The sequence below is a fragment of the Heterocephalus glaber genome, unplaced genomic scaffold, assembly GCF_053883595.1.
Source record: "Heterocephalus glaber isolate CG9 unplaced genomic scaffold, H.glaber_assembly_v1.0 deba00001463, whole genome shotgun sequence".
Taxonomy (NCBI): Eukaryota; Metazoa; Chordata; class Mammalia; order Rodentia; family Bathyergidae; genus Heterocephalus; species Heterocephalus glaber.
Window position 1 is genome coordinate 15,133,700 of NW_028258310.1, and position 144,179 is coordinate 15,277,878.

The 144,179-nt window shown below is 36.4% G+C and overlaps 1 long non-coding RNA gene and 1 pseudogene across 2 annotated transcripts; both read left to right on the plus strand.

Annotated features, from left to right (window-relative positions):
* The first annotated feature begins 29,185 nt into the window (after positions 1 to 29,185).
* Positions 29,186 to 109,468, plus strand: LOC147826679 (uncharacterized). 2 transcript variants are annotated; one of them, XR_015438865.1, is made up of 5 exons: positions 29,186 to 29,597; positions 82,839 to 82,889; positions 102,465 to 102,753; positions 104,330 to 104,506; positions 105,532 to 109,468. It is a non-coding gene; the product is annotated as an uncharacterized LOC147826679 (long non-coding RNA). The 2 variants fall into 2 exon arrangements; XR_015438864.1 differs by having other exon boundaries at positions 104,330 to 109,468.
* A 27,110-nt stretch (positions 109,469 to 136,578) lies between these two features.
* The window catches only part of LOC147826680 (protein RUFY3 pseudogene), an 8,369-nt pseudogene continuing 768 nt past the window's right edge, over positions 136,579 to 144,179 (plus strand).

The following is a 144,179-nucleotide window of genomic DNA, read 5'->3' on the forward strand; positions in this document are numbered from 1 at the left end:
TTTCAGGAAGATACTGAGAAGGGGAATAGCTGGGTCAGATGGAACCTCTAGTTCTAGTTTTTGAGGAATCTCTACATTGATTTCCACAGTGGTTGCACCAGTCTACACTCCCACCAACAATGGAGAAGATTTCCTTTTTCCCCACAGCCCTGCCAGCATTTGTTTTTGCTTGAATTCTTGATAGCAGCCATTCTTTCTGGAGTAAGATGGAATCTCAATGTTGTTTTCATCTGGATCTCTCAAATGACCAGTGATGTGGAACATTTTTTTAATATATTTATTTGCTATTTGTACTTCATTCTATTCATTCCAAGTCTCCATTTTGGGATTGAGTCTTTAAATTTGGGAGTTCTAATTTTTTTGAGTTCTTTATATATTCTAGATATTACTCCTTTGTTGGAAAAACAGCTGGTAAAAAGTTTGCACATTCATTGAGTTGTCTCTTCAGTCTGTTGGTAGTTTCTTTTGCTGTGCAAAAGGTTTTTAATAAGGTGAGATATTAGTTGTTGATTCTTTGTAATATTTCCTGTATGTAATATTTCCTAATCAGGCTTTTGTTCATAAAGTCTTAGCCTACACCTATATCTTCAAGAGTTCTGCCTACTCTATCTTCTAGCGTATTTAGTGTTTCTGTTTGAATATTTAGATATTTGATCCACTTTGATTTTAGTTTAGTGTGTGGAGAGATAGGGCTCTAACTTTAATCTTTGGCTTATGGAGAGTAAATTTTTCCAGCACCATTTATTAAAGAGGCTATCTTTCTTTCAGTGAAGATGTTTAGCCCTTTTGTCAAAGATAAGGTGGGTAAGTGTTTTTGGATTTGTTTCTGCATCTTCTGATCTGTTCCTTTGACCCTTGGGTCTATTTCTGTTTTTATTTTATTTATTAATTTACCAGTACCATGCTGTTTTTACCATGGTAGCTTGTAGTACAATTTCAAGTCAAGGATTTTGATGCCTCCTGCCTTGCCTGTATTGCCCAGAATTGCCTTTGCTATTCTAGGCCTCTTCTGGTTCCAAATATATTTAAGACTGTTTTCTCTAATTCTGTGAGGTATGCTATTGTTATTTTGATCAGTATTGCATTAAATCTGTATAACAATTTTGGAAGTATGACATTTTTCATTATATTGATTCTTCCTACCCAAGAACAAGGGATGTCTTTCCATTTTCTGATATCCTTTTCAATCTCCTTTTTCAGAGTATTGTCATTTTCAATGTAAAAGTCTTTTATTTTCTTTGATTCCTAAATATTTCCTTTTTTTGATGCTGTTGTGAAAAAGATATAGTTTCCCTAATTTCTCTCTCAGTGAGTTTGTTATTTGTATACATGAATGCTATTGATTATTTAGCATTGACTTTGTATTCAGCTATGCTACTGAATTTGATTATTAAATCTAGAAGTCTTTCGGTGAGATTTTTAGAGTCTTCTCTATAAAATATCATGTCAACTGCAAATAATGATAATCTAACTTCTTGTCTTATCTTTATTCATTTTATTTCTTTCTCTTGTCTAATTGCTCTCACCAGTGTTTCTACAACTATATTGAATTGGAGTGCTGATAGTGGAAATTCTTGTCTTACTTCATTTCATCTGTGATTTTCATCTTATTAGAATACAGGTTCTTGAAGTAGGTATTGATGATCTTCTGGATTTCAGCAGAATCTGTTGTGTGTTCACTCTTTTCATTCTTAGTTGATGGATTTGAGTCTTTTCTTTGTTGATAAGATTGACTGAGGGTTTACCAATTTTATTTAATTTAATCTTTCAAAGAACTAACTCTTTAATTCATTGATTCCTTATATTGTTTGGTTAGTCTCAATTGCATTAATTTCTGCTCTAATTTTTATAATTTTTTCTCTTGTATGATCTTTGTGCTTGACTTGCTCTTCTTTTCCTAGAAGCATAAATTTCAACTTTAGGTTGTTTATTTAAGTTCACTGTTTTTCTGATGTGGGAATTTACTGCTATAAATTTCCCTTGTAGGACTGCTTTCATTGTGTCCCATAAGTTCTGGTATGTTGTATTTGCATTATCATTTAATTGTAGAAACTATCTAATTTCAACCTTAATTTCATCTGTGATCCATGGCTTGTTCAGGAGGGTGTTATTTAATTTCCATGTGCTTATGTGTTTTTTATGGTTCCATTGATTTACAATTTCATTGTACTATACTCTGATAATATGCATGGGATAATTTCAGTTCCTTTGCATTTACTTAAAAATGTTGTATGAGCTAGTATGTGGTCTATCTTTTAGAACATCCCATGCATACCTGAGATGAATGTGTAGTGGGTTACTAATGTAGTGGGGTTGAAAATTCTGCAGACAACTACTAATTCCATTTGTTCAAAGGTTTGGTCTAGTTCTGATATTTCTTTTTGCTTTTTTTGTCTAGTTTATCTACTTGTGACAGCGTGGTATTGAGGTGTTCCTTTACAATTGTATTAGTGCTCATATGATTTTTCATGTACATTAATATTTGTTTCATATAGTTGGGTGTTCTGGTATTTGGTGCATATATATTTATGATTGTTATCTCTTCCTCTTGGAGTCTTTCCTTAAGAAGTAAGGAGTAACCTTCTTTGTCTCTTTTGATCATTCTTGACTTGAAATTCATTTTGTCTGCCAATAGAATACCCATGCTTGCTTTTTTCTGCATTTCTGTTGTATGGAGTATTATTTTCCACCCTTTGACTTTCAGGTTATGAATTTCTTTTTCAGTTAAATGTGTTTCTTGTATGCAGCATATTGTTGGATCTTGTTATTTTATTTATTTTCCAATCTGTTTCCTTTGATTGGTGAATTGAGACCATGTATATTAATGGTTATAACTGATATATGTTGACTTATTCTTGTCACACAGTTTTCCTGTTGTTGATTCCCTTTCTTTCCCCTTTGTTTAATTGCTTATCTTGCCTGGTGGATTCATTCTATTGGAATTTATGGAATTGTAGTCTTCATTATCTCTTCATAGAATATCTTTCAGAATATTTTGGAGTGCTGATTTGTCATGAATTTCCTCAGTTGCTCTTTTTCATGCAAATATCTTATTTCTCTATTAATTTTGAAAGATAGTTTTTCAGGGTACATCAGTCGGTGTTGGAGGTTGTTTTCTTTTAGGGCTTAAAATACTTCACTCCAAGCTCTCCTTGACTTAAATGTTTGTGTTGAAAATTTTTCTGTGATTCTGATGGGCTTTCCTTTATAGTTGATTTGTTTCTTTTTTCTAGAAGCTGTTGATATTCTGTTCTTGTGTTGAATTTCTAGAACCAGAAATCACACACTCTATTGGTGTGTTTCTCCGTGGAGGCCTCATAGTTACCATGCCCTCTCTTTTCTGCTTTTAGGTCCTCCTCTTAGCTCTCCCCATGGGCTTCAGTTCTTACTTCAGATCCTTGCAGAGTTGTGAGACCCACTTCACTCCTCCTTCTCTTTCCCACATTGCTATATTCCAGTGTCTGTACACCAAGTCTCAGATAGATTGATTTGCTGCTTCTCACTACTCCATGATCATCCTGGAAGCCCCTGTGTTTATATTTTTATGTGCATGTTTATACAACAATGAGAAAAAAGGGGGCTGCTTTGGAAGGTATTGGTAGTCTTCCATATCAGTGCCTATTGGAGACGTTCTTGTCCTATTAAGTTTCTTTTTGATACAAGATAGTACATTTCTTCTTATTTAACTGACATGTGGTTGGTACTTTTAATTTTGGTAAACTTCTGTAGAGGAGCAGTCTCTGTTCTGGAGGGGGAAGAAGGAGATATACTGAAACCATGTTCTCTGTCTTGCTAAATAATCCTCATCCTCAGATCTTGGGGATGATGACACCTTTATCAGATCATCTCAGCTGGAAGCTCAACTGTGTGCTTCCCTGTGCATCTTGTGGACTACATAGCCAGACTCTGTTACTGGAGATGGTGTTTCTTCATAGATTGGCACAGCTGTGGGTAAAGGCTAAGCTTTCAGTAAGTAGGGCATAAATGCAATGCTTGAATTTTTAAAGGACCTGCTTGTCCCTTCTTGGAGGTTTTTAGTTTGGAATACCAAGAAAATGGTAATGGGAATTAGAGCACTTTTTAAGGAGTACTCTGATCAAAGAAGACATGGTTTAGAATGTAACTTTTCCTCCATGGTAGGCTTATTTATGAGGAAGCATTATAATATGGCATTCAGGAGCAGAGACTAATTATAAATTCACCTGTCGTGAAGTATTCATCTTTAATTAATAGTAATGGATTCAAGAACAAGGTCCCTTAATAGTTCTAGGTCTCAGTTTTCCTAACTGTAAAATAGAAGGTTTAATATTTCATAGAGTTGTCATGAGGAGTAAGGGGGGATTGTTTGTTTAACCATAAACAGTATTTGTTCGTGGTTATACTTCATATTTCAAATAAGTATTTTGTGATTTGAATATCAGAAAAAAGAAGAGGCAGGAAAATGGTGATAATATCTCTGAGCAGATTTCAAAAACATCATATGATATCTCATATTCTTTTGCATATATCCTCTATTTCTAAAAGTACATTAAGAATAATCAATGTGAGTATAATTATCACTCAAATAAGAATGTCCATTGCATCTCTACTTGGCAGAGCACTATGATAACCATGAATATAAAAGTTCTGAAAGTCATATAGTTGGCAAATGTTGTACCTCTCCCACCTCCCATCCTATTAAATCCTAAGGTTGTTTATATATACACATATATATGTATATATGTGTATATATATGAATATATATGTATATATATGTATATATATGTGTATATATATGTATATATATGTGTGTATATAGTTTTTTGGGAGTTAATGGTTTCCATTTCTTTTTTTTTGCTTCAATTAATTTTATTGGTACATATTAGGTATACAATATAATGACATTCATCATTGGAAATTTGCAACTTTACATAATCCATTTTGGTTCTTATTTTTCCCTATTTCCCTGCTCTTCCTTCAACTTCAGTCCCCATCCCTATTTACAAAGACTTTGTTTCCACTTTTTCACTTTCTCATATTAGTTCCATTCCCTTCTTTCCTTTCCCCTACTCCTTCAACTTCCTCTTCCCCTTTGCCCCTTTTCTTCCTATTTCATATTATCTATTATAACATTTAGTCCTTATTTACACTTTCAGTTTCTTACACAAGAGAAATTGTTCGGTATGTACACATGTGTGACCTATTTATTTCACTTAAGAGTATCACCTCAAGGTGCATCAATTTAACGATAAATGTCTCTAATTTCTCCTTTTTATGGCTGATTAATACTCCATTTTATATAAAAAACACATTTTTTTCTTTTTTTTCCCTTAAATTCTTTTATTGGTACATTTTAGGTATACAATACATTTACATTTATTATTGGGTGTTTGTACTTGTGCATGATTTCTCTTGGTTCTTATTTTTTCCCCATTACCTGTGTGCCCTTCACCCCTTCACCCTTCCCTATTTACATAGAATTCATTTCCACTTTTCTTTCTTTTCTCGTAATATTGCCTTTCCCTGCTTTCCTTTCCCCTTCCCCTCCCACCAACCCTACACCTTTGGACCTTTTCCTATTTAAAATTATCAATTATTCATTTTAATCATTTTAATCCTTATTTACACTTTCAGCTTCTCACACTGGAGAAAGTATTTGGTATTTACACATGTGCATCCTATTTATTTCACTTACTTCATACTTAAGAGTATGGCCTCAATATGCATCCCTTTAGCTATAAATGTCTCTAGTTTCTTGTTCTTTATGGCTGAGTAGTACTCCATTTTATAAAAATACCCACATCTTCTTTATCCAGTTTCCAGTTGATGGGAAATTGGGCTGCTTCCAAGTTTTAGCTATTACAAATTGTGCTGCTATGAACATGGGTGCACATATATCACTGTGGTATGATTCTTTAAAATGTTTGGAAAAGATACCCAGCAGGGGAATAGCAGGGTTAAATGGGACTTCCAATCCTAGTTCTTTGAGGTATCTCCAAACTGATTTCCAAAGTGGTTGTACCAGTCTACACTCCCATCAGCAGTGGAGCAGTGTTCCTCTTTCCCCACAGCCCTGACAGCTTTTATTATTGGTTGATTTCATGATAGTAGCCATTTTCACTATGTTGATTCTTCCTACCCAGGAGCAAGGGATGTCTTTCTGGAGTGAGGTGGAATCTCAGGGTTGTTTTCATTTGCATCTCTCAAATGACCAGTGATGTTGGACATCTTTTCATATGTTTATTTGCTCTTTCTACTTCTTCATCTGAGAAAAGCCTGTACATTTCAGATGCCCATTTTTGGATTGGGTCTTTAAATTTGGCAGGTCTGATTGTTTTAAGTTCTTTATAGATTCGAAATAGTTCAACTTTATCTGAGGAACAGCTGGTGAAGATTTTTTTCCCACACTGTGTGTTGTCTCTTCACACTATTGGTGGTTTCTCTTACTGTGCAGAAGCTTTTTACTAAGAAGAGATCCCACTTGTTGACTGTGCTAGTTCATGGGCAACTGAGGTTTTGTTCATAAAATCTTTTCCTACACCAATGTCTTCAAGAGTTCTACCTAAACTCTGTTCCAGCTGGGTCAGTATTTCTGTTTCAATATTTAGATCTTTGATCCATTTCGATTTTACTTTAGTGCATGGTGAGAGATATAGGTCTAGTTTTAGTCTTTGTCAAGTTGAAACCCAATTTCTCCAGCATCATTTATTAAAGAGGCTATCTTTCCTCCAGTGAGGGTGTTTGGCTCCTTTGTCAAAGATTAGGTGGCTGAGTGTGTCTGGAGTTGTTTCTGCATCTTCTAGTCTGTTCCACTGGTCCTTAAGTCTGTTTCTTTCCTAGTACTGTGCTGTTGTTATCACAGTACCTTTGTAGTATAGTTTCAAGTTGGGGATTGTGATACCCCCTGCCATGTCTCTATTGCCTAGAATTGCTTTTGCTATTCTGGGTCTCTTCTTCCAAATGAATTTTTGGATTGTTTTCTCAAGGTCTGTGAAGTATGCTGCTGGAATTTCAATTGGGATTGCATTGAATCTATATAGCAGTTTTGGAAGTATGGCCATTTTCACTATGCTGATTCTTCCTACCCAGGATCAAGGGATGTCTTTCCATTCTCTGACATCATCTTCAATCTCTCTTTCAGAGTGCTATAATTGTCAGAGAAGAGGTCTTTGATTTCTTTCATTAGGTTGGTTCCTAGGTATTTCAGTTTTTTGGATGCTATTGTGAAAGGAATTGTGTGCCCTATTTCTCCCTCAGCAAGTCTGTTGTTCATGTAGAGGAAAGCTATTGATTTTTATGTGTTGACTTTGTATCCAGGTTCTTTATGGAATTTCGTTCTTAAGTGTAGAAGACATTTGGTGGAGTTCTTGGGGTCTTACATATAGAGTATCATATCATCTGCAAATAATGACAATTTGACTTCTTCATTTCCTATCTTTATTACTTTTATTTCTTTCTGTTGTCTAATTGCTGTGGCTAATGTTTCCAAGAGTATATTGAACAGGAGTGGTGATAGTGGACATCCTTGTCTTGTTCCTGATTTTAGTGTGAAGGATTTCAATTTTTGACCATTTAGTATGATATTGGCTGTTGGTTTTTCATAGATAACTTTTATCAGATTGAGGTAGAGACTGTCTATTCCAATTTTTTGTAGGGTTTTTAATCATAAATGTATGACGGGTTTTGTCAAATACTTTTTCTGCATCTATTGAGATGATCATATGGTTTTTGTATTTGACTCTATTGATATAGTGTATTACATTTATTGATTTGCATATGTCGAATCATCCCTGCATCCCTGGGATGAATCCCACTTTATCAGGGTGTATGATCTTCTTGATGATCTTCTGCATTCTATTTGCCAGTATCGTATTAAGGATTTTTGCATCTATGTTCATTAGTGAAATTGGCCTATAGTTCTCTTTTTTGGTTGGGTCTTTCTCTGCTTTGGGAATCAAGGTGATGCTTGCTCCCAGGAATGAATTTGGGAATATTGTTTCACTTTCAATTTCATTGAAGAGTTTAAACAGTAATGGCAGTAGTTCCTCTCTGAATGCCTTGTAGAATACACCAGTTAATCCATGAGGACCCAGGCTTTTCTTAGTTGGTAAGGTTTTTATTGTGTTTTCAATTTCATTGATTGATATTGGTTTGTTTGAATTTTTAGGTCTTCTTTGTTCAAATTTGGTGATTCATATGTATCTAGGAATCTGTCCATTTCTTCTGTGTTGTCCATCTTATTGGCGTATAGGTTCTTGAAGTAGGTATTGATGATCCTCTTGATTTCTGCTGGGTCCATTGTAATTTAATCTTTTTCATTCCTAATTACATGGATTTATGCCATTTCTTTCCTTTTTTGATAAGGTTGGCTAAGGTTTTGTCATTTTTGTTTATTCTTTCAAAGAACAAATTCTTTCCTTCATTGATGTTTTTGTATCATTCTCTGAGTGTCCATTGCATTGATTTCTGCTCTGATCTTTATAATTTCCTCCCTGTATGAGCTTTAGGTTTGTCCTGATCTTCTTTTTCAAGAAGCTTGAGGTTTAGCATCAGGTTGTTTAATTGGGCTCTCTTTGTTTTCCTAATGAGTATTCACTGCTATATATTTCCCTTGTAAGACTGCTTTCATTGGGTCCCAAAGATTCCAATATATTTTATCATCATTGTCTTTTAATTGTAGGAACTGTCTGATTTATTCTTTAATTTTCTCTTTGACTCATTGTTTATTCACAAGTGTGCTGTTCAATTTCCATGTGTTTATGAAGTTCTTGCCGTTTCTTTTGCTATTGATCTCCAATTTCATAGCACTATGGTCTGAAAATATGCAGGGGATAAATTCAATTCCTTTGCACTTTCTTAAACATGTTCTATGATTGAGTATGTGGTCTATTTTGGAGAACGACCTATGTGCAGCTTAAAAGAATGTGTACCCTGATTTTTTGTGGTGAAACACTCTGTAAACATCTGTTAAATTCACTTGTTCAAGCATTTGATTGAGTTCTTGTATTTTGTTACTTATTTTTTGTCTAGTTGATCTATCTTTTTTTTTCCGTTAAGATTATTGGTACATTTTAGGTATAAAATACAGTTACATTCATCATTGGGATCTTGTACCATTACATGAGTAACCTGGTTCTTATTTTTTCCCCTTCCCCTGCCTTCCCTTCAGCCCATCCACCCTTCCCTATTTGCAAAGACTTTTTTTCCATTTATTTCCTCTTCTCATATTTTTTCCCCTTCTTTCCTTTCCTCTACCCTTCCCACTTCCCATTACTTCTGTAGCTCTTTTCTTCCTATTACACAATATCAATTATACATTATTAAAATTACAATAGCAAGATCTAGAAGGCATTTCTACAAATTTTACAGAATTTAAAAGGATATAGAAAGAATATTACACAACACTTTTTTGAAATAAATCAGACAACTTCTAAGAAGTACCTTGGAAGACAAATTAATGAAACTGACTCTGGAGGAAATATAAAATTTGAATAGCACCTATTTAAGAAAGTATATTCCTAGCTTGAAAACCTACCTATATGACAACAACAGGCTCATATACTTTTTAACTAATAAATTATAACAAACATTTAAAGCAGAAAGAAAAAGCTATGTGATCCTGTCAGTTGATGAAAAAGTATTGGACTAAATTCTATGGCTGTTCATGGTAAAAGCTATCAGGAGACTAGAAGGAGAACAGAACCTTCTCAACAGATAAAAAACTTCCACCAAAAATACCTAGCATGCAGGGAAAAGATACAATGCTTTCTCCCTAAGGTGGGGAACAAGGGCAGATATGCCTACTCTTCATCTGTCCATTACACTTTGAAACATAGGCCCAAACCAAAATAATCTGGCAATAAAATGACACAATTAGTATAGGATTGGCAAGGTAGAAGTAAAATCTTTATATGTAAATGAAATGATCATCTACAGAGAAAAAACTAAGAAATCTCAAGGAGACCCTAGAACTTGTATTTGAATTTAGGAGGATTAGAAAACACAAGGCATATATAAAAATTCAGGCCTATGTATACTTGCTATAAATGAAGAATTGGATATTGAAATTTGAAAGTTATGTAGGAGTACAAAGGACCTAGAAAAGTAAAAAAAAAATGTTGGAAAACATTTATGACCTAATTTTAAGACTTCCTCTAAAGCTACAGTAATCAAGGCAGTGTTGACATAAAGAAAGACATATAAATCATTGGAATATAACAGAAAATCTAGAAATAGAACCATACATATATAGTCCACTGAGTTTTTTGGTTTTTTTTGTACTGGGGATCAAACTCAGGACCTTGTGCTTGCAAGGCGGGTGCTGGAACCACTGAGCTAAATCCCCGGCCCTAGTCCACTGAGTTTTGAAAGATTATTTAACATTAAGATTTTATAGAATATAAACTCAACTCAAGAGCAGAAGAAAAGAGTGTTTGCAGCAAATGGCACTAGAGCACCTGTCATCTGTATATAAAAAATTAACCTCAACCCTTTATTTCCATACATAAAAATAACTTGAAAGGATCTATGAAACTAAGTATGAAAGACTAAAACTATAAAACTTTAAGAAGAAATTATAAGGGAAAATGTTTATGAATTTAGGGTAGGCAAGCATTTCCTAGGATATAAAAACATGATGAGTAAAAGAAAAAAATTGATAAATGAGATTCCATCATGATTTAGAACTTTAAATGACAGCATTAAGAAAATGAAAAGTAGTCCTTAAACAGACCATATTTATAAAGCATATAACCTATGACCAGAATATATGAAGAACTCTTAGAGCTCATTAATAGACAACCCAAATAAAAGGTAGACACAAGAAGATGATAAATAGCCAGTACAGCAAAAGGAAAGGTGTACAACACTAGAATCAGAAAAATACTAATCAGTACAATAACAAGATTGAATTATACAGTCATTAGTCAGATGAAGTTCATGACTTTTTCTTTTTGGTGGATTCTCTTCCTTTACATTTAATTTCTTGTTGCACACCATGGATTCATTCTGCTGTGATTCCTGGGGTTGTGATATTCATTGTCTGTTCCTAGGATATTGTCCAAAAGTTTTTGGAGTGCTGGTTTGGTATTCATGAAGTTCCTAAGGTGCTCTTTATCATGAAAGTATCTTATTTCTCCATCAATTTTGAAAGATAGTTTTGCAGGGTACATCAATCTAGGTTGAAGGCTGTTTTCCTTTAGGGCTTGGAATACTTCACTCCAAGCTCTTCTTGCCTTGATGGTTTGTGTTGAGAAGTCTGCTGTAATTCTGATGGGCTTTCCTTTGTATGTGATTTGTTTCTTTTCTCTAACTGCTTGTAGAACTTTGTTCTTCTGTTGGGTTTCTGAAATCTTAACAATTATATGCCTATGTGTAAATATTTATTGATCATGGCTATTTGGAGTCCTATATGCTTCACTCAATTGGATGCAAAGTTCTTTTCCCCTGCTTGGGAAGTTTTCTGCCATTACTTCTGTAAAAAGTTTTTTTTTATGTCATCTGGACTCTCTCCTGTTTCTTAGTTGACTCCAATCGGTCTTATGTTATTCTTCTTTGAATCATCTAGCAGATGCTGGATTGATTTCTCATGGTCCCTTACTATTTTAAAGAAATTTTTCTTTTCCTGGTCACTAATTGCAATCTTATCTTTATATCTGAAATTCTGTCCTCACATTGGCTCATTCTGCTATGTAAACTTTCAATGGAGTTTTTAATCTCCTGGAAATCTGTGTGCATCTGTTTTATGGATTCCATTTGTTTCCTATATTGGGATTGCATCATGTTCCTTAGCTCCTCTATTTTTTTATCTGTGTCCTCCCTAGATTTATTAATCATGTCTTGTCCTATGGGCACAAACCCTACTGTTATCAGAGAAATTATTTCAGATTTCATTTTTACCAGATCCTCTTTTGTTGCCATTTCAGGGAGTCCAAGTGGTTGAGTATCAGAGTGTTCCATCTCATTTCCCTTTGGGCTTGCTGTAGGATCTGGAAGTCTGGTTTTGAGACTTGTTTACATGTATTCTCATTTAAATGGGGGGTGGGTGCTGTTGGCAACCACATGGCTCACGTCCACTTGGCTGGGAGCAGTGGAACACTGGCCCAGAAGCCCCATCCTCTGGGCTGGGAACAGTGTAATGGTGGCCCTGAATCCCCTTCCTCTGGACAGGGAGCAGTGGAACAGCGGCATGGAAATCCCTTCCTCTGAGCTGGGAGTGGCAGAATGATGGCATAGTTGATCTATCTGTTTGTGCCAGTGGGGTATTGAGGTCCCCAATTACTATTGCATTAGTGCTTATTTGATTTTTCATGTCTGTTAGTATTAGTTTATATATATTTGGGTGCACCAGTGTTTCGTGCATATATGGTTATAGTTGTCATCTCTTCCCCTTAGATTTTTCCCTTTACAAGGATGTAGTGTCCTACTTTGTCTCTCTTAATCAGTGTTGGTTTGAAATCCACTTGATCAGCAAAAAGGATAGCTACTCCTGCTTTTTTCAGGTTCCTGTGGCATGGAGTATTGTTTTCTACCATTTAACTTTCAGTCTGTGAGTTTCATCTTGAATTAAGTGTATTTCTTGTATGCAACACATTGTTGGATCTTCCTTCTTGAGCTATTCTGCCTTTCTATTTTGATTGGTGATTTGAGCCCATTAACATTGACAGTTATAACTGATATGTATTGACTTATCATTTTCATGACTTTTTCTTTTTGTTGGATTCTCACCTTTTACATTTAGTTTCTTGTCATGCATGATGGATTCATTCTGCTATGCTTCCTGGGGTTGTGATCCTCATTGTGTTTTCCTAGGATATTTTCTAAAATTTTTTGGAGTGCTGGTTTGGTATTCATGGAGTTCCTCAGGTGCTCTTTGTCATGAAAGTATCTTAATTCTCCATCAATTTTGAAAGATAGTTTTGCAGGGTACATCAATCTAGTAGGTTGGAGGTTGTTTTCCTTTAGGGCTTGAAATATGTCACTCCAGGCTCCTCTTGCCTTGAAGGTTTGTATTGAGAACTCTGCTGTGATTCTGATGGGCTTTCCTTTGTATGTGATTTGTTTCTTTTCTCTAACTGCTTGTAGAATTTTGTTCTTCTGTTGGGTTTCTGGACTCTTAACAATTATATGGCTACATGTAGTGTTTTTTTGGTCATGGTTAGTTGGAGTCCTATATGCCTCACTTATTTGTATGTCAAGTTCTTTTCCCCTGCTTGGGAAGTTTTCTGCCATTAATTCTATGGACAGTTATTTTTTAAGTTGTCTGCTCTCTCTCCTCTTTCTTCATTGACTCCAATCAGTCTACTGTTATTCTTCTTTGCATCATCTAGAAGCTGCTGGATTGATTTCTCATGGTCCCTTACAAATTTAAAGAAATTTTTCTTTTCCTGGTCACTAATTGCAATCTTATCTTCTATTTCTGAAATTCTGTCGTCACTTTGGCTAATTCTGCTGCGTAGACTTTCAATGGAGTTTTTAATCTCCTGGAAATCTGTTTGCATTTGTTTTATGGATTCCATTTGTTTACCATGTTGGGATTCGATCATGTTCCTCAGCTCCTGAATTTTTTTATCTGTGTCTTCTGTAGATTTATTAATCATGTCTTGCATTATGGGTCCAATCTCTGCTGATATGTGAGAAATTATTTCTGATTTCATTTTTTCCATATCCTCTTTTATTGCCAGTTCAGGGAGTCCAGGTGCTTGCATATCAGATTGTTCCATCTTGTTTCCCTTTGAGGTTGCTTTACATGATCAGGGAGTCTGGTTCTGAGACTTGTTTAAGTGTCTTATTTCAATTTGGAATGGGGAGGGATATGTGCTACATGTGCCTGTGTGGTTCACCTCCACGGTGCTGGGGGAAGTGATATGGTGGTCTGGAATGCTCAGCTCCTTTGTGCCGGGGCCAGCTCTGCTCCTTGGTCCTCAAGGCCGTAGTACAGCCAGGTTGGTTATATTTTGAAAGCGTGATTGCTTCATTAATGTGATTTGACAAAAGGGTGGTGTTGATTATGAATTATATATAAAGTGTGAGCTACCTTGTCAGAAACTGTCATTTTGGCTTTTTTTAATAGAATTTGCTTTTGAAGTGATTATGCAGTGCCCTTTTACAGCAGGAGAGATGCTTAGTGCTGCGTGAGGAGGCAGGTGGCTGGGTTCTAGTGGATCCCCTCACAGTAGGAATGAGCTGGTGAATTCTAAAAAATGCTGGTTACTGCTTCCTCAGGAAGCAAAACTGCTCCTATCCTATGAGATGCAGATCAGTCAGAATAAATGATTATTTTCTAGTTTTGATTCCCCATCTGTGAGGAACTTCAATGTTTAATATGATAATTGTGACAGTCTTTTCAACAGGTATCTTTTTCCAAATGCCAGAGTGATAATATCTTCACTGAAAAGGTGCAGTTTCACTTTTGAAAGAAATTCTGTCCCAGGAAATGCCTTGTGGATTGAAAGCAAAGTAGAATTCCTACCAAAAATATGTAAGCATGATGAAAATCTGTGCTTCAAATTTGACTAAGGCATGGGTGTGTGAACTTAATTCAGGTTATATCCTTTATTTTAGAGGAAATACCATTGGCTTTGGAATTGCAAGGTTCTAAGTTGATATCCTATTTCTTGCATATTTTATTCTTGTAATCATAGCTCATAATTTAATTGTCCTCTTTAAACTTCATAGGATCACTGTTAACATTAGTAATATACAATAATCATCTTCTAAACTGCCACCAAATGAATAATAAATGATGGTTATTATTATCTTACATAGCAGAATATATATATTTCCACTGGTATGAATTAGTGGAAAATTGTAAATTGTGATAGTATTAGTCATAATAAATTAGATTATCTACTATATAACAGATTGTGGTAAAAACTTTATATACACTATCTCATTTAGTTGTATACTCATGAAACTTGAGGAAGAAAGAATTTTGAAGCATTAAGAATTTTAGGACCAGGTGGTGGACAGTAAGGATCTCAGTGACATGGAGCCCCCGCTCTGTCCCTGTGTCCCATGCACAGTGACCAGCTTAGCTGTGTGGACTATTGCACACCCCCCGCCTCCCTCTGACTTCCTCACTGTGCCACTACCTGGTTCCACACTACAGAGGCACAGGGGGTCATAAAATTATTCTTCTAAGCTCCAGAAGGTAGAGCAAAAGTGAACAACAGAACGAGGGCCTCTCTCAGGCTCCTTGATGAAAACTGAAGCCCACGGGAAAATTGAAGAGAATCTCTGCAATAAAGGCACACGAGACCACTGTACTTGGTAAGTTGGAGGGATCATCATCTGCTATCAGAACCTAGACTATCTTCAGGGGATGGGCAGCTGGAACCTGCAGTAGAAACTTGCAGAGTTCAACCCTGCAGGAGGACAGGGAACTCAACTTGTGACTTGCAGCCAAAAATCTGCCTGAATCTCATCAATTTGTGACTGGCTTGCTAAGACTCATTGACTTATATCTGCACACTGCTGCCCATGTTGTCTATTGTGACAGCAGAGACATACTCTGAAGAAGGCCCTTCATTTTTATTTTTTATTTGTTATTTTCAAAATTATTTTTTCCTCTTATTTTTAATTTTTAATTTTCATTTTTTTCTTTTTCTACTCTTTTCAAATTTTTATTTTTCTCTTCTTTTTTTCTTTCTTTTCTTTCTTCATACTCTCACTCACTCTCTTGATGTCCTACAGTGTTTTTCATCTCCCTTTGTGATCCTGTTCTGGCCCTAATTTGGATTTCTTCTTTATTTTTCTTTTCTTCTCTTTTCACTTCTCTTGATTGTCAGTTTTAAAGGAAAGTAAATACAGTTTCTAGTCTCCTTATTGCTGTTAAGTTGTTCTGTTCTCATCTGTTCTTTCAATATGCCTTTTTCTTTTGTCTTTAACAGTTTCTTATTGTTTGCATGATCTTGCTGTGTCCTCTGGCCTCACTGCTAAACTTTCCCTATCCTGCTACCTATTTTTCCTTCCCTCCCCAACTCCTTCTAACTTCCCATCCTGAAGGGTAAAATTTCTATATTGAAGAGTTTATTCACTATAAACATATGTTGGGCTTGTCCTCCATTTTGATTTAATTCACAGAGTTAAAGGTGATAAATTAATAAGTACCACAAATTGTCATTTTCTAAACTATGCTTGATGCTAGGCATTAAGCAGGGCAGAAACTCAGACTTCCATCCCACCAAAGGCAAATTCTGGAGAAAACAAGGTGGAAAAGTCTGATAATCAACCACCTGGACACCCAGAACTGATAGCACAGGAAGTAACAAAATAAATGAATAAGTTTCCAGAAAAATTCAAAACAGTAAAAATTTCCCAGATAACTACAGAGATTGTGAGCAGAGTGAAAGACATGATTAGAGGCTCTAGTACAGAAACAGATAAAAAAAAAGTGCTCAGAACCATGCTGGAAGCCATTAATGCCCAGCATAAGAAAGAAATGGAAGCCATGAATGCCCAGCATAAGAAAGAAATAGAAACCATGATCACCCAACATAAGAAATAAATGGAATCCATGAAACACATTCAAACAGATATTGAGGAGATTAAAAACTCCATTGAAAGTATTCACACCAGACTAAGGGAATGTGAAGATAGAATATCAGATATAGAAGACAGAACTGCAGTTAGCAACCAGGAAAACAGATTTCTTCAAAATAGTAAGGGAATATGAGAAATTAATACAGCAGCTCCTAGACAATGAAAAGGAGAAGAACATAATTCTGACAGGAGTCCATAAAAAAACAGGAGAAAGTACAATAGACATAAAAAAATGTTCACAGACGTCACAGTAGAAAACTTCCCAGACAGAGGTAGAGAATTGAACATAAAGATAAGTGAGGCATATAGAACTCCAACTAGGCATGATCAAAAAAATCTTCACCTAGACATACAATAGTCAAGATCCCAGACACACAACAGAAGAACAAAATCCTACAGGCAGTTAGAGAAAAGAAACAAATCACCTACAAAAGAAACCCCATCAGAATCATGGGAGACTTCTCAACATAAACCCGCAAGTCCAGGAGGGCTTGGAGTGACATATTTCAAGTCCTAAAAGAAAATAATTTCCAAACTAAATTGTTGTATCCTGCAAAATTATCTTTCAAAATTGATGGGGAAATTAGATACTTCCATGACAAAGAACACCTGAGAAATTTCAAGAACACCAAATTAGCACTCCAAACAATTCTAAACAATATCCTAGAAAGAGACAATGAGGGTCAAAACTCCATGAGCCCCAAAAGAAGGACATCACCAGGCAAGGTAAGAAACTAAACAGAAAGAGGGAAAATAAGAAATAAAAGAGCAATTAACAGCAAAACATCATGACAAGGATGAGTCAATATTTACCCATTATAACCATCAATGTTAAGAGCCTAAATTCACCAATCAAAAGAGACTGGCAGAATGGATTAAGAAGCAAAATCCAACAATATGCTGTATACAAGAAACACACCTTACTGAAAATGAAATTCATAGACCGAAAGTAAAATGATGAAAAACAGTCCTCTACATGACAGGAAACCAGAAAAAAGGAGGGGTACCAATTTTATTTTCAGACAAAGTAAATTTCAAACCAAAACTAATTAAGAGAGACAAAGATGGTCACTACATCCTTGTGAAGGGAAAAATGAAAGAGGAAGAGATGACAATCCTAAATATATATTCACCAAATACAAATGCCCCCAACTATACAAAAAATATTAATGGACATGAAAAATCAAATAAACATTAACACAATTGTGGTAGGAGACCTCAATACCCCACTATCACAAATAGACAGATCATCTAGACACAAAAATCAACAATGAAATTCTAGAACTGAACCAAGCTATCAAACAAGTGGATTTAATAGACGTTTTCAGTGTTCCAACCCACAAAATCAGAATATACATTCTTTTAGGCTGCACATGGGTCATTCTCAAAAATAGACCACATGCTAACTCATAGGACATGTTTAAATAAATGTAAAAGAATTGAAGTTACCCCCTGTTTATTATCTGACCATGGTGCAATAAAATAGATCAATAGCATAAGAAACCTCAAAGCCCACAAAAACACATGGAAATTGCATAACACTCTCCTGAATAACCAATGGGTCACAGAGGAAATTAAAGAAGAAATTAGACAGTTTCTACAAGGAAATGATAATGCCAATTCAACACACAGAAATCTATGTGACACAATGAAAGCAGTTCTATGGGGGAAATTCATAACAGTAAATGCCCATATTAGGAAAACAGAGAACTCAGTTAAATAACCTAATGCAGAACCTCAAGCTTCTAGAAAAAGAAGAGCATAACAAACCCAAAACTCATACAAGAGAGTAAATTTTAAAGAGCAGAGCAGAAATTAATGCAATGGAGACTAAGAGAATGATACAAAAAAATCAATGAATCAAAGAGTTGGTTTCTTGAAAGAATAAATAAAATCAATAAATCTTTAGCCAACCTTATGAAAAAAAGGAAAGAAAAGTCTCAAATCCATGCAATCAAGAATAAAAAAGGTGAAGTCACAAGAGATCCAGCCGAAATCCAGAGGATCAACAATACCCACTTCAAGGACCTGTACTCTAATAAAATGGAAAACACAGAAGAAATGGACAGGTGCCTAGATACATATGAATTGGCAAAGTTAAATGAAGAAGATATAGAAACTCTAAACATTCCAATTACAATGAGTGAAACTGAAAAAGCAATTAAAATTTTACCAACAAAGAAAAGCCCAGGTCCTGATGGCTTCACTGCTGAATTCTACAAGACATATAAAGAAGTATCGCCATTAATTTTTAAACTCCTGAAGGAAATTGAAAGGAAAGCAAGGCTTCCAAATTCATTCCTGGAAGCAAGTGTTACTTTGATTCCAAAACCTGTGAAAGGCCCAGCCAAAAAATGCAACTACAGGCCAATTTCCCTAATGAACATAGATGCGAAATCCTCAACAAGATACTGGCAAATAGAATACAGAGGGTCATCAAGAAGATCATACACCCTGACCAAGTCCGATTTATCCCAGGGATTCAAGGATGGTTCAACATTCATAAATCAATAAATGTAGTACACTATATTAACAGAGTCAAGGACAAAAACCATATGATCATCTCAATAGATGCAGAAAAGGCAATTGACAAAATCCAACACCAATACATGAAAAAAACCCTACAGAAAATTTGAATAGAAAGTCTTTATCTCAACCTGATTAAAGCTATCTATGAAAAATCGACAGCCAACATCATACTAAATGGTAAAAAACTGAAAACTTTCACACTAAAATCAGGAACAAGACAAGGATGTCCACTATCACCACTGCTGTTCAATATAGTTCTGGAGACATTAGCCATAGCAATTAGAAAAGAGAAAGACATAAAAAGAATAAAGATAGGAAAGGAAGAATTTAACCTGTCATGATTTGCTGATGATATGATACTTTACATAGAAGACCCAAAAAACTCTGCCAAAAGACTTGTGGACTTAATTGACAGTTTCAGTAGAGTAACTGGATACAAGGTCAACACTTACAAAACAATAGCATTCTTGTACACAAATAACAAACTCACTGAGAGAGAAATTAGGGAAATAATTTCTATTACAATAGCATGCAAAAAAATGAAATATCTAGGAATCAACCTTACAAAAGGAAGCAAAAGACCTCTACACTGAAAAACACAGCACTCTGAGAAAAGAGATCAAAGAGGATATAAGAAAATGGAAAGACATCTCTTGTTCCCAGGTAGGAAGAACCAATGCAGTGAAAATGGCCATCCTTCCAAAAGTGCTAAATAGATTTAATGCAATGCAGATTGAAATTCCAACAATATATTTCACAAAACTAGAGAAAACAATCCAAAAATTCATTTGGAACCAGAAGACACCTAGAATAACAAAAGCAATTCTAGGCAACAGAGACATGGCAGGGGTTATCACAATCCCTAATTTGAAACTACACTACAAAAATACTGTGATAAAACAGCATGGTACTGGCAAAGAAACGGACCCGAAGATCAGTGGAATAGATTTGAAGATGTAGAAGCAACTCCGATGTACTCAGCCATCTCATCTTTGATGAAGGAGCCAAGCACCCTCATTCGAGGAAAGATAGCCTATATAATAAATGGTGTTGGAAAAACTGGATTTCAACCTGCCAAAGATTAAAACTAGACCCATACCTATCACCATGCATTAAACTAAGATTGAAGTGGATTAAAGATCTAAATATTAAGACAGAAACAGTAAACTTGCTGGAAGATAAGTTAGGTAGAACTCTTGAAGACATTGGCATAGGAAAAGACTTTATGAACAAAACCTCAGTAGCACGGGAACTAGCAGAAAGAATCAACAACTGGGATCTCATCTTATTAAAAAGCTTCTGCACTGCAAGAGAAACCACCAACAGAGCTAACAGACAACTTACAATGTGGGAAAAAAATTTTAGCAGCTGTACCTCAAATAAAGGGCTGCTATCTAGAATATGCAATGAACTTTGAGAAATCAGATCCCTCAAATTCAAAGATCCAATACCAAAATGGGCATGTGAAATTAACAGACATTTCTCAGACAAAGAAGTGAAAGCAGTAAATAAACTTATGAAAAAGTGTTCAACATCACTGGTCATTCAAGAGATGCAGATGAAAACAACACCAAGATTCCACCTCACCCCAGAAAGAATGGCTGCAATCAAGAAATCAACTAATAATAAATGCTGGCAGGATTGTGGGAAGAAAGGAACCCTTCTCCATTGTTGGTGGGAGTGAAGGCTGGTGCAACCACTGTGGAAATCGATATGGAGATACCTCAGAGATCTAGGGCCAGAGGTCTCATTTGACCCAGCTATTACCCTGCTGGGGATCTTCCCCAAAGAATTAAAGAATCATATCACAGTGATATTTGTGCACCCATGTTTATAGTGGCACAGTTTGTCATAGCTAAAGCTTGGAAATAGCCCAATTGCCCATCAACTGGAAACTGGATAAAGAAGATGTGGGTTTTTTTTTTTATAAAATGGAGTACTACTCAGCCATAAGGAATGAGGAACTAGAGACATTTATAGCTAAATGGATGCACATTGAGGCCATACTCTTAAGTGAAATAAATAGGACACACGTGCAAATACAGAATAGTTTCTCTGGCGTGAGAAATTGAAAGTGTAAATAAGGATTATAATGATTAAAATGAATTATTTATAATTTGAAATAGGAAGAAGAGGTCCAAAGTGGTAGTGAGGGGAAGGGGAAGGGGAAAGGAATGAAGGGAAAGTAAAGATTATGAGAAAAGAAAAAAAATGGAAACAAAGTCTTTGCAAATAGGAAAGGGTGGAGGTGATTAAGGGAGGACAGGGAATGGAGAAAAAATAAGAACCAAGATACATCTTGTATAGGTACAAGTACCCAATGATAAATGTAAATATATTGTATACCTAAAATGTACCAAGAAAATAATTTAAGCAAAAAAAAGAATTTTAGAATTGAATAGTATATTACTGAATGCCAAGAAGAGGCAATGTAACTTCCTGAAACTTCTGAGAATCATGTGGTTTTTTTCCAGTATAGAGATTATTCATCTGGCATTACCTATGTATTTAAGATAGAGTAGAGAGCCTCACACAGTTTATCCACTAACCTGCCCCACTAGTTATGAGTCTAATGTCCAACTAAGGAGCTATGAAGCCTTGAAATTGCTAGTTATATTTCTATTGAGACAAAGACTGTGAACAAGTCCTTAGTACTATTCCTTCTTCATCCACTTCCCTCTTACTAATTATTTGAGCATACATTCTGACTTAGGTCAGTGCTAGGTTCCCACATAGAGCTTGGACTCAGATTTCCTTTGTGTACTCACCAGCTTCACCGCCTATTGACTGGCTGAACTCAACCAAGCCACTAAATTTCTCAAGGCTCAGTTTCTTCATTGTTCAAATGGGAATAAAATGTTATTCACTTCTCAGGGTTGTGGTGAGAATTAAATAAGATAAAGCATGCTAGGTCCTAGTAGAGTTTCTGGAACTTAATATAGGCTTGTCATCATCATTGCTGTGGGTTAGATAATTGTTCCCCAAAGACCATGTGCTAAAAGCTTGGTCTCAGCCTGTTGTGCTACTGGGAGGTAATGGTCCTTTAGGAGGTGGAGCCTACTAAGATGCTAGAATGGTAGGACACTGAGGTTAGGGCTTTGAAGGAGAGATTAGAACCCTAGGTCCTCTCATTTGCTTCCTGTCTGGCAGGAGGTGAGCAATATTGTTCTATCGTATGCTCCCACTATGATACCTTGTCTCATCACAGTTTTGGAAATAAGAAGCCAACCAACCATCCGAGGACTGAAACTTTTGAGACTGTGAGCCAAAACAAACCTTTCCCTTTATTAAGTTGTTTATTTCAGGTATTTTGTCCCAGTGGTGTAAAGCTGTCTAACATGATCATCATCAATTTTGAAAAAAAAAAATCCTTTCACTTCTCCAAGGAGGTTAGACATCTCACAGAGGTGTCAGTAAGTATAAATGAGGATGTCTTTGGATCCCTTAACTTCTAAGCAAGATTTCTGTGCTCTAAATTTTCAATGTAGCTAGGCTGATGAATGCATGAGTATGTTTGTGTACATGCATGTGTGTGGAGGGAGGAGAACTGTATTACTTCTAGATGGACCAATCAGAAAACTCAGTAAGGACATAGGACACATAGAAGTATTCATTTTGATGTCTGTTGTCCCACAGAATGAATTTTTAGCAGAGCTTGCTCTCAAGTGTCCTTAAGGAACTAGACCATAGGAACAAGAAGATGCTTCTTATTTTCAGTTTTCCCTCCCAGGAATAGCTTAGCTTTTTCTCGTTCCACTTCTCATACGAAAATGTCAATACATTGATTTCAGCTTAACAGAGAGGAGAAGACTGTAAAATTGAACATGATCAAATAAAGTGTGAGGTATTAGGAGACTGATTGTCCAATGCTATTGTATCCTTTAGAGCTCTTCAGCCAGGAGTCTAATAGGTGGCCAAACTGTCCCTGGGAGGTGCAACTGCTCATGCCTCTTGCTTATTTTCTCAAATTGTCTTGAAGTTGTGAGTGCTGACTTTCAAATGATGTTTTAAAGCCTTACAAATAAGTTTGATGCCATGCACTTTCCTTTGTTTCCCAAATTTCCTCCTGGAAGGCCAGTGGTAATGGCATGAATGGCATCAGGATTGCATCTAGTTTAAGGAATACACCATTTTTAGGAGCTGCTCTGACTTGTAAAGCAGGCACTGTAGAATATGCCAAAGTCCTGAAATAGACTCTGTGAACATTATAAAATACGTCAACAAATTGTTTGAGACTCTTCCCTTGGATAGATGGGCCATAATTTCCTCATCCTTACATATAAGTTGTAGTTAGTAACCTGCTTATAGTGGATAGAATGTAGCACAGGTGAAGGTATGTATGCAGTGTTTGACAGTGTGTATGGGTCTTCCTCTTTGTCCTCACTCTAGATGACTCCAGGTGCCTTGCAACAAAGACATTCAAGCTGGCCAACAGAAGGGCCCTTGTGGTAAGAAACTGAGACCTGCGACCCATAGCAGTGCATAGAAGCCCTCTTGGAAAAGATCCCCTAGCTCTATCCAAGCCTTTTGGGGACTGTAGCTTGGGCTTGCCTCTGGAGTACAGCCTCATGAAAAACCCTGAGCCCAAACCATTCACCTAAACTACTTTTGAGTTCAAGCTCCACAGATACAGTGAGACAGTGTTTATTGGAATAATCCACTAAATTAAGGGATTTTTAAATCACACAGTATTAGATAACAATATTGGTTTACTTTGGGAAACCTTTTCAAAAGACTCTCTATTTCAAATAGTTTTTTAGAGAAAGGCTCACACCAAGAAATTGGTGGAACTTACCCAAATAAGGGACTGTGTGTCTGCTTGCTAGCATCTGTAGCTTCCAATTAACTTTTCATGGACTGGGGCAGGTGCTGGGTGCAGATACCTCTGTGGTAGCAATGAAGAAGGGGCTCTGAAGCCCAGCTGGTTTTTTGAGCAGCATATGAGGTTTTATCTTTATCTGACAAGTATAGTATATTTTCTCTAACAATAAATCCTTGACATTAAAAAACATATCCTTCTTACTTGAGTAGTCAATACATAGACTACTTTTGCTTTCAATAAATCCATAAAAAGTCAATTTATGTATTTTGAGAAGCTGATTCAAGAATATTGGAAGCTTAAGTCCCATCTGGACAAATTAATGAGACTTTTTCTCCAAATAAAAAGTAAAAAGGGATGGGATGTAGCTCAGTGAGAAGGCTCTGGGTTCAATCCTCAGCACTGAAATAAGTCAACCTACATGGTTTTAAGAGGGAAGAATAAATGAAATACCAAATTCTGATATTAGGACCTAATCTATGGCATTCAGGAAATATTTAAGAGAAGAAGCTGGTCTTGAACAGTGTTATGGTTTATAACACAATGTCCTCCAAAAGTCTCCTGTGTTCTGAGAAGATGCCTGGGTTGGAGGGGTGGATCACTGAGGATATGACCTGGAAGTGGACTCTTGCCCTGGCTCCTCCTTTCCTTCTCTGCTTCTGGGCTGGCATAGGAAGAGCAGCTGTCCTTCTCCAGGCCCATCCACCATGTTGTTTCTGTTTCATGGGTAGCTGATTTTGGACTTAACCCACTGGAAGCAGTGAGCTAAAGTAAACTTCTCTTCTTTTAAGTTGTGAGTGTCAGGTATTGTGTCTCAGCAAAGGAAAAGTGACTAATCAAAGCAGATCCTTCTTGGTGAATCCCAAAATGGACATTGTGAAGGGAGACTAGGTAGATAGACAGAATTGGTTCCTATACATATGTAGTGGCTTCTGTGACTGCTGAAATGTCCCTCCCATCATGATCCTTTGCTGAGTAATGTAAGATGATCTTCTCAAGAAGTCTTGGCTCATTTCCAATGAGATATATATTTAAAATTATGAAGTACATTTTTTTTTCCACAGACTGTTCCCTCCATGTTGTAATGCAGTGGAGGAATAGGCAATAATTAAAATACATTTTTAAGGAAACTGTACAAAAATGGATTCTAATCATAACAATGGTTTAAATCCATTGTTTGATCCCCAAGAATAATGCTTTTGTTCTAGGAAGTTATGTTATGATGAAATTAATTCATCTTTGCAAAGGGACCAATGGATGGAAAGGTCTGTAAAGTGCAAATTGTTGTTATTAATTTACAAGATAAAGTGCTTGTTGTTTTGGGAATCAGTCCCAGAGCTCTCTATTTTCACATAACCTTATATTGTGGGTAATTATACACAAACATTAATTTGATAAAGATAATTACAAGAATCTATCATTGCTGGAGTTTTAGTTTATTTGATTGTGAACTTTTGGGGGCTTTGGATTAGTTGATTAATTTACATTATGTATGTATTTCTTGGTGAATGCCTGAAATATTTACTGAAATTAATACAGAGCACGTTTTTACCTTTTCACAATGAATCTGTTTGATTAACAGCACGGTATTTATACAGTTAAGGATCTTAAATACCAGATGCAAATATCAAATAATCACTTGAACAATTGAGTTCAAATATTTAACAGATTAGTGCAGAAGAGATTAAGTGGCAAATTTACTTTAAAGGACAAGTGTGTGTGTGTGTGTGTGTGTGTGTGTGTGTGTGAGAGAGAGAGAGAGAGAGAGAGAGAGAGAGAGAGAGAGAGAGACAAACAGTGGTATATTTTAACCCTTTCAGAACCTTATGGTGTGTCAGACACACAGATGACAAGAGGGTGATGTTTTCCACTTTAGGAAATTTTCTCTTCCTTAAAAATTTCATGTAACTTTTCTTGCTATGTTACAGAACAGCTTCTCATTCTAGTTGTGTGTAAGCATCAGCAGGAGATCTTGTTAAAAATACAGATTCCTGGGCCTGTGGGATTCTGAATTGTAGTTCTGGTCTAAAAGCCTACATACCTTTACTTTTAATAAGATCCCCAGGTAATTCTGATGCAGAGCTTGCTTTAGGAAGTACTAAATTAAGGCATTGCTGAGGAAGTCTGCTCCCAGCTGGAAACATGATATCATATTAGTTTGTCCTTAAAATTGTAAACAGTAAAGCTTAAGGAAAAACAGTGCTCTGTCTGTTTCCTCAGTGATCAAGTCTGGTCCTAAACTTTATATGTCTTCTTTTCTTATTGCCAGAGACATTGAGACACCTATCAACTCCAAGCAATATCGTTTGCCAGTTTCTTACTCAAGGAAGGAGACATTTACCCATTTCTAGCCTTATCTTCTGAAATTTATATTCAAAGCCACCTTAAGACTAGCTCTGTTAACAAATAGGCATCCTCCTTGCTCAGTGGATTCTGCTGTCATTTTGTGCTTTAGTGTATATGAGCTGGTCTCTGGATTCTTTTTTTTTAAATATTATTTTATTGGTACATTTTAGGTATACAATATAATGACACTCATCATTGGAAAATTGCATCTTTACATAATCTCTCTGGGGTTCTTATTTTGCCCCCTTTCCCTGCCCTCCCCTGAACCCCTCCATCCCTCCCTATTTACAAAGACTTTGTTTCCATTTTTTCATTTTCTCATATTAATTCCGTTCCCTTCTTTCCCTTCCCCTACCCCTCTCACTTCCCTTTCCCCTTTGCCCCTTTTCTTCCTGTTTCACATTATCTATTATAACTTTTAGTCCTTATTTACACTTTCAGTTTCTCACACAAGAGAAACTATTTGGTATTTGCACATGTGTGTCCTATTTATTTCACTTAAGAGTATCGCCTCAATGTGCATCCCTTTAGCTATAAATGTCTCTAATTTCTCATTTTTCGTGGCTGAGTAGTACTCCATTTTATTTAAAAAACTCACATTTTCATCATTCAGTCTTCAGTTGATGGGTAATTGGGCTGCTTCCAAGTTTTAACTATTACAAATTGTGCTGCTATGAACATGGGTGCACATATATCACTGTGGTATGATTCTTTTAATTCTTTGGAGAAGATCCCCAGCAGGGGGATAGCTGGGTCAAATGGAACTTCCAGTCCTAGTTCTTTGAGGTATCTCCAAACTGATTTCAAAAGAGGTTGCACCAGTCTACACTCAAACCAGCACTGGAGCAGTGTTCCTCTTTCCCCACAGCCCTCCAAGCATTTGTTATTGGTTGATTTCATGATAGCAGCCATTCTTTCTGGAGTGAGGTAGAATCACAGTGTTGTTTTCATTTGCATCTCTTGAATGACCAGTGATGTTGAACATTTTTTCATACGTTTACTTGCTATTTCTACTTCTTTGTCTGTGAAATGTCTGTTCATTTCAGATGCCCATTTTCAGATTGGGTCTTTAAATTTGGCAGATCTGATTTTTTTACGTTCTTTATAGAGTCTAGATAGTAGACCTTTGTCTGAGGAACAGCAGGTGAAGATATTTTTCCCACAATGTGGGTTGTCTCTTCACACTGTTGATGGTTTCTCTTGCTGTGCAGAAGCTTATTAATAAGAAGAGATCCCACTTCTTTATTGTTTGTGCTAGTTCATGGGCAACTGAGGTTTTGTTCATAAAATCTTTTCCTACACCAATGTCTTCAAGAGTTCTACCTAACGTCTGTTTCAGGCAATTCAGCATTTCTATTTTAATATTTAGATCTTTATCCACTTTGATTTTAGTTTAGTGCATGGTGAGAGATATAGGCCTAGTTTTAATCTTTGCCAAGTTGAAACCCAATTTTTCCAGCACCATTTATTGAAGAAACTATATTTCCTCCAGTGAGGGTGTTTGGCTCCTTTATCGAAGATGAGATGACTGAGTGTGTCTGGAGTTCTTTCTGCATCTTCTAATCTATTCCACTAGTCCTCAGGTCTGTTTCTTTGCCAGTACCATGCTATTTTTGTCACATTAGCTTTGTAGTATAGTTTCAAGTTGGGGATTGTGATACCCCCTGCCATGTCTCTGTTACCTAGAATTGCTTTTGCTATTCTGAGTCTCTTCTTGTTCCAAATGAATTTTTGGATTGTTTCCTCAAGGTCCATGAAGTATGCTGCTGGGATTTCAATTTAGATTGCATTGAATCTGTATAGCAGTTTTGGAAGTATGGCTATTTTCACTATATTGATCCTTCCCACCCAGGAGCAGGTGATGTCTTTCCATTTTCTGATGTTGGCTTCAATCTCTCTTTTCAGAGTGCTATAATTTTCAGAGAAGAGGTCTTTAATTTCTTTCATTAGGTTGATTCCTAGGTATTTCAGTTTTTTGGATGTATTGTGAAATGAATTGTTTGCCCTATTTCTCTCTCAGTGAGTCTGTTGTTCATGTAGAAAGCTATTGATTTTTGTGTGTTGACCTTGTATCCAGCTACTTTACTGAATTTGGTTATTAAGTCAAGAAGACTTTTGGTGGAGTTCTTCGGGTCTTCTATATACAGTATCATGTCATCTATAAATAATGACAACTTGACTTCTTCATTTCCTATCTTTATTCCTTTTATTTCTTTCTCTTTTCTAATTGCTGTGGCTAGTGTTTCCAAAACTATATTGAACAGAAGTGGTGATAGTGGACAACCTTGCCTTATTCCTCATTTTAGTGTGAAGGATTTCAGTTTTTGACCATTTAGTATGATATTGGCTGTTGGTTTTTCATAGATAACTTTTATGAGATTGAGGTAGACACCATCTATTCCAATTTTGTTTAGGGATTTTATCATAAATGCTTGTTGGTTTTGGTCAAATGGTTTTTCTGCATCTGTCGAGATGATCATATGGTTTTTGTCCTTGGCTCTATTGATATAGTGTATTATACTGATTGATTTGTATACGTTGAACCATCCCTGCATCCCTGGGATGAATCCCACTTGGTCAGGGTGTATGACCTTCTTGATGATCTTCTGGATTCTGTTTGCCATTATCTTATTAAGGATTTTTGCATTTGTGTTCACTAGTGAGATTGGCCTATAGTTCTCTTTTTCAGTTGGGTTTTTCTCTGCTTTGGGAATTAAGGTTATGTTGGGAGCAATGCTACATAATTTTAGGGAAAAATCATTTGGTTAGCCTAGTTCTCCTGCCTACAGCCCAGCTATGGAATTCTGAGACATAATTGCGTTTTGGCCTCGGGTCACAACTGAGACCTCAATGATCCGCTGATGCTGTCTGTCATTCTCCAGGACAGGAAACCTCCTGGGAGCTGAGAACATCCTGGGAGGAACAAACATCTACTCAGTTCCTCCTTGATCTTGGATTGTTACATCTTATTTACACAGGATGTACTGAACTCTCTGCAAGTCATTTGTTACATTTGTTTCTCCTGATGTACTGAGTACTGAATAAAAGGTGTGGTAAGCTGGGGACTTTGTCTTTGCCACCCAGAGCAGCACTGATCAGACCCAAAGTGCAGCTTCTTCTCAGTCTCATTTTTCTACCTTTCCTGTAATTTGCCGTGTACTGCCATGGCTCGCAGGAGACTAGGATTTAACTGCAGAGGTTCTAGTAACTTCCCCTTCCCCTGTTCCCTACAAGGTGATACTTGTTTCCAGGAGTAAATTCGGGAGCAATGCTTCCCTTTCAATTTCGTTGAAGAGTTTAAACAGTAGTGTCAGTAGTTCCTCTCTAAATGTCTTGTAGAATTCAGCGGTGAAGTCATCATGAACTGGGCTTTTCTTAGTTGGTAAGTTTTTAATTATGTTTTCAATTTCATTGATTAATATTGGGTTATTTAGAATTTTTAGGTCCTCTTCATTCAACTTTGGTAATTCATATGTATGTAGGAATCTTTCCATTTCTTCTGTGTTTTCCATCTTATTGGAATATAGGTTCTCAAAGTAGGTTTGATGATCCTCTCGATTTCTGCTGGGTCCATTGTAATTTCACCCTTTTCATTCATAATTGCATGGATTTGGGCCTTTTCTTTCCTTTTTCTGATCAGGTTGGCTAAGGGTTTATCAATTTTGTTGATTCTTTCAAAGAACCAACTCTTGGCTTCATTAATTTTTTGTATCATTCTCTTCCTCTCCATTGAATTAATTTCTGCTCTCCTCTGTATAGCTTCCTCCCTTGTATGAGCTTTGGGTTTATCCTGCTCTTCTTTCTCTAGAAGCTTTAGGTTCAACATCACCTTTTTTAATTGGGCTTTATCTGTTTTCCTAATATGAGTATTTACTGCTATGAATTTCCTTCATAATACTGCTTTCAGTGTGTCCCACTGATTCTGACATGTTATATTGTCATTTTCATTTAATTGTAGGAACTGTCTGATTTCTTCTTTAATTTCCTCTGTGACCCTTTGGTTATTGAGAAGTGTGTTGCTCAATTTCCACGTGTTTATGAAATTTTTGCAATTTCTTTTGCTATTTATCTTCAATTTCATCACACCATGGCCTGATAATGTACAGGGGATAACTTTAATTCCTTTGCACTTAAACGTGTTCTATGAGCAAGTATGTGGTCTATTTTGGAGAACAACCATGTGCAGTTGAAAAGAATGTGTATTCTGATTTTGTGGGGTGGAAGACTCTGTAAACATCTGCTAAGTTCATTTGTTTAAGAGTTCAATTGAGTTCTAGTATTTCATCACTTATTTTTTGTCTAGTTCATCTATCTAATTGTGACAGTCAGGTATTGAGGTCCCCCACTGCTATTGTATTAGTGCATATATGACTTTTCATGTCTGTTAGTATTTGTTTTATATTGTTGGGTGCACCAGCATTTGGTGCATATATATTTATGATTGTCATCTTTTGCTGTTGGATTGTTCCCTTTACAAGGATGTAGTGTCCTTCTTTATCTCTCTTAATCAGTGTTGGTTTGAAATCCACTTGATCTTCAAAGAGCATAGCTACTCCTGCTTTTTGGGGGGTTCCTGTTGCATGGAGTATTGTTTTCTACCCTTTAACTTTCAGTCTATGTGTTTCTTTTTGAATTAAGTGTTTTTCTTGTATGAAGCATATTGTTGGATCTTGCTTCTTGACCCATTCTGTTAGTCTGTTTCTTTTGATTGGTGAATTGAGACCATTAACATTGATGGGTATCAATAGGCATTGACTTATAATTGTCACAACTTTTTCTTTTTGTTGGATTCTCCCCCTTTGCATTTAATTTCTTGTTACACCCAACAGATTCATTCTGCTGTGCTTCCTGGGGTTGTGATCCTCATTGTCTTTTCCTAGGGTACTGTCTAAAATTTTTTGGAGTGCTGGTTTTGTATTCATGAAGTTCCTAAGGTGCTCTTTGTCATGAAAGTATCTTATTTCTCCATCAATTTTGAAAGATACTTTTGCAGGGTACATCAATCTGGGTTGGAGGCTGCTTTCCTTTGTGGCTTGGAATATATCACTCCAAGTTCTTCTTGCCCTGAGGGTTTGCATTGGGAAGTCTGCTATGATTCTGATGGGCTTTCCTTTATATGTGATTTGTTTTCTTTTCTCTAACTGCTTGTAGAATTTTGTTCTTCTGTTGGGTTTCTGGAATATTAACTATTACATGGCTATGTGTAGATTTTTTTTGATCAATGCTAGTTACAGTCCTATGTGCCTCACTTATTTGTATGCCAAGTTCTTTTCCACTGCTTGGGAAGTTTTCTGTCATCACTTATGTGAACAGTTTTTTTATGTCATCTACACTCTCTCCTATTTCTTCGTTGACTCCAATCTGTCTTATGTTATTCTTCTTTGCATCATCTAGCAGCTGCTGGATTGATTTCTCATGGTCCCTTACAAATTTAAAGAAATTTTTCTTTTCCTGGTCACTAATTGCAATCTTATCTCCTGTATCTGAAATTCTGTCCTCACATTGGCTCATTCTGCTGTGTAGACGTTCAGTGGAGTTTGTAATCTCCTGAAAATCTGTTTACATCTGTTTTAAGCATTCCATTTGTTTCCTATGTTGGGATTCCATCATGTTCCTCAGCTCCTCTCTAGATTTGTTAATCAATTCTTGCACTATGAGCACAATCTTTGCTGTTATTTGAGAAATTATTCCTTGTCTCGGCCCGCGGGTAAGTCAACGGAGACCCTAGAGGGGGAGTGAGAATGACAAGGGACAAGAGACATGAGAGATGGAGACAAGACAGGTTTCTGATCAAGTCTCGTTTATTGCGGAAGCTGCTACAGCATATATACCGTAGGGCTAGAGGGAAGGAGCAAGGGGAGGGTACTGGGGCTACTTCCTTGTTGCCGGGTAGACTTGCAGCAGGCCCAGACATGCCCGTAAAAAGCACTCAAGAGTTCTAGCAGGGGGGGTGCAAGGCCCCCCACAATTCCTGATTTCATTTTTTCCAGATCCTCTTTTGTTGGCAGTTCATGGCGTCCAGGTTGAGTATCAGAGTGTTCCATCTCATTTCCCTTTGGGGTTTCTCTAGGTGATCTGGAAATCTGGTTTTGAGACTTGTTTACTTGTTTTTTCATTTTGATGGGGGGGGCAGGGTGTGTTTGTTCTGTTGGTGCCCATGCAACTCACCTCCTCTGTGCTCGGAGCAGTGGAACAGCTGCCCAGAAGCCCCTTCCTCTGCACTGGGAGTGTTGGTACAGCAACCCAGAAACCTATTCTCTGGATTCTTCCTTAAATCTTAGTATTGATAATCTCGCTAGTACCTTTGCCACTCTAGGATTGGAGTTCTGCCTTGATTGGCCTTGAATCTCCTCCCAAGGTTGTTAAAACTTTCTTTAAAACATTGATTTAGAAGACAGACACATTTTACAAGATGCTAGATTTCTCTCGTGTAGCCTGGCATTCTTCACTCAGTGAAATGTATTTCTATTATGATTCCCATCACCCACCTACCATGATACTTTATATTCCTTCTAGAACTTCTACCAACATCTCAAGAGTGTGTAAGCAGCTTAAACCTAGCAATATACAAGATGCATTTTCTATTTTGATTTTTTTTCCTTTCTCATTGTTTTGATCATGAGAGATGAATTTACTGCTGTTGAATTACTTTAGTTCTGATCTGTAAACTATATGTGTCCTGATTTTGATTTCAAACAAGTTAATAACTAGTTTATTACTTAGATAAAAGGTTTTAAAGAAGTCATTCCTGTCTTCAAGCCCTTCCAAGGTTGTAGTGCAAATGAGGGATTAAACTTGATCCAAGTAAGCACTAAATGCAGCTGTCTGTGATTCAGAGTAAGGAAGGATTCTCCCCTGTCTAACAAATGTCAGACTTTGAAAACAGAGGACTTCCTCTCACTAGAGGGCTCAGTAAAAAGCTGCATGACTATGGAAAGGCTCCCATAAGAAGGATCCAAAATTAGGGTATACCTTATCCAGCTTTAAGAACAGCAAGTCATCATTCATTTCCAAATCAATAGCTAGGGCTTCAGAAGCATTAGTTATTGCTTTATGGAGTTGTATGTGGATTATACTGGATTTCTCAGAAGAGGATGATGGAATATACTGGTATAAAATAATGTGATAAATATCTTAATTACATGATCCTTGGTGTAATTTAGTTTTTTATCTAGCCCAAGGCAAAGGTGCTAAAGCCACTTGCTCTGTAATACTGAAAAGTCTGTTCTGAAAGGTGACTTTGCAAAGGGGTTCAGGAAGTGTTGACTGTAAAAGGGGTGACTGTACAGGGGTTCAGGAAGTGTTGGTTTGGGAATGACTTCTCAAAACCCCTTGAAAGTTTAATCATTACACAAGATTTAACCTTCTATTATGTCCTATCCATTAGAAAGAGTTGGTTAAATCACACAGTTATCTGTGAGTCTTGATGATTCATTAGACCATGTGTCTCAGAACAAGTTTTTACCAGTCAGATGACAAGCTTTGATGCTGCTACACTAAATATATTGCTCTGGGAACACAGAAGTCTCAAAAGTCTACCCTGAAGTAAGATGGGTTCTGATATAGATTGGCTTTCCCCAGACAGGCCTACAAGTCTGAGAAAGCCCCTGTGGCTAAGAAGAGGGTTGAAAGAATGTTTCAAACTATCCACACATGGGCCATCTCTTAGGGCTAGAATGCAGAGTAGCTTAACTTTCAGTAAAAGAAGATGACAGAATGCTAGATATTAGTGGCTAATTTTTCTCCTTGAATAGTAATTCATAGGATTGGGTATGAATCTAGGGCTCAGAGATGCTAAACAGACTTCTACATTAACAGTCTTGTCAGTATCCCTTCAGGGTCAGGTAGATAATGGAAGATCAGTCCCATCTGTTCCCTTTATTATCCACCTGGACACTATCAGCTGAGCTGACCTTCCTTTATGATCAGCATTGCTTCTGTTTTTAGATGATGTCAAGTCTCCAGAGCTCTGTTCAGGCAGAGTATTGGTCTAAGTCTCCATGTTTGTCTGACTCAGTCACCTAACATGGAAAAATAATTGAAATAAATACCTTAAAAAGAACTCTACAAAAATATCTACAAAGCCAATTTTAATTAGCATTAAGTTCTGTAAATTTCAGATGAAATACTTCCTCTGTTTCTTCAGGGGAGCTTCATGAGTGACTGTCAAGGCATGGAGATTATAAACAGCTAGGAAAACTAGAGATATGTTTTGATCTCAGAAGTTGAATCCTTGAAGTCTCCAGGATGACAACTGCAAAGCATTCTCTTAAGCTAAGGCCAACAATGGCCACAGAATACACACTTTTGCTATCAGTAAATATCTATATATATTCACAAAATATTTGGCAAACATGCCACCTTATTCATATGTTTTATCTACTTACTGTTCTTTGTCACAGCTGATGGTAAAGTAAAGGTAGGAAGATGCACTCTGTTAGCTTACTTCAAAATGAAGGTCACTTGTTAGTCTTATTTCTCCTCAAAGGGGTAATTTAAGGAATACAGGCTTTCGGAATTGTGTCACTATTTGAGAAAATTTTAGGAGAGACTCTCAGATCATAGAACCCACTTGTCCTGGGGTGAATTATGCAAATTACTGGAACTTAAACATATTTCAATTTCTATTTCTTGAGCATGCACACTTTTCTAGGGTTTTTGATGACTGAAAAAAGAAATTTGAAGACTGTGAATTTGCAGCATTCAATACCATAAATGCTCATTTCTGAACTGTGATTGTATATTGTTTCATGGCTCATGCTGACACGTGCTTGTTCCTGTCGTAGACAGGATGATGTGCTTTAGGCTGATTACAGTTTGACAAGACTCTTAATGGAGATTCTAGGCATAGCCAATATAATACAATGTGGCATATACCTATTGTGTTAGCTAGGTTTAGACTTCCATGAAATATTTAAGACTGAAATGCAGCTCTTTTCTAACACTAAAACCAGATTTTAACTAGCTTAGACTCAGCTTTTCTAATAGAAGAGAATATTATCCAAGCAAACAGGTATTCACTTTTCTCATTTGACTGAAAATAAACATGTCCATTGATCTCCAGTTTTGTTGCTAGTGGTGGAAGAATAGAGAAAAAAGAGGCACAAAAATCTAGGACAGAGAGGTGTGTGGTTGGTATTTTTATCAGGACCAGAAACCACATAAAGAATGAAGGTGTTTCTCTAGTAAACCATATAAAACAAAATCCCAAACAAAGAGCAGGAATCTTTTAGAAAATACATACATGGGTAGGTAGGTAGATGATAGACACATAGATAGCCACAAGGAAATTTTGGCTTCTCATTTTTTCTCCTTCTATGAAAGCTTTTAGATATAAGTAGAATATTTCAAAAGAGCAAAGGAGCCACGGAAGTGCTATGGTATACCCTGGGCAGAGGAGTTGCCTAAAATGTGTAAGACTCTTTACTGCTTTTGTGCCTCTTTAGAAAAAAATATCTAAACTCATTCAAGTGGTTTCAAGGCCCAACATGATCAAATCCCTACCTGCCCCTTTGGCCACATGTGTGCTTTTTTTCATTCTGCTCCTCTCAAACTGACCTTCTTTTCACTTCCTTGACATGCCATATCCTCTGTGAAAACTGGCTGGATTACCCTTCTCTCCTCAGTCCAACCCTTTTGTGTGGCTGAATGTTTCTTGATTTTAGGTCTCAGCTGGAGTGTCACTTCCTCAAAGAGGTCCTCCCTCATCCCTCCATCTCCCTACTAAGTGTAGGTCTCTCCACCAAATGTTTCTATAATACACTAAAACTTTTCTAGTATTCAGTACTGTTAAATGAGTCTGTATGATGTTTTTCCATTATACTATGAGCTCCATGTGTGCATAACTATATTAGCCTGATGATACTTCCACTTGGATTGTGATCAAATTTTCTGAATGTATTAATAAGTAAAGCAGACTATTGAGTTTCCAGGGAAAATGAACACTTATCCGTAAACTTTGAGAAATAGTAAGTTCTCATGGGTTATTGTGAAATGTCATGTAAAGAAATGACTGAAGTGTCTCATATACACAACTTACTGATTTGTACCTAATAAGTCAATTTCAGTTCTTTTATTGGATTAGCAGTATGGAAACTAATACATAATTATACATCTCTTCTTGGATGTATTAAAGTGTTTAAACTCGACAGATTCAAAACAAATGTTTTCTTTTCCCTCAACCCTGTACCCAACATCAGTGAACTAGGCTCCCTTGTTCAGCTTGCATGACCACCCTTAACTTCTTTCACACTTTAGCCAATCCTTGAACAGGTCCCATCAGTTTTATATATCTCCAGTCCACCCATATCTATTCACTGTCAGTTCTTCTATGCTAGGGTCTAGCATTCTTTTTGTGAGTCTCTAGTCATCTGGAACCAGACCTATTGTTGGTTTGGTCAACACAACTAAGGATAAAAATCAACAGCTGCATCTTAAAGTGAACACAAATTTGGAGTGAATATAGATTTTAGAAATATCTTCCATATCTCATGAAGACTTCAGAAAAGCTATTGCTTAATCTTGGACATTTTCCCCCATAAATCACCTTTAGGAAAATCTTTAGTTGTGAAGCAGAACCCTCATCCAGTGAAAGATTTTAGTGAAATAGTACATGTTAACATGGTAAGATGGTTCTCATGGAAGGATTAGAGAAGAAATGTTAGTGAACAGAACAAATAGGTTTTCATTTGTATCAGGTAATCATAAAGGGAGCATAAATTCTGATGAATCCTTTGCTTTCTTTGGAAGTAACTGGTTTGTTGAGCATGCACTGCTTAGGTCTCCTGCGGCAGGCAAAAGAATTCTCCACTCAGCCAGCATACTATTTTCCCAGCTGTGAGCAGATAAAGTTGTGCATCTGAGCACAGATGAGATTAAAAAGAAAAAAAACACACTGAAAATCCAAGCTAAAAATATCTATATCCACTTAGCACAAGCAAATATAATATCATGGGGAAATGCCAAAGAAAATTAAGTCTGTAAGTCTCCTTTTAGGCAAGAATCCTTATGTTTGGTACTTGAGGGAATGTGGTGGATTCTCAGGGACATAATGCTATCCCTAAGGAGAGACCTTTTTCTTAAACTTCTCCATTATTTCCTTTAAATAATAAAACACCTTGTCTTACAAAGGATGTCGATGAAGGACAAGATGAGGAAAGACATTTATTGAAAAGATGTCTTTGGATATGGATGTAAATATAGACTCTTGCATTTCCTGAGGCAGCTCATGCCCTTTTCACTGACCTCAATACTAATTGAGTCCATTATTATAATGAAACAGTAGTTCTCCACCAATGTGTCTTATCCAATGTCATTTGTGTTTAAGAAGCCTGACTTCTTTTGTCACAAAAAGTTAACATTCACTAAATTATTTGGAAGGAATGGTAGTTGATTTGATAAAATACTTAGTAATTTATAAAAGCTGGCACCAAGAACATTGGGAAATATGAGAAGATGGAAAGAAAGAAAAGACCATGCAAAGTTAATGATCACTTAAGAACTATTATTTATTAATTCATTTCTCTAATATGGAAAAAAACCCATGTGTTTGAGTGAACCACAGGCAGTTGTTTGTGATTATAGGGTCATATCTTCATGATCCCTCCAAAATATGCCTGAAATTACAAATCACATAAAGCTTATTATTTCTTTAATGGAACTTGACAAACTACTTTGTAACTAGTTGTCCATTTTCGGCCATACATTAAAAGGCATGTTTTCTACATGCGCCAGAACCTCACACAATTTTGCATGAGTCACTTTGAATCCCAGGTTCACTCCAGAATGAATCTCTTGTAGTTGTACCTACAGTGTAGACTCTCTTAGTTCTAATGCTTATGTTCTGGGTCCCCAGCCATGTGTTCTTGGTGAGTTGCTCTGTCCTTCAGAAAAGTTAGAGGTCCAAGTCTTTCTTATGCAGTCCTGTGCTACATTGTCATATCTTTAAGGGTTCTTCTGCAAAATCATAATTTGCCTATCTTGTCTTTCATTGTTGAGTTAGCCTTTTTATCATTAAGATACTTATTCTTATACTAGTAGTGGTAAATTGGTTAGTCCTATATCTGTCTTTATTATAAATTTTGGTCCTGAGAGGATCAAAACTAGTACCCCGCACCAACATATCCAAATGTCATGTAGACTTCTTACAGTTGTTCCTGTTATTGTGGTTTTTCAGTATACCTAAAATAAATCTACATTTTTCTACAGTCTACAAGGTTCTGGCTCTACATACTTCTCTTGATGCATTTCCTCTCCCTCTCCTCCTTTCCTACTGTACTCTAACTGTGCTAGTCTTAGATTGTTTTTAAGACATAGGAAGTCCTTTTTTCTTCTCCAATACCTTTGTACTTGCGAATCCCTCTATTTGGAGCACTATTATCTGTAACCTTCTTATATGAAGCTTCTCAATAAAATTTAATAGTTTTAGAGATATTTTTCATGACCATGCTGCCTAAAGTAGATCTACTTTGTAGAATACTTAAAATGGAACATGTAACCTAACCAATTTATTTTCTTATCCATTTCTCAGCGTGAATCTCCTAATAAAGTTCAAGGGCCATAAAGGCAAGGCCTGTATATGCCTGGCCATCAGCACTTCCCAGCTTTTATAGTGTCTTTTACTAACAGATATATATGGAAATGTTAGAAATAAATTCTTAGCTAAGTTAAAGTGTTCTTCATTTGAAGAAAATTCATTAAGTAAAAAAATCAAATTTATGAAAATAGTAATAAAATCAGCTCGCCCAAGAAAGGAATATTTTATTATGACATACAGACTTCCATTTGCAAACTTCACAATTGCATAGTAATTGTATCATATTTCATGAAAAAAATGGAACATAATTAGAATATGACTCATACTAGAGACTAAGGACAAAATGACACCAAACTTCACTGTTTGCATGGGATATAAGTCTCTTGTGTCAGGTGTGAATGAAAACCTTGCAAAGTAGCATAAAGTATGATATGTTGTCTTAGTGTTTCTCTGTTGCATCCTCAGCCCCTGACACAGTGCCTGGCATCTGGTAAGCTCTTAAATATCTGTTGAATGAATAAATGAATTCTTGCACCCTTCTACAACCTGGCAATCTTTATTTACACTTGAGGTATTTTTATCACTCCAGTTAGTATTTTGTATGTGTGTGCGTGTGTGTGTGTGTGTGTGTGTGTGTGTGTGCTAAAAGAACATATTGCTGATTTTATATCAAAAGTCTGTAGGGAAACAAGATTCACTTTATAGCCAATTTTGTTGAAATGTATTGGCCCTGCAAAGCAAAAGACATTTACACTTTGAAATATGCATTGTCATTTACTTTTCAAAAACATAGTAGTTTTCATTTTCTGTTCCTTGTTTTAATTGGTCCCCAAAGCCAAGTAAATGAAAGAAATGGAATGAGTGTTAGCTTTGAACTACATTCTAACAAGGTGACTTTTTTTTAGTTCATGTACTACAATTATTAATGAACTACTATTTTGTGTAGATAATTGTTTTCCTCATAAATTATTATTGTTGGGTTAAAAAATAATGCAATTCTAACAGGAAAATGTTTACAATGTTTCCAGTTTAGTCTAATCCTAAGCAGTATTAGGTAAACTAATGATATTAAGACATTGTTTTAATGAGTTAAACTCTTAATATTAAAAACAACAAAAATACAAAATAATGGTAAGACTGCCAGAGATATAATGTCCTTAAATGTGAGAGTGGAAATTGTTGTAATGATTTTGAAAGCAGTTTAGATATAAATAACTTAAATATATCACTGTATTTTGAACCAATGTTATGATTTCTAGGAGTTAAAAATCATTCATAAGGCCGGGGATTTAGCTCAGTGGTTTCGCCGCCTGCTCCACAACTGCAAGGACCCGAGTTTGATCCCCAGTACCAAAAAATAAAAAAAATAAAAAATACATACCTAGAACTTTACACACAGATTTACAAAAAAGAATGCTCATCACCGCATCACCAAGAATAACAAAGAAGCACTAAAATGTCCAAATTCTTGAGATGTAGCAGTATAAATAATGATATGTGACTATTATATATTCTGAACTACCATTCAAATTAAGGTTTAAAATCACAAAGAGTATTTAATGACGTGGGGAAAATTCTCAGTTGTTAAAATTCATTGAAAAAGTTTGGAAATAAAGGAGTAAGGGTAGAAAAGAGAAGAGCTATGTTTGGTGGACTGTAGTTTGTCACTTTGTTTAGTTTGGCTTGCATTGTATTCAATTTTTATTGGGCGGTATTTAAAAATTAGGATATTTCACTTTAAAATTACTGTATTTTCAGATCCTCCCTAATGTCCTAGGCTTTTGGCAACACTCATAGAAATTCAGCAAGGAGCTGGTGGGAGGGAGCTGGTCCCTTAGAGCTGGTTTGCCCTCTGGGTGCACATATGTAATTCTGACAGTTACTCCTGACCTGTGGAGCTTACTAGTATGACCTTCTTGGTCCCTAAGAAACATGTTCCCAGTTTTGCAAAACACCCAGATTTATGCCTGAAATGTCATGAAAACTTCTCTGAGGGTGGCAGAGTAAAAGGTGGTTCTCATTTTCTTCTTCATAGATTTTATATTTTTAAAATTGTACAATAAAAATATGTATTGCTCTTCTGATTAGAAGAGAGTAACTATTATTTTTTAAATGTAAAATCGTTAAACACCATGGAGCTAAAAGATTGCAAAAGGCAGATGTTAACATTAATCTTTGCAGAAAATTATGTTCCTGAATCTATCCAAAATAATGGGCCAGATAATTGATGCTTTTTCATTCACAGTGTTTTCCCCATCATTTAATACAAACACATTATTGAAAACGAAGTGAGATGGAGCAGTTCTACTAGACTAAATTGTTTTTTTGGTTTTTTTTCTCATCTCGGGGCCAAAATACCCAACACTGTGTCACGAGCAGCTTTTCTTCATCCATACCCCACTGCTGTCATGCTGTTTCTGCCTGGGAGCTGGCTGACAATGGATTGAAACTGTGAGCCAAAATAAACCTCTCCTTTAAGTTGTGAGTGCTGGGTATTCTGTCCCAGTGGTGAGAAAGTGGGAAAAATATAAATAATTAATAGATCAGGATAAGGTTTATATGGAATGTTTTATACTGTTCTTAAACATTTATTTTCTATTAATTTAAAATTATACCAAAATGAAAATTTCAAAAATAGTCTTATTATAAAATATCCTTTCTTGACTCCTGTTCTGATATTTGGAGCACCAAGCTTCAGCTCCACCAGATAAGGTGCTGAGAAATCCATGTACTTTCCTGGCACTATGCTTTTCAACACACTATTGCATCTTCCCCACAATTTTATCTGTGATTTCTCTGCTTCTGTGAAGCCCCACATCCTTTAGGACCTAGACTAATGGTCATTAATTCTCTAAGACTTCTAACCTTACTCCTATTGAATTGACTCTTTCTCTGTTGGCCCTCAGTATCTGGTCCATGATGTTAATGCAGTCTATTATTAGAGTAGGCTGTGTTGTACCATGAAAAGAAAAGGTAATTTATTAAGGATTTCCTGTTATGATAGCCAGATGTTTGGTAAAGACTGACAAATGGGCTTTGCTCATGTGGTCACACTATCTTGACATGTACTTCCATGTTTATATATCAGAGAGATAGGAAAGTAGGACAATAAGAGACTTAAAGATCCTTACCTGAAATAACTTCATTCACTTCTGTTTCTTTGTCCTTCATTAAAGTGAGTCATATGGAGAAAATTATTTTCCCAAAGGGTAGGAAATACAATCTGCCTAAAAAGAAATTGTGAATATCTGAGGATCCCCACTCTCAGGGTTTATTAAGTCACACCAAAGCTATCATGTGACAGCAGTGTCTATGACCTAGACATCCCTTCATTTAACCCCTCAAGCCTGCTGTTCAGTGTTAAAGAGATACTTAATGAGTGTCATCTGATGGAATGGACATGAAATGACTTACTCAAAGTTAAAGAACTTTTAGGATTTGGATACATGTCCAAATTTCTACCCCCGTGCATTTTCTTTTATGTCACACAATAAAAATATATAGACTTTTTTGACATGGTGTCTTTCTAATTAAGTTGTTACCTGCCGGTAGGAAGTATTCCAACTTTACTATGCCAGTTAATATTTTATAGACCTCAAACTATATGCAATAACCTATTTTAAAATCTGCCTGCAGCCAAAGAAATACATTGATTAAAATTCAATAGATGAAGACATTTTATTTTTCCAACTTGCTATGATTTCTCATTTCTGCTTTTGAGAGTCTCTTTTCCATTATTTCTCTTTCATGGCTTTTTTCATTACAAACTAGATCACAGGGTCTTTTGGAATTGTGTGCCTTTAATAACAAAGGCCAAGAAAATTCCAAAAGACTTCAAAAGGTACTAAAAATATCAAAGTTCACAGTAAAAAGTCCAAGATAATCTCACCAGTATGCGATATGTTCAAGATTAAATTAGAAAAGTAAAAAATTTGATTTTGGTGAAATTTTTCAGATTCTTATTGATCATCTACCTATATCTTATTATTATTATTTTTTTAATTGCTCTTAGGTTCCAGTAGAACAATAAGTCACTAGTGGTCATATTTATATCTCTTTGGGAATGAGAAGGGTGGAATTGTCTGGAGCAATAGTGCTGAGAAATAATATATTGTGAGAGAGGGAGAGAGAGAAAGAGAGAGAGAGAGAGAGATTGCCTGATAGGTATATTGAATCATTATTACTTCAGTGAAGACAACAAAATAACCAATCTTGTATAGATCAACATGGATTTTAGTAAAAGTAGAATTTCAGTGAATGGCACAAAATGAATAGAGGATCAATTCAGGAGGCAGCATTCATGAGTAACTCAACTGAGAACATCTGTTGTTGCCTGGATTCCAGGAAGCTGAGTTACACAGAAGGTTCATTTCTTATTCCACTGCAATATCTGCCATGTTGAGGAGCCAAGTTACTGATAGAATAAGTGGTGTGGCTACTTCTGCTACCAACAACTGATATATGGTAAACTTGGTATTGCTTTTCTGACTCAGACTTCCAAATGCAGAATGAAACTAATTTATGTTTTGCTTTATTTTTTTTGTTTTTTGTACCTGGGATCGAGCTCAGGTCCTTGTGCTTGCAAGGCAGGCAGTGGAACCACTGAGCTAAATCCCCGGCCCTAATTTATGTATCTTTGATTTGGGATAAAATTTTGATATCTCCCTTTGAGGTGAGCAATCTTTAAATACATGATCATTTTATGAAACTTCTAACTAAAATGAGCAAGCCTGCTTTGATAACATAAAATTGGCAGGAACTTATGATTGAAATTTGAATAGAGCTCTACTGAATATCTGCACAAGTTTGAAGAGGCACAGATGATTTTATGCAAATTGTTTGTTTATGGAATGCTTCCTTGGGCACATCTGCTAGATACCATGGGATGAAAATGGATAAGGAGACAGAAGTACTTTAGTTAAAGTAACTATTGTCTTTTTGTTTGCTTTCTCCAATTAATTATGAATAAAAATATTAGTAATAAAAAAATCTAAGTACACTATCATTGAGATAAGACCTAAGCCATATTACTTAGAGCTAATACTGTTTTCCCATTTTGCTGTTGAAGAAAGTGAAGCTCAGGTAGGTAAAAATGTTATCCAGTGGCCTATAGCAGTAAGTGGAAGAACCAGGATTTGAATTTGAGGACCTGTCCTGGAATCCGGTAGTTCAAATGCATTGTGCTACAAGGACCATTTCAGATAATAGAGAGTAATAGGTTACATAACACACAAATAGAATAATTTGATTAAAATAATGACAGAAAACTCAGAAAACATCACTTTGTCACCCTAAACTCTGCAGAACATTGAGTTCTGGGACAAGATGTCTCGATTCTTTCCCATAGAAGTTGAATAGAATGCCCTGCTAATTAACTGGCCTTTAGGCTTGTGGTTATCAAATCAGACCCATCCTTAGCCTCATCAGTGAGATTTCTATCTTTCCTAATAAAATTTAATTACTCATGTTATTATAGTTTGTCATAGGGTTGCACTAGGAACTTGTTATGTAATGGGAATTGTGAGCTATTGCACAAACCAAAATTGAGGGGGAGCAGAACTTAGGTCTTTTAAAATTACACAAAAGTAACTTCAGTGTGATAACGGAATATGAATAATTTTATGGAATTTCACTTCACGCACGGCAGATTGACAAACAGAAAATAAAGCTGAAGTGGAATATGTTCCTATTGCTCCATGAAACATGACCTACCCATCCCTGTTTGTCAGTTGAGTCATCTGTTATGCTGTTGTAGGCCATTTTGGTGCTCCTTTTTGACTCAGTCTATTTTCTCAGAAATTCTTCCAGGAGATCTGATAGCAGATGATGCCTTATTGTTCAAGAAAGTGGTACTTTTATTGAGTATTTGATCACACTTTCCTGTTGGGGACTGGTTGTCAGCTATTTGTATTATCAGGATAAGATGTACGTCAAGGAAAATGAAAAAGGCATATTTGCTATGCCTGACAGAGGATATGTTGACAATTACATCAAAACTTGAAATCATGGCTTCAATAGTTAAGTCATATGGAAGGAATATTTTCATTTTGTCAGATCTAAGGTTTGACAGTCATGTATGTACTATAATAATATGAAGACAAGAAGTCTGCACATATAGTGACCCTGACTCATGAAGACACTCCCTTATCACTGAAAGGATTTAAATGACTTAATTTCTATAACAGACATTTTGAATATCACCATATCATCATAAGGTACCATTTTATACAAGTCTGGCATAGTCCCTGCACTAACATGAACCCAGTCTAGAGGGTAAATAAAAGATGAACATAAATAGATAAAGGAAGTGATACAATGATCAATACAGTTGTTCTACTCCAAAGACTCATTTTGTACATTTCTTTTCCTTGGTCTCTGCCTTGGAAAGCTGATATCAATGAACTCCTTTATTGACTGGCCTCAAGTGATGTTCAGTAAATGGAGTCATTGACAGGACATTGGAGTGGTCAAAGTTTTATTTTTTGTCCACTCTCAGTGTCCCTATTTGAGCATCTAGCTTCTGGTAGTGCTATGTGCCTCCATGACTACTGTTTCTTCTATCCTCTGGTTCTCTAAGTCTTTAGCTCTCAATGGGTTCTGGGCAATACTTTCCTCCATCTTTGTCCTTTAACTTTTCATTATTGCTACTTCCTGTGTGCTTTAACTCTCATATTTATTCCCTGCACTGTGCAGTATTCCAAAATTAGAGCCTTCATTTAAACTGTCTTCACTGATACAACTGACTTGAAGTATATTTCCTTCCATAACTCTGACAGATGTGAGGACTATAATAAACATACTAACTCATTCAATATCCATTTAGTTGTAGGCTATTCAGTGCCTGTTATATGACAATGTATTAGATAGAAGATATAAGCCAATACTTTCCAATAAAAATTGATATAAAAGGTTCTTCATTGTCTGATATAGTAGCCACTAGTCACATGTGATTATTGACCATTTCTAATGTGGATATTCTGATTCAGCAATTAAAACTTACTTAATGTTAATTTAAATTTATATAGCCATGTATGGCTATTATTTAGTGGCAGTTGTTTTGGACAACACAATTATGGACTAATTTTAACAAGAGACTGAATAAAGGTAGATAAGAGTAAGTAGGATTTTCTCTGAGATATGGCTAGGTAGGAGCCGTTTGAGCTGATCTTTAGCTGAGTAGTTTATCAGGCAAAGAAATGTCGAGAGCACATTTTGGGCAAAAAAACACTTAGCCAAATGCTGGGCAGCTTTGACACATGAAGCTCAGGTTTTCTCAGAATATCAACCCCACAATCAGAGAGATTCCATCCTAATGATCAAGTGAGAGCATGGTACAAAACCAGCTTGGAACACTGGGCTTGTACTGCATTACTGATTAGATTTGTTTCCTATCAATACTGCTCTCATACTCCTAACACAATTCGGTAGATTATTTTAAAACACAAATATTGAATATGCTATTATTGATAGCTACATACTTCTTTTTAAAATACTTGACTGATCCTTCAATTTCATTTTTTTTCCAAATAAATTCTTATAGTTATTTATAATCTGCTCTATTCTTTTGCCCCATGGGAGGTTTTTTGAGTTTTGCTAGAAAAATAAAATTATTTTTATGGTAGACAATATGTCAGTGATGTAACTACTCACAGTGTGCCACAGAGCACATGTGAAGGTCCATGTAGCCAGGGTTTGAAAGGATCAGAGATTACTTGGGTAGGCTGTGAAGTCTAAGATTGGCCTGAGGAACAGGTAAGAAGGATCCAGGTGAATGTGTGTACCTGTGTGGGGTAGGAGTTGGGAGAAGTGGATTGAATGTGTTCCTGTTACAAAACATTAAATGTGTCACAGTGATGGGAGTGAGAGGATTCTGGAGGAGTCTAAAGGAAGAAATTAAATAGATCTAAACTATAAAGGATCACTTGCGCTTAATGTCTATGTAGAATGTTTTCGAGTGGTAAGACTAGAATACTAGCTAGAAGTTATAGTAATAATTTAAGGGAAACATAATGAGGTTTGAATACAGGTAATAGTTGTCTCAGGTTCTGAAAAATAGTGCTTCATTTGTGATTTTTCCCACCTTTAAAGGCTTATTTATGTTTCTTTGTAAATTAAAGTAGCAACTCTGCTTTTGCTCAGGGTCACAATAATAATAGCTATTATTTAGCAAGCAATTACTGTGTGCCAGTTACTCTTCTAAACCTTTCTACACTGTGGATTAACTCACTTAATCCTTACAACAACCATAGGGAGCAAGTATCATTATTTCCCCTTTATTTTACAGAAAAAGAAACAATCTCAAGTAATTTTTGCAAGGTTACTCTTACCAAGTTTCAGAACAAGTTTTCCATCTTGGTCATCTGCTTCTAGAACAAACTCATAAAGTTCTGCCCTCTTCTTTAAAATTCTGATAATTGGACTAGGGATGTAGCTCAGTGGCACAGCACCTGATTGGCAAGTGTAAAGCCCTGAATTTGATTCTGGGTACAAAAAAATTTCTGATAATCACCCTATGCTGACACCATTTGTCGGTGTAGTTATCTTTCTTTCTACCATGAGTGTTGAGTTACTTTGAAAATGAGATTAATATAGAATAAACCTATAAAATATTTATACTTGCCTTGTAGAACTTTGACAGTAAAAGATGGCCATTTTAAGAAAGATGGAACAAAAATGATAAGGCAGCCAACCATGTTAACTCATCCAAAGAGATTATTCAACTTACTGTAATTGTCTTCATATGATTCTTATTAATCAAAATACTTTCAGTTTAAATATTTAAAAGTGAATAGTTTTAAAAGCTGAATGTTGCATTTTTAAAGAGATTTTAAGAGGACACGGTTGACAAATTTGGAAAGTATTCTTTTTCAATTAGATTATTGTCAGGGAGCACTAAAATATGTATTTTTTGAATGTTTGATAGATATTTGTACTTAATGCACATCTGTGATAATTGGATTTACCTTAAAATTACCCACTGCACCATGGTGCCTTCACTTCTCATCTATTTATTTTGTAGTTATGTCTTAAAATATATTTCAAATGATTGAATTCAGAGATGTTCTTGAAGCAGAGAGTCCTGTAACTACACTGTTTTAAGAGAAAATTTGTTGATTTTACAAGAATCACAAAAATGTCTTGGCATAAGATCTAAAATTCTCCCCTCCTCAAATATGTTATACACAGAATATAATTTGCTTAAAAGCAGGAGGTTGTCAAGGTGTCTCTAAAATCCAACAGCCATTTAACTCTCATTTTATATATTAAATAACACTCACTACTCCAGCATTCACTCACATATCCTGACTGTCCATCAGTCTTGTAGACTTCCATCAGAACCACATTAGGTGGCATTCACTGAAATATAATATGCCAAACAATTCACTCCTGTGAATTTCCCACTTTCCCCCTGAACCTGACCTCATATTGATTTCCTCTCATAGTAATATGTCTTCTTTATAAACAGAAATCTGTTCCTTTGCACTAAAACAGGTATATGACAATTAGATGAAAAGAGGATCAGTCAGAGAAGAGCCTGTGACTTTGAGATGAGCCTGTGACTTTATTATTGACTCTTTTCTAAACAGATTCTTTAGGTCTCATTTAGTTGAGTATTGCATAGAAAGAAACCATGGTATGTGCTAGTAATTAAAATAATATTGATAGCAAGTCAGTGTTTACAGACATTTTCAGGTAAGTGCAGAAATGTGGGACACAGTGACGTGCCTAAGGATCCAGACCGTAAGAATTTTGGTTGTTAGGAAATATAGAAAATATTAGTGAGAGATGAGGTTCTGTATTGGTGTTCAGGGCATGAAAGATCTAGATTTATGTAAAGGAATCTGGGTTATATCCCTCTGCAGTGGGGATCTGCTGAACAGTACTAAGCAAAAAAATGATATCAATACTAGAAAGTTTCCCTGGACATATGGTATAAAACTGAAATAAAGAGCTTGATTATCATCAGACTCCTAACAGTGTGGATTTAGAAAATCTTCACTATTTCCTGGACCTGTATGCTTTTGGTATTATTTAACTGAAGGCCTAGAGGACTTTCAGTTCTTCAGCAGCTTTGCAACACTGGTGTTGTGCTTGGAACATGGGGATGGTTGGCTTGGTTGAAGTTGAGAACACTTGGCTGCACTGGGTCTCTCAATGGAATTCGGCTCCTTTTTCCAAGGAGCTTCAAGCCACTTGAAATCAGTTGAAATTGGGTCAGTTTGTCATCATTCAGATAAAACCACAAGAGTGGCTGATCAACTGTTGTCTAGAGAGAAATCCCAACTCAAACATGGAAAATGAAGTTTGTGAATCATAGCACCAGCTTGGCTTTAGTCCTGAGACAAACAAAACTTTCATCAGTAAAAATATATTTAGTAGATTCATAACCAATTTTTATTCTGTTTGATGTACCTCAGTTCTAGAAGCAGAGTGCCATCCATAGACCTAAAGAGAACAATTCTCCCTCTATTTCTAGAACCAGACAGTGAGTTTAGTGTTTGCCTTAGTTTCTCCAAATGTGTGATTTTGGACAAATCACTTAAATGCTCATCTTCTTCACCTTAAAAATAAAGAAATTAAAAAATGAAATGGACTAAATCTTCCAGGGAGGGTTGATAAGCCCTAGCAAGTCAGGAACTATGACTATCATCTCCCTGGTGAGAAGCATAGAATTAGGCACATGGCAGTAGTCTAACAGGTGTTTTTAGAAGTGACAGGTAAATGAGGAGAACTAAATGATATATCATGAAAAGGCTTTGTCAGCCACAAAATGCTCTGGCAGGATGCTTCAGATTCTAACTGCAATAAAAAAATTACTCAGGTTCACATCAAAAGGACATCAGATATGAAAGATCTCCAAACACTTTTTCTGTCATATCAAAAAGTAACAGCTGAGCTAATTGTCTTATTATTTGTGAGACCACCATGTACATATCACATGCATTTCCTGTAGCAAGTCTATGAAGGAGGATTATCATTAATCCAGTTTGCAGATGAAGGAACAAGCCTGAGGTAGGTTAAGCAAACTCCCCAGTATAACATATACACAGTGGTGACGCTAAGACTCAAACCATGTCTGTCTGACTCCAAAGTCCATAATATTCTATTTCTCAAGTGAAAACTGAGACTTTCTTTTAAATCTCAAACATTGCTATTAAAAAAAAAATCAAACCTCAAACTGTCATGTCCCTCAGAATGAGTAGAATTCAGGAATGGAATTATTGAATTAAATAGAGCAACATATATAAATCAGTAGATGACTTTTTCAATCCCAACTCTGAAACTCTATTAATACTGTTTCTAAGGACTCAATTTATTTCCTATTTCTATATAAAATCAATGTGTGAGAGGTGACTGGATTTTGCATTCACAAATCAGAGCTTTTTTAATCTATTATTCTTCATCTGAAAAGCATAAAATTTTCCTTGAAGGACTAATACCCTTCTATAGAAGATTATACCTTATACCAGAATACTGTATGCAATTATTTAATATATTTTTGGTGTTTTCAGAAGTTGAAACTATTATCTTATAAAGGAAAATGTGAAAAATATTGCCTAAAGGAAGCCTACTTAAAGAAGTTCAAGTCAAGCAAAAGAGAATTTTATTATTAAACACAAGGAGAAATTGATAATTGCCTATCTCATCCACCTTTCCTCACTTCTCCTGTTTCCTCTTTTCTCACTTCTCTCCTTCCCTCCTTCCTCCCCCTTCATCTTCTCATCTTTCCTCCTGCTCCCAAGTCCAACTCATTCCTTTAATGATGGTCCACTCTGGCTCCTCAGTGGCATGGCAGCCTCATCTCCTAAACCTGTCTTCTCAAACCCAACTTAAACAGCGTTGGAGACATGATTTGAAAAACATGGGAAAATAATGTAGTGAAGGATCTATTCTTTTCTAATCATGCATGGCCAGGGAGGTTGGATTTGTGAATCATATTGCATATCACATTTAATGGAAAGTCCAGGTTCTCTAATAATCAGGTTTGGCTTTGTAGAAAGCACTTGACAACACTTATGAAAGGATAGCTATTGTGAAAATACATTACAAATGGCAGCATTATTAAAAAATGGTGAGCCATGCTCTGAAAGGAAGATATGAATGTCATAGTTATATATAATTTAAAGATCATTGAATGTAAATTATCAACTTTAAATGCAAAGGCCATATTTGCAAAATATTAAGTTCATGTATAGACCTTAGGAAAAACCAGTATGTGCTATTCTTTTAATGCATTTTTAAAATTATAGAGTGAAAGTATATTGACCTAAAACAATTTTCTGAATTATGAAAAATCAGTTACAAAATTAACTGTTTTTTGACTGCTTTACAAAAATATCTGAAGTCCATATTGTTGGAAAATACATGTACTATAATTTAAAAAAATTATAATTGGTGTAGCCTTTTGTGGCATCCACTTACTTGTGTTTTATTGAACCAAAGTAATTAAAATATATTTTATAAGCTATAGAAATTTATATTTCTATTAGCATCTAAGCAGCTTTTAAGGAAAATAAGAACTCATGTAACTGTTGCCATGAGATATTTGTTTTCTTTCTTCTACCCAATTTTCATGAAATATTTCAATCTTTCTTCTCTGTGCCAATTTTCTTTGTTATTGTTATTGCTACTAGGTGCAATGTATGACACTGGTTACTGAGGTGTGCTGATGACTCTAGCATTTCTTAATGGTTTTGTTGAGGGTTCAAGGACCTGAGATATGAGATGAATTTGAAAAGAATAAATTGTAATGCATGCTTAAAACATTCTTATTTTCTTTTCTTGGATCCTGTAGAGTATCCAAGAATATATAAATGTCTTTCAGTCCTCTGGGCAACTGAAAATGAAAAGCTGCCACAGGAAGAATCAACTGCACAAAAACTGATTAATATGAAATGGCTAATTGGACTGAACCCCAGGAGAAAATACAGAAAGCTGAGAGATGGAAATGTGCATATTGCTCTGTTCTAGAAAAATGAAAGCCTTCTCTGGTTTACATTTCTTCTTATTAATTTGCTGCCTGGTCTATTGTCATAGCCCATTCTATTCTGTTTGTGGTCTCCAGAAGGGTAACTTGGGGGCCCCTAATAGGGAATGACAAGTAGCAAATATCAGTCAACTGTTCCACTGTTCCTTTTCTATTAATCTCTCCTCTGCAAAGATTAGTCAAAGTACTTAACTGGGAAAACTAGGAGGAAACACAGGCAGCATGGATATCAAATTAAGCCTTACCTTTTGAAAACGAAATAAAAAAGAATTTGGTTGAGTGTAGAAAAAAGTATTTACAAAAACAGATTACATTTGACCAGTTTAAGCACTACACAAAGCAGAATAGTCTGTGCATTTGGGCTTCTATGGCTTTAATTGAACTTGTGAAGAACTGAATGTTTTATAGATTATTTGATTCTTAGCTCAAGTTTGAGCTGGAAAATAAAATATCCTGCCCATTCAGGCTTTTTTACAAACTCAGTTTTTATGTCTTTTTTTTCTTAAAGAAGTTCTGCTTCATTATTTTTACAAATACCTCATAAGTACAAGGAATACATTTTCAGCAATTCTCTATGTTCATTGAATTCAAAAGTCCCTCTCCTCCTCTAAGCCCTCATATTAAAGTAACCACAGAGTACCATGTAATGGGAGCTTGGAAAAGCCTTAGGAAAGGAGTAGGGATAGAGTGACTCAGTTTATTCCCTATGTGCCAGAGAAAGAAACCTGGTTCTCTGTTAAGCTTGATCCTTTTTCTTTTGCACAAACCATCTGTTTAAGTCACCACCCACCTCCTGCCTGTATTGTCAAGAAGTGCTAATTAGAGAGAGGGTTGTTGTGATAACCCATTTATTGAGCTCTTGCTATATGCTAAACATTGAGGTAAATGCTTTACATTAATTATTTGATTTGGCCTTTGAATGACTGACTATATATATATAGAGAGAGAGAGAGCGAGTGAGAGAGAGAGAGTAGATAAGGAAATTATGTATAACTCTTGATATTGAAGTAAGTTACTTTGGAACATAAAAAGATTCTATAGCATGACTTGTGTCCAGAATAGGTTTTTTTTATGTCTCCCTGAATCCACTCTGTAAAATGACTTTAGGTAGTTGTGGTGTTGAGTTGGGAGTGGAGCATATTTGGAAGTAGAGACTAGGGAATTATAATTTTGGAATGAAAAGAATCTTTATATTATTATTTCTTTACTTTATAAAGTCAGCCACCTCCCTTCTAACACAGCACCATAATTTCACATTCAAAGCACAGATATTAATATGCATCCAACAAAATATTTTATGTTTTCAATGCTTAGATGATCCCTTTTAATGGTTTTTAGCCAGCACCAAAAAGCCAACATTATAAGAGATGAAATGTACTGGTATTGTTAACACATATTTCCCATTCAGATAGTCTGATTCCAAAACGTATTTTTTAAAAAAATCTTTACCGTTCAAATCATGGTCTTGTACCAGCAACATTGATATAAACTGACTGAGTCTTAGAAATGCAGAATCCCAGGCTCCAACACAGGCCTACTGGAGCATAATCTGCATTTTAACAAGATCCTCTTGTGATTGGTGTATACATGAGAACGCAGTCACATGTGTCACACTTATTGCACACCTTTGGAATGGTTTGGGGCATGCAGAAGTTTGCTAAGCTCTGGAAGAGCTTTGAATTTCAGCCACAGTTAGTTTTTACTTCAGGCTTTAGAGATTTCTAGGAGATAAATGATATCAGGTCAAGGATGGAGAAATGTCTCTCAAGAGTTGAAGAATACTCAACTACCTTGGGTGTAAAATATCAGGAATGAAACACCTTTTGGTGTCCACTGAATCTTTACTGTCTGCTCTGAATTCAAGGTTGCCTGAACCTTTACAAAATCATTCTGGTACTTCCATTCTTTATCTCTTTATAGCACTCTCCATATACTCTCTAAGTGTTTTAATAAAAGAGCAAGAAGCACCTTAGAGTGTTCGTAAAAATAGGTATTGTTTTTCTTTCTTGTTTTCTCTCAACTTCTGCTTCTGGACAAGGAAAGGTCCTATGGAAGACCAGAAATGCCTCTTTCATGCTTATTTGAAACTACTTCATTTTGCTTTTTTCATAGTAACCGCCAAAGGTCTAAACTTTTTGTCTTTTATGTGCATTGTCTCATCTTTACTTATAATGACAATAAGCCAGCACCTACAGTGGAAAGTGGACATTTCAAAAGCAGTTTGTTTGGCAATTAAGACTGCTACACTTTCTAAGGCAAAATAGTTAAAATGTCTGTTGAAATAAACATGACATACATCAATTAATAAGTTTTCAGGGCAGGGATTTAGCTCAGTGGTTCTGCCACTTGCCTCGCAAGCGCAAGGTCCTGAGTTCGATCCCTGGTACCAAAAAAAATTAATATGTTTTCTTTGGAGATTATAAGTAGGTTTCTACTGTTGCAGTCAGTTACACATTTTTATTTTGTGTCTGTAGCCATTTTTGAACATTTGATATGGAAACCTCTTTGCTGGGCTTCCTTGACCTGCTCTCCTAAAGAACATAGAAGAAGGTCTTTAAAGAAAGTAAGAAGCAATGATGCATCTTTGGCAACCATACTTTCAATATTTTGCTTTTCTTTCATTCTTATAAATCATCTTTTGGCAATGTTTATATTAATAGCTATCATTTTAATAATGTTTATTTTTTGGCACTGTGTGCTTCAGGGCCTCTGGGTGTCTGAACAGAATTTACTCAACAAAGTGACAAAATTAACCAAATAAGACAATAAGCCCAAATAAAGAGCACATAAGCCTAGAGCAGAGAATAAAGTAATATAGGAAATGATAATGCTGACTTGCCCCTAACTATGTAGAAATGAAGCAGTCATATTTTGGGGCTGCAGCTGTTCATCTGAACGTGTCTTGCAGCCTGCTGGGCAGGGATGCCATCATCCAGATTTTCCTGGGGATTGCGTTGTTCTCTGCTAAGAGTAATTTCTTCCTCTAATAGCAAGACTTTTTCAGAATACATCATGTTAGCTGTCTAGATATCTTTTGAGTTTAAATGGACTTGAGAGGATGTCAGGTTATCCTCTGGGTTCCAATTCCAACTATGTCACTCTCCAGCTCTGTTACCTGAGAATCAGTCTCTGTTTTCATTGATGAAATGACAAGTATATCATAGGGGGTTTGAGAGGAATTGATGACTCTAGTTTTTAAAAATATTTATTATCAGAACTATTATTATTTTGCTACAGTCATCCAAGGTGACAGTAGAATTGCTAGCAAAAAATCAGGGTCAAGTGTCAGCCACCCATTTGGGAACCACAGGGAATCTGATAGAGTGGACAAAGCGGTGTGGGGTGGGAAGGAAGTGAGTGCTGTTTCAAGGCTCCAGGGGATTGTGGGATTTGTTGGTGTATGCATGGAAGATGGCTGGCTGATGCAAACACATCTATTGTGAATATCTAAATTGTAGTTGAGAAAACAGACTATCCCATACTGGAAATATCTCTAATACTAGAAAGAAAGGGATGTGGGCTATCTAGTAGTCTGTTTTACTTTTTTCTGCAAGATAATAGTTTATTTTTCATTACATCCAAAATCCAATGAAATGCTACTATTCAGTCAGTAATATTTTGGTGTATGAAGGGCTTAAGGCTATAAGGATTATATCCAAGTGGAAGGACAGTTTATAAAACAAATAAATGCCAGTTAAACAATAGAAACTTTAGTAGAGGTAGGAGAAGTATAAGTATTTCAAGAACTTGTCAAGGATCCCCTTCCAACACACTCCAGAACTACTCTCCCAGTCCTAAGGGTTCTTTAAAGTGTCTCACCCTCATCCCCACAGAGTCCTGCCTGAGAGTGATTACCTGGAACCAAAGCCCTGTCCTCAGTTCACTCAATATTACTGGGCACTCTTTTCTTCAAACTGATTATTAATTACTTGAAAAGAATTCTGCCTTTGGGTGAAGTCATGTTGCTTTCACTTATGTTTCTAGATTTTCTTGCAGTCCTCTTCCAGATCTCTGCTTTCAATTGTTGAAATTGTTTGCTCTCACTTTTATTTTTAAGTAAAGGTTTACTAAGCACCTGTAATGAGTCATCTATTCTGGTAGTCCTTGGTGGTACAGCAGTAAACCTGACAGGCAGGTGGTTGTCCCAGAGGTAAACTCGTCATAGAGGACGGTAATTACAGCAATATTACTTGCTCTTCCTTAAACATCTGCACTATCTCATGAAGGCAATGGTGTTGCAGAATTAGATCTATCACTTTTTAAATCTTTAATTTTGATGTATTACAAGTCACAAAGTATCCTACCATTTTTCTCGCAGTGACATATATTTCCATCTGGCTGATAACTCTCACTGAGTATGGACATAGAACAGTAGCCACTGCATGTCCACCAATGCTACCAGTCTTAACTGGAGAACATGTTTTCTTTTCTACTGATGTGTTTTTTATCACAATGTAGCAGCAAGAAGGCTGAACTAGGATTCAGAATTGCTGGACTCTGTTTGCCACATATTTGCTGCATGGCTTTAGTTGAGTCATCTGTTATCTTCAGTTTCCACATTGATTGAAAGTAAAAATGTAATATATGGTAGCACAGGTCCAAGGCTGATGTAAAAAACAAGTAAGTATGTAGCTATACTAAGCCTTTGTTCATAAACTCGGATGTGCAATACAAAAATCAAATACTTTTATTTAAATTAAATCTGGTGAAATTTGAATCCATACCCTCATCCCAGGGCCTGGCAGAAAAGTTATTCTCAGTCACTCTGGGGCTCCACTCTCTCTATAGTATCTTGAACTACTTTGTCAGAACCAGGACTCAAGAGAGAGTCTTCAGGTTATCTAAGCTTGTCAACTCTGGTTCATGATGGGATAGAACCATTGTCCCTACCCTATGTGCCTTCCTCAAATTCCTGACCTACAGACACGGGAACACTTGTGGAGGCTCAGATCTCTATGCCTAAGGTTTAGCCTCCCCTTTGCGCACGTCTTGATCATCCTGTCTCCACATATATATCTGCCACTTCTCACTGAGGGTGGTATTCTCCTTTCTTCCCACTTTCTCTAGAACACAAAACATAATGTTTTTTAAAAATATTCTGAGGCTTTTGACAAAAACAGGAAGATCCACTGATCTCAAGCAGCTTTTTCTTTGCTTTCCACCTTGAAAAACAGGCCTGAGGCAAGAAGCCCAGAAAATACAAAGGGCCAGGATTCTTACTCAGAAGATGAACATAAAAATATGCATTATTCATATCTTTAAGGCAACCAATACAAATTCATATATTAATAAATTATCTTTTCAAAGGGCAGTTAAGACATAAAAATTCCAATATATTCTTTAGGATATGTTCTTGGAATTCCTCCAAGTCACAGGCACCTTGTGGAACAGTGAGTTACTAACCAGAGAAGAGCCACATCTCTCGCAGTTCACAGGCACTGCTCTCTTCCAGTTGTGGGTCAAGTCATGGTCGTTCTGTGGTAGATTTCAGCTTTGCAGAAGCCTCTAGAGCCAGCATCACTGAGGATTTGATTAAACTCTGCCAAGGCCCAATAGACTGGAATGCTTCATAATTTTCTTGGCAGAACACATAGGTAATCTTTTAACAGGCTGCAGAAAACAAGTTGGGAAAAGGCATGTTACTCTGTGGGGATAGCTACCTTTTCTTAGTATCTGGAACGCATTTCTCTACCTTCTTCACTACCTACCAAATATTCACCAAAATGGACTTTGGTGGTAATAGGACATTTAATTTAAAAAACACTATTATTTTATTACTGGCACTGAGCCAGATTTGTGCCTAGAATGTAACATAGTTTTTAACTATTGCAATAGGTTAAACTATGGCTCCCTTTGAAAATTACGTCCCTCAAAAAGATATGACCAACTTCTCATCACTATCAGTGAATGTAAAGTTTTTGAGAACTAAGTTCTTTCCATATGTATAGTATGTTAAATAATGTCTTTTTAAAATTCATGCCCATATGAAACCTATTTAAAACTAAAGTCTTTGAAGAAGCAATTAGTTAATAAAAATGAGTTCATACTGGATTAGTATAGACCTTAAATGGAAGGACAGAAGCCCTTCTAAGAAGAGTAACAGTAACACAGAGAAAGGAGGTTATGTGAGGCCGGAGGCTGATGAAGGCTAGGAGTCAACTGAAGGTGGATGAGGGAAGGAAGGGCTCCCTTCTAGAGGCTTCAGAGGTAGCATTGCCTGACAGCAGCTTCATCTCAGACCTCTGGCCTCTAGAACTGTGAGAAAACCGATTTCTACTCTTTTGAGCTGGTTAGTGGTATTTTGCTGTAATAGTTGGTGGAAAATAATGTAAGATATGATTTAACATCTTGAGAAAATTCCACTGTAAATCTATAGCCTTGTTTCCTTACAAAAGAAAAACAGGGGAGGTTTGAGACACACAACCCCGGAAGTGAAGACAGAGACTGCCGATGTGTCTACAATACAAAGAATACAAAAAGTCTTCTGATATCCACCAAAAACTAAAGAAGAGGCAGGAATGACTTCCCACAATGCATTGTGAGGAAACAAAACTGCCAACACTGAATAAGCACCTCTAGAACTGAGAGAGAGTCCATTTCCATTGTTTTAAGCCATCATGTTTTTTTGGGGTTTTTTTGGTACTGGGGATCGAACTTGAGTCCTTGCGCTTGCACAGCAGGCAGCGAAACCACTGAGCTAAATCCCCGGCCCAGTCATCATGTTTATTGTAGCAGCCCTAGGGCACTAACATAACCATTTAATTCTGATAATAACACTGTGATAACTGATATTATCCCCACGTTACTAAAGTGGAAATTTAAAAGAAAGAGTGGTTAACTAGTTTGTTGATACCACACAAATTTTAAGTACACAGCTGGAATTCAAACTCAGAGTTTAGGTCCAGTTCTCCTAGGTTCTGCTGTCCATGTATTTAATACTATCACTGAATCATTTGCTACTATTTGCTGAAGTAATTTCTTTTTCTGTTTTTCAGAAGTGCCATAAAAATAAAAGAAAGAGCTCATTTTTTCTTGAGACATATTTAAGGGAAGTGGAGAAAAGCATTTACTTCCAATCCTAACATCCATTCAACTAACAATGATCAGGTTATCTTTTATTAGGGTACTATTATGTTTCAGGAACTATGCAGAACAGTGGGGACACAAAGGGGGATAAGCTACAGTTCGTATCTCTAAAGCCTTCACCTGTGATAAGTGAGAAAAGCCAATGATTCCCAGGATGCTACTGAGAGGCACCTGCAGCAACATTCTGAGCATTGATAGATAAATGATACTTGCCAGAGATAGCAATATCATGGAAAGTTAAAAGGGACTCAGACAGGCAGAGAAAAGTGCAAAATTGGCAGGGCTTGGGGAGGGCATGGCAAGGGGCATTCTCAACTGAAGGAGTGGCATGTAGGTGAGAATACAAACATTAATAGTGATGTTTCCAGGGGTCCAGGCAAGAACAGAGACAAGAGCCAGCTTTAGGAAGAATTCTGCATGTCACAATAAAATTTATTCTCAACCAAGAGGAAAACCATGGAAAGAAGTAAGAAAATGGAATATTTTAGTGATATATCTTTAAACTAGTAATATCTCAGTCTTTCAGATGCATTGAGCTAAAAGAGCAAGACAGTGATGAGATTTTAATATATTATTTTTGTTTTAAACATAAGCTTCATTAATATATGTCAATGAAAAATTGTACTAGACAAGTTAAGCAGGATTTATTCTGGACTTCTGTGATGTGGAAGACAGATTGAACTCAACTCCATTGAAACAAAAGATAGTATTTTTAAGCCCTGATGTGAGACAGTGGAAAAGCACATTAGTGGGAAACTGGTCATTGTGATAAGGCCATTTGTTGTCACAGAAGTTAGGCTTTCTTGTGAACTGACTGTTTATGTCCCTGAAAATTCTTATATTGCAACTGTACTCCTCAATATGATTGTACTAGAAGGGGGATCCTCTGAGAAAAATTAGGATTAGATAAAGTCATAAGGATGACACTCTCATGAATGAGATTAGTGGCCTTGAAGCATCCTGAGAGAACTTGCTTCTCTCTGCTCTGCCATATGAAAATACAACCAGAAGTTAGCAGTCTACAGCCTGGAAGAGGAACTTAACTAGATAGAACTCAATCATGCCAACAACTTGTTCCCAGACTCCAGAAGATTCTGCAACTGGTGTCATTTGGGGACCCTGGTGGGATAGTACCAGATGAGTTCAAGGCAGGACCTGTTGCGCACTCTGGACACAATCCTCACCCATATCCACTTAGCTGCCCAGATCTTTCACCCAGAATTGCTGTGATGGGTAAGTCTCCAGCCCTCGCAACTCCTCTCTCTTTTTTCTCCACCCTATAGGCAAAACTTCCTTTCTTTTCCCATTCTCTTTCTTTTACTTTTCCTCTCTGTCTCTCTCCCTTAACTTCTTCACTTTTAAAGATCAAAGGGCACAAACTCAGCCAGATTTCTCGTGGCTTTCCTTCTTGGGTGACTGGGAATCCCTGGACTTTGTAGGTCTAAGTGGCAGTTAGACAGCAGTCGACTCCATCCTTGAGACCTGGTAGAGTTTCTAGATTCTGTGTAGAAGCCCACTGGTTCTCTCTTTCTTGAAGCTCTTTATTTTTCTTCTTTCTTTTCTCTATGTTTTAGAGGCCATTCAAGTCAGGGAACTAGATATCCTTTGTGGAACAACCCCTCCATGGTCACATGGGTTTGATTTGGGTTGTAGGAGTCCTCATTAGGATTTGCTCACAATGGGATTTGGCTCCTCTGGCTGACAGTTCACATGAAAGAGTGAAAGAACTGCTATGAAAAATGAGAAATGTGTTTAAGTCCCCTAAATGAATGTGTTATTTTTCTTTTTTTTCTCTTTCCTCCCTTTTCCTTTCTCACTGTGTCTCCCATTGTTTTCTCTCTCCTTTTCATCTCTTCCTTTAGTATTTAAGCTGCCATTTGACAGGGAAGTTTCTGTCTTGTAATCTGTGTTATTACCTAGCAGAGAAGAGACATTAAGGTGCACAGAAAAACCAGAGTGTTTGAGAGAAGAGGCAGTAAATTACACAGAAAAAACAGGGCATTTGAGAAGGTCTCTGTTGTGATTCATGAGAGTAAAAGGCACTAACTCCATCCCAGTGTCTCTTAAGGAGACTATTGGTTTACTAATCTATTTATAATTATAACCCTGTAACTATGAAAAAGATAATTTGTTACGGTATACCATATGGCCTAGGTATCTGAAAGTACACTCAAAGTAATGTAACTTTGTGGATTTTTTTTTAGTGTTTATAACAATTGTTAATTTCATGTAATTGTTTTATGTGTTCTTTTGTCTGTGAGTTTGGCTGTTAATCTGTAGTAATTTGATTAAGGCTAAAAATCTCGGATGCCTGGAAGCAATTGTTCCATTGGAAACTTATCTGGCATTCTGATTCTCAGCCAAAACACTTTCATAATATTGACTCCTGCTCTAGTCCCTTCACCCAGGTAAACTTGCCCCAGGATTCTTAAAATAGCTTTTAGCTAGTCCTGCTACTGCTTCATTTTAACATTATAAATTCATCTTAATGTTGTTTTTTTCTTTCCTTTGATTCTGTGTACTTATGTATTCTCCTTTGACCTGTATGCCTAAGTTAAAACATTTTTAATAGGTATCTTATGATAATTCTTAGGGATAATATATAGAATCTTTTGGCTAATTTTTCCCTTCTTCTTACTGTCTTTACTGAAGAAATTGGTTATGTAGATACCCATGGGTTAACTCTCAGACTCATTTGGGACTGAAGGAAAAATAAAGAAAAAAAGACCTTTTAACATCTGAGCTTCTACTGTGTAAATTGCTTGGCTCAAGGCTTACATGAAAGTTGAATATTAAAGTTTAGTAACATGAAGTTTATATGATGTTGGTTCAAGTTTGTGGGTTTTTTTGTATGTTTGTGCTGAATTTGGGTATGTATGTGTCTACATGACCAAATTCCCCAAGAAATTCTACTTAAATTGGTATATAGGTAAATAAATGCTCATAAAATTAGCCAATATACCCATGTGTTCACATGATTTAAGTAAATATCTAACAAATGAGTTAATTTAAATTTGTTGGTAAATTGGGAGTGGTAATGCTCACCTGTAATCTCAGCACTCTGGGAGGATGAAGCAAGAGGATAGCAAGGTGGAGCCATCTGAGAAATTTAGTCACTTAGACACTAAGAATGAAAAATAAAAAAGGACTGAGAATGTAACCAAGTGCAACCCCTGAGTTCAATCTTCAGTACCCCCCCCCACAAAATACTGATAAAATAAAAATATCTTTAAAATATTTATTATTTGTTTTGCTTAGGTTGCTAGCTAATCAGGATGATATTTCTCTTTTTAAAAATCCGACCACAATACTCATTGCATCCTATATAAAAAGTAAAGCCACTTTTAGAGTTTTTCTTACACAAAGAAGTAATTTAAAATCTTAACTATGCCTTTCTGATATTCTTGATTTTCATGAGCAATTTATGATGGGTAAATTAGGCAAATATAAATAGCAAACATCTTATAAATGCTTACAAGAGAACACCTGGGTCAGAAGTTGCTAAATATAAATTAAAGTACTCTTGACTTCTTAAATAAAAACCCAATATGTTTGAGTCTATTAAGTGTGTTTTAGTATATTGTAAACCTATAGGAAAACAGTTTAAAGTTGCTAAGTCATTAAAATATAATATTAAGAATTAAACATTTTAATGTATAAGTCTATATGCAAAGAATTAAAATATAAGCTATGCATTTATGATAAAACTAAAAAGCATAAGTATTCTATCTTATTAAAAAATAATTTGTCTAAATTTAGAAATTGTGTGAATTTGCTATAATTAAGAAAGCTATTTAGAGTTTTAGAGTTTTCTAAAGTCAAAATGCAATAGTAGAAGAGCAGAATTTATTTCTTTGTGTTTGAAGCAACAAAATTTTCTTAAAATATCAGGGGGCTCTTAGTTGTGTTTATAAAAATATCTTAATGGACAAAAATTTTGTTTTATTGAGATAATTTCTTAGATTTTTGCTCTTTGCTTTTTGACAGTTGAAATTTTTTATTCATTTTGTATATATAATCACAGTATCAGCAAATATAAAGAAATACAACTGTACTAACATAGAAAAAAGTAATAAACTAAAACTTTATATTGTGGTTTTCTATGCCATGCTGTCTTTGTTATACTTTTGATTTTTAGGTTTTGTTTAATTGTCTATTGCAAAACATTTTAAGGCCACATTATATCTCTATTTGAAAAAAATCTATTATGTTAGGTTATTATAGTATATTTGACACTATATAATTGTGAATAGAGATGTATGTACATCTGAGGACTGCATATACTTTGTAGGTACCTTGTCTAAAAGTTATGCAAAGTTTGTAAAATTGAAGGTATATGTGTTTTATACATGCAAGGTAAACAATAAATACTCCCTTTTATACAGTATGTATAGAATCTGGACCTTCAACATATAAAATGGTCATTGAAATGATTGATATCTTTGCCATTTGTATTTAGGATAACTCACTGAGAAAAAAACCCTTCAATTTCTACAGTCCTGCCATTTGAAACTTGTTCCACCTGTTTACTTTAATTAGATAAATTTTATAAGATGCACTTGTACATTAGGAAATAAGTCTATCCATGGTCACTAGCACTGTCTACTAAAATTTTAAGTGGTTTAATGCTATTATTTGATTTGTGTCTGTGATGTAAACCTACGTGGACCTGTTAAAGTCAGAGCCATATAATTAAAGTTATTCTCTTGAGTGATGGATTTTAAATTTTTGGTAAAATAGTAAGGGGATTCTGATGGTCCTTATATAATTCTGTCAGTCATAATTCAGTATAAAATGAAAATAACGAGATTGTTTTGTTAATTGCTAAATTTTTTTCAAAACTCTAACCATAGTTGTTCTAAGTCCTTTCTCATCCACAGTGTTGAGTCTTTTCTGAAACACTTGGAATGATGAGAAAGAACTTTAACAAGTACTCTTAGATATAGTTTTTTGACAAAACTAGACTTATGGTATGGTTCAGAATTAGTTGAGAGAATATGAACTGTATTTGTTTTGCTTATGTTAATTTTGTTTCATATTTTCCCTGTAAAACTTTATAACTGTTACCATGTTAACATTTGCAGAAGACTGACTCTACAGTGCCCATGTTGTCCCCTTTCTATCAGATAATGAGTTTGTTTTCCAACTTCCAAGGATAGGCAGGATCTGTGCCAATACATTATGAAAAATCAGCTAAGAGATCTTCACCCTTTTATCCGTAAGAATAAGAAAGATTAGGGGCAAAGGGGAAGGAAGTGGGAGGGCTAGGGAAAAGGATAGAAGGGAATGGGATTAATATGAGAAAATGGAAAAATAGGAACAAAATCTTTGTAAATAGGGAGGAATGGAAGGGTTGAATGGAGGGGTTGAAGGGAGGGCTGGGCAAGGGTGAAAAATAAGAACCAAGAGAGACTATGTAAAGGTGCCAATTTCCAATGATGAATGTCATTATATTGTATACCTAAAATGTACCAATGATTAGAATGAATAATCGATAATGCAAAATAGGAAGAAAAGGTCCAAAGGAGTAGGGGTAGTGGGAGGGGCAAGGGAAAGGAAAGAAGGGAAAGGAAAAATGTTGAGAAATGGAAATAAAGTCTTTGTAAATAGGGAAGGATGGAGGGGGTGAAGGGAGGGCTAGGAATGGGGAAAAAATAAGAACCAAGATGCATTATGTAAGGGTACAATTCCCAATGAGAAATGTAATTGTGTTGTATACCTACAATGTACCAATAAGAGAATTTAATAAAGAAAAAAAAAAGAATAAGAAAGATAAAATCTCTCAGAGCAGAGAGAGACAGGTACCATCACAAGGAGAAAGGGTAGATAAACTCTCAGGCATTAATTTATAATCTATTATTAAAAGTATGGAATGTGACTTCACCTACCTTTGTATTCTTTCAGCAATGTATTCATATTTACAAAGAAGAAATGTTTTTAAAAAATCTCATGACCAGTGGAAAATGACCAGATCCCACCCAACCCAATAAAAAGTTTGCCCCTTCTTTGTTAGGAGGCCAGCCTGATTTCTCTCTCTGGTTCAGTGTTCTCCTTTTAACTCTTCTTCTTTTCATGCTTCAGCCCTTTCCCCAGCCTCTCTTCCTTTTGAAATAGAAGCTTTGCCTGCAAATGCTTGTATTCCTTTGCTTGATTTTCATTTTTACTGATGCTGGCTCAGAACAGCTTATGTCCAGTATTTGATTCTGCAACTACCTGACCATGAGTAAATTACCTACTCTCATGGATCAAATTTTCTTAGCTGTAAACTGGGATACATAAAAACATGTTATATGATTTGTTTTCATATTTAGAAATCAAGTAAATAAAGTACTTAATAGATAATAATAGCTTTTATATTTTCTCTAAGACATGAATATTTGGCTAATTTAGGGAAGTATCTGACCGAGATTTTTAATCTGCTGCCAGTTGTATAGACTATGGGGCATCATACTTATCAAGTGACAGTGCTGCTTATTGTTCCATCCTGTGAAATTTTGGACACTAAAGCTTCTAAAAACAGTGCAAAGTGAGACAGTGCACAGAAATGGCATGTGCTCATCATTTGGGGCAACATTTTCTGTTTATTGGAATTGCTTCAGAGTTCACTTTAGCTGTGCCACGGATAAAAGGGTATCTAGAGGTACAATGAGGGCGGCTGTGCTCAGAGATCCAAGCACTTGTTTGTAAAGCTCCTCAAATGACATAAGTGAAGAGATTTTAAAACAAATAGAAGTCACTTTGATCCTCAGCTCCATTTCCAACTTTTATCTGTATTGATACCCAAAAGAGAGCCATTAAAATCGGCCATTGGCAGTACATCCATTTACAATAATGTATTCCAGTTGCATCACAACAAATTTCCATTTTGTTTCCCAAAGAGAATTTGCAAGGCATAAGCAAGAATAAATAATTAGAGGTTCAGAAAAGTCCTCATGCTGTCCTCAATAGCACTTATGTCCCTGAGGGCTGCATTTCTCTATTCAATCATGAAATTTTAGTCCTTTTTGCTCCTGTGGCTTCAACTCTGCTCGTCCTAATGGACTATTTCACTATATCTTTAAAGCATATATCCAGAAGATACAAATGGATGCTCTGCTTGGAATATTTTCATTACATTTTATTGCAAGCTTTGTTCAAGAGTAGTTTTGTACCTAATTTGGAGGACCTGCCCTGTCAGTTTCATTTTCCTCCAGGATGTTTTTCAGGCCAATTTTATTCAGCAATGAATTCTTTTTTAAAATTTTATTTTATCGGTACATTTTAGGTATACAGTATAATGACGTTCATCATTGAAAATTTGCACCTTTACATAATCTTTCTTGGTTCTTATTTTTTCCCCATTCCCCTGCCCTCCCTTCCACCCCTCCATCCCTCCCTATTTACAAAGACTTTGTTTCCATTTTTTCATTTTCTCATATTAATTCCCTTCCCTTCTTTCCTTTCCCTTACCCTCACAATTCCCCTTCCCCTTTGCCCCTTTTCTACCTATTTCACGTTATCTATTATACCTTTTAGTCCTTATTTACACTTTCAGTTTCACACATTACAGAAACTATTCAGTATTTACATGTGTGTCCTATTTATTTCATTTAAGAGTATCGCCTCAATGTGCATCCATTTAGCTATAACTGTCTCCAATTTCTCATTTTTGATGGCTGAGTAGTGCTCCATTTTATAAAAAAACACACTTTCTTTATAAAGTCTCCAGTTGATGGGCAATTGGGCTGCTTCCAGTTTTTAGCTGTTACAAATTGTGCTCCTATGAACATGGGTACACATATATCACTGTGGCATGATTCTTTTAATTCTTTAGGGAGGATAACCTGCAGGGGAATAGCTGGGTCAAATGGGACTTCTAGTCCTATTTCTCTGAGGTATCTCCATAATGATTTCCACAGTGGTTGCACCAGTCTACACTCCCATCAGCAGTGGAGCAGGGTTCCTCTTTCCTCAAGGCCCCGCCAGCATTTGTTAACAATTGGTTGATTACATGATAGCAGCCATTCTTTCGGGGGTGAGGTGAAATCTCAGCATATTTTCATTTGCATCTTTCAAATGACCAGTGATGTTGAAAATCTTTTCATATGTTTATTTGCTATTTCTACTTCTTTGTCTGAGAAATGTCTGTTCATTTCAGATGCCCATTTTCAGATTGGGTCTTTAAATTTGGGAGGTCTGATTTTTTAAAGTTCTTTATAGATTCTAGATAGTAGACCTTTGTCTGAGGAACAGCAGGAAAAACTTTTCCCACGTTGTGGGTTGTCTCTTAGCTCTGTTGGTGGTTTCTCTTGCTGTGCAGAAGCTTTTTAATAAGAAGAGATCCCACTTGGTGATTGTTTGTGCTAATCCACAGGAACTGAGGTTTTGTTCATAAAATCTTTTCCTACACCAAAGTCTTCAAGAGTTCTACCTAACCTCTGTTCCATCTGGATCAGCGTTTCTGTTTTAATATTTAGATCTTTAATCCATTTCAATTTTAGTTTAGTACATGGTGAGAGATATAGTTCTAGTTTTAATCTTTGGCAAGATGAAACTCAATTTTTCTAGAAACGTTTATTAAAGAGGCTATCTTTCCTCCAGTGAGGGTGTTTGGCTCCTTTGTCAAAGATGAGGTGGCTGAGTGTGTCTGCAGTTGTTTCTGCATCTTGTAATCTGTTCCACTGGTTCTCAGGTCTGTTTCTTTGCCAGTACAATGTTGTTTTTATCACAATAGCTTTGTATTATAGTTTCAAGTTAAGGCTTGTGATACCTCCTGCCATGTCTCTTTTGCCTAGAATAGCTTTTGCTATTCTGTGTCTCTTCTTGTTCCAAATGAATTTTTGGATTATTTTCTCAAGATCCGTGAAGTATGCTGCTGGAATTGAAATTGGGATTGCTTTGAATCTATATAACAGTTTTGGAAGTATGGCCATTTTCACTATGTTGATTCTTCCTACCCAGGAACAAGGGATGTCTTTCCATTTTCTGATATCATCTTCAATTTTTCTTTTCAGAGTGGTATAGTTTTTAAAGAAGAGGTCTTTGATTTCTTTTCTTAGGTTGATTCCTAGGTATTTCAGTTTTTTGGATGCTATTGTGAAAGGAATTGTTTGCCATATTTTCTCTCTTGGTGAGTCTGTTGTTCATGTACAGGAAAACTATTGTTTTTATGTGTTGATCTTGGATCCAGCTACTTTACTGAGTTTGGTTATTATGTGTAGAAGACTTTTGGTGGAGTTCTTGGGGTCTTCTATATAGAGTATCAGGTCATCTACAAATAATGACAGTTTGACTTCTTCCTTTCCTATCTTTATTCCTTTTATTTCTTTCTCTTTTCTAATTGCAGTGGCTAATGTTTCCAAGAGTATATTGAACAGGAGTGCTAATAGGGACATCCTTGTCTTGTTCCTGATTTTAGTGTGAGGAATTTCAGTTTTTGACCATTTAGTATGATATTGGCTGTTGGTTTTTCATAGATGGCTTTTATCAGATTGAGGTAGAGAATGTCAATTCTAATTTTTTGTAGGGTTTTCATCATCAATATGTGTAGGGTTTTGTCAAATGCTTTTTCTGCATCTGTTGAGATGATCATATGGTTTTTGTCCTTGGCTATGTTGATATAGTGTATTAGTTTGATTGATTTATATATGTTGAACCATTCCTGCATCCCTGAGATGAATTCCACTTGTGTAGGGTGTATGATCTTCATGATAATCTTCTACATTCTATTTGCCAGTATCTTATTAAGGACTTTTACATCTATGTTCATTAGTGAGGTTGGCCTATAGTTCTCTTTTTCAGTTGGGTCTTTCTCTGTTTTGGGGACCAAGGTGATGCCTGCTTCCAGGAATGAATTTGGGAGTATTGTTTCCTTTTCAATTTATTGAAAAATTTAAATAGTAGTGGCAGTAGTTCCTTTCTAATGTCTTGTAGAATTCAGCAGTGAAGCCATTAGGATCCAGGGTTTTCTTAGTTGGTAAGTTTTTTTATTGCATTTTCAATTTCATTGATTTATATTGGGTCATTTAGAATTTTTAGCTCTTTTTCATCCATCTTTGGTAATTCATACTTATCTAGAACTCTGTCCATTTCTTCTGTGTTTTCCATCTTATTGACCTATAGTTTCTCTAAGTAGGTATTGATGATCCTCTGGATTTCTGCTGAGTCTGTTGTAAGTTCATCCTTTTTATTCCTAATTGCATGGATTTGGGTCTTTTCTTTCCTTTTTCTCATAAAGTTGGATAAGGTTTTGTCAATTTTATTTATTTTTTCGAAGAACCAACTCTTGGATTTATTGATTTTTTTGAATCATTCTGTTAGTCTCCATTGCATTGATTTCTCCTCTGATCTTTATAATTTCCTCCCTTGTATGAGCCTTGGGGTTGTCCTGCTCTTCTTCTAGAAGCTTGTTTTGCAGCATCAGGTTGTTTAATTGGGCTTGCTCTGTTTTCCTAATATGCGTATTCACTGCTATGAGTTTCCCTCAAAAGACAGCTTTCCTTGTGTCCCATAGATTCCAATATGTTTTATTGTCGTTGTCATTTAATTGAAGGAACTGTCTGATTTCTTCTTTAATTTCTTCTGTGACCCATTGGTTATTCAGAAGTGTGTTGTTCAATTTCCACATGTTTATGAAATTTTTCAAGTTTCTTTTGCTATGGATCTCCAATTTCATCACTCTATGGTCTGATAATATATGGGGGATTACTTCAATTCCTTTGCACTTACTTAAACATGTTCTATGTGTGACTATGTGGTCTATTTTGGAGAATGAGCCATGTGCAGCTGAGAAGAATGTGTATTCTGATTTTGTGGAGTGGAAGACTCTGGAAACATCTGTTAAGTTCATTTGTTCAAGAGTTTGATTGAGTTCTAGCATTTCATTACTTATTTTTAGTCTAGTTGATCTATCTATTTGTGACAGTGGGGTGTTGAGGTCCCCCACTACAATTGTATTAGTGCATATGTGACTTTTCATGTCCATTAGTATTTGTTTTGTATAGTTGGGTACCCTAGTATTTGGTGCATAGATATTTATGATTGTCATCTCTTCCTCTTGGATTGTTCCCTTTACGAGGATGTAGTGTCCTTTGTCTCTCTTAATCAGTGTTGCTTTGAAATCTACTTGATCTGCAAAGAGAATAGCTACTCCTGCTTTTTGGGGGGTTCCTGTTGCATGGAGTATTGTTTTCCACCCTTTAACTTTCAGTCTATGAGTTTCCTTTTGAATTAAGTGTGTTTCTTGTATGCAGCATCTTGTTGGATTTTGCTTCTTGACCCGTTCTGCCAGTCTATTTCTTTTGATTGGTGAATTGAGACCATTAACATTGATGGTTATAACTGACACATATTGACTTGTCATTGCCATGATTTCTTCTTTTTTGGGGGGTTCTCCTCCTTTACATTTAATTTCTTGTCATGCCAGATGGGTTCATTCTGCTTTGCTTCCTGGGGTTGTGATTCTCAATGTCTGTTCCTAGGATATTGTGTAAAATTCTTTGGAGTGCTGGTTTGGTATTCATGAAGTTCCTAAGGTGCTCTTTGTCATGAAAGTATCTTATTTCTCCATCAATTTTGAAAGATAGTTTTGAAGGGTACATCAATCTGGGTTGGAGGCTGTTTTCTTTTAGGGCTTGGAATATGTCACTCCAAGCTCTTCTTGCCTTGATGGTTTGTGTTGAGAAGTCTGCTGTGATTCTGATGGGCTTTCCTTTGTATATAATTTGTTTCTTTTCTCTGACTGCTTGTAGAACTTTGTTCTTCTGTTGTGTTTCTGAAATCTTAACAATTATATGCCTATGTGTAGATTTTTTTTGATCAAGGCTATTTGGAGTCCTATATGCCTCACTTATCTGTATGTAATGTTCTTTTCCCCTGTTTGGGAAGTTTTCTGCCATTATTTCTGTGAAAAGTTTTTTAATGTCATCTCCACACTCTCCTGTTTCTTCATTGACTCTGATTAGTCTTATGTTATTCTTCTTTGCATCATCTAGCAGCTGCTGGATTGATTTCTAGTGTTCCCTTATAATTTTGAAGCAATTTTTCTTTTCCTGGTCATTAATTGCAATCTTATCTTCTATATCTGAAATTCTGTCCTCACATTGGCTCATTCTGTTGTGTAGACTTTCAATGGAGTTTTTCATCTCCTGGAAATCTATTTGCATCTGTTTTGTGGATTCCATTTGTTTCCTGTGTTGGGATTCCATCACTTTCCTCAGCTTCTGTCTAGATTTATTAATCATGTCTTACACTAGGAGCACAATTTCTCCTGTTATCTGAGAAATTATTTCTGATTTCATTTTTTGTAAATCCCCTTTTGTTGCCAGTTCAGTGTGTCCAGGTGGTTGGGTTTCAGAATGTTCCATCTCATTTCCCTTTGGGGTTGCTGTAGGTGATCTGGAAGTCTGGTTTTGAGACTTATTTATGTGTTTTCTCATTTCGAGTGGGCGGCGGGGGGTGCTGTTGGCACCCGTGCAGCTCACCTCCTCTGAGCTGCAAGAGGTGGGACAGGGGCTGGGAGCAGCGGTAGGGATGGTGGCCCAGAAGACCCTTCCTCTGGGCCTGGAGCAGAGGGACAGAAGGTGGCCCAAAAGCCCTTTCCTCTGGGCTGGGAGCAGCAGGAGGGATGGTTGACGAGAAGCCCCTTCCTCTGGACCAGGAGCAGTGGGACGGTGGCTCAGAAGCCCCTACCTCTGGGCTGGGAGGGGCGGGATGGATGGCAACCCAGAAGCCCCTTCCTCTGAACCAGGAGCAGTGGGATGGTGGCTCAGAAGCCCCTACCTCTGGGTCAGGTGCTGCAGGAGGGATGGTGGCCCAGAAGCCCCTTCCTTTGGTCCAGGAGTTGTGGGACAGAAGGCAGCCCAATAGCCCTTTCTTCTGGGCTGGGAGCAGTGGGAGGGATGGTGGCCAGGAAGCCCCTTCTTTTTGACCTGTTTGGACCTTTTGTATGGATTCCATTTGTTTCCTATGTTGGGATTCCATCATGTTCTATAGCTCCTCTATTTTTTTATCTGTGTCCTCTCTAGATTTATTAATCATGTCTTGCATTATGGGCACAATCTTTGTTGATATCTTAGAAATTATTTCTGATTTCTTTTTTTCCATATCCTCTTTTTTTTTTTTTTTGCCAGTTCAGGGAATCCAGGTGGTTGAATATCAGATTGTTCCATCTCGGTTCCCTTTGGGGTTGCTTTAGGTGATCTGAAAGTTTGGTTTTGAGACTTGTTTACATGTCTTCTCATTTTATCAGTGGTGGTGGGAATTGTGTGCTACTGGCACCCTGAGGCTCACCTCCTGTCCTAGGCCCTGGGGGTGATGGTATGGTGGTTGGAAATGTTCACCTCCTCTGTGCTGGGGGCAGCTCTGCTCCTCTGCATTGTGGGCGGTGTATGGCAGCCCAGAAGTTTTACCTCCTCTGCACTTGGGATAGCTCTGCTCTTCTTTGCTGGGTGCAGTGGTATGGCAGCCCAGAAGGTTCATCTGCTCTGTGCTGTGGGCAGCTCTGCTCCTCTGCACTGGGGGCAGTGGTACAGCGGTCTGGAAGGTTCACCTCCTCTGCGCTGGAGGAGCTCTGTTCGTGGGCACTGGGGGTGATGTAAGGCAGCCTGGAAGGCTCACCTTTTCTGAGCTGGGGGCAGTGGTATGGTGGCCCAGAAGGTTCACCTCCTCTGTGCTGGGAGCAGATCTGCTCCTTGGCCTCAGCTATGAATTCTTTGTAAATCTAATGTTTTCTGATATTCTTTATTCTTAAATTTTTTTATTTCAAAAGCATGTTACTCTATTATAGCCTTACCTCTCTTATTCTTACAGAGTCTAATTTACCTTAAGTTATGTAATGTCTACCTAACCTACTCAGTAAGTATTTATTGAGCATCTTTAATGTGCCAGCAATATGAAGATAACTAAGAAACCATCCCTGACCTCAAGAAGACCATAGCTTAATAATGGAGGCTACTTTGAAAACAAGTAAATGTAATGCATGGGTAAGGGGTATGGGTACAATAATGGATTTATGTTTATAGCACTCTTGCCACACTATGATATAGGGGAAAAGTCATGAGCTTTATGAATTGGATGCTATTAAACCTCACTAATAGAAAGGAAATTTTCAAGCCTCCTGGTATGTCTATAAGAATATTTTAAGAAATTAATTGATTTTAAGTTACTGATACAAATTTTGTGTAATGTGATGTTTTGAAATATGCATTGTGGACTGGTTAAAATGAACTAAAGAGCATGCATTACCTTATATATTTATGTTTTTTATGATGAGGATACTTAAAATTTATTCTTGTAGAACTTTGGAGACTAGAGTGTGCTGTTACTAACTATAATCACCACATTGTGTAATAGATTTCTTGAACATATTCTTTCTAACTGAAATATTTTAAAAATTAATTCATATTATGTATTATATATTATATAATTATGCTATATATATCATATAATTATATATAATATAATATAATATAATATATAATATTATATATTATAATAATATATTATTATAATATATAATATTATATATTATAATAATATATATTATAATAATATATATTATATATCATTTTGATATTTTGGATTTTCTGAAGCCCTTTTATTATATTGGTTACTTTTCCATTGCTGGTCAAACTAAATGACACCCATAATTTAAAAGAGAAAAAGTTTATTTTGGCTCATGATTTTTAAAGAATTCAGTCCATAGTTGGTTGGACTCCAAGGCAGGAATGGCATGGCAGAACGGTCTGGTGGTGGAGCCCTGCTCACCCTATGGAGAGCAGGATGCAGAGAGAGAGGGAGAGAGGGGAGGAGCCTGGAATAAGAATATGACCTTCCAGACCACACTCCTGATGACTCACCCCTTCTGATCAGCCCCTACCTCCTAACAGCACATTTAGCTACTGAACTCACCAATGGAGGAATCCCCTGATGAATATAGCACCCAGTGATCTAATCCCCTTCCAAACAAATGAGACTTGTGGGGGGCATCTTAAATCTAAGTCATAACATTCTACCCTTGTCCCAAAAAGGCTCATGTTTATTTCATTATGTAAAAGACATGTAAGATCAAGTCTTAACATTTCTGGCACTGCTGTAAAGTCCAAGGCCAAAGTCTCAGCTGACACTCTATGCAAATCCTTAGTTGTGAGCCCCAGCGAAAATTAAAGAGAAAGTTAAATACTTCTAATATACAATGGCACAACATAAGCTTTCCTATTCCAAAAGTGAGGAATGGGGAAATAGAAAGAATCCACACCAAGAATGAAACCAAAGCACTTGGGTCCAGTCATGGTGAGATATGAAATCCAAAGGGCTTGGGCAGCTGCATCTCTGTGGCTTTGCCCATATGGCCTCTCTTTTGGGCTGGCTCTGCTCACTGCTTGTAATTTTCTTTAGCAGGCATTCCACATTCCTGCATCTCCAACTTTCTGGAGTTTCTATTGTACCTTTGACTTCACACTTAACTTTAAGTGAATGTGAAGTCAAAGGGATTCCTACCAGGGACTGTGACTTTTTCACACATTTTTGCCTCTCAGGCCTTCTGAAATCTGGGAGAATGCCTTTGGGAGCCCTTAACTCTTGCATTCTGCATGAGTGAAAAATGAGAACCTTGTGGATGATGCTAAGGTCTGCTTGTGGCTTGAGAAGTAGCCTAGCACCTTTAAACTATGACTGCAGTGGCTTCTAAGTGCCAGAGTGGCTGAACTCTTGGAAACACATCCCTAGGTGGCCCTGAGTGAGGAGGGTGCCCTGGGAATCTCTCCTTAAACCAAAGCCTTTGGAAGGAGTTTACTCTTTTATACATTTGCCCCGTGAAGGGTAGGATCTCCCAAATTACTAAGATACTTCAAGCCATCTTTCCAAATGATACAAAGTACTTGACTTCTTTGTAATGCTAATCTTTTCAGCAATCAAACTCTTCTTTTCCCCCAACTTTGCAAGCTCTGCTTTTCAGGTGAAACTGAAAATGTTTTACATATTTTTGTCCCCTGATTCTCACTGTAGATTGGGCTAAAAGCACCCAGCAGTTCCCATGCCACAGCCTAAATTTTCTCCATTATATTAATTGGTCTGTCATTTTAAACTCAGCTTCACACAAGGTCTTAGGACATGAGCAAAATTTACATAAATTCTTTGCCAAAATGAGACACACCCTTTAGTCAAGTCTTATATTTGTCTATGGAGGAAAGGTTTCCCAGTTTAAAAAAATCAATATTAAAAAAATGTGTAACCTCTGTAGTCATTGGAAAAATGAAAATCAAAATGTCACTGAGATTCCTTCTTGCTTCAGAAAGAATGGCTTGCCATCATCAAGAAATCAAATAATAAATGCTGGCAAGGCTGCAGGGAAAAAGAAACACTTCTACATTGTGGGTGGAAATGTAAACTAGTATAATCACTTTGAAAACAGTATAGAGATTCCTTATGATAACTAAAACTAGAAATTTCATTTGGCCAGCTATTCCCCTTCTATGTACCTTCCTGAAAGTGTTAAACACATCATATTACAGTCATAAATGCATACCCATGTTTATAGCAACACAAATCATAATAGTTAAATCTTGGAGGCAGCCTATATGTCCATACAGATGTGTGGATAAAGAAACTATGGTATTTATACACAATAGAATACTACTGTGCCATAAAGAAAGGTAAACTTGAATCATTTGTAAGAAAATGGATGCACCTTGAGATCTTAATTTTAAGTGCAAGAAAGCAAACAAACATGCTTAAATATTGCATTTTTTAAATATGAGAAACCCAATATACAAATGAAGAGCAAAATAAAAGATAGATAATGGAAAGTAGAGAAATAGATCTTTGTCAAATGTGTGGGGGACCAAAAGTTGGAAGAGTGGGGAGGAAAAGGAAGGGAAGGTGATGAAAAAAATAACTGAGATTTGTTGTGTACATGTATCATTTCCCCATGAGGAATGTGATATTATGTACTACAAATATGTACTAATAAATAGGAAAAGTGAACAGAAAATATCTTCTGACAGCAAATACACACCCTAAAGAATTCTCTAAGACTCTATAGGCAACTGGATTGTAAAACATTGGATAGTTTTCTCTGTCTACAAGGTCCAGAATACTCCTCTTAGCAGTCCATCCCTGTTTGGACTTGGTTCTTTTTTCCTAGGTCCAATAAATCATACCCATCTGCATGTGGCTGTCATTTAGCCTGGCAATTTAATTATATGTTGCTCTTCTGAAATTATCATCACTGTACCATGAACATTCCTGGGCAGCACTTCTACTTGCTACTGTATCTAGAATTCTCTCCCAGGTCACATTTCAAGCTAAGTCCTGGTCTGGTCTGGTTTTTCAATCTGCTTAGTGGTTTGGCAGGCATCATTTCTAGGACCACTGTTAGCTGTGGTTTAAGGCTACTTCTACCCTTAGCTTTCCAGCTGAGTGCCGTTCCTACCCCCTCGGCTCCACAGTGTCTTTCCTCCATTTCCAAATTTCCCTGTTTGTGTAAACAAAGCCAATGTTAACTGAGTTCAACACTAATCCTTTGCTGTTCTGTAGGGATTAGAACAAAGCATATAACTATTTGGAAAAAAACACTGGAAAGAAATGAAGCCAGAGGGACTATAGCTTAGCAGAGTGATTCTAATGACCAAGCATTCAGGCCATTTTCATTTGGATTTTAACTTTTAGGGCAGCATAAGAGTGGCACACAGAGAACATGTCAAATGAGAAGACAGCTAGATAATGTGGCAGAGTTACTGGGGCATTAAAATAAAAAGACCATAGGGGAGGCTGGGTGACCTATGGGGACCAACAGTAAGTAAACAATTTCTACATGTTGCACATTCAGTTGCCTTGATGAGGGAGAGATGCCGCATTCCTTCCTTCTTTCAAGTAGAATATCTGAGCTTTTGTTAGGGACCTGATATAGACTCAGGGTTTTATAAGTCCAGGAAATTTGCTGCCTGTTTTCTTACAGGTTACTTACACTTTTACAAAAATTTTGCAAGGTTATTGTTATTCCCATTTTTATACAAGAGGGGGAGAAAAAATAATTCTCAGGATAATTAATAAATATTAGTTTGCAGCTTTGTTAACTGATAGACATAAATTCAAATGGAAACTTTATGACTCCCAACTCCATATTCTTACCACTAGAACACTTTATTCAGTGAGCCACAGACTTGTGGAGAACCTTATGAAAATTAAATCTTGAGCATAGAAAAATATGTGACAATAATGTTTTGGGAAGAGATTTATTCTGTGGTTAATAATCCTTTCAATGAACATTTGTTCTTTCTGCCAAGAAAAAGTAAGACTTAATGCCAAAATGTGTAAACTTCAAATAAATATATATGTTTCTTGCCTAACAAAAATACCTCCCAATAAGGAATGAGATAGGAGGAGAGAAGGAAATTGTGGTTGGCCTGCCTGCATAGTCCTTTAGCACCCCTGAGAGATGTATCCCAAATCTTCCACTGCTAACTGCTCCCAGGGCCCTTTTTACTGATGGTATTGTCTTTTTCTTCTGGTAGTGAAAAGCAAATCAAAAAATGTTGAAAATTACCACCATGGTAATAAAATATCTGTCTATTGTCATTGTTTACCTTATGGAGCATCACATGGATGCAATTTTGTATTACCTACCTCAGAAAGTGAGTTAAAAATAGGCATTATACAAGAATTTTTATACTTGAAATTTCAGCATATATCTTTTTTCCTTTTCTACTTAAAAGCCCGTGAAGCATATTTATCACCAGGCTTATCACCTTCTGTATGGAGAATGAAAAGAAGTTTTCTCTCTTGTATGTTATGAGTTATTGTAGTTATTGGGGGGAGCACCTGTTATAATAACTCCTCTTGGAGTTATTGGGGGAGCACTTGTTATAATAAGGAGAACCAGCAGGTAATACAGCACTCAGTTATCTTCTGAAGGGGCGATCATCACCCAGCGTTCATCACCCAGGTGTACTGGAGACGTGCAAGTGATTTTGGGGGAAGTTGTTTGTGTTACTGCAAACTTTGTTCCACAAGAAGTCAAGAGAAGCCCTGCCCACCTGGAGCATTAGTTATTCATGAGCTTTGGGATGAAAGGCATTTGATGGGCTTCAAAAATATAAAATGCCTAATGTCCCCATGTCAAGGAAAAACACTTTTATCTTCATGAAAGTGAGAGCAAAAAGAGAATGCTGTTTTCTGAAAAACAAAAAAAAACCCCCCAAAAACCCCAAATCCCCCCAAACAACTTTTGAGTTTTCCAGGACATGCATAGTATAAAATTAGTTTTCTTCCTTCTCCCGCCTGCTATCTTCCAAACACCTTGGGATCCTAAATATTGTACAGTTAGTTTTTGTCAAGAGGGAATTAAATGGGAAACAAATGTTTAAAGTGAATAGTGTGATACTGATATTTATGAATCCACTCTAAAGAAGTGTTTGCTTTTCATTGTATTTAATTTTCTTTGTTACAAGCCTCATACTTCATAGAATTGTATTCTGGTATATGAAACTTTCAAATTTGGGTAGTTGCTGGTGCTTATTCTGTGCCAGGCATTGTGATCTGAGTACATTTAATTTGATGCTTAGAACAATGCTAGGAAGTAGAAACCAATCCTAGTTCCCCTTTCCAGGGATAGAAAAACAGCCTGCAGAGAAAGAGTAGAAAATGTTGGATTCATTTAGGCAACCAAATATAGTGAGATGCCATAGCTTGTTAGACAAATTGTTTAGATTATACACTTTACTGTTAAAGGGAGAGAATCAGAATTATTTGCAAACTTATTTGACTCCAGAGGCAGTGCTCCAAACCCTTCTTACTCCAAGTATGGTGCAGGAAGTAACAACATCAATACTTCCTGCAAACTTGGTAGAAATACAGAAAATCAGATTTTACCCTCAGTTTTATGCTGGTAAACACTTTTTAAACAGCTTTTTTTTTTTAGTGTGTGTGTGTGTGTGTGTGTGTGTGTGTGTTAGGTGCTTTGTGGTGTTTGCTGATTTCCACTATTTAAGCACTACTACCACAGTGGATTCCACATGGCAGGTCCCTGACCACAACTCAGGGATCCAGTTGGCTTTATGGAGATAATGCACACTGTGGGCCTCAGAACTACTGAGAACTTCATTTCAGTGAGTTCTCCAGACAGTTTACATGTCTGAGCAGCACTGGTCCACGACACTGGTTTTTATTGGCTCTTTTTGTAGATTCCAATGAGAACTTTGGTCCTGGTGTGTTGTTTTTCTGTCCTTAGATCTCTCACCATAGTGACGGAAGCTAACAGAACAGGATTCCAGCTGACAATGCTGGAAAGAGCAGAACATTCAGTCTAGGCTCAGATCTCTGGGACTCATCGAGTGCAGTTCTGTGTAAAGAAATTAGCTTCCAGGGAAATGGCTTGCTATGACTCTGAGAGAGGCTTTGGAGAGCTGAAAAACTCAACTCTTCATACCATTATTGAAGGTTTTTCTTACCAGAGAAGAGATTGTGTATTGCAAAATATTTGAGGATCAGAAAATTAGGATTCTTTGTTTTCCTTTACTATTGGATAAGCCATTTTGTCATGGTTGGGTGCATTTTTCCCACATACGCAATGGTGAGAATACATCGTAATAGGAAGGCTTGCATTTTACAGTACTATACTGTACATGCCTTTTATCTGGAACCCAACTAAAAGAAAATCTAGTTTTCTTATTTTGAATGTAGAAACACATTTATTTAAGAAAATGCTTTGTAGAATATGAGTTGAGAATAAGATACACTTTGCTCAATCTCTTCTATTCCCTCTACTTGCAGACAGAAATAGAACAGCTAGTGAATACTAATCTTAAAAAAAAGCCAGGGAAGGGAAAAATCTTGATAATTATATAAACAAAAATATTTTATGAGTGATGGAAAACAAGGGCCCAGTGAGTTATAGAAATATAATGATGGCACACTCTCCTGGAGCTTATAGGTGATGGGACCTACAACTGTATCAGTTACTTCTTGGACTTTATAGTAGCTTATTCAACTTACTCTCCTGATACCTTCCAAGCTACTATCTCCTGTAATTTCTTACCATCTCATCCATTCTGATGACATCTAAGACTGTTTGCAAACTTATGAACCCCAAATAAATTCTCCAGCATGGATCTCACTAGCCTATCAGACTTCATTTGAATGCTTTATTAATACCTCCAATTCAACTTATCTACCTAGTTTTTTTATTTTCTGAAGGGGGCTTCTTTTTCTGTTTTTTCTTACTACTCATATCTCCCCATCAAAGTATTTATAATAACGATATTAGTTAACTTGTTGAACCTACAAGACATAGATTCTAAGCCCATGGTAGCAATGGCTATATTTGGTTTATGACTTTATCCCTAGAACTTAATACAGTAATTTACATGTAGTAGAATGATCACAGAAGAATAACACTAGTGAATTATCCCAAGTTCCCCACGTGGCAAGAAACTGCTTTGCTACTACTTTGTTAGGGAATATAATTTCATGGGCTAGGAATGAGAATAAAAGATAGAAAGAGAAAGCTCCAATGAAAGGACATGATATCAAGCTGGCTATCCAAGAAGTTATTGAAACTAATGTGAGAACTATCCATTCAGGAAAGAAAAGGAGAATAATCTACTCATTAGTTCCCTCCTCCCAGTGATTGGAGATTTGCCTCACGGAGCATTTAATACCTCTTCTCTTCCATATTCACAGGTGGGAGTCAAGTAGGGTTTTTTGAGTCAATAGGGAACCCCTGTGCAGAAGGCAAAAGTTGTGTAGAATGATGAGTAAAGTAATGTTCAAGTTAGGGTCAAGGGTTTGTTCTGAATCCTCCTTCTATAGCCCCCCATCTTCCATTAGTTGACATAATTTTTTCAGAATACCTCTAAAATGCACTATTTTATCTTTTTTCCCACTGATTTTTAAAAATGTTAATATCTCTCTGTTTCTCACTTGTGTTTATATCTTAACTTGATCTCTTTTTTTTTTTTTTCAGACTTGTCCCATCCATTTTTCACTTGGAATCCTATAGTGCTTCTCAATTGCTTTCAAGATAAGTTTCAATCTCATTAAGATGGCTTACGAGGCTTTTCATAATCTGGTCCATTGCATTTGCCCAGCTGCATCTGCCAATGTACTCTAACTTTGGCCATACTGAATAACTTGTGTTGCTTCTTCATACAGCTGGGCTGGCAATAGTGGTCCCTTTGCTGGAAAGTGTTTTTGCAAAAAGTTCACTCCAGAAACCCTGCCTGGTGTTTCTGCTCTAGACCACTGTTTCCTGAACTTTAGTGTAACAGAATCACCTAGAGGCTTTGCAAAAACACCTATGCCAGGCTCCACCCTATAGTTGCTGTTTTGGTTGTTTGAAGTGGAACTAAGAACTTACATTTTCAATACGTCCCCAGGTAACACTTATGCTACTGGTTCAGGGCAGCATTTTGAGAAACCCAGCTCTGGAGGAAACATCTGCACTTTTCTCTAGTATAGCATTTTACATAGCTCACACAGAAGTCATTTACTGGTTTCTCTCTCTCCCTCTATCAGTGTATATTCATCAGAAGATAGAGGCAGTGTGTCATCCATCCTGATGACACAGCACTTGGCACTGTACCTGGCACACAGTAGTTACTATATGAATGGAAGGAAGGGAAAATGGGGGAAAAAACCCACTTTGAACAAAGATTGGGTGACAGAGAAAACTAGGTATAGAGGTCTTCAGAATACTTTCCTAGACTAAATTTCTACAGTATTGATATAAACTACTATTATCTCACAAATTAGTGTATTATACTAAATACAGTAGAGCCAGTGCAGTGTAGTGTCTACAAGTGTGAGCTCTAGCATCATATATTTTGGTTTTGAGTCTTGTTTTTACTATGCAATGTTAGGCATATTACTTAATATCTCTCTAAAATTGCTTTTACATTTATAAAATGAGAATTCTAAAAATGCTACATAATAGTTTCTTCATGCTTAACTGAGGTGATATATATGAGTTGATTTTTATAATCCCTAGTGTAACATACAATACTCAATAAACATTAACTAGCATTTCATTATTTGCTCCTTTAAATAACTTATATACAAAATAGTGAAATTTTAGTAACATAATAGACATATAATCTATGTATATATATTTATATATATACACACATATATATCTATATATAAGATAAGTTGCTTATAGTCTTAGGCATTTTTGTTCCATGTAGTATTTTGTTTATTTTAAACTCTTAATGTTTTTAATGCAGATGATTATTTATTAAGGTGAAACAGTGGATTCAGAAAGAAACTGATTTTAATTTTTTAAGAGTAGTTGTACATTTTCTACTCAAAATTCATTTTTAGCATTCACACCACAAAGGAAAAAAATCTTTAAAACTGCCAGTCCTCTAAAAGATTTCTGTTAAAATAACTTATGAGGAAAATAATTTTAACCAAAAATATCAAAAGACTTTACAGTAATTAAGTAAGTATCCCTCTAAAATACTGTTAACATATGCTGCTGCCAATTTCATAGTTAGAAAATGGTCATCAATGAAAAAGTTCAGAAGTAAGATTCCACAGGTGAGGCCAGAAAATAAATACACCAGAGAGAAGACCAACCTGATGAATTAGAATTTTTAGACAACTATACTGAGAAGACATCAGTAGACCTTACATAAGGTTATGTGCTAAAGAGTAAATGCATAGAAGAAATAATTTCTAGTCATTTGAAAAATGTTCCTCCCTCTCTTTGTGTTCATTTTTTCATTCAATTCTTTATTTATTAGTTCAATGTATATTTCATTTATTTTTATTTTTTCTCAACCAAGCAATGTATATTTTATATTTGAGGCTTTTGCAATCATTTCTCTTGTAGTGTTTCATTTAATTTTTATATCAATTTATGAAGAAGATACTATAACTGTCTCTACTACAAAATGCAGTCTTGTAGAGGTTAGGAAACTTGCCAGAATCACACAGTAATTGGAGAAGGGAGTGCTTCTAACTGCAGATTCTGATAAGAGAGAGAGATGAAGTTTCCAAGTACAACATTACCATGTCCCATTACATTACCTTCACAGAGCCGAGGACACCAGGAAAGACGAAGAAGGTTTTGAAAATGGTCACCTGATGTGAGTATATAAACCATCATGTGTGGGAATTATAAAAGTTTTCTTCTACTGTCTCATTTATTAATTTAATTGCATATGTAGTTTATATAGTATATTAGGAAATAATATATTATGTTGCAATATAACATTTTTCTGATCTCATTTTTCACAGCAGCCATTGAACTCTAGATATGCATTGTCCTTGTCCTTATGAGAACCATGTTTTGAGTCTTCTAATAATTTTTTTTCCCCCTGGTACAGGGCATCAAACTCAGGCACTTGTGCTTGCCAGCCAGGCATGGTGCCACTGAGCTACATCCCCAGCCCCCTGTTTGCTAATAATTTTAAGAAGAAATAGTTTTCCTTTCTGTGTGAGGTGTTAGGTGTTTGTACTATAGCACTTTCACCATTTGTATCTAAATGTTATTGTGGGAATATTCTACCAAGCCACATGTTTTTCTTATTTATCTTCAAAATATATGTATCTTAAAAATGATATATACATTTAAAATTATGAATTCTCAAACCGTTATTGCAAAAACCCTTCTTAACAATAATTTCCAACCCTTGGGATTATCATATTACACCCCACAACAATAATTACTGAATTCATATTTGAATACTTTCCTGTTTCATCTTTTTTTTTTCTTTTACCAAGTCTGTCAAGTAACCTTTGTAGTAACTCAAAGCTAATAATGACTGATTATCAGGCCAATATATTTTTCTTAAACAGCAATTTTTTTCAAAGTAAAGTATTTAAAGAGAACATTTTATAATATGAATGACTTGTTAGTGTGTTAACAAAAATAAAAATTCTTTCTTCTGAAAGAGGCTATTTTGAGTAGTATATGCCTTATATTAAGCATATTCAGTAACCATGGTGTTCAAAGATAGATGTTTTACACAGGATTTTGAAGTGACTCAAAAGGTTCAGCCTATTTCCATTCTTTTCATCTCTCTGTCTTTTATGGTATGAATTTGATCAGAAGACTGGTTATATTTCAACATAAGATGGCTTCACAGGTGCTGAATAAGAAAAAAGGAAGAGAAGAAGGAGAGGGAGGAGGGAGAGGAGGAAAAAGGAAAGGGAGGGAGAGAGGGGGAAGGGGAAAGGGAGGAGAGAGAGAGGAGAGAGAGGAGAGACAGAAGAGAGAGGAGAGAGAGAGGGGAGAGAATCTAACATCAAACAACAACATTTTATTTATTTTCCTGATCAGATCATTTAGATTAGAAACATGTTAGTCTAATTTGGATTAATTGTTAACTTTTGAATCAATTATTGTGACCAAATGGATTTAGGCTACTTAGAACCCATCTCTGGAGCTAGAGATGAATGAATCCTACCCAAACTGAATGGCTGTGACACAGTTAAGGAAGAACGAAATGTATATTGACTTCCATGTGGGCAATGTTTAATAAATCCCAAGACACCATCATCTCCACTTTCTCACTTGATTCTTAGAGCAACTCATGAGTTATGTAGTTCTAAGAAAGATCATCCCATTTGATGACTGAGAACATTGAGACACAGTGGTTAGGTTACCCTGAAGATAAATCTATTTCATTAACTCCAGGTTCAAAATTTTCTAGTCGCTTATTCATTTTGTCAAAGCAAGTTGTGAAAAGTGAATTAAACTACACAGTAGTTATTATGTTGATGACGGAGAATTGCTATATTGAATTTTTAATTTTTCTCTGTTCCAATTCTTCCAGACAGGTAGTCATTGTGGACAGTGCTGCTTAGGGAGACAGAGGGAGAAGCAGAAGTCAAACTTACTTTGGTTGCAGCTTTGCTCTTTAGAAATACAGTTATTGACAGTCTTTTCACTAAACAGGTTTAAAAGTTAATAATCCCCTTTTTGTCTTCATCTTAAGAAACTTTGCCATCTCTTTTCTACCATTGTAATTGATAATTGTACTGTAATTTTTTTTGATACATCAGCATGCAAGAAAGCTTAGAAGTCAATATGCCAGGAAAACCAGGTCCATCTAGAAACATCTTAGAGCCCCTAGTAATTTCTCCATGTGACAAAAAGCCAAAAGCCTCTAAGAAGAATTTTTTTTTAACTCAAAAGAGAAAAATCTGCAGATTGGGAGCCCTTACTCTCAGGCTGACTCACTCACCCTGCATTTCCTGCTAATGTGCCCTCTTTAATATATTCACGCTTATAATAGTGAATGGCTGGACTGAGTCAGAATTGTGAAAATACATAATGCCCCTAATTTGTATTTATGAAAAATGAACTGATAATGCTGACCTTAATACATTTCATTATTTGCTTTCATAATGCCACTGAATATAGTGGTGTCAAAATGTTTCCTAAAATTATTGTGGCTATGAATGTTCTTTTTTCTCTACATTATCTCAATACTACATAGAGGTTATAAATTTATTTGACAAGGTTGTTGGAAGGGGGTAGGGTACTTGTGTAGTAATATACAAACTCTAGTAGGATCAGCATGCAATGTATTCCATAAACAGCTACATACAGGTATTCCAATTCTAAAACATAAAGAAATACCCATGCGATGGAGACTGAGTACTCCAACCACTTGGACAAAGAACTTTGATAAATTCTAGGAATAGAAGAATGTCCCAGACATACTCATTCCCCTTTAATACATCAAACCTAGGAAGGAGAGAGATACACAGACAAATAACAAAGTACTGTAGAATATATATAATAGCAAGAGTTTGTATATTGTACAAATAAGAATTTACATTATCCACTACATAAGCAGTAAGATCTCTTTGAACAGACAAACAATAACAACAAAACAACTAACAAGTAACTGGGTAAAGATGAATATCAAATTAAGGGTACTGTTACTGAATGATAGGTTAAAAAAAAAAAAAAAACCCTAAGAGGAGAGAGGTTCTCAAAAGTTATCCTCAGAGGACTTAGGATTTGTGTAGAGTATTTATAATGAGAAAGGCCCAGACAGGAAGTAAATGGGTCAGGAGTTAGTGCACTGGTAGGATGAACAAGATTTATTTTAGCAGTAGTTATTGAAGTCCAAAAGTAGTTTTAAAAGGTTATTTAAATCCAAATTGTAATGTCCATTGAGAAGAGACAGTTTCAATCCCTCGTGACACAAGCTGCTTGGTGTTCCTTAGTACTTCTCTCACGTCTTAGAGGCCCGGGGTGTGAGAACTCATGCCCACATGCACTATTTCAGAGGCCTTCAGCACGTCATACTCCCCTGTCCCGCCCCGCTGCCCCCCCCCCCATACACATACTTCTCCTTGTGTTATATCGCCTGTTCTTTTCTTGGTAAAGATTCATCTTTTCAGCTTTACAGTCAGTTTGGAATTGCTGTGCTTGTGTTGCTTGGCTTCAGAGAGAGCAATTCTCTAAGCTGGTAAACTCTATGGTTTTTTTCCCCCTCTGAAATTGGATTTTATTTATTTATTTTCTTCCTAGCATAGTCCTTTCCATGTTGTGATGTTGTAACCATAGAATTTTAAACAGTGGTATATTTGAATAGACAGTTTCTATCCAAAACACAAATCAAGACAGTGTCATACTATATCCAATTTGCTGTGCAGAATGAGTGTTTGATAAAGGACTGTAACTGAGAAGAATTCAGCTCCTGCATTATCTTCTGTCATGGTGATTATCATGGAAATTAAAAGAAATAATGTGAAACAACAGAACTTTCGTTTTTTGAGAAAAGAGAAGTAAATATTAACAATCATTGATAAGAGTGTTACAACTTGGAAGGGATGGTGCTGATATTTTGGGACACGTTGTATCTTAATATAAATCAATGTTTTTGTCAAAATCAAATCTATTAATAGTAAAATAATTGCTGTTTTTAAATTTTTATTTTCAAGTTTTATTTTTTAATTTTATTGGTACATTTTAGATATCCATAGTGATAGCAGTCATCATAGGGGATTTATACTCTTACATGATATACCTTGCTTCTTCTTTTTTTGCATTTCCTTTCCCTCCCTTCAACACCTCTTCCCCTCCTTATTTACAAAAGCTTTGTTTCTATTTTTCGCTCTATTCTTTTTCTTGTCTTTTCTTTCTTTTCCCCTCCCCTTTCCTCTCCTTTGTTCCCCTTCTCATTTGAATATTTTCTTCCCATTTCCCAATATCTATTAAACATTTTGGTCCATATTTAAATATTCAGTTTCTCACACCAGAGAAACAATGTTGTACTTACACATGTGTCCGATTTATCTCACTTAAGAGAATGGTCTCAAGGTACATTTATTTAGCTAGAAATGTCTCAAGCTTATCCTTTTTATGGCAGAATGAAAATGGAAACATATCCCAAATTTATGGGTAGGAAGAACCAATATAGTGAAAATGACCACACTTACAAAATTGTTATACAGATTGAATGCAACTCCAATCAAAATACCAATAGTATATTTCACAGAATTAGAGAAAACAATTCTAAAATTCATTTGGAACCAGAAGAAACCCAGTGTAGCAAAAGTAATTCTGTGCAACAAAGGCAAGGCAGGGTGGATCACAATCCCTGACAAAATTATACTACAAAGCTACCATGGTAAAAACAACATGTTACTGGAAAAAAAAAACAGACCCAAGGATCAATAGGACAGATTAGAAAATGCAGAAATTGGCCCTACAGAGGTCTGCAGTCATGCAGAAGATGCCGAATCACCCCACTGCAGACAGGCAGGTCTGCCCATACCCTACTAAGGTCCTGAGTCACATGGAGCATGCCGAATCAGCCTGCTGCAGACAGGCAGGTCTGTGCATGCCATACTGAGGTCCCCAGTCAGGTGGAACACGTCAAATCACCCCGCTGCAGACAGGCAGCCACCTGGTTCCACACTACAAAGATGCAGAGGACACCAGACCACCAGACCAAGGTACTGAGTCCTGCTGCTCCTGGCCCAGAGGTAGGGGCTTCTGAGCCACCGTCCCACTGCTCCTGGTCCAGAGGAAAGGGCTTCCTGGTCAGCATTCCTGCTGCTGATCCCAGCCCAGAGGAAAGAGCTTTTGGGTCACCTTCTGTCCCACTGCTCCTGGCCCAGAGGAAGGGGCTTCTGAGCTACCATCCCACTACTCCTGGTCCAGAGGAAGGGGTTTCCTGGCCACCATCTCTCCCACTGCTCCCAGCCCACAGGAAAGGGCTTTTGGGTCACCGCTGCTCCCGGCCCCTGTCCCACCTCTCCCAGCTCAGAGGAGGTAATCCTTGCAGGCGCTAACAGACCCCTGCCCCAGTCGAAATGAGAAAACACATAAATAAGTCTCAAAACCAGTCATCCAGATCACCTACAGCAACCCCAAAGGGAAATGAGATGGAACACTCTGATACTCAACCACCTGGACCCACTGAACTGGCAGCAAAAGGAGATCTGGAAAAAATGAAATCAGAAATAATTTCTCACATAACAGGAGAAATTGTGCCCCTAGTGTAAGACATGATTAATAAATCTAGAGAGGAGCTCAGGAACATGATGGAATCTCAACATAAGAAACAAATGGAAGCTATAAAACAGATGCAAATAGATTTCCAGGACATGAAAAACTCCACTGAAAGTCTACACAGCAGAATGAGCCAATGTGAGGACAGAATTTCAGATATAGAAGATAAGATTGCAATTAGTGACAGGAAAAGAAAAATTGCTTCAAAATTATAAGGGAACATGAGAAATCAATCCAGCAGCTGCTAGATGATGCAAAGAAGAATAACATAAGACTGATTGGGCTCAATGAAGAAACAGGAGAGAGTGGAGATGACATAAAAAATCTCTTCACAGAAATAATGGCAGAAAACTTCCCAAGCAGGGGGAAAGAGCTTGACATACAGATAAGTGAGGAATATAGGACTCCAGAGAGCCTTGATCAAAAAAAATCTACACATAGGTATATAATTGTTAAGATTCCAGAAACACAACAGAAGAACAAAGTTCTACAAGCAGCCAGAGAAAAGAAACAAATTACATACAAAGGAAAGCCCATCAGAATCACAGCAGACTTCTCAACACAAACCATCAAGGCAAGATGAACTTGGAGTGATGTATTCCAAGCCCTAAAAGAAAACAGCCTCCAACCCAGATTGATGTAACCTGCAAAACTATCTTTCAAAATTGATGGAGAAATAAGATACTTTCATGACAAAGAGCACCTTAGGAACTTCATGAATACCAAACCAGCACTCCAAAGAATTTTACACAATATCCTAGGAACAGACATTGAGGATCACAACCCCAGGAAGCAAAGCAGAATGAACCCATCTGGCATGACAAGAAATTAAATGTAATGGAGGAGAACCCCCCAAAAAGAAGAAATCATGGCAATGACAAGTCAATACGTTTCAGTTGTAAGCATCAATGTTAATGGTCTCAATTCACCAATCAAAAGAAATAGACTGGCAGAACGGGTCAAGAAGCAAAATCCAACAAGATGCTGCATACAAGAAACACACTTAATTCAAAAGGAAACTCATAGACTGAAAGTTAAAGGGTGGAAAACAATACTCCATGTGACAGGAACCCAACAAGAAGCAGGAATAGCTATTTTCTTTGCAGATCAAGTAGATTTCAAACCAACACTGATTAAGAGAGACGAAGGACACTACATCCTCATAAAGGGAATAATCCAAGAGGAAGAGATGACAATCATAAATATCTATGCACCAAACACTAGGGTACCCGACTATACAAAACAAATACTAATGGACATGAAAAGTCATATATGCACTAATACAGTTGTAGTGGGGGACCTCAACACCCCACTGTCACAAATACATAGATCAACTAGACAAAAAATTAGTAATGAAATGCTAGAACTGAATCAAACTCTTGAAGAAATGAACTTAACAGACGTTTGCAGAGTCTTCCACCCCACAAAATTAGAATACACATTCTTCTCAGCTGCACATGGCTCATTCTCCAAAATAGACCACATACTCACACATAGAACATGTTTAAGGAAGTGCAAAGGAATTGAAGTTATCCCCTGTATATTATCAGATCATAGCACGATGAAATTGGAGATCCATACCAAAAGAAACTCAAAAAATTTCATAAACATGTGGAAATTGAACAACATACTTCTGAATAACCAATGGGTCACACAGGAAATTAAAGAAGAAATCAGACAGTTCCTTCAATTAAATGACAATGACAATACAACATATCGGAATCTATGGGACACAATGAAAGCAGTCTTACGAGGGAAATTCATAGGAGTGAATACGCATCTTAGGAAACCAGAACAAGCCCAATTAAACAACCCGATGCTGCACAAAAAGCTTCTAGAAAAAGAAGAGCAGGACAACCCCAAAGCTCATACAAGGGAGGAAATTATAAAGATCAGAGGAGAAATCAATGCAATGGAGACTAAGAGAATGATTCAAAAAATCAATGAAGCCAAGAGTTGGTTCTTCAAAAGAATCAACAAAATTGACAAACTGTTAGCCAACTTTGTCAGAAAAAGGAAAGAAAAGGCCCAAATCCATGCAATTAGGAATGAAAAGGGTGAAATTGCAACAGACCCAGCAGAAATCCAGAGGATCATCAATACCTACTTCCAGAATCTATATGCCAATAAGATGGACAACACAGAAGAAATGGACAGATTCCTAGATACATATGAATTACCACAGTTGAACGAAGAAGACTTAAAAATTCTGAACAATCCAATATCAACCAATGAACTTGAAAATGTAATTAAAAACTTATCAACTAAGAAAAGCCCGGGCCCTGATGGCTTCACTGCTGAATTCTACAAGACATTTAGAGAGGAACTGCTGCCACTACTGTTTAAACTCTTCAATGAAATTGAAAGGGAAGCAATACTCCCAAATTCATTCCTGGAAGCAAGATTCACCTTGATCCCCAAAGCAGAGAAAGACCCAACTGAGAAAGAGAACTATAGGCCAATCTCACTAATGAACATAGATGCAAAAATCCTTAATAAGTTAATGGCAAACAGAATGCAGAAGATCATCAAGAAGATCATACACCCTGATCAAGTGGGATTCATCCCAGGGATGCAGGGACTGTTCAATATACGAAAATCAATCAATGTAATGCACTATATCAATAGAGACAAGGACAAAACCCACATGATTATCCCCATAGATGCAGAAAAAGCATTTGACAAAATCCGCCATGCATTTATGATAAAAACCCTACAAAAAATTGGAATAGATGGTCTCTACCTCAAACTGATAGAAGCCATCTTTGAAAAACCAACAGCCAATGTCATACTAAAGGTCAAAAACTGAAATCCTTCACACTAAAATCAGGAACAAGACAAGGATGTCCACTATCACCACTCTTGTTCAATATAGTTCTGGAAACATTAGGCACGGCAATTAGACAAGAGAAAGAAATAAAAGGAATAAAGATAGGAAATGAAGAAGTCAAATTGTCATTATTTGCAGATGACATGATACTCTATATAGAAGACCCCAAGAACTCCACCAAAAGTCTTCTAGACTTAATAACCAAATTCAGTCAAGTAGCTGGTTACAAGGTCAACACACAAAAATCAATAGCTTTCCTCTACACAAATGACAGACTCACTGAGAGAGAAATAGGGCAAATAATTCCTTTCACAATAGCATGCAAAATACTGAAATACCTAGGAATTAACCTAATGAAAGAAATCAAAGACCTCTTCTCTGAAAACTATGGCATTCTGAAAAGAGAGATTGAAGATGATATCAGAAAATTGACAGACATCCCCTGCTCTTGGGTAGGAAGGATTAATATAGTGAAAATGGCCATACTTCCAAAACTGCTATATAGATTTAATGCAATTCCAATTGAGATCCCAGCAGCAAACTTCATGGACCTTGAGAAAACAATCCAAAAATTCATTTGGAACAAGAAGAGACCCAGAAAATCAAAAGCAATTCTAGGTAACAGCGACATGGCAGGGGGTATCACAATCCCCAACCTGCAACTATACTACAAAGCTACTGTGATAACAACAGCATGGTACTGGCAAAGAAACAGATCTGAGGACCAGTGGAACAGATTAGAAGATGCAGAAACAACACCAGACACACTCAGCCATTTCATCTTCAATAAAGGACCCAAACACCCTCACTGGAGGAAAGATAGCCTCTTTAATAAATGATGCTGGAAAATTTGGGCTTCAACTTGCCAAAGATTAAAACTAGACCTGTATCTCTTACCATGCACTAAACTAAAATCAAAATGGATTAAAGATCTAAATATTAAAATAGACACTCTGAACCAGTTGGAACAGAGGTTAGGTAGAACCCTTGACGACATCAGTGTAGGAAAACACTGTATGAACTAAACCTCAGTTGCCCGTGAACTAGCACAAACAATCAACAAGTGGGATCTCTTCTTGTTAAAAGGCTTCTTCACAGCAAGAGAAACCACCAGCAGTGTGAAGAGACAATCCACAATGTGGGAAAAATTCTTCACCTGCTCTTCCTTGGACAAAGGTCTACTATCTTGAATCTATAAAGAATTTTAAAAGATCAGACCTCCCAAATTTAAAGACCCAATCCAAAAATGGGCATCTGAAATGAACAGACGTTTCTCAGACAAAGAAGTAGAAATAGCAAATAAATACATTAAAAAATGTTCAACCTCACTGGTCATTCGAGAGATGCAAATGAAAACAACACTGAGATTCCACTTCACTCCAGAAAAAATGGCTGCTATCATGAAATCCACCAATAAGAAATGCTGGTGGGGCTGTGGGGAAAGAGGAACCCTGCTCCACTGCTGGTAGGAGTGTAGACTGGTGCAAGCACTGTGGAAATCAGTATGGAGATACCCCAAAGAACTAGGACTGGAAGTCCCATTTGACCCCCCTACTCCACTGCTGGAGATCTCCCCCAAAGAATTAAAAGAATCATACCACAGTGACATATGTGCACTCATGTTCATAGCAGCACAGTTTGTAATAGCTAAAACTTGGAAACAGTCCAAATGCCCTTCAACTGGAGACTGGATAAAGAAAATGTTTTTGTTTTTTTTTTATAAAATGGAGTACTACTCAGCTATAAAAAATGAGAAATTAGAGACATTTATACTAAGTGGATGCACATTGAGGCAATACTCTCAAGTGAAATAAATAGGACACACATGAATAAATACCAAATAGTTTCTCTGGTGTGAGAAACTGAAAGTGTAAATAAGGACTAAATGTATAATAGGTAATGTGAAATAGGAAGAAAAGGGGCAAAGGGGAAAGAAGTGGGAGGGCTAGGGGAAAGGATAGAAGGGAATGGGATTCATATGAGAAAATGGAAAAATAGGAACAAAATCTTTGTAAATAGGGAGGAATGGAGGGGTTGAAGAGAGGGCTGGGCAAGGGTGAAAAATAAGAACCAAGAGAGACTATGTAAAGGTGTCAATTTCCAATGATGAATGTCATTATATTGTATACCTAAAATGTACCAATGATTAGAATGAATAATCAAGAATGTAAAATAGGAAGAAAAGGTCCAAAGGGGTAGAAGTAGTGAGAGGGTCAGGGGAAAGGAAAGAAGGGAAAGGAAAAATGCTGAGAAATGGAAAAAATGGAAATAAAGTCTTTGTAAATAGGGAAGGGTGGAGGGGGTGAAGGGAGGGCTAGGAATGGGGAAAAAATAAGAACCAAGATGCATTATGTAAAGGTACAATTCCTAATGAGAAATGTAATTGTGTTGTATACCCACAGTGTACCTATAAAAGAATTTAATAAAAAAAAAAAGAAAATGGAAAAGCAACTCTAAATATACTCAGCCACCTTATTTTTGACAAAAGGAGCCAAATACCTTCACTAGAAGAAATCTAGCTTTTTTTAATGAATGGTGCTGGCAAAAGACTTTCCACACACCAAAGATTAAACCTGGATCCATATCTTTCACCATGCACTAAATTAAAAATCAAAATGAATCAAAGATCTAAATATTAAAACAGAAACAGTAAATCTACTGGAAGGTAAGATAGGTAGAACTCTTGAAGACATTGTTGTAGGCAAAGACTTCATGAACAAAACTCCAATTCCACAGGAAATATCATAAAGAATCAACATCTGGGATCTTATTAAAAAGCTTTTGCACAGCAAAAGAAACCACCAATAGAGTGAAGAGACAACTCACAGTGTGAAAAATAGTAATTGCCAGATGTTCCTCAGACAAAGGACTAATATCTAGAATATATATAGATCCAAAAAACCAAAAACCAAAACCAAAAACAAACCCTCCAAATTTAAAGAACCCTTCCAAAAATGGGCATCTGAAATAAATAGACACTTCTCAGATGAAGTAGAAATTGTAAATAAATATATGGAAATGTACTCGCCATCAACATTTGAGAGATACAAGTTAAAACAATGCTGAGATTCCATTTCACTCCAGAAAGAATGGCTATCATCAATAAATCAACCAATAACAAATGCTAGTGGGGCTAGGGGGAAAAAGGAACCCTTTTCCACCATTGGTGGGAGTGTAGACTGGTGCAGCCACTGTGGAAATTAGTGTAGAGATTTCTCAAAACACTAAAACTAGAGGTTCCATTTGACCAGCTTTTCCCCTTCTTGGTATCTTCCCAAAAGAATTAAAAGCATCACACCACAGTGATATACGCACACTCATTTTTTTTTTTTTTTTGTACTGGGAATTGAACTCAGGACCTTGAGCTTGTTAGGTAGGCACAACACCACTGAGCTACATCCCTGGCCTCTGCTCACCCATGTTTATAGCAGCACAGTTTGTAATAGCTAAATCTTGGAAACAGCCCAAATGCCCTTCAATGGATGAATGGATAAAGATGTGGGTTTTTTTGTTTGATTTGTAATTGACAAATAATACATTTATGTATGTATGAAATACAATGTGATCTGTCTGTTCATGTAACATTGTGAAATGAGGATATCAGGTGAATTAACCTATAGATTGACTAAAAATTCTTAAGATTTAAATTTAAGATTTTTACTTTACTTTTATAAAACAAAGACAAGGATGCAAGCAAGAGAAAAGTTAGATTATTTACTTAAGAAAGAGACTGCTCTTTTTCCATGAAGTGCAATTTTTTTTTTTTCCAAGAAGATGCCAAACCTACAGGGACCTGTTCAACCTTCCCCATTCGTATCAACCTCATTCAGGGAAGCATCAGATGAGGCTAAGGCCTCTTTCTCTCTTATCACACTTACTTCTGAAAGACAAAACCATTCTACAATCCCTGATTTTCCACAATCACTTTTTATCAACAAAATTCAAAAAGGTAGCCACCGCCTGAATTCTATATAAAAAAAAAGTTGGCAATTTTTAATTACTTATCAGTAGTAATTGATGATAATTTTAAAATACTTCAAAGTCTCTTTATAACAGAGGTAATATACTATTACTAAACTTTTAAAAATCTAAAATAAACCAAAAATACATGGAATAAAAATATAAAATCACTTGAGATCCCCCTACATCTATGTCAACATTTTGTTAGAGATTCTGAGTTTTATTTGTTTTTTAGTAAGATTAAATCCATATATAACATTTACATAGTCATCGGTTTATTCATTATTTTATAATTATTATGGAAAGAAGGAAAAAAGGAAGGAGTCGGGGGCAGGGAAAGAGGGAGAATGTACTTCACTTTATGAAGCTTTGTAGACACTATAGATTTAGTGGTTAGATTAGATTTAATCTGTATCATTACCACATTTGACTTTGTAGTTTTTTGTTTTTTGGTTTATTTTGGTACCAGGGATTGAACTCGGGACCTTGTGCTTGTGAGGCAGGCACCGGAACCACTGAGCTAAATCCCTGGCCCAATTTTGTAGTTTTGATGATTGCTTTTTTACAAAAAAGAAATACTACATAATTATTGAATTAATGACTCTTAAGAATTAAATGCCATTCCTTTCTATGGATCTCACATTTTTGTATCTATTTTTTATATTTAAAAGACTATTTTGTTTCCAAATTTTGACTCTTATATTAGCAATAAAGAACTATCTTTGCTAACACATGGTCTGATTATTTTCCTGGAAAAGATTTCTAAAACCAGATTACTGGGATAAACTTTTCAAAGATTCCTGGTAGCCATTGCCAACATATTTAGGACAAAAGTAGTTGAAACCAGTATTTCCAGAAAGCTGTCATTCAGGCCTCCATCTGTCCATGCTCTGAAGCAGGAAATGAAGGGCAGTTGTCCTGCCTGTTTATAAAGATACTAGATATAAAAGTTGTTGTTGTCTTTTTTTTTCTAACGATATTGTTGTTTATTACTGAAACCAATTCTCTGCTTGTTGGTGGAGAAGCTCGCAGAATCAGAGCCTTTCTCGGCTTTTCCTCTGCTTCATTTACACCATCAATGAAACTACTTAGTTCTGACATTTGAAGAGATCTTTGCCACAATTAAAATGAAAATCTCCACAAATATCTCTGCTTGTATAACCATTTTCCCCCATCACTGATGACTGAACCCAGGGTCTCTCCCTAGCCTTTTAGAAAAATATTATTATTTCCCTGAATTGCCCAAGCTGGGCTTGAATTTGTCATTCTTTTGCCTCAGCTTCCAAGAGTGCTGGGATGACAATTGTGCACCACCACTCCTGGCTGTGCATGTGCAGCATTGGAGAGAACAGTTTACTGTTACCCTGCCTACACTGACATCTTCTCAGAACAACTTGCTTTATTCATATTATGTGTGACCTTGTCTTTGTTAGGGTTCTTCAACCTGAACATCCATCAGACTCAAGACTTCACCTGGAGAGCTTACAACCAAGTCACACTGGTTAGGGCCAACAGATGCTTACTTACCTAGGTAGGGCATCCTCAGACTATTGCCATCTGGTAGCCAAGCAGGCAATGATTAGAATTTTGGCAAGTGATTCTGTAATTTGTTTTCTGAATTGGGAACATGTGAGTGTCTGCTGCTCAGGATATGTGTGAGTGGAAGAATACGAGGGTCTTTCTTTTCAAATCTTTAATATATCCTTTGCCACCTTGAATTAATTAACAAAGTTACATTGGGTTATCACTGTTCTTTCTAGTCTCAATTTGTGGTTTTATTGAAACCAGTTCTAATAGTATTTAACTTTTGATTAAATTAGCTGAATTTCAATGTGTACATTGAATTAAGTCCTGCTTCTTTTACTCATGTTGATCCAAACTGTTGTATGCACAAATACAACTTTCTCAACGGCCTTTCTACTAGAGGTACTTTCTTTTTCTCTTTTATTCCCTACATGGCATTTACAAATATATAGGGCTTCTCTTCACTAACCCATTCACTCATTCATTTGACCTATTTTAACAAATACCTCCCTTTGGTATAGGTATTGGATTAGGCCCAGGGGGTACAATTTTTATTAAGACTAATTATCTCTGCCTTCATAAGCTCAATATTCAATAGAGAACAAGAAAAACTTCAGAAGAATCCAACAAGCATTACAACATACATTACAGCCTACATCCAACATACATTACAAGTTGTATGACACAAACCACCCAGGTGACTAGGACTGAGTAAAGGGATTTTTTCTGTTTATGTGTGATGATTAGAAAGGATTCTTTGAGGGTGTAAAGCATTTATAGAAATCTAAAGCATGAGAAGGAATTAGACAGTGAAACATGGGAGAAAAAACACCCCAGGCTGAGGTTAAAGCATGTGCAAAGATGTTACTTGAACAAGAACATTATCCTTTTACAGAACCTAAAAAGTACCTAATAGGCCACATCATCATCATTATCTCTGTTTTCCAAAACCTGCTGATGTTGAAGACCAGACTTGTACTTTGGGTACACTGTATATTCTTTCAGCAGCAAAGGAAAATGTTAGTAGAGCTTCTTTTACTTTTGTTGAATAATTAAAGAATGGAAGGAATTGCCATATAGGTCTTTGTAGATATTACACATATGGAGATATTGCTAGAACACTGATTAATTGCTTTCCTCCTAGCACTGACATGTATAAGTGACTCCAGTGGACCATGTGCAATGATCATTTATTCAGTTTAGGAAGATGATTCCCCTTACCACCCATACAGTCTCCTAGGTATGTTCTTGCTGGTATGATTTGGTGACAATGTTTTCCTTCCAGGAATTGCCAAGCATATATACTTCTGTGTTTCCAAAATTTTGACCTTGCATATCCAACTTTCATATATCCGACTTTTGTTATATCTGAACTATTGCTATTTATCATATACATGTGTGGCCATGTATATGTCTAGTGACTCACTTACAAACACATAAATACCTACCAGAGTCATATACTAAGCACTATTATCTATAAGATCACAGTATATTCAATATATTTTCTATTATACACTAAAATACATCATTATTGTTTCATACTGGACATCTCTGTTTTAAGCTAAAACTATAACTTCTACTTCCAAAGTTTGCCAACGAAAACAATATTCTCCCATAATCTAATTTTTTAAAATGTCAAGGCTTCTTTTTTTTTTTCACCTCATGTGTCACCTTGTTATAGGAAGCTTTCCTTCAATACTTCAGAACTAGTGTCTATGATCTTCAGAGTTGTTGATTGAGTTCTTGTCACTTGTATTAGGCTGGACCAGGGAGAAGAATGCTTAAAAGAGGGGCAGGGACTTTTAATGCACAAGAATCTGTCATAGGCCAAGGGTTACTTCATTGTATTGACCCCAGTGCTCACACTAATTAAATGAGACCTTTGAACTTGGTGATGTACAATCCTTGATCTTTTTTTAAAAGTTCTTGAAAGTTTTCTCCCCTCAGAAAGCATGTACAGGAACCCCAAAGATTAGCCAACGCTTTCAGCAGATTTAAACCTTGAATCTTATCTTTGGAACTCTTTCAGGTACATAGATTTCATGTTTTAAAAATAAACAAATAAACAAATAAATAACAATTTTAAAACCCTGAAAATTGACATTTATTGACAACTTCCTGTCAACTATGTTTTTTGGCCAATAACTCACATGCATTATTTTTCTTAATTCTTCTCACAATATCATTTGGCATATGCTATTAATAATATTTCATTTTTTAAAAAGCTAAAAGAAGAAAGAGAAAGGGTCCAGTAATTTGGTGAAAGTCAAATTAAGCTATAGAGCTTATTCTGGACTCTCAGAGAGGGATCTACTCTCCTGTCCTTACTATTAACTTTCCTTGTCATTCTGCTGTGATGGGAGTGAGCAGCGAATCCACGTGGAGAAGGAGTATGCTACTGGAAGTGTGGGTGATTGACAGCAGCACCAGATGTTAATGCTATGGATTCTTCCTCCAAGAATGGAAACCATCCATTCAAAGATACGCAGGGAATAAAGATAGATGTGAAAAGTCCAGGTGGTAATTAACATTCCCCTGCTATGTTTTTACTGAGAGACTTGCTCAGTTGGGTTTTCTTAGATGAAGTTTAAAAAAATAGAACAAAATTTGCCTGCATTCCAGTTGTAACATATTCTAATTTCAAGGGATCACAGGTTAATTAAATTGATTTAAAAACAACTTTTGGGTACTACTTTAATTAACCTTCCACATTTCCTTCTAATTCTGCTCCCATTCAGCTCTGTCAGTCTGCCAGGGTAAGGGTTAGAACTCCTCACCTTCTCAGGTAGGAGGAGAGGGCAAAAAATCTCATTTTGCTTCTAGGTTTGATTAGTGGAGCTCATTAGCTATCAGATATAAGGCAGGAGCAGTCCATCAGGAGGGAGCAGCATCACCAGTGACATTTATTACATAGCCTGCATTCAGAGGCTGCTTAGAAACCAATTTCCATTCTTACAGGTAGGATTCTCAAAATGGGAGTTTCACAGGATTCATAAGCAAGCCTGATCAAAATTCCAAGGAAAGAAAAGATAAATAAATAAATATAAAGAAAAGATAAATAAATAAAGCACAAAACCAGTCCTAAAACTACAAAGCAGAAATACAAGAGTCACTATGTCAGCTGCTTCCCTTCCTGCTAGCTGAGCCTGGGTGCTGTTTACATAGTTGCAAGTCATTCTTGAGTTTTCCTATAATTTCACAAAATAAATGGGAATCAGAGCTGTTTGGCTGACTGTGTAGCCTCATGGAAACCAACACCAGTTTTCTAAATTGATCACCATATGCGTATCTATCTGTTTACCTTGTCTGTCCTAAAATGCTTCCGGACAAGTGACTTGAATGAGGATTTGGCCAGATCACTCAACAGGCAGATGTTTCACTTGCAGAAAGACCTGAGAACAGAGAGCCAGACAATTCTCTGAAAGTATTTCTGTCTTTTAGTGGTGTGGTAAGACATTTTATTTTTCAAAACTTATAAATACATATGAGCAAATAATCTTTCTGCTAACTGATATATGGTTTATACAAAGAAATTGATGCTGAGTTAAGTAACTTTTTAATATAATAAACTACGATAGTAGAATCCATTAACCCTTGGAGTTAATTTTTATTTGTCATCAAACAAATTCTGATCTTTGTTTCCTTGCCTACAATGTGTGTGTATGGGATGGGATTTATAGTCTCTTTTGGCTTGAAATTATATACCTGTATGGTGTGGGTAGTATGGACCAGTCTTTTTCTATCATTTTATTTCATCCTTATTGTAATCTTTTGAGCCAGATATTATTTCCCCTTATTTACAAAGGAGAACATAGAGATACAGAAATATGAAGTAACTTGTCCAAAGACACACAGATAAATGCTGAAGGAGGTGAACTTCTACAGTAGATACTGGAGTCTGCTAGTTTAATCAGTATTTCCAAGATTCTTTCTAACAGCCTAGGATTCAAAGCTGCAAATCTTTGAGGTAATATATTGCAATTTTTCGTTAAATTATTGGCAGTATCTGAGGGGATTTTTCACACACGCACGCACACACACACACACACACACACACACACTGTTTCCTTATCTCTCCAAACTACTTCTGTTCATATGAACAGTGGTAGTGGTACAGATTTACAGGGCCACAAAACTTTACACTCCCCACATGGCTTCTTATGTCTCAGAAGATCAGAGAACTAAACCAGGAAATAGAGTAGTTGTGATATTAACTACAAAGATTTCAATGAAATTTCATCAACTTCAAGAAAATGATAGTTAAGAAGTACAATTTCCTGACAAAATATTCTGGAGTAGAGGTTTTCCACTTTTGAAACTATAAGGATTACTCCAAGAGTTGTTCAGAGTTGGGCCCCATCATAATGACTGCTCCAATATGTTAGTTTTTAATCTGTTTTTAATCAGTTTTCTAGATGATTAATGCAACTAGATCATGTTAAAGAACAAGTGTCTTGGAAACTATCTGCAGGGTGTAGGTGGCAGAAGCATACCCAATTATTCTAAAAAAAATGTTTTCTTGCAATCTTTGAAGTATTCCCAATGATTCTTATCCTTTTTTTTTTTTTTTTTTTTTGTATCAGGGATCAAACTCAGGACCTTGCACTTGCAAGGCAGGCACAGCTCCACTGAGCTAGATCCCCAGCCTTATTCTTATATGTTTTTAAGTCCAAATTCAAAGTTGATGTATCTGTCTTCTTGACATGTCTCTCTAGCTATCTATTAGTCATCACATACTTGGTGCAATACAGAACACTTGACTTTTTCCCTGAATATCATCTTTCTTTATATTTTCCATATTAAAAAAATGGTATTACTAATCACTTACTTAGATAAAAAAGAAAAATTGAGGAGTCATCCATGTCTGCTTTTCTTCTGTGTAGTTTCTCATTCCTGCTTCCCATTCCTTCCTAGAAATTTTTACTTTATTGGTATGTTAAACCCCTGTTCCATCTCCAAAATATGTCTTTCATTGTTTAGTCTTCTCTCTTCCCACTATCATTATCTTACTTCATGACAACAACACATCTCACCTGAATTTCTGAGGCAAGCTTCGGATTGATCTTTTTGTTTGTGATTTGACTACTCCAGTGGACATTCCAGATAGCAGCCAGTAATTATTCAGATGTACTAATCAGACCACAACACTTGCCCCACTTGAAACACACTAATGGCTTTGCATAGTAAATAGAATAAATTTCACACTTCTTGTCACCACTTGGCTTGCTTCAGATACATCAGCTTTTGAGAGTTTCTGGCCAAGGTTTACCCATTCTGGGGTATCTGTGCTCAGGATATCATCCGCCTACAAGCTTTACCCTTGGAATCTCTCCTTCTGTTTCTTAGAACTCAGTTAAATTGTCACCATACCACAGAGGTGGTTCCTGGCTTCTCTAAACACCTCCTCCCTCATTAATCTTTCCCACGGGGCTATGTGTATTTTCTCATAGCATTAATCACTATCTAAAATTATTTGTTCACTTGTTGCCTATTTCTCCCGATAGAATGTGACCTCCATGGAATTAGCAACCTCATTTGTCTTGTTCTTTGTATCCCAGTGCCTTGTACCACACCCAGAATTTACCAAAGACCTTATAAATATTGGTTGCATTTAAATCAGATGTTAAATTGTTTGACTATTTCCTTTTTTTTTTCCAAAATATGTGAATTAGATTACGTAGATGACGGTATAATTCATCTGGAAAAAGAAACAGATAGATGTATGTGCAGTATATCTCATTTGTCCCCCTAAAGCCCGATACAGCACAAGCTTTTAAATTATAATTGAGCCCATCCACACTGATCCCACCCATGCTGATTAATTCTAAGCAGAGGGAATTTTCTAACTTGTGGTTTTCTTTTCTGCAGACAAAAGGCAGCTGTTTTCTTGATGCTTGACCCAGCCCACTGTGCTCCCAACAGCCCTCCTAGCACAGCTACAGAGGGTCCCCTGAGTGGGTCCATTGAGTATAATGGTGGGTTTTCCACTCTAAACAATTATGGAAACAAATCATGATGACCTGCTTCGTGCCCTCCTCCGCGGTGCAACTCCTCCTCTGCTGTTAGCTCAGAAAGCATCCTGTGGTGGAAATGTGATTGCACTTTGAATGATCTGACAAAGGAAACACCAGTGCATTCCTCCAAAGGCTGCATGAGGGTAATTCTCTTTGCTCAAGTGTTAGACACAAATTCAGTTCAAGTTCTTTCAAACAATAAAATGCTACTTTTTTTCCATCGAGAGCTCAGAATTAAGAATTTCTGAAAATATAAATCTCTTTGAAGTCTGCCACTTTGCATTTAGAGAAAACTAACTGATCTCTTAGTCAAAGGGGTCAAGTAAAAGAAGAATTATTGAGAATCTTTATATTTGGAATTACTTTTAGTTGTTGTTGTCTTGCATTCAATGCATTTTTCCTCCATCTGGTAGAACATCTTGATTTTTCTTTGGCAAAGAGTCATTCTCTACCTTTTTAGTCTAAGTGATTTAGCTGGGATGAGTTCACTCTGGATATAAGAATGAAACAATTCACAAACTGCATCAATCAGAATGTCTTTCTCTGGAATTTTCATCTTAAGTGGAGTAACTTCAAGACTGAAAATGTAGTACATGACTAAAAGATAGTTCATGATGGATGGGTACAGAAGAGATTCTCCATGGGCTTCTATCACAAAGTTCCCAGAACTTCTGGTTCCTTGTGGTTTCAGAGACCTACTCCTTAAGTTTCTCTTTCCATTGTATGAGCAATTCATGTATTAAAATTGTTATGATCATCTATTAATGTATAATATCCCAGAGTTTGGTGGTAATGATCTTATATTAAACTCGTTTTTCTGTAGGTCAGAAATTAGGACAGGCCATAGTCGGGGAGTGACCTATGTTACATTGTGACTGAAGCCCCAGTCTGTAGGGTCCCATTGGCTTAGGATGGCTGGATGGTTGTTAGTTTTAAATGTCAATTTTGGCTGTTGGTTGGATTTTCCATTTTTTCCATATTACATTCCTTAGGCATGGAATATGTAAGAGTGATTCACATATCTGGTACCTCGCCAGGGCTGACTTGAATATCTGGGGATAGGCTGGCTATCTATCTCTTTCTCTCCTTGTGTCTTCTTGCAGTAAGAGTTGGTCTTCTCCATTATGCAATTTATAGAATAGTCTGAATTCTTTCAAGGTGTCTGGCTTTCCTCAGGGTAGGTGTACAAGAATCTAAGGTGGAAACTAAAAACTAGTTCTACCTGTGCTTAGATAGCATTTGTCCTGTTCAATTCTATTAGATAGAAATGAGTCACAGACTGAACCAGATTATGGAGAGGCAACTAGGTAAGCATCTAAGTTTGAGGGAAGTGGCTCCTTTGAGTGTCTTTGGAGACTGGCTAACACCTCACTAAATTCTTCTGGAACCTTTTCCTTACTGCTAAATAATCAGATTTTTCTAATTCATATCTTGTACTAGGAATCTGTGATGATATTTCTCAGATTTTAAATTTCACATAACAAGAACTAGAGTATTGGGTACCTACATTGGGTTATCACTTTTTAATATTGTGAGTAAAATATTTTAAAAATATAATAAATTTTATCAACATTTAATGAATAAAAAGAGATTGGATACTAAAATGTAGTGAAGACCTAAACTCATAATCAAGAATAATTTATTCCTTTCTCTTAAGAATAACTCATTTCTTCTAAATCAAAATGCTTTCTGAAAAACTTTTTCTTTCTTTTGCCCCAGAGCCATGAAAATTTTCTCACATATTTGCAGTACATTAGTCATAGTCTCCTGAAGAACTGCTGCCTTCTGGGAGTCAAATGTGAGAGTCACAGAGGTTGCTGCAGATATTCTGAGAAAGATGCAGAAGAAAATGGGCTGAAAGAATCATCATAGAAAAAGTTGGAAGGCAAAGAAGAGGTAGAATTCCTTCAAAGAATGGGGAAATAAAAAAATCACAGAAAGCAAAAGGACAGGTATTTGGTGAAGTTTAATGATGCCAGTGATTTTAGATGTGGTGTATAATTTAATCTTCATCATAGTACTGTTAGGTGAGAATATATGCTCCATGTAAAGATCAGGGAGTCAGTTCAGGAAGGTTGAGAAAATTACGCAAAGTCCTTAAGCTAATACATGGCTGGATCAGGACTCAGGTAATGTTTCCTCTGAGTCCAAGAATTAATTCACTGCATTGAAAGGCCCTAGCAGTGATTAAGCATCCAGACCTACAGTGAATATCCAAGATACATTAAGTGAGCATTACTATCTTCTAAAGACATGATACAATACATAGAGACCCAGGTATGTTTACCTGCAGGGAATTTATTGTTTATCTCTCAAGATGGACTATGAAGTGACAAGGCATTCTGAGGAGTGCCATTGGGGCACATGGAGTCAGAAGACCGGATGTTTCTGAAGCTAATGAGTAGCCCTTCATCCAATTCCAGAAAGTCAACAAAGGTTTCTCAGGGGGAAAAGTATGTTAGATGGTAGTAGTACAGGGCCATAAGAAGGGTTGCTTAGGGAAGATGGGAAAATCTAGAAATAAGAAGTAGCAAGGGCTACCTTTGAGGCCCTGCATGAGATTCAGTAATAGCAAGAGTTACTAGTAAGTGCACAAAAGCCTGGGTGTTTGGAAATGGTGACACAGGCAGGGACCACCTTGTGACAAGCCAGGGAGCCATCATCATTTTCCCATCCTATCTAGTGTAAAAAAGTAGGAGGTGTGCTGCTGTGTGTGCTTTTACAGCAAGAACTCCTTTTGATAGCCATAAAGCAATGATTGATGTAAAAAGTAATACTTCTCAGCATTCACTCCCTTGCTGTATATTTTCAATACGTGCTCAAGGGAAAACTAGAATTATCAGAGTCGTTAATAAAGTTAAAATGTAAGTGTACTTGAAACGTTCTGAGAAGAGTTGGTCATCCTTATTTCTTTATCTCAGGCAAAATTTTGGAGAAACATTTTAATGTTTGCACAATCTTCAATCAAATATACTGCCCATTTTTAGATCCCTAACTTATTGCTGTCATGTAAGTACCAGGGGGCAGGAGTAGGTTGGGACATGACTTAATGCTAAGATTAAGAAACACATAAATATCATTTTAAAATTTTTTTTCTGTAAAATTTTTATTTCTGCTAGTGATGGTACCCTTTTTTGTTCAGTTATGCCTATGGAAATTAAATAGGATTTTATTAGCAATAAAAAATTTTCAAGTTATCTTCCTTCTGGGTCTCATGTATTTCCTAGAGCCCTTCTTAGGCTTTAATAGGATCAGGTTGCTTGAAATTTCTATTTCTTAATCATCACTAGCTCATTAACATCATGTCTCTTCACATCTGCTTTTTCCTCTTCCTCTGATGACTGGTGAGGTTAATCAAAAAGCCAGGATGTGTTTTCATATAAGGTACTAAGTAAAGAAAACAACATTCTTTATTAAGGGTCAGTCATATCCAACTTTAGTATATGTGCTGCCAAAGAACCTCATACACAATTTTAAAGTGTGAGAATTCCATTCCTTTATTACCTAGGACTTCTTTTTGGATTCAACTCAATCTGATTTGAAACAAATAAAAGCTTAACCACAAAAAAACAAAACCGAAGATTTACTGATTTCTGCAATGAGAGAGTCCGGGGGTGCAGTAGCTCCAGAGACTCAAATTCCAATATTGGAGATTCTCTTCTTATCTGTTGGGTGTGCTTTGCTCTATTAGCTTCTATTTTAGTGGGATTTTCTCATGTGGTGGTTATATTACTGCCAAAGGATGCAATCTTCTGACTGCCCAGGAGTAGGGCATGGAAAGGTAGATTTCTGTTCTCAGACCCGTTGGAAATCATGTAGACTAAGAATGAGGTAATAGTGGTGTCATGGAAAATACAGATTTTGTTAGCAGACTACAGAAGGATGGATAACAGAAAGGCAAAATAATAACTTTCCTTTTACAATTCCATTTTCAAACAGCTTCAGGATTTATAGTAACTAAAATACAGTAGAGTTACCATTTCATTCACAAACATGACAAAGCCTCATAATATAGCCTTTGTATTTTTGAGATCACCAAATTTTTGTTATATACAAACTTTGAAATCTGTATGAGGAGTTCTCCAGTATTCTCAGGGAAATGTTCTGTAAATAGAGAGAGGTTATTAGATAGTAAAATAATTACTTCATCCCACTTTTCTCTGCCACATTGTTAATGTTTTCATGAGGATGATACAGTTATGACTTGGGATAGACAAGAGCAGGCTGATAAATCCCAGCCTTTTAGCTCCAATCTTGTTTTCTTAGCAGTTTTTCTCTGCCTCAAAGGAAGCCATTATCCTTTACTTCATTAGATTTGTCTACTATAACACAAGAGTATTTTCTGGTGGATGGATCTAAAACTCTGCAGGACATCCATCAAGACCCAGGGCTCTGGGCATACAGGGATCCATCATCCTTCATTTTAGCCCTCCTGGAGCTCTGGAAACCTTTTTTTGTTGTTGTTGCCATCACTAATTGAATGACTGAGCACTCAAAATGAAATATTTGCATATCTGCAGATTAAGCAGTATGAAGGGCAAGTTGGAATCTTATTAAAAACAACATAACACAGTCATTACAGCTTTTGATTTTATAGAATTCTTATCTCTATCCTATGGTAAGAGACAGTTGATGCTTTGAAGTCTTCACTTAGAGAAGACAAGTAGCTTCTCCCTTCATTTCCCTAAATTAAAGTGATTTTGAGTCATTCACATTGGCTTACTTTCTACATTAACATTTGTTTGAATTCTTACTTCTGTGCCACAAGGCCATGGATGCTTGCCTCACTTTTTCCTTAATCGAACTTTCTTTTGAAGATGTGACTTCAAGTTTCCTGACTGAATGCCTTTGGTCCTATTCTTTTAGGTAAAGTGAAAATAGCTAATTAGTATTTATTTTCTTCATGATCTTAAGGCTTTCTATATGGGTTATAAAGAAGATAAGATATTCAGAATTATTATTTTGAGGTAATTATCCAAGTTGATTAGAAAAGTTTTTTATTTTTAAAAATTTCTCCATGTTTATTACCAATTAGCTTTCAGATGCCATCTAGAGCTGTTGAGAGAGATGAATTGAAAGTGATTTGATGATATGATTAGGTTACATGATTGGCCACCAGCATTGAAAATCACATCATTAACAGCAAATGGACAGAGGAAATTACCTGCAGTGAGAAGAGAATGTAGAAGGAATGCAGAGTTTGACCCTGTACCACCCTGACTTTTAGCATATAATGTCTCAAGCACAGAGTGAGAAAATACTCAGCAGAGAGATGCAAATAAGAGACCTCAATGATACACCACATACTATCAATGGATCCATAGCTCCGGGGGTGCCTGCTGACTCTTTCTAAATGCACACATGTCATCATATTTGACCACTAGGCAGAAGACAAGAACAGTTCCCATCTCCTGTGCATTTACTAGATCCAAGGTGATGTCCAATATAGTCTACATCTTTTTTTAATCTCACAACAACTGTATCAGTTATTACTGTTCTGCTTGTTTTAAAGATGACAATCTGAGTCTAAAATATGTCATGTATTTTGTCAAAGGTCATACAGCTGGTGAGTGGTAGACCCAACTTTGAATCCAAGTTTATTTAAAGTCCATCATTTTTGACAATTTTAAGATTTTAATGGCAAGTGGAACTATAAAAGATCAAAGAAAATGCTTGGCATTTACAGATTTTTGATCGACATTTTCTCCCTTCACTAGCAATAATGCTAGCTTTCTGGGGAGTCATCAGATCAGTAAACAAATAATAATAAACAACAGAACCTAATATTTTCAGTTTACCTCCTCAAATAATATGTTATCATTTGATCCTCCCACTCACCCTCAGGAGGAAAGGAGTTTCACTAAGTGAGTCAAAGAGAGCTGTAGGAGACCTCGATTTTTGAATTTATTCTATTCTATTTTGTACACATAGGAACTTGGATAAGCTGTGGAATATGCATGCGGGAGAGTCAAAAGTCAATAGTATGGCAGTAATGTTAAAGATGATAAAAAATAATAATAGTCAACCAATATTTAGAATTTTGACCCAAGCTACGATCTCAGCATTGCCCTTGTTTTATTATAGTAAGTCAATTTTGATGAGGAATCTCTCACTTGCAATGAATTGCACCAATCCCTACTACACCAGGCAATGAGTTATGGGAGTTGTGTGAAAACACAACTTTAATGAAAAGAGAATATTTCCAGCGTCCTCAAAAGGATCATCATATCTCTTTGTTCTCCACTCCATTCTCCAAGCCTGTTTTCAGGCAACCACCAATCTGCTTTTCATCACTGTAGATTAGTTTGCATCTTTATTAATCTTACGTAAATGGAGTAATGTACTATTGCTCTTTGTATCTGCTTTCTATCATGCACAGTGATGATTTTGAAGTTCATCTATTATATTATGTTTATCAAATTGTTTCTTTTCACAGATCAGCAGTCTTCCATTTTATGGATATATCATATTTTGTCTATTCATTATCCTCCTGTTGATGACATTTGGGTTGTTTTGTATATGGCTATTCTGAATAAAGCTTCCATGAACATTTACTTACATATCTTTTCATGTTTTTGTTTCCCTTGGGTTATATACCTGGGAGTGCAATGGTTGAGCCCTACAGTAGATTTATATGTAACTTCTCAAGAAATGGCCAAATTTTTTCCAAAGTGGTTGCATAATTTGTTGTGCCATAATCTGTGTATGAGAGTTGTTCTATATCTTTATTAATGTTTTTTATTTTCTTTTTGATTATTAACATTCTAATGGGTTTAAAGCTGTATTTCATTAAGCTTTTAACATGAAATTCTTTGATGTTAAGAGATACTGAACATTTTTTCAGGTGACTCTTTGAAATTCGTGTATTTTTCATCAAAATTTCTTGAAAATTTCATTAAAATTTCTATGTATTTTTTATTATTAAGTCATAAGAACAATGCACTTTGCATATTCTGAATACAGTTACATTGTAACGTAATGTATTTCAAATATATATATTTTAGTTCTTTGCCTTGTCTTATTTTCCTAATGTTTTTCAAAGGGTAAAGTGTCTAATTTTGATAAAATCCAATTTTTCAAATTTTTATGGTTTGTGTCACTTCATTTACTTCAGCTCATTTAACTTTTTCACCAATCTTACATAGGACTTTAATTGTCCATATTTCTTGGATGATTAGAATTAAATCTTCCAGAGATTATGTGAGTTGCCCAAACTACTCATCTAAGAATATGAAGTTCAAGCCATTGAAAGGATTAAATGAAGTCAAAGGAATGCAGTCAGGAGAGCAGAACCAAGAATCGTAAAAGTCAGTGTAGGCAAATGTGAAAGGCAGAAAGTAGGACAATTTCTTGGATTCTGTCTCAGAGAAGATGATTCATTTCCTGAGAGGAGTTTGAGATGAGGATTAATTCAGTATTTCTTATTTGAAAAAATGTTTCCAGGCGGAAGGACCTGTGTTCTGCATGTGCCCAACTGTAATCATAAAGATGAAAATAGGCACCAGGTCTCCTTACCTCCAGTCCAACCTTCTGTCTATTCTTCTGGGACAAAATCCCTGCCACAGCCAGGATATCATGATTTCAAATTAAAAAACAAAAACAACCCTATGTGTAGCTTCGTTGGACAGAGCTATGTTTTTTTCTTTTTAGAATACAATTGGACATGACTACTTTTTGAAATACAAATGCCAAAGTAGTTTCCCTGACTTCACAAGAATCACAAGGCATTGAGCAGTCACTTCTCAACTTCAGCCTCCCATAACTCTTCTCAGAGAAAAACCTAAGGATGCCTCCTTTCCCACCCCATTTCCTATTACCCAGGCAGGCACCATTAATTGCAATTGATCACTTCATCATAACTGCATCTCACTGTTTCTCCTGCCATTCTACTCATCCCAACCCACTGTTCAGAACTGCAGATGTAAGTTTTATAGTTCTTTTGCCCCTGGCTACTTTTGAATTACCACAGCTCCGCAGCAATGCAGGTCCATGACCTGAAGGGTGACAAAGAATATTGTAGAACTACCACTGGTATCAACTTTAAATGGAAATTAGATTCCTTTCCTCCCTATTTTTATGTTCCACTCTAATTTGGGCAAACTACAGTTACAGCTGTCATGTGCACTGCATCCATCTATCTTTTAGAGAGTTCAATAGTGGTCTTGCTTGCTTAAGTTGTTTTCATTCTCTCTCCCTCTCTCTCTCTCTCTCTCTCTCTCGCTCTCTTTCCTCTTCCTCTTTCCTCAGCTACAAGGAGAGCATATGTGTTTTCATGAATCTGACTGCCCTTTCAAACAATAGGAGACAGGAGAGTCACTTACCAGACTGATGAAATGTGCTACAGTGGTCAAGGGGCCTTTAATTCCTGAATTCTATTTCCAAAGTAATATACATCTTCTGGAGAAATGCCCTGGAGCCCAAATGAAAGGCTGAATTATAAATCTTACAGTATCTGTGAAAATATGAGGGAATGACAGCATCTATAGGAACATCAAAAAATAACCATTAAATAACCAGGAAGACCCTTGAAATGAAGTAGTAAAATATGTACATACCTACTTGAACAAATTGAATCCTTAGGTCCATCAAAATGACAGGCCCAACCCAGGGAGAGTGAACACTTCAAGCTATCATTATTTGACAAAATATTCTGTTGATTTAATGGGGCAAACCAATCAATCAATCAATCAGTTAAATAGATCAATATAATTGTTGTGGAACTTGCAGACCAAAAGAAGGGTCAGAGGCTGCCATAGTTTGGGTGAGTATCCCACAGAGGCCTATGTGTTAAAGATTTATTCCCAATCCACGGTGCCATTGACAAGTGGAGGAACCCTTGAGAGGTGCAGTCTAAAGGAAGGTCTTCCAGTCATTGGAAGCATACCCAAGAAAGGGACATCAGCACTTCCTCTCTTTTGCTACCTGCCCACTGTGTGGTGAACAGTTTGTTCCACCACATATTTGTGCTCCCTTACCACAGGTCCAGAGTAATATGGCCAACTCATTGTGGGCTGAATCCTCCAAATCTGAAGACAAAAATAAACTGTTTCTCTGCATAAATTGATTTATCTCAAGTATTTGTTGTAGTAGTGGAAAGCTAATGCAGTGGCTTTGTGAACTGTAGGGCATAGGCTCTTTTGACCTCCAGTCTCATTGAGTTGGACCAATGGGAGATACTGATAGACGACTAGAGAGTGGGAGGAGGGAAGAGGTGAGCCATCCACTCCCATAAGTCTCTAGCTCCTCTAGATCATTAACACTGTCTATATTCCTCACCTCATTTAGCCCAAGGATGAGAATGGATTCTCACTGGTGCCCTTCCCTGACTGTCTGCATCTCTGTTTTCCTTAACTGATTTATACTCCCATGAATAATCTGTCCATGAAACTATTTTTAATTAAATTATTTTTGCATGTGTTTCCAGAAATTATTCTGCCTGATAATATTTTCTTGCTAGAGACTTTCTCTTTCTTGACAAGTTGGTTTTTATCTCAGTGTGATTTCTTAGTAAGCTACAAATGCTTACTCTTAATGGTATCTTAAGTATATTTTGAGTAAATTCAAGTTCACATAAAATATATAATAGGCATAAATTGAAGAATCACAAGTGATTTCCATTTATAGTCAACCTTTTATTTTTCTGACCTTTTGAAGTGTTCCAGTTTGTAACCTGATATACTGCATCCTTGGCTTCAAGAATTCCATGCAAAGATTCAGGTGATGCCATTAACAAAATGCTTAAACAAATTTCATTTCCCTTTAGAAACCCTGGTGCTCCCTGGAGGTGGTAGTTAAAGAAACTCCTTCTTTGGTGCCTGGCAGGCATGATGCAACTCTCTTCTCCCTGCTTGTTTCCCAGAAAGTAAGACCTACACAATTAGAACACTACAGAGAATGGATCTAAAGCTCAGGTACCCCTTAAAAGTTAAATCTATATATAAATATAACACCCCCCCAGATTAGCAAACTTTTAGTCCATTAGAAAGAAGGGAAAGGACCTTAAACTTTTCAGAAAACTGACTCAATTTGCTGTTTTAAGTGAAATGATGGTTTTTTTCCCCTTCTTTTCAAAGAAGTTCTCGATTCTGTTGAATATCTTTTCTGAGAATTTTTGTGTACCTTGATGGACACATTCCGAATGCATAAAATACTCTAAACTGAAATAAGTCTTTGGGAATGTTAGTATTGTGTTTGTAGGGGTCAGGGATTTAGCTCAGTGGTTTCGCCGCCTGCTGCGCAAGTGCAAGGACCCAAGTTCGATCCCCGGTACCAAAAAAAAGACTCCATATTGTGTCTGCATATAGGATATTCATGTAGGTTTTCTGAGGCTGGATTAAAGAATAAGCCTGCTAGATTACAGTTAAAATCTTACCACAATAATAATAGTAATTACAACAAAATAATATTTGCTGATGGCTGAGCATTTTCTATGTGCCAGTAAATACATGAAACAACATACACACTGTATTTTATTTAATATTTCCAAGAACTCCTTGTAGTTACAGTAATTATCCCAGTGGTCACACAGTTGGAAGTGAGAAGGTCAGGCATGATCCAAGACCAGGTTTATCTGAATCTTCAATCTTAAGTCATAGTAGCCACCACACTCTAGTACTTCTAAGTCAAAGACATAACTATGCCTTGCAATATGGCAGCTAAGTTGTTACAAAATTCCTTGTCCTTGTTACCTGCCCTAAGTGAAGTAGTTTATTCCCTAAAATTTCTGATAGGTAATTCTAGAACACCCACTTACAAAAGGAAATATTTTAGAGGCCATGGCTTCTTATTTTGCCAAGATTTGGAGATTTGAGGGGAAAGTAAAGATCTGATAGACTGCAAAGGAATTAAATAGATGGTGGATGAAGAACAATTCTGATTTAAGATTTTCTAAATCAGATTCATAATTTTAGGTGCTGTCAATTAAGAGATTACAAATGGTAACTTAGGAAAAAGTTCTTTGGGCAACCACAATAATAAGATTCTATAGCTAAAAATGTACATAAAATATATTTCTAATGTCTTTTTTTTCAATTAAGATCTCACTCGGGTGGACATCATTTAATTAACCCTTAAAAGCAGTCATATGAACCAGTGCAGGTCATGGCTAGGGATGTAAACACAAAAAAGACATGGGCTCTTGCCTTTAAATGGTTTATTTGTCAGCTCATGTGGTCATATGATGAATGTAATTTGATAAATTCTACAAAACAATTCTGTAAATGCAATATTTCTGGCTGCAGCAATGCCCAACTACTGAAGAGCAGACTAATTTATTATTTTTCATGAACAGCCATTGAACTGTTCAGGCTGTATGGTTGGTATGGAAAAAGAAGCTGATCACTGGTCTAGTAGGTGAGCAAAGCTGACATCTTAGCATTTATGTCTCACTATGGTTCTTACACTCACAACCCACATTAAGTGATAAAAACCACATTTGAAAAGACATCTCACTGTGGTGCTTGTGAGACGTGTGAGGAGAATGCGAAACAGTCTAAAAAAATACTGGTTCTTTACAGAATGTAGAAATGTTAGATAATTTAAGAAGTATCATGTCTCATTCCTTTATGGGCTTAGATACATGACAAGAATGTGCCTCAAGTTTTACATAAATGATTGCAAACTTTTCATTCAGTGTGTAAACAATCGTTCTTCATCACAATCTAATACATATACCCATATGCATGCACACAAGTGAAGCAAAACTTGAATAACATGGTATTTACCTTTACTGTTCATAAAATACTTTGTTGTACTTTCCTAATGTCTTTAACTTTACAATTTTATTTTTAAATGTGGATTGTGACCCATTAAATTGACTTTAATACCCACTAATGATTTGTAATCCTTAGTTTAAAAAACACTACAGTAACCACATGAATGAACAAGGAGGTGAATAAATCAGTTGATGAGACTGTTTCATCTGGTGGTCCCATCAGAATTTATTTTATTAGTATTATAAATTACTTTCACTTTATATTTATAGAATCACTAAGGGTTTTATGGGGGTCACTTAATTTTTTCATTAATTCTCCATTGCACTTTATGGGACTAATGATATGCTACAGTAATATCTGAGAATAATGCTTTGCAGAGCTCCCATAAAAAACAGTGTAGCTATATAATTAAATAGCTTAGTAGTATACCTGAGTGAAGGATGATTTTGAGTGGGTGTTCTAGGAAAGTAATGTTAGATATGAGTTTAAAAGATCAGTGGAGTATGACAAGTAGACATAGAAGACAGTTCACACTGGAAGACCAGTCTGGTCAGAAGTCCAGGGAGAAGTAGGCTCACTTAAAGAAGCCTTACTTAATTGGGATGCTTTAAAAAAAAGATGTGAAATCCACAGGTAAAAGTGACACACAAGTACATATGAGTGAGTTCTTCACAGAGTCCTGCTTAATAGGGTACCATGGGGGAAAGGCCTCCCCCAGGTCTACCTCAGAGGAGGCATAGGAGTAAGTGTGGGGACTGTGCAAAGGCAGAGATCTCTGTGAGTCTGGTCCGTTGAGTGATAGAACTTCTTTCAGTTATTATTTTAGTTTTGAAAGGAGGTAAAGGGTTCAAATTTGAAAGGTGGTGGCATGGGTGGGGGATAGTGTCAAAAAAGAACACTGCTGTAATGTGAGAGAAGTGTATTTTTGTATTTTAGTAAGTATTATTCAATGAAAAAGAAGAAGATATAGTGGGTTCGAGTCAAGTGACAGACATTAAATAGTCTGTATTCACACTTTTTATTTGCTCCTTATTAAAAAAAAATGAATCTATCTTGACACTTGCATGACATATTTTTTGTTTGTTTTTACATCCTTTCATGTGAACTTATTTTTTCACAACAAATCAATAATTTCTCTGGTTGATGATAAATCTAGGATAGACAGTTGTTTATTTATTTTTGTTACTGTACCCCAGAAGCATAGGTTTTAGGAGCACAAGGTAATTTATAAATTCTAAGAATTTTCCATTGAGAATTTTGATATACTGTTAGCCATATTTTGAGCACTGACAGAATATCTAAGACATGGAGTACAATTGTGAGCACAGAATAGGATTAAATGAAAGCACAACACACAACACAGTATAATTAAAATATAAATTAGAAATTGTTTTGGTAGGAAAAGGATGTTTTTATGAAATATTTATTTTACAGGATAGTAAATTAAGAACAATTTTAGACTTGGTTGTTTCATGTGATGTCAACCAAATCACAAGAGAAAAGTGGAATATATACACTGTGACCATTATTTCTTAAATGAGGAAACTATGGAGTTCTAACTAGCACTGGTTGTTATGCCTTGTGTTTAGATGTCCCCCTAAAGCTTCATGTGGATGAGGTGGGGCTTTCTATGCTGAAATTAAGGGTGTGTGATTACTAAACCCCTTAGTTTGGCACTGCACTAATCCATGTAGTCTGGATGGGATAAAAGGGCAGAAAGACGCTGCTACAGTCCCTTGCTACCTCTGTCACTGTGAACTGTTTCTCTTCTGCAGTGTGCCACTCTGCCTTGGAGTCAGCCAAGTATGAACTGAAACCTCTATGAACTATGAGCTAAATAAACCCCTTTCCCTTTAACTTTGGGTATTGAATATTTTTTCTCAGCAGCAAAAGAAAAGTAACTAACACACTGCTACTTTGATTCTAAACACCAGAATGATAATTAATGAAGACTTGCGAGCTCTGCATTCTAGACTTATGTGATGGAATATTGTGACATTATGATATACCTTTTAATGTTTAGTCATAGTCACACAGTACCTGGCTCATAACCCTGACATGCCTTGTCTGATAATAGATCATGGGACCTTCCTCATTCCATAGGGGTCTTATCCCATTCAGTGGAGAGGTCAAGAAGAATCTGAACTAACAGACTTGGCTGGGTTTTCCCATTCAGTCTCTGAGCATTAGATCAGACCCTTTTGTCAAATCACATATTTGACATGGTAGTTCATGATTCAATCATACTTATGCAATGAGGTCTTCATAAAGGCCCCAACATATGGGATTTTGGAGAGTTTCTGAATAGTTGAACACACAGAGGGAGCTTCCTGGATGGTGGCTGGGGTACCCTGAGAGGCCTGAAAGCTCTGTGTCCCTTTTGCCATACTTTATCCAATGCATCTCTCCATCTATAGTCTTTGGAATATTCTTTATAACAAACAGGCAAATACAAGCAAGTATTTTTGTGAGTTCTGCGATTTGTTCCAATAAATTAACCAAACCCCAAAAAGGAGTTATGTGAACCATATTTATAGCTGGACAGTCAGAAATAAGATGCAAACAACAGAGGGCTTTTGGCTGACACCCTAAATTACGTGTTGGAAGAGGAAGTTATTGGGAACTGAACTCTCTGCCTGTAAGATCTGACAAGATCTCTAGGTAGAGACTGTCAGAGCTGAATTCAATTAGGAGATACCCAGCTGCTGTCTGTCACTGCAGAATTACTTGCTTGGTGTGTTGGGGAAAATCCATCTAATGTCAGTAGCGATCTGTGTTGCAAATGTGTAATAGGAGAAACAGACTGAGGCTGATTGGTTTTTCCTTTTCTATCTTCATATATAATCACCATTATGCATATGTAGCTATTAAAATTTAAATCAATCACAATTAAGTGAAATTAGCAGTTGAGTTCCTCAGCTGCATTAGCCACGTCAAGGGCTCAGTAGCCAAATGTGAATAATGGCTCTTATTGAATAGCGAACACATACAGGATTTACAACAAAAGGGGGGCTCTACTAAAAGAAATGTGTTAAAGAATTTGATAATAAGCCATCTTAAATATAGAATATCAACAAAAATTATAGACATCTATGTAGCTACCAAGATAGAATATATGTTGCTATTTGCTATATTTGCCTCAGCTACTGTTTTTAAAAAGAAATAGGCTAAAGGCATCAGGAGGTTGGGGAGAGGGAAGGGAAAAGAGGGAAAGCTGAAGTAAAAAAGATGAAGGTGCAGTATGTACTGTATGTGTATCAGTTCTCCATCATGAATTATTTGTCATGTGTCACAGACATATATTAATAAAAATAAAATGAAAGTAAAAAATAATATTTTACAAGTAATGAAAAAGAAAAGTTCATATATGCTCCTTTTCTTCTTCTCTCCCTAAAGATAACCATTATCCTAAAGATGCCATGAATCACTTGCAAGAATAACTTTGAACATTTATGACATAGGAATATATTGATAAGCACTTTAAACTATTAGGGCTTTATAATTTTTTACATGAATGGTAACAGTTATTTTGGTTCCCATTTAACATTTTATTTTGGGATTTAACTATGGTGATGCATACAATTCTTATATGCATATCTATAGTTTTATCTGGTCTTCAGTATTTTCTAAACCAAAAGATCTACTGTGTATTTACACACGATAGAATGAGGATCTGTTGGTTGCTTTCCAACTGACATCTACATTCTAAATATTTGATAGGCTCTATTGGACAATACCAGCCTCTGTCCCAGGTTTGATAAGAGTTCAGCAGCCCGTGGATTTTAAACCTTTCAGGAAAGTGCACTGCAGAGGCAGCCTTCCTTCCTGTGTTATTTGATGGACCAACTTGGCCTTGCTTCAGTGGGGAACTCTGCTAAGTCTTCAACTTGCACTCTCACAAGAGCATGCGGGAAATAACCAGTGAAACTGCAGTCCCCAAAGGTCTGGAGAGAGTGATACTCTTCTCTAGTTTCCTGCTTGCTCTTTCCTAAGCAAATGAATCTCTATGAAAATCAAGTCCTAAGAAATACCTTGTAAAACTTGTGTGTTCATTTCTTCAGGGGGAAAAATAAGTCTCCAAATTTATGTCAAAATTTCTACTCTACCTGAATATATTTAGCTACTATCTTTTGATGTTTTGATTTCATAAATTTAAAAGCAACACTTGGATCCTAGCTAGGGAGGCAGGCAACAGGCGTTAGTTCTATTTCTCCTTCCCTTTGCCTCCTTCTCTCAAAAGATTTTGTCCTTTATGAAATGTGAAATCAGCCTGGAGAATTTTGAGAATTTCAATGTAACACTGACTGTGTTTTCCATCCTCAATGTTTAAAGTGTGCCTTTCCTCAAACCTGCTTTCACAAACAAGACGAAACTTGTTTTGTGCTATTTCAAAAACAGGCAACTTTGAAAACATTGATATATTTCAATGCTACCTTTCAGTCATTTCCAAATTTCAAGGTATTTGGTTTAGAAACAAGCTGGAGATCTCATGAATTGAGGATTCAGAGGGGCTCAGTGATTGATTATCAAAATAGGTCTGAAGATCATTTTCTCATATGGTGAGAAAACATATTAAGAAAGTAGTAGTTCAGCTTTAGTACAATAAGGCAGTGCAGAACATCTTGGGTGCTGCCTAAAGGTCAAGGCAGTTCTTCCTCTGAATATAACACTTTCATTTTCCAAGTAAAGTCTGCTATAAAAGCATAACACAGATGGTGAAACTAGGTGCGCCTCTTATTCAGCTACTGCTTTTCTCTACAGATAAACAGAATGTGAGAATCGAAGGAATGCTATGCAAGCAAGTATTGAGAATATAAATGAAACACCTAGAGAAATTTTGTTTCTGGCCCTCTAATGGATTGATCACTCTGAAGAACTTTATAACTGAAGATAGCTAAAAAATTTGGTTAGAATATCCATCATGGACATGGCGAAAATACAAAGTACTGCAATCTTCAGAGACACACATACATGGGGGCATGGACAAACAAACTACTAGGAGCTAGGATAGCATATAAAGTGAATTTTACCTTCAAAGTATGTGATGAAACTTGTTGACTTTAGAATTCTTTCTAAATAGCTATGCAGGGCATAAGAAAATTAGAATAAGAACTGGAGTTAGCATAAAGTGGACACATATTAGGAAACCCTGAAATCAGTCTGGAAATCCAAAGTGCTACAAAGTAAGTTATTCTTCAAAGTATATGTGAATGATAAATGAACTCATTACCTATAAGAAGACAGCATGGAAAACTTTTCTGGCACTAGTTGGAGGGAAACAGAAACTTCTTTTAATCAACAACCAACTGCCCTTACTTAGGTATAGAGCCCCAGTTTCTATTACCATGTATAAATTGTTTTAATCAAATAATTCCAAGTAGGTAAACAACATGAAATTACTAGCAAAATCAAATGTGATATACTCTAGAGAAATCCAATTTTGGCTAATACTTCAAAGAATTCCTATTTTCTGCAGGAAACAGACCTAAAATTTAAGGTTACAGAAAAGTTAAAAGTAAACAACAAAAAAAAGAGAAAGTTATAACAAATAATAACTACAAGAGTTAGACTGGTGTGTTTGTAGAAATATCAGGAAAAATAACTTTAAGGCCAAATATATCATTAAAGATAAAGATAAAATAATGAGAGTCATGAATTATACTAAAATATTCAATTCATAGGAAGATAAAAATTATAAATGTGTATAGCTAATATACTTTCAAAAGTAGAAAGAAAATATTGACGAACTATTAAGTAGAATTAACAAGCCCAACTTAATAAAAGATAATATTATTAAATCAAACAAACAAGCTATACCACCCTTTAGAAAAATTGGTACCATTCAGACCATAATGAGCATAGATCAATGTAGTTAGAAGACAGTAACAAAAACAGTATATTTAGAAAAAGTTTTAAACTGTATCTAGGGCAAAGAGAAAATGAAGACGGTTGTTTAAAACCTGGAGTCTTACCAATGTTCTGTTACCCTGTACAAATATATTATATACACTCTTGTGTATGTATGTGAAAGAAATGGAAGGGAAGGAAGGAAGAGGGAGATGGAGAGAGGCTGGTCCATAGATAAGGAGGGAGGGAGAGATGGATACAGTATACCTGAAAATGACACAGACTCGAGATTCAAATTCTAGCTAAAACTTATTGTGAGAACCACAACCTTCTGAGTTTGTTGCCTTACACATAAAATTAAGATAACATCTATTTCACAGCATTGTTAAAAGATGAAATGAGATGTTTTAGAGGTGCTCAAGAAGTGATAACAATGCTTCCTATAAGATACAGTCTTTTATCTCTCTGTTCATTGACATAGATGAAACACCTATTATTTACCAGACTATGTACTGAACTCTACTAACAGTTAAAACAGACTCATATCCTGGTAGAGTTTACACTGTAGCTGTAGAGATAGACATTAATCCATCATGGAGAAAGACAGGAAGAAATGAATTCTAATAATAATACGGTAAAATTAAATAAGTAGAAGGAGATATTTGAGCATGATGAGCTTATTTCAATTAAGCGTTTCAAGAACAGTGTTCTGTGAAGAAATGATTTTGAAGAGAACCTTGAAAGATGCTTTTTTTTTTGAGTTCAGACTGACCTTGTATTCAATCTGTAGCCCAGGCTGGCCTCAAACTCACATGATCCTCCTGCCTCAGGCTCCTGAGGGCTGGGGTTATAGGAGTGTGCCACCATGCCCAAAAGATGCTTTTATATCTCCCTATGTTAAGGTATCTTATCTAGGTTTTAAATTTCACCCTTTAAGTCTTAATTTAAATGACTTCTTTGTAGTTTGGGATTCAGTACCAATTTAAAAAATTGTTTACTGTTGCCACATGATAATAAATCTCTTATACGTACAGAAAATCTCAGATATCTATGTATTATTGCAAAGTTTTAAACATAATACATGGTCAGTGAAACCTTTGCATCTAATACTTACACTTAGAAAAAAAATGAATTCCTTGTATTATATCCTAAAAGTTTATAGGTTTTCTTGAAATAGAAACAAGACAGGAAGAAAGGAAGGAAAGAAGTGAGGGAGGGATGGAGGGAAGAAAGAAGGAAGGAAGGAGGGAAGGAAAGGAGAGCCAAGTATGGACATTTAAAGAAGCACATCTGAAAATAGCAATTAAAATACATACGTATAAAATGAAAGTAGCAAATAAGGCCTTCCTCCATAAATTGCCAGTTATGATCCTTTGGCTCTTGGTTATATGATCCTGCCTCAAATTGCTTTTGCTTTTGCAGCTAAATCCCCAGAGTCTTGTGTTCTTGGATGGCACAGACCAAGAAAAGTTATTGTACATCAACCTCCTAAATTCTGAATACAGCTTTTCCTCATTTACTACTCTCACAAGTCAGTGAGGTAATGGGGAAGAAAGACAAAGCAGGCAATTTTAATACTTGGTTCATTAAAAAGCGAAGCATGAAGTCAATGTTACAACTTGAACTTAAGCAGATATAACAGCATTTCCTTAAACTATATAAATGAAATTTCTCTTGATTTAAGTACTAGCATAAGTGCAGATGAAAAAAACGAGGCATTTATTTAGAAAATTTGTCCACCTTACCAGAATAATTCACTACACTGATAAATCTAAAGCAAAAGGAAGTGATCTAATATCTACTTTATATAATCTCATACTTTAAACATTAAATTCTATGTCAAAACCTCTCACTTCTCAAGAGATTTGTACTGTACTGAGACTGTAGCTTCACAGTGCTGCCCTTTTCCTTTTCCATGCGACACAATAAAATGCTTCATTATGGGACAGATAAGAGAAAAAAAGAGAATATAAAATTATGATAGTAGCATTTGGGAAAAGATTAAAAAATTAAATAAAAGGCATCAACATTCTGGCCTTTGAATCTGCTTTCTCTCCAATACCCAAAACAAAAATAAATAAAATACTTACAAGTAAGTAAAAATGATATGTATTTGGGCTCATTCTTCATATGTTTAGAGATTTGTCTATTAACTCAGATATATTCTAAATATTTATAGCACAGAGTTAAAGCAGTTCTTTCTATGCAGGCGTTTATCTTCAACAGTTAGGTCTGTTTCTTATACATGTGCTGGATCTGCAGTAGATACTAGGAGAGCATTCCATGTAAATTCAAAATTCTAGGACTCAGCAGACTCTACTATTTTCCTTACCTTCCCATTCATTGTCATCCCCTTAGGAACTGCAATTCTGAAATCATTGCCTTCAAAGAAAAAGATGCTTCTTGCTAGCATGGTCACTGAATAGATCAGGCTCACACTGAGAGAGAAGTTAAGCTGTGTGTGTGTGTGTGTCTGTGTGTGTGTGTGTGTGTATGGGCCTGTGTTTGTGTACACGTGTATGTGTATGCCTTCAAATACTTACTTGCATTTTGGTTTAAAAAGTAAATTTCTAAAAAAAAACATAGGCAGGATTTTTGCATATGTACACTCATATCCACATTCTATTTTCAATTTTTGTCATTGTGGGCAAAGAATAAAAGAACAATGATCCAATAATGATGACAATGACGACTCTCAATCAGCATCACTATTGCAACTTCAACCTTTTTCAAAAAGAAAATCATCATCATCGTCATTATCATCATCACCATTCATAGTCAGAATAGAAAACCGGCATGTTTTAAATTTCATTGCACAACTCCAGAGATCCTTTAATTAGGATTTATAATTGACGTATGTGAAATAATCTACAATGGTTCCATGCAAAAGAAATAAAGCCAGTCCTACTGGCATTTTATGACAACTTGTAACTACAAGACTAATAAACTTAGTGGTAGAAATGCAGCTTCTTGTATTCCATCATCACTAATGCCGTTCATCTTGGCCCCTCCCTTCTTCCCTGTCCTCCCTTACCTCTCACCCTCAACCTTAGAACTAATCTAGACCTTCCGGGTCTCTCTGTACCTGGTCCTTCTCTACTCATCTGCAGCTTGGGGACATGCAAAGTCCCCAGTCCCTCTGTGACAATGGGCCTCAGAAAATCATCAGACCCCTGCCTGCTCACAGTAGTCCCTGAGATGAGTAAGGCAATAAACATCCAAGGGTTCATTTCTTGATCTTTTAAAGCTACAAATGGAAAAGAGCCCAGAAGTTTCTTTATTCGTTTATTCAACAAATATTTGTCATGTGACTACTGAGGTCAAGAGACTGTACTAGTTCCCATCATTTCTCTTCATTAGCATTCAGCCAGTCTGTTATTTGGCATTAAAATCACTCCATTCATGTTTGTTTTCTTCTTTGTCTCCGCATTGAATTTCATGTCACTTCGGCATGGATGTAGTCCTTCTTCTCTTTGCTTATCTAACAAAATTCAAGCCTTTTTCCCACCTTTATTGAAGTATGGCTGATAAATAAAATTGTATATATTTAAGGTACATGATATAATATTTTGACACACGCACACATTGTGAAATATATTACCATAATCAATTCAAGCTAAGTAACATGTCAATCACCTCACATAGTATTTTAATGTGGGTGTGTTTGTATGGGGAGGGAATTTAAGATTAACTTTCTTAGCACATTTCAATTATACAATAAATTATTATTAAGCACAATCACCATGCTCTATATTACACCTCTAGAACTTTCTCATCCTGTATGACAGAACCTTTATACTTTTTGCCCAACATCTTCCAATTTCCTGCAATACCCCAGCCTCTGGCAACCAACATACCACTCTCTATTCTTAAGAATTCATTCACAGATAAAAGTGTTGACAATGATATGTTGAAAAGGAAATACATGTACACTATTGTGGGTATATAAATTGCTTTAATCACTTACAGAAACTATGGAAATTACTCAAAAAATTGAAAATAAAGGTACTCTATGATCCAGCAATCTAATTTCTGGGCACATATTTAAAGGAATTGAAACCTGTGCTTCAGAGAGATACCTGACCCCCCATGTTCATTGCAGCATTATTTGCGTAGCTGGGATATGGAAACAACCTAAATACTTACCAAGAGATGAATGGATAAAGAAAATATGGTGTATATATACAGTAGAATTATTCAGTTTACAAAAAGAAAGTCTGCCATTTGTGCCACATGGATAGACCTAGAGGAAATTATGGTTAGTAACATAAGCCTGATATAGAAAGCCAAAATTAAATGATCTTAGTTATATCTCAAATCTAAAAAAGTCATACTCATAAATGAGGGCCATTCTTCAGTTCTGTCAGTTCTGTCAGTTCCAATGCCAACTCCATGAAGTCTTCTAATATCACCACCATGAGAAATGATCTTCAGCCAGACATCCTAATGCCTTTACAGATACCACTCATGATGAAAACTATTTCATCCTCTTTCCTTATATGTAGTGGAGACCTAGTGACTTACAGCTAATGAATAGAATTTAGCAAAAGTAATGGAATATTACCATTGAGATTAGGTTTGAAAAGAGTGTGACTTTGTTCCTCCCCCCACCAACTCCTTTACCTTCTCTGACAGAAGAAAGCTGCCATATTTTGAGGTGGCTCATGGATACAAATCCATGTGGTCAATTACTGAAGAAACCTCAGACCACAACCAGAGAGGAAGTTCAGCCAAACCATTTTAGGAGTCAGCATAGAAGAGGTGAATGTCACTCGAGTCTTGAGATAACTACAAAGCTAACTAACATTTTAATTGGAGCCATATGAAACACCCTGATGTAGACCTAGCTCAGCCATGCTTAAATTTTTGACCCACAGAAATTGTGAGATAAAGGTGTTATTTTAAATCATTAAAGTTCAAGATTTGATAACATATAATTCTGTAATTATACCTCTTCGTATCATATAGTAATTTATTCATTCACCAAATACTTAGAGGCTATTTACTCTTCTTTCTTCTAATACTATGTTACACAAGATGAACTGGAGAGAAAACAAGGATGGAGAAACAGTGTAATATTACTATTAAGAAGCAAGTCTAGAAATAGATCAGAGTTTGAATTTTCATTTTGGTATTTATTAGCTTATTAGTGTCCTTTCATAAAATAAATTTCTTAAACATGTTTTTGCATCTATAAAATGGGGATAATGATAGAATTTAGAAAGTCTTTTAATGATTTTATGATATCAATTGTATGAGGCACTAAATATTGTGGCTGGCAGGTAATTATCCTGAAATTGATATAGTAATTATTATTATTTTACTTATATTCTTAATTGGTCTCAAAAACTAAGATATTTTGCAAAAAGTACTTCTATTGGGGAACCATACTGCACACAGCCTGTTCTTTGCTTTTCCAGTGATATACTTCTGTTCAAATCTCAAAAAAATCAGAGGAACACAAGTTGAAATTTGTAGTTGTGACCAGGACCAAGACCTTGGTCTAAAGGGTAGGATGAAATTTTCTAAGTAGAAAATGTAAGTAGATCTTCTCTCGGTTAATGGTAATAAAGGAGTGTTAAGTTTGGTTTCCAAGGAGTAATTCACAGAAATTTCTGTTTTGTTCAATGGGAAATGCACAAGCCCAGGAGAGAAGATGTACACATTGCAGCCCTTATTAAATTATTAACATTTCAACAAATTGATTAAATTATTTCAATTTCCCCATGAAAATTTGTTCTTATTGAATCATAGTCTTTCTACTTATCTTGTTTTGGTTTTCTGATTATAAGGATTAACTATTCATGGTAAAAAATGTAGGGAAATATAGAGAAGCATAAAAAATAAATGAAATCACCCAATATTAATCTTCCAAATACATCAATAATTAATATGTGATTGTATTTATTTTTCCAATAATTAATTTATTGTATTCCTATCATATACCAAACACTGTGATTTCCACTTAATTATGCATGTTATCATATTTATTGACATACTCATATATTATATAAAAAGTGAAATGGGAATGTCTGTGCATAGTTTCATATCTTCTTTAAGTTAAGCCCAAGCCTTTATAGGATAGACTTTTGGAAACAATTTTTTATGAAGTACAGAAGACTGTATCAATTAAGTGACTAAACTATAATTAAATAATACTTTAAATTTATTATTTTTCTTCTCATGGCTCCAAGGTTGCTAGTTATACTTCTCTTCAAATATATCATTTCAGTCTTTGTATATTTCCAAAGAATAGCTCTCCAAGAGTAATCTGTTTGGACAGATGGACTTGGGTATTTTTAAACTTTTCATAACTTTTCAAATAGGATGTACCACTCTAGTTTCTAATATAATATATGAGAGTAGTATTCTCTCAACTCTCATTTTAAACATGTACACATAGATTCTTAGGTCAAAATTAGAAATGACCATGCATAATCATCTAAAGCAATAAATTCAGGACTTTTTACCCCTGTAGTGAATTTGGAAACACAGTAGGCTATGACAGACAGCTGAACTTATAGATTGAGAAAGATTTTTCCTTAGGTGTTCTGAGATACTCTCATTTAACAGACATCAAGTTTCAGGCTCTTTTTCAAAGCTGACAATGTATAAATGTTGCTGATAAATGACTGATTGCACAGAGCTGGTAGTGAAAAGCAAACCCCAAGAAAGAAAGAGAGGTACACACACACATACAGAGAGAGGGAGAGAGAGAGAGAAAGAGAGAGGATTTACCTTCATTTTAGCCTAATCTCTGTGGTTGAATATATCTTCTGTATTTCCACTGAAAATGAGACATTTTTATCAGATGTAAAAATCTATGTCAAAAAATCCCCCAAAAGAATAAAACATGCATCAGGTGATAATGGATGTTATTACTGGAAAGAAGTTTTCTATTTCTTTCTTTTTATTTTTTATTTTCCTGACTCTCACTCAACCACAGTAAATTTTAATGTGTGTCACGTTTCCAGCAATTTATATAAAATGAAACTCTTTGGGGAAGATAACACCTGAATGTCCATATGATTTCATGCTGTTCTCTCAACTTAGATCTAAAGGTAATGGCAGTTTCTCGTACTTTCTCCTGGGGAGATGACAACAGAATATGCCAGTTCAAAATGAACGTGTCCCTGTGATGGTATTTTTGATAGGCCTGACTGTGCGTCTGCTCTTAGAAATCACCACCTTCTGTGATCACAGGAAAAACAGGTCCATCTTTTAAGACAGAAATAATTTTTGCTTCACTGAGCACTACTTCTTAAAATTTTTAGTTTCAAATTCTATTGGTTAATCTTCGTGCTGTACTTCATTATGCAAAGAGGTAAAAAATACACTGGTTCCTAAAACAACCTTCGAAATCTAATAGAATACAGTTGGTTCCAGAAGATTTCAGAACTAGAATAATTCTCTTCTTTTTCTAATCTTCTGGATTTACATACACAAACACTCATTTACCCTTTTTACCAGTTGAAGGTTGAGACATACACCACTGATACCCATGGAAGGCATATCTAATGGTTCAACTTCCCAGGTACCTCTCAAATCTATTTCCACCTGAGCTCTCTCACAGGCTTTTCTAAGTTGTTTGTACATCGTTCCTGGACTAAGACCACAGCTTTATAGCCTGGCCTCCCACTTTTCTTTTACTCTCCTTCAATTCATATTTAACCCTTGATTATAACTCTTCAATAGCTTCGTATCATTTTAGACAAAGTTTTAGAGCCTTCAGTAGCCCATGTTTCCCTGAATAATTTGGTTCTCCCTCCCCTTCTCATCTTAGCTCTGGACCCATTAGTTTTTGCTTCAGCTAGGATGCGATTCTTTGAGGAAAATGACACTCACTGTTCATGTGATTTTTATACCAGAGTCTGCAGCATAGTGGTTATGGAAACTTCAGGTACATTTCCCTTTGGTTGGACCTGCTATCCTCTCTTGAAATAATCCATTGGCTTTCCTGCCTCAATGACTAATCCATACTTACCAGTGAAGCTTCATATGTACTCCTCCCTTCCTCTTCAGTATTTTGCTTAACTATTTCTTCTAAAGATGCATCTATCTTTTTTTGAGGATTTTCTTGTAACTATCTATATGTTGCCTATTTTCTACCTGCCATTAACATTCTATGGAAGACAGACTGCTTCTCTTACCCACTACTTGGTAGATACTTTACAGTATCTACTCATTCACTAGGCTCAGTCAGTGGCTACTCAGGATAAATGCTTACTTAACAAATTGGTATGTGTTGAGTAAGAAGATGAATAATCAAATAAAAAGAAGTTAATTTTGCCTATTTATAACAACTCTAACACTCCAGGATTTCACAGGATAAATTACAGTATCTTTGGAAGGGCAGTGTTCCTCCTTTACTTGAAGTATTCTTAGAGACACCTCCTTTAGGAACCTTGCAGTGTCATATAAAATGCAACTGGATAATTAAGCAATACTCTTTAGATAAGCAGTTCTCAACCTTTTGGTTCCCTGAACAGGTTTTGTGGAAGATGATTTTCTTTTTCCCACAGATGATTCAGGGGGTGGTTTTACGATGATTTAAATGCATTACATTTATTGTGTACTTTATTTCTATTACTATTTTATATTGTGGTATATAATGAAATAATTATGTGGCCCACTTTAATGCTGAATCTGAGGGAACCCAGAGCCTGTTTTCCTGCAACTAGATAGCTCAGTATGGGGGTTATAGGTGACAATGATACCTGAAGTGTCTTGCTTATATGCAGCCTACTTTGTAATATCCTTTTTGCTGCTGTCACAACAAAAAAATCCTGCATCACAAGATAGGATGTTAGAAATGGAGACAGACTTTTCTATGCTTTTGTGACACTGGGGATATTCTCTCTTGTAAAGTAAACATACTTCTAAGACCACTGCCATTTCTGATTTCAAACAGTTGATCCTCTTCTAGCACAGACAAAGTCAATTTGTCTGGTTTATTTACAAATGGTTCATGAATCCATTCCTTCTGTGCATGGGAGTCTTTTGTGTTTGGGGGGTAGTGCTCAGACTGTTTTGAAAGTTGAGTTAGGTAATAGTGAACAATCTGGGAAAAAACATTCATGGCTCTGTATATTTAAAAATCTCAATGTTCACTCATTGCCTACATAATTCCAGTTTGACTTTGAATGCAACCACATTATTTGCCAGCCAAAACCCAGTTATCATTCTCTCCTGAAATGGTAGAATGAATTCATTGAGCGGGTTGAGTATGTCACCCTAGTAAACAAGTTTTCTGATCCACACTGTGTAACTGGAATATGCTGCCAGTGGTGACCTTTCTGAAAAATAAATCTGGATTGACTGTCACAACTCAAAAACTCTGGCCATTGATCTACCTTTAGAAAACCCTCTACGTGTAAGAAAAGACATTGTGCTCTGGGTCTGTCTCCTCAGAGTTATGTGCGTGGATGTGAATTAATGTGGTTGAAAATTTTGATCACATTGTGCAAAACATTCTTAAGTTCAGGTGACATTTTTTGGCTAGCTAGCATTTCTGTATGGATGATACAATGTGTAACTCACATTCAGAAATTACCTCTTTGATCTGAGTAGTGAAACCAGAAAACTCTCTGGTCATGGCAGCCACTGTGTCCCAGAATGAGAAATTCAGTTTTCCTCATATGTAATCACTCAAAGATTTGACTAGTACTGCATTGTGATGTTTGGTAACAAAAGTGCACAAAACATATTCTTACGCACATTCTCTGAGAAATATATTTCACAAAAATAAGCATTGTTATCTTGTCAATATCGTGTCAATTTGGATTTTATACCACATTGACTTATTAACGATCTTTGAATTTTAACTTCTAGTATTATCTCTTCCATTACCTTTGGGTTTTTTTCTTCACCTCTCCTTGTTGTTTGATTCTGTTCTCTTTGTTTGGTTTTCAAACACTGATGTAACTCCTTTTTTTAATTTCCAAGTTAGTGCTAAAAAGAGGCTAAAACCAAATTGTTATAGGATAATAAATTTTACTTGAAACAATGATAACATAAGTTTCTGACAATTCAGACATGGACAATTTAACTCAAAACTGTAGGTTATTGCTCCTTGAACTCAATACCTCTCCTCTGTCACAGGAAACTCTATCTTGCCTCTTTCTCACAGTGGGTCTAGATCATGGACCTCCCTTCTCCCTTCTCTCTCATTTTGGTTCTTCCACCAGCATTAAAATCTCAGCTTTTTTGTTTCTTGTTCTGCCCCAAGGGAATGTGTGATATTTTCAGTGTCTATGATATGGATTGAATTGTGGCCACCACAGAGTCAAATGCTGAACTCCTAACCTTTACTAGTTTAGAATGTGAATGCATTCAGAGATAATGTCCTTAAAATGGTAATTGAAAGGAGGTAGTTAGGATAGGCTAAGTACATATAATGGGTATCCTTACAAGAAGAGGAAATCCAGACTCAGACATACATGCAAAGAGAATGAAGACAGTCATTTGCAACCCAAGGAGACACATCAGGAGAAATCAGCTCCACTGAGATTGACAGCTAACTTCTGGACTTTCAGCCTGCAGATCTGTGGGGAAATATATTTCTATTATCTGAGCCATACATCATGTGGTACTTTGTTATGGCAGCCCTAGAAAACTAACACAAACTTTCAACCTCTTTCCACACCTCTGTCAATTTTTTTCAGTTTTTCTGCTTATCAATAAGGCTTTAACTTATGTTGCTAAACCACTTACAATTGTCTTGTGGGTTTTCATTTCATTACTCCTATCCCTGGTGATGTTCATTAATATCAATTAAATATGTGAATTACAGTATTGTGATCAAGAAGCCTCTGAGTGATCACTTACAGGAAAGGAATCTACACTAGAGATTTGTTCATCTCCTTTCTTTCTTTCTTTCTTTCTTTCTTTCTTTCTTTCTTTCTTTCTTTCTCTTTTCTTTCTTTCTTTCTTCCTTTCTTTCTTTCACTGTCTTAGAAGCAGTGACCTCCTTTTGGCCTCAGAGCACTCCATGTTTTCCTTTACAAACCAAGGCTTGAACTCTTCCTAAGCTCTAAAACATCCATTTACAATTATTGATGTCCTTAGTGTGACAATGAGCCCAGAGCTTTTCACACTTTTCTGTCAGTGTCCTCCAAAACTGCCAAGGTCAGCCCAAGAAAACTTGTGGCCAAGCAGCTTGCCAAAGCAAGGCACAGAAACTCACAGGCTATTCTCTGACTAGGCAGCACATGGAGACAACCAAGTGGAAGCCACCTCTAAAGTTCTGCACATCCAGAGAGTCAATGTAAATTCTGCATTCTTATCAAAGCCTTACAAAAATGATTCTGTGCTATGCTTTACACCAGGAACTTAAGATATCTTACCCCCACTTTATCCCTATGCCACTCTAAATGTGGCAGTTACTCATCTTACAAATGCCATAACCACTGTCTTAGCACTTAATGGTAGCCCTCTTTGGATTGCTTACCATGTACTTAACGTGTGTTTGTCTGATCTCTCTAGTTACATTATAACTCTTCTGTGATAGATGTCGTACTCCAGGCTACACTGTGTTCACTCCTAACCAGAACTTCCTACTTAACTTGGAATGTAATGTTGCTGATTTCACCTTAGTTAATCACAAATATCAAACAAAGGGTCATTTGGAGGAAATGTTTTGAGAGGTAATGTAATGCAGAGGTAAGAACTGTGGCCTAATATACATAACATCACAATTTAAGTTTCAACTCTTAACTCTTGCAGTTTCTTTGGTCCCTGCTGGATTATTTTAACTCTTCTGAGCCTCAGTTTCCTCATGCACAAAGTATAAATAACCCAGACATTTGTTATTTTATATGAGAACTGGAGATGAGCCTGGGCATAAAGATGCGTCATAAATTACAAAGTGCTATTCACCTTCAGCACTAGTAGTTTTTAAATTTTTTTCTTAGTGAATGTTTGTAGTACATAATGTTTACATTCTTTGTGGGGAGCTGGTACATGTACATAATATATCTTCATTCCTTTTTTCACCCCCTTGCCCTCCAGTACACCTCCATCTATCTCTTGATTCTCTTCTCTATCTTGTTTTGTAGCTGTTTGCAATACATAATATTCACATGCCTCGTGTGGAGTTGGTACATGTACATAGCACATCTTAATTCCTTTTTTCATCCCTTTTCCTCCCCTCTTTTCCACAAATGGAAAAGGCAGCTTTAGTAGTTTTATCATCATCAATATTGACCTATAGTGAATGGCATCTCTGCAATTTCATTTTCTTCATGAGAAAAAGATGAGATGGTCTGTGGACGACAAAGTTTCTTCTTGTTTTAACATTCTCTCTCCATTTCTCCTTATGGTAATAGTGAGAATGTGTGGGATTGGCTGGGGTGGCTGTGTAGGCCAGACCTTCTAAGTGAGAATTGAAGCCTATATTCAAAGGGCCTCTCACTCACATCCTACTTGGCGGCGAACGGGATCACATCTCCTGTGGGGGCTGTGTGTATCTTTGGGGAAAGGGTGGTGTGATGATATGAAATGCATTTCTGGAAGTGCAGATGGAGAAATGCCAGTCTCCATGAGTTTATGGTTCTAATGACTTTCTCTTCTGCCTGGCATATATCAACTCACAGCTATATCCTTCTGCTTTTAAATTCTTATTCCCAAAAGGATAAGAAGTGAAACCTGAGGATAAATATTTTTTCACTTTCTTTCTAAGTCTATGTTTTTTAATATACCTTCCCGTACCTCAAGACAGAATTCCTTGGCATTTCTTTCTTTTCTTGACAAAGGAGGTAGGAATGAGAATATGTTCAATAGAGATGGAAATGGAACCAACATATATTCACAAACTGCTAAAATGAAGTATTATTTAACACTAGACAGAAACTCTGAGAACACTAAAAGGGTCTAAAGATTTCTCTCAATAGCATTAGTTATAAACATGAAGGTATTTGCAACTCTGTATTTCTTGAGCTTGTTTTACCTCCATATTTTAAATAAAAGGCAAAGTAAGCTATGTGATGGCAGAGGTTTGGCTTCTTCCCTAGGAAAGGTGGCAGTTCTAAAAAATTACTTTAAAAATTGTTTTTATTACTGAAGTTCTCAAGTGAAGAAATGGTTCTTAAATATTTAAAAATGGAAAGAAGAGAATGGAATTAATATGAGAAAATGAAATAATGGAAACAAAGTCTTTGTAAATAAGGAGGGATGGAGGGATTGAAGGGAGGGCAGGGGAAGGGGGAAAAGTAAGAACCAAAGAGATTATGTAAAGGTGTATATTTCCAATGATAAATGTCATTATATTGTATACCTAAAATGTACCAATAAAATAAAAATTTTTTAAAAATTAAAAAAAAAACACACACTCACACACACACACACACACACACACACACACACACACAAATGCCTAACTTCTCTCCAGATTTCCAGAAATGTAAAAGATAAATGGAGAGGTCAGAAGAATTTGATTGTCTTTGGGGAACATGTTACTCATGAGTACAAATTGTTCTTCTCTGAGTTTTGAAACAGATTATTTCACAGATTATAGAACTTCTTGCCCCCAAACTGCAAAGGCTCAAAATTATTGTAGAAATAGTTTACATTCCTGGTCTATATTCTGAGGTAATTTATCATTTTCTCCAGCCAATCACCTTTTCTAATGATACCCTTTTCTCTAATGTTGTAGCATCTTGCATTTTGGTCATGCATGTCACTTATCATCTTGTTCAACTTTAAGCAATTCCATACCTCTTGGATATTTATTCCTAGCATTCTCTCAACTTGGAACAGTTTTCTGCTTATGGCTACCTCATTTATTCTTCAAGTCCCCATTGAAATGTTACTTCCTCCACAACATAATTCTTTAACTTTTGAGTGGAATATTTACCTCCAATTTTATATTTTTAGTACTTTTGTTACTTATGATACTACCCAGTAATTAATTTGACTGGCTTACAAGTTGTGAAGCACCTGTTTTCTTCTTTGATCATAAGCAATTTGCTGCCAAAAATTTCATGTTAATTCCAACCCCAACTCCCAACTACCAGCCAGCGAATGATGAGAACCTCAGGTGTGTGAAGCCCTGCTCTGTCCCTCCGCCCTGCACCTCAATGACCAGTTTAGCTGCAGACACCTTCAGCACTGCCCCCCGGCCTACTGGTTGTGCTACCTGGTTCCACACTACAGAGGCACAGGGGTTGATAAAGGCCATTGTCCTGAGCTCCAGAAGATAGAGCAGAAATGAACAACAGAAAGAAGGCCTCTGTCAGGCTCCTTGATGAAAACTGAAGCCCACTGGAAAAGTGAAGAGAATCTCTGCAATAAAGGCACACCAGACCACTGTACTTGATAAGTTGGAGGGATCATCACCTCCCATCGGAACCTGGACTATCTTCAGGGGAAGGGTGTCTGGAACCTGCAGTAGAACCTTGCAGAGTTCAACCCTGCAGAAGGACAGCGAGATCAATTTGGGACTTGAAGCCAGAAATCTGCAGGAATCTCACAAGTCTGCTACTGGCTTGCTGAGACTCATTGACTTGTATCTGCACAATGCTGCCCATGTTGTCCATTGTGACAGCAGAGACATAGCCTGAAGGAGGCCCTTCATTTTTATCTTTTGTTATTTTCAAAAAAATATTTTGCTCTTATTTTTAATTTTTTCTTTTTCTACTCTGTTAAAATTTTTCTTCTTTTCTTTTTTTTCCCCTTTCTTTTCTCTTTTTTCTCTCTCTCTCTCACTGTCCAACATTGCTCTTCATCTCCCTTTTTGTTCCTTTTCTGGCTTTAATTTGGATTTCTTCTTTATTTTTCTTTCCTTCTTTTTTTCCTTCTCTCAACTGTCATTAGTTTTAAAGGAAAGTAAATACAGTTTCTAGCCACCCTATAGCTGTTAGGTTGTTTGTTCTCATCTGTTCTTTCAATCTGTCTTTTCCTCTTATCTTCAACAGTTTCTTAGAGTTTGTGTGATCTTCCTGTGTGCTCTGGCCTCACTGCTAACCTTTCCCTATCCTTCAACCTATCTATTCTTCCCTCTCCAACTCCTTCTAACTTCCCATCCTGAAGGGTAAAGTTGCTATATTGAAGAGTTTATTCACTATAAACATGTTGGTCTGGTCCTTGATTTTGATTTAATTCACACAGTTAAAGGTGATAGATTAATAACTACCACAAATGATCATTTTCTAAGCTGTGCTTGATGCTATGGTGTTGCTGGTTGTATCACTTGGGCTAAGGAGTTGTGATTGATCTAATCAGTTGTCCTTCCTGGTATAATGAAAATGAGACAGCCTCGGAGTCATTAGAGACTCAAAAACCTAAAGACCAGCTATATCTGGAAGACACTTCTGAGACACAATCACTCCATAATGGTTCTAAATACAAGCAACAAAGATACTTACAATAAGCAACTTTGAAGTATCAACCCAGGAACTAAACCAAGGACAATACCAAAAACAAAAATAAGAAGTCATTTAAGCAAGGCACAAACTCAGACTTCCACCCTACCAAAGGCAAACTCTAGGGGAAACAAGGTAGGAAAGTCTGACAATCAACCACCTGGACACCCTGAACTGATAGCATAGGAAGTATCAAAAGAGATGAATGAGGCCCTAGAAAAATTCAATACAGAAATTTCCCAGACAACTACAGAGATGGTGACCAAAGTGAAAGACATGATTAGAGGCTCTAGAACAGAAACAGATAAAACAAATAGATGAGCTCAGAACCATGCTGGAAGCCATGAATTCCCAGCATAAGAAACAAATGGAAACCATGATCACCCAACATAAGAAAAAAATGGAATCCATGAAACAGATTCAAACAGGTATTCAGGAGATTAAAAACTCCATTGAAAGTATTCACAGCAGACTTAGGAAATGTGAAGATAGAATATCAGACATAGAAAACAGGACTGCGGTTAATGACCATGAAAACAGAGATTTCTTCAAAATTGTAAGGGACCATGAGAAATCAGTCCAACAACTGCTAGATGATGCAAAGAAGAACATAAGTCTGACAGGAGTACATGAAAAAACAGGAGAAAGTACAATAGACATAAAAAAACTGTTCACAGAAGTCACACTAGAAAACTTCCCAGACAGAGGTAGAGAATTGGACATACAGATAAGTGAGGCATATAGAACTCCAACTAGCCATGATTAAAAAATAAAACTACACCTAGACATATAATAGTCAAGATCCCAGAAACCCAACAGAAGAACAAAATCCTACAGGCAGTTAGAGAAAAGAAATAAATCACCTACAAGGAAAAGCCCATCAGAATCATAGAAGACTTCTCAACACAAACTCTCAAGTCAAGGAGAGCCTGGAGTGAAGTATTTCAAGCCCTAAAAGAAAATAACTTCCAACCTAGACTGTTGTATCCTGCAAAATTATCTTCCAAGAGGCTGTGGAGAGGGAGGGGTGTTGAAAAGGGTGGGGAAAGGGTGGGGCTGTTGTGCTGTCATCCGGGCTGGCCCTTGTGCAGGCTGGGCTGGGCGGGCTGTGGGCCTATGGCTCACCTCAGCTTGGACTGGGTGCTGGAGGAGGTGGTGGCCCTTGACTGTGGACAGAGCATGGCTGAGGCCAAGCCACTGCCCGCAGTGGGTGGGGGGAGTTGTGGATCGGAGCTGGGTGATGACACAGACCAGGAGCAGGAGGCAGGGCCGCTGGCCTCCTGGCCTGGTGCTTACAACCAAGTTCACCGATGGCTGCCCCCTTCTTTCTGCTGTACCCAGGCAGCCACAAGCCCCCATGTGCCTCCCCTTCCTGCTGCTGAGCCACCCGAGCTGTGAGGCAGGTGGGCAGCACCCTAATTATCTCATGGCTAAGGAGTGAATAAACCTGATGAACATGGCCAAGCTGAGTATCAAGGGCTTGACTGAATCAGCTCTGAACCTGAGCAGGACTCTGGACTTTGACTACGTGCCCCTTCAGCAGTTCTCCATGGTGATGAAACACTGTCTGAAGCAGGGTTTGAGACCCAAGAAAACTTTTCTTGGACAAAATAAATCCTTCTGGGGGCCTCTAGAACTGGTAGAAAAATGTTCCAGAAGCTCCAGAGATAACAGCAAGTGTTAAAGATCTTCCAGGACTGAAGACACCAGTAGGCAGAGGAAGAGCCTGGCTTCATTTGGCATTAATGCAAAAGAAACTTTCAGAATATATGAAAGCTCTGATCAATAAAACGGAACTTCTCAATGAGTTCTATGAACCAAACGCTCTCATGATGGAAGAAGAAGGAGGTATAATTGCTGGCCTGTTGGTGGGGCTGAATGTCATTGATACTAATTTCTGCATGAAAGGAGATCTGGACTCTCAGGTTGGAATTATTGACTTTTCCATGTATCTCAAGGATGGGAACAGCAGTAAAGGTAGTGAAGGGAATGGTCTGATTACTGCAATTCTAGACCAGAACAGCTACATGGAAGAACTCAACAGACATCTGAATGCGACCATAAATAACCTTCAGGCAAAAGTAGATGCATTTGAAAAATCCAACACTAAACTGACAGAGGAGCTTGCAGTTTCAAACAACAGGATTATTACCTTGCAAGAAGAAATGGAACGAGTTAAAGAAGAAAGCACCTACATATTGGAATCCAATTGGAAAGGTCCTAAGCAATACAGAACTACTGACAGTCAAGCACTGAGTGAAGCAAGAAAACATTTAAAGGAGGAGACACAGTTACAATTGGTTGTAGAGAGGGAGCTGGAGCTCCAGATAGGCATGCAGCAGGAGATGGAGCTGTCCATGAAGATGCTGGAGAAGGACGTCTGTGAGAAGCAGGAGGCGCTGGTATCACTGAGGCTGCAGCTGGACGACTTCAGGGCCCTCAAGCATGAACTGGCCAGAGTTCAGACGTAGGAGTAAAACAGAAAAGTGAACTAAACAGTCATATGGAAGAGAGGTCTAATCAGATGGCTGGTACCATTAAACAACTGGAACAAAGATTGCGCCAGGCTGAGCAAGGCCACCAGTCTGCAAAGTTGGACAACCAGCTCTTCAAACAGGACTTTGGGGACAAGATCAACAGTCTACAGCTGGAAGTGGAGGAGCTGATCTGGCAATGGCACTAGCTTGAGTTAGAACTAAAACAGGAAAGAGAAAGATTACTGAAAAATAGGAGCCTGCCAGGAAAGGATTTGCACAAACCAGACCCCAACTTGGATGAGAGGCACAAAATTCAAGAGGAAAATGTTAAACTAAAAAAGCCCCTGGAAGAAAGTCACAGGCTGCAGTCTCACCCTACAGATGAACAGGGTCAGCTGTTGCTCTGCTGGAAGCCCCAAGTGTGTCAGCTGTGCCAGGACAACAGCCCAAATGTATCTGAATGTGTGTAAGGACTGCAGAAGGACCTTCTGCAGGGCCTGCTCTGTAGAAGTGCTGCCTCTCCCTGAGAGTATCCGGCTCATGTGCCTTGGCAACCCCTGTCAAAAGGAGCTCACACGGGAGTGTTCCAGCAGCCTATCCTGAGGCTGGCAGCCAGGACCATCTTTCTCCTGCTGTCAGGATCCCTAACACCCATCCTCAGAGTCCACAGAGCTGACAGGGATGACTTCATAAGCCAGGTCCAGAGAAAAAGGCATCCTTGGGATGTTGGAAGTTGTGTGCATTTTCCCTAATGACTAGCTCAATGAAAGTTCTGGGTTGAGCCTTTCTTTTTGATATCAAACACAATGTGCAGAGCTTAGTTGGAAGGGCTACTTTTATGAACAGTGATGGTAACACTGGGGTTGATGCACTACAATATGTCCAAGCAGACAGGAATCAGGCTAGAGACATAGCTTAGTGTAAGGTGCTTGTATAGCATGTAGGAGGCCCTGGATTTCCTCCTTCAGGGAAAGAGCAAAGTAGAGATGAAAATGATGTGCTGCTATATGTAAACACTGTTTCCTTTTCACCCCCATAACTACCTCTTAAAGTACCTCTACCAAACTGTAAATCCACACTCGGGGAGAAGAAAGTAAAGAGTAATATAAATCTGAATGTATTGAAAATAGTGTAATAGAATTTCAGAACCAGAATTTGCTGGTCTTGACCTACAAGTATTTCATTAGCAGAACAGGGAAGAACTTGCTTTTTCTCCTTTATGGCTTCAAACTTAAGTCTCTGCCCTTTCCAGAGTCCCCAACTACAAAAAAGCCATCGCTCTTCCCCAGTCCTCCAGGTCATGATGGGAATTTATAAGGAGTTCAGAAGGAAGTTTGTCTTCTACAAATAGGAAGTACTGATGAAACCAAAGCTAAGTCAGGTGTGGAGCACAGCAAGTTGAATTTGTTGATGGCTGAGAACAGTAGCTCAGTATGTATTAAGTGGTTCCTTGAATGAAAAATTCCTTATTTTGAGCTAAGAATCAGAGCTAGTTGACAGGTTGTTTTGGAAAGGATAACACTCAAACATCTCTCAGTAAGAAATCCTTTGGGAACATGGTGTGTTCAGGGCATTACAGAAATGGTAAATGGTGTTTTGATTATGTTACCAGTGTCTGGGTTGTTTGGTTCCAATTAGGACCTAAGAAGATACAACTTTGTAACTGGTTTAGAAATTGGGATATAAATACCCTAGACTATCGTATTATTTGGTAAAATGGTTAAAACTGTGAAAAGCTTGTTGTTCTGTAAGTCTGACCTAAAGTTTTAAGAGTACTAAGGGAAAATAAATTAGTAATTCTGAAAAAAAATTATCTTTCAAAATCGATGGGGAAATCAGATACTTCCATTACAAAGAGCACCTGAGAAATTTCATGAAAACCAAACCAGCACTCCAAAAAATTCTAAGCAATATCCTAGAAAAAGACAATGAAGGTCACAACTCCATGAGGTCCATCAGAGGGAAGCCACCAGGCAAGGCAAGAAACTAAAGGAAAAGGGGAAAAAATTTAAAAAATAAAAGCCAAGAACAGTAAAACATCATGACAAGGATGAGAGGTCACAGAGGAAATTAAAGCAGAAATTAGACAGTTTCTACAAGTAAATGATAATGCAGAAATCTATACAGGAATCTATGGGACACAATGAAAACAGTTCTATGAGGGAAATTCATAGCAGTGAATGCCCATATTAGGAAAACAAAGAGAACTCAAATAAATAACCTAATGCAGAACCTCAAGCTCTTAGAAAAAGAAAAGTATAACAAACCCAAAGCTCATACAAGAGAGGAAATTATAAAGATCAGAGAAGAAATCAATGCAATGGAGACTAAGGGAATGATACAAAAAAATCAATGAATCAAAGAGTTGGTTTGTTGAAAGAATAAATAAAATCAATAAATCTTTAGCCAAAAAAATAAGAAATAAAAGAGTAACAACAGCAAAACATCATGACAAGGATGAATCAGTATCTACCCATTGTAACCATCAATGTTATTGGCCTAAATTCACCAATCAAAAGAAATAGACTGGTAGAAGGGATTAAGAAGCAAAATCTACCAACATACTGTATACAAGAAACACATCTTACTCAAAAAGAAATTCATAGACTGAAAGTAAAAGGATGGAAAACAGTTCTCCATGTGACAGGAAACCAGAAAAAAGCAGGGGTACCAATTTTATTTGCAGACAAAGTAGATTTCAAACCAAAACTAATTAAGAGAGACAAAGATGGTCACTACATCCTTGTGAAGGGAACAATCAAAAAGAAAGAGATGACAATCCTAAATATATATGCATCAAAAACGAATGCCCCCAACTATGCAAAAAATATAAATGGGCATGAAAAATCAAATAAGCATTAACACAATTGTAGTAGGGGACCTAAATACCCCACTATCACAAATAGACAGATCATCTAGACAAAAAATCAACAAATTCTAGAACTGAACCAAGCTATTAAACAAGTGGATTTAATAGATGTTTCAGAGTGTTCCACCACACAAAATCAGAATACACAATCTTTTAGGCTGCATATGGGTCATTCTCAAAAACAGATGACATGCTAACTAATAGAACATGTTTAAGTAAATGTAAAAGAATTGAAGTTACCCCCTGTTTTTTTATCGGACCATGGTGCAATAAAATAGATCAGTAGCATAAGAAACCGCAAAGCCCACACAAACACATGGAAATTGCATGATAGAGAACTCAGTTAAATAACCTAATGCAGAACCTCAAGCTCCTAGAAAAAGAAGAGCATAACAAACCCAAAGCTCATACAAGAGAGTAAATTTTAAATAGCAGAGCAGAAATCAATGCAATGGAGACTAAGAGAATGATACAAAAAAATCAATGAATCAAAGAGTTGGTTTTTTGAAAAAATAAATAAAATCAATAAATCTTTAGCCAACCTTATCAAATAAAGGAAAGAAAAGTCTCAAATCTGTGCAATCAAGAATAAAAAAAGTGAATTCACAAGAGATCCAGAAGAAATCCAGAGGATCAACAATACCTACTTTAAGGACCTGTACTCTAATAAAATGGAAAATGCAGAAGAAATGGACAGGTTCCTAGATACATATGAATTGGCAAAGTTAAATGAAGAAGATATAGAAATTCTAAACATTCCAATTACAATGAGTGAAACTGAAAAAGCAATTAAAAATTTACCAACAAAGAAAAGCCCAGGTCCTGATGGCTTCACTGCTGAATTCTACAAGACATATAAAGAAGAAGTATCGCCATTAATTTTTAAACTCCTGAAGGAAATTGAAAGGGAAGCAAGGCTTCCAAATTCATTCCTGGAAGCAAGTGTTACTTTGATTCCAATATGAGGGAAAGACCCAACCCAAAAAGAGAACTACAGGCTAATTCCGCTGATGAACATAGATGTAAAAATCCTCAACAAGACACTGGCAAATAGAATAGAGAGGGTCATCAAGAAGATCATACACCCTGACCAAGTCGGATTTATCCCAGGGAGGCAAGGATGGTTCAACATACATAAAGCAGTAAATGTAATACACTATAGAGTCAAGAACAAAAAACATATCATCATCTCAATAGATGCAGAAAAGGCATTTGACAAAATCCAACACCAAATCATGATAAAAACCCTAAAGAAAATTGGAATAGAAGGTCTTTATCTCAACCTGATTAAGGCTATCTAAGAAAAACCAATAACCAACATTATACTAAATGGTCAAAACCTGAAAACTTTCATGCTAAAATCAGAAACAAGACAAGGATGCCCACTATCACCACTCCTGTTCAATATAGTTCTGGAAAAATTAGCCACAGCAATTAGAAAAGAAAAAGAAAAAAAAAAGCAATAATGATAGGAACGGAAGAAGTTAAAACTGTCATTATTTGCTAAGGATATGATACTTTACATAGATGCCGAAAAAAAACTCCACCTAAAGATTTCTGATCTTAATTGAAAGATTCAGTAGAATAGCTGGATACAAGGTCAACAATGAAAAACAATAGCCTTCTTGTACACAAACAACAGACTCACTGAGAAAGAAATTAGGGAAACAGTTCCTTTTACAATAACATCCAAAAAAATGAAATATCTAGGAATCAATCTAACAAAGGAAGCAAAAGACCTCTACCCTGAAAACTACAGCACTCTGAAAAAAGAGATCAAAGAGGATATAAGAAAATGTAAGGACATCCCTTGTTCCTGAGTAGGAAGAATCAATATAGTAAAAATGGTCATGCTTCCAACAGTGCTTTATAGATTTAATGCAATGATGATTGAAATTCCAACATTTATTTCACAGAACTAGAGAAAGCAATCCAAAACTTCATTTGGAAACAGAAGAGACCTAGAAGAGCAAAAGCAATTCTAGCCAACAGAGACATGGCAGGGAGTATCACAATTCCCAACTTGAATCTATACTACAAAACTACTATGATAAAAACAGCATGGTACTGGCAAAGAAACAGGCTCAAGGATCAGTGGAATAGATTAGAAGATCCAGAAACAACTCCAGACATACTCAGCCACCTCATCTTTGACAAAGGAGCCAACCACCCTCACTGGAGGAAAGATATTCTATTTAACAAATAGTGTTGGAAAAACTGGATTTCAACATGCCAAAGATTAAAACTAGTCCCATATCTATCACCATGCACTAAACTAAGATCAAAGCAGATTGAAGACCTAACAATTAAAACAGAAACACTAAACTTTCTGGAAGATGAGTTAGGAAGAACTCTTGAAGACATTGGCATAGTAAAAGACTTTATGAACAAAACCTCAGTAGCTTGGGAACTAGCACAAAGAATCAACAACTGGGATCTCATCTTACTGTGGGAGCTCTTTCCAATACATTTTATATATTTTTGGAAGCCAAATAAATGCAAATAACTATTTAGTATATAATTATAATAAACCAGCATAAATATAAAGGCAATAAAGTATATGCATATATATGAGGGGAGGGGAAAGATGAAAAATATAGATTACAGCCAGACATGGTAGTAGCCCTAAATGAATTTCTCAGTGTCTTTCTTCACTCACCCTAGGAGGATTTGAGTTGCTGCAGTTTTAAACAGAAAATTACCACATTCACCAATTGTGGGCCATAAGTATGTTTTTAGTAGTGCTTTGCTTATGTACAAAGGAAAGATCTGTAATATGCATTATATGTAATATTTTATTTTAACTTTCCTTTCAAAATATATGTTTTCTGATTATTATCATGAGCTGTAAAGCAAAAGATCAATATCTGTTATTCTCCCAAATAAATTTTCAGGATTCATTGGGAAATAAAAAACTTCTGTACTGCAAGAGAAACCACAAATAGAGCTAAGAGACAACCTACAATATGGGGAAAAATTTTAGCAACTGTATCTCAGACAAAGGACTACTATTTAGAATATATAAGGAACTCAAAAAAAATCAGACCTCCCCAAATTTAAAGACCCAATTCAAAAATGGGCATCTGAAATGAACAGACATTTCTCACACAAAGAAGAAAAAGCAGCAAAAAGCATTTGAAAAAATGTTCAACATCACTGGTCATTCAAGAGATGCAGATGAAAACAACACTGAGATTCCACCTCACCCCAGAAAGAATAGCTGCTATCAAGAATTCAACCAATGAGTCACGCGGAAGACTCTGAATTACCCCACTGCAGACAGGCAGGTCTGCCCACACCCTA